Source organism: Lithobates pipiens, unplaced genomic scaffold, assembly GCF_037356315.1.
Source record: "Lithobates pipiens isolate NorthernLeopardFrog02 unplaced genomic scaffold, aLitPip1_a1.2 Scaffold_8, whole genome shotgun sequence".
NCBI lineage: Eukaryota > Metazoa > Chordata > Amphibia > Anura > Ranidae > Lithobates > Lithobates pipiens.
The window spans coordinates 296,389,022-296,521,264 of record NW_027507903.1 but is presented as its reverse complement, the minus strand read 5'-3'; the positions used below and the strand labels follow the sequence as shown (position 1 = coordinate 296,521,264).

Genomic DNA, 132,243 nt, shown 5'->3' with positions numbered 1-132,243 from the left:
CCCAGCTCCGTTCTTCCTCCACGCCCCCCTCTGTTCTGCTGCTGTCCCCCTCCGTTCTTCCTCCGCCTCCCCCTCTGTTCTGCTGTACCCCTCTGTTCCCCCTCCGTTCTGCTGCTGTCCTCCTCTGTTCTGCTGTCCCCCTCTGTTCCCCCTCTGTTCTGCTGCTGTCTCCCTCCAGTTTTTCTCCTTGTCCCCCTCTGTTTTGCTGTCCCCCACTGTTCATCCTCCGTGTCCCCCTCTGTTTTGCTGTCCCCCTCTGTTCTTCCTCCATGTCCCCCTCTGTTTTTCCTCCGTGTCCCCCTCTGTTCTGCTGTCCCCCTCCATTCTTTCTCTGTGTTCCCCACTTCCCCTCTTTTCTGCTGCTGTCCCCCTCTGTTCTTCCTCCGTGTCCCCCTCCGTTCTTCCTCCGTGTCCCCCTCCGTTCTTCCTCCGTGTCCCCCTCCGTTCTTCCTCCGTGTCCCCCTCCGTTCTTCCTCCGTGTCCCCCTCCGTTCTTCCTCCGTGTCCCCCTCCGTTCTTCCTCCGTGTCCCCCTCCGTTCTTCCTCCGTGTCCCCCTCCGTTCTTTCTCCGTGTCCTCCTCCGTTCTTCCTCCGTGTCCCCCTCCGTTCTTCCTCCGTGTCCCCCTCCGTTCTTCCTCCGTGTCCCCCTCCATTCTTCCTCCGTGTCCCCCTCCGTTCTTCCTCCGTGTTCCCCTCCGTTCTTCCTCCGTGTTCCCCTCCGTTCTTCCTCCGTGTTCCCCTCCGTTCTTCTTCTGTGTCCCCCTCTGTTCTTCCTCCATGTCCCCCTCCATTCTGCTATCCTCCTCCGTTCTTCCTCCGTGTCCTCCTCCGTTCTTTCTCCGCGTCCCCCTCCGTTCTTCCTCCGCGTCCCCCTACGTTCTTCCTCCGTGTTCCCCTATGTTCTTCCTCCGTGTTCCCCTCTGTTCTTCCTCCATGTCCCCCTCCATTCTGCTGTCCTCCTCCATTCTTCCTCTGTGTCCCCCTCCATTCTGCTATCCTCCTCCGTTCTTCCTCCATGTCCTCCTCCATTCTTCCTCCGTGTCCCCCTCCGTTCTTCCTCCGTGTTCCCCTACGTTCTTCCTCCGTGTTCCCCTACGTTCTTCCTCCGTGTTCCCCTACGTTCTTCCTCCGTGTTCCCCTACGTTCTTCCTCCGTGTTCCCCTCTGTTCTTCCTCCATGTCCCCCTCCATTCTGCTGTCCTCCTCCATTCTTCCTCTGTGTCCCCCTCCATTCTGCTATCCTCCTCCGTTCTTCCTCCGTGTCCTCCTCCATTCTTCCTCCGTGTCCCCCTCCGTTCTTCCTCCGTGTTCCTCTACGTTCTTCCTCCGTGTTCCCCTACGTTCTTCCTCCGTGTTCCCCTACGTTCTTCCTCCGTGTTCCCCTCTGTTCTTCCTCCATGTCCCCCTCCATTCTGTGTCCTCCTCCGTTCTTCCTCCGCGTCCCCCTCCGTTCTTCCTCCGCGTCCCCCTCCGTTCTTCCTCTGCGTCCCCCTCCGTTCTTCCTCCGCGTCCCCCTCCGTTCTTCCTCCGCGTCCCCCTCCATTCTGCTGCCCTCCTCCATTCTTCCTCCGTGTCTCCCTCTACACATTGCATACCACCTGTCTAAACTGGTTACCACTGTTTGCTTTTTTTTCCCCAAAAATTGACAAAAAAAGTATCAAAAACCATCGTTTTTGGGCGGGTGCGGGGGGGGGGGGGTGTCCCTGAATGGCCATTTGGAAATGTGGTCACCCTAAACTACACATATATTTTGATATTAAATAACATTTCTAATCATATGAAGTTAGTAACAAGAGTCCCCCTTTAAATCGGAGTTCACAGAGTTCCCCTTTTACATCTGAACTTGCAGAGTTCCCTTTCATTGTAAGGGGGGGACTATGCAGACTCCGATGTAAGGGAGAACTCTGGGGACTCTAAGGGATGCTCTGGGAACACAGATTTAAGGGGGGGGGGGGGGGGGGGCACTGAGAAATCTGATGTATGGAGAGGACTCTGGTGTAGGGGAAACACTGTGGCCTCAGGTGAGGACACAGAGGGGTAGGGGCAGGAGGAAGAGAAGATCAGGGTGTGTGTGTGATACCCCCGGCTCCCTCTTCAAAGACGTTTGACTGATAGCAGCAGGTGTCTATGGCCCAGCTGCCTTCAGTGTCTCCTGTAAAAGCATGAAGTGAGAGGAGTATTGTTTACCTTAATACAGAGAATGCTTTAGGGTTTAAAAAAAAAAAAAACAACTTTAGCACCACTTTAAAAGATAAGGTCACCTTTAAAAAAAAAAAAAATCAATCAATGCATGTTTTTACAGATAAAACTATATGTATTTATTATTTTTTCACAGTATAGCAGCCTCTGCGGCTTAAGCAATTAAAACCCGTTTTTAATGTGAACTGTTAAGCCTTCTACAAACGGTACCAAAATCAGAAGGGGATTGTCATTTGACAGGCTGTTGTCTGAAGTTCTTAGCGTTAGTACGCTCCTTTCAACAATTGTTTTACAATTTTCGGCCAACAAATGTTGGATGACAGGCTAGTAAATTTTTGTCAAACGATGGCTCCACATCAGATTTTTGGATGGTCAATACACAAATCCGTCACATGAAAGTCGAAAGTACAAACACGCATTCTCACCAAACATGAAATTAGCAGAAGCGGCCCAAAAAGTGTCGCTCAACAGCTGAAATTCCTCGTAGTACATCCCTACATTTGTGTTTTTGGCACGACTATTTGTGTAACGTTAGTATGCAAGACAAGATCCTGGCACAAGCCCTTTTGACAAAAATCAGACGCTCGGTTGTCCAACAATCGTACCATGTGTACGAGGCTTTAGACAGAACAATTTGGTTTGTTGTAGGCTGGTTGGGAAGTTGAGCTGGGAATTTGTATTTTCTTTTGTTTGACATGTGTAGACCTTAAAGAGGAAGTAAACCCTCTTTCATTCCCTGCAAAGGTAAATCATAATGGACTGCTATGCATCGCATAGTAGTCCATTATGTGTCACTTACCTGACACAGGAGCCAGCGAAGTCACCGCTGTCCCCTGTAGTCCGGCGCATCCATCTTCTCGGTGGGTCTCGCCGCTCCGCCGCTGCAAAGCCGCGATGACGTCACTCCCGCGCATGCGCACGGGAGCCGCCACGCGCGGCATATTGTCTACGGCGCATGCACCGTAGACAGCGGTGCCTGTCTTTTGGTAAATATCTCCTAAACCGTGTAGGTTTAGGAGATATTTATTGGACCTACAGGTAAGCCTTAATCTAGGCTTACCTGTAGGTCAAAGTGTGTTGTAAGGGTTTACAACCACTTTAAGGCCAGAAAGGGAACTTTCACACTGGGGCAGGGCCGGAGTTAGTGGTAAAGCACCACTAGTTTTAGCCCTCCTCCCCTCCAGACTGACGTCCGCGGGGGAATCTCGGCCCCTTCTGCTGCATCTGTCAGACGGGGAGAGGAGACATGTGGTGTGTCACGTGACCGCTGAGCAGCTCTCACAAATAAGGTATATACAAAAAATGTTTTATACAAAACACACACACTCCATATCCTTAGGCGACCAAGCAGATTATATAAATTAAGACATGTGGGTTAACAAACCCTTTAAATGGTTAACTGCTTCCCGCCCGCCATATAATGAAATGATGGATGGGCAGGAGCATTCTCATTCTGGGAGGACCTCATATGACATCCTCCCAACCTCAGCAGGGCATTTGGTGGTGCACCCTGGGACACAGCACATGGCCAATCACGGTAAAGATCCTATGGCTGTAGGCTTTTTACCATGTGAGCACCGGTGTCCAATCACAGCTGATCATAGTGGAAACAGGAAATGGCAGTTATTGGCATTCCTCTCCTCACGTTGACAGACCATGAGAAGAGGAGAGCAGGTAAGTGGCATTCCTCAGTGGGGACATCTGCACTAACAATCAGGACACTGAACATCAATGCAGCCCCAACAGTCTGCACCAGTGCTGCATATTAGTGCAGCCTATCAGTGCACATCAGTGAGGGAGAATTTTTTTTTACTTTACATTTTATAACAGAAACTAAAAAAAAATAGTATTTTTTTTGTACACACCGTACAATCCTTTTCTCTGTAATTCACCGACCGACACAGCTCCTCTCTTAGCCATTGGGTTCTTATGCCTACCACTAGGAGAATACTAGGCAGTACTTGTTATTATGTAACACTCACAACTTTCCAGTTCCGCTCAGGGGGGCGGTCCCTTGGGTAACAACCCTCCAGCCTGCCATGCAGTCATCAGTACGTCAACAAGCAGTATAACGTAAAGAGAAAAAGGAGTGGCGGGTGCTGTGTCGGTCTGTGAATTACAGAGAAAAGGATTTTACGGTGAGTACAAAAAATCCTATTTTCTCTTATATTCACCAACTGACACAGCTCCTCTCTTAGCCATTGGGACGTCCCTAAGCAGTGCCAAACGAGGGGTGGAAAAACCAGCATAAAACCACCATGGCAAGTGAGAACTAGTGAAAACTTTACCCACCAAAAACAACAGTGCGTGGGAAAAACCACCACATAAAACCAGGGTACACCTCAACAGGAGGAACCACCCTCAACCACACCAAAACCTGCAGTAACTAATGCAAATGTGCATTAGCTTAAGGTACTGGTTTTTTTACTGAAAAAAATGGAAAAAAGAAAATATATTGCATATTCAATTGCAACTATATGGTCGCTTGCAAAACTTTGCGACCAAAACATGCATCATGCGATGCACTGACGTGTACCTTGTAGAACTTGGTAAACGTGTGGGCAGATGACCAGGTCGCCTCTTTACACACTTGAGCGACAGTCGCTTGGTGTCAGAAGGCCCAAGACATTTCGATTGCCCTTGTGGAGTGGGCCGTGACCGCTAAAGGGGGCACCTGCCCCTTCAAGGCATAGGCTTGCACTACAATCTGTCTGATCCACCTGGAAATGGTGGCTGACGAGACCGCCATGCCTTTCTTTGGACCAGCCACCGAAACAAACAGTGAATCGGACTTCCGAAAGGAAGCAGTGGCAGACAAATACACCTTTAGAGCCCGAACCACGTCCAGAGCGTGAAGGGCCACTTTCTTAGGGTGTTTTGGCTTAGGACACAGAGATAGTAACCCAATGTCTGCATTGATATGAAAAGCCAATACCATCTTTGGCAGAAAAGACTGTTGCAGACGCAACACTACCTTATCCTTGTGGATAACCAGATAAGGCAACTTTCATGACAAAGCTGCCAGTTCCGAAACCCTTCTGGGTGATGTGATGGCCACTAGAAAGACCACTTTATGGGAAAGAGTCAACAGGGGAATCTCTCTGATGTTTTAAAACGGCGGTTTTTGAAGCACCGATAACACCAGGGTCAAATCTCAGAGGGGGTAACGGTGGACGCACCGGAGGGACTACATGTCGCATCCCCTGAACAAAAGTACTCACTAATGAGTGAGACATCAGGGGTCACTGAAAAAAGATCGCCAAGGGCGATATTTGCCCTTTTATAGTGCTTAACGCCAATTTCTGGTCTACTTCTTGCTGAAGAAACAGCAGGATCCTGGATATAGCAAAGGAAAGCATCCTTTCTCCTCACACATGGAGATGTAGGCCTTCCAGGTACGATGATATATCTTCCTAGATTTCTGTACCTTCAGCATAGTTGGGATCACCAATTCCGACAGACCCCGGTTTCTCAACACCTGGCTCTCAATAGCCATGCCGTTAAAACCAGCGATGGTAAAGCAGGATGGAAAATCGGACCTTGAGACAGAAGGTCCTCCCATAACGGCAGTCGCCAAGGGGCGTCTGCCACCAGGTGCACTAGGTCTGCATACCAAGGTCGCTGAGGCCAATCTGGGGCGACCAGAATCACTGGGATTCCCTCGACTTCCACTCTGCGGAGCAGATGTGGTAACAGTTTTAGGGAAGGCGTAGATCAGCTGGTACCGATGCCACGGAGCCACCAGCGTGTCTGATGCGTCTGCCCAAGGATCTCTTGTCCTGGACATGAATCTCGGCATCTTCCGTTTGAGACGGGAGGCCAGAAGAGCCACGTCTGGTGTGCCCCACCGCATGCACAGTAGCCTGAATACCTCCGGATGCCACGCCCATTCCCCTGGGTCCAGCATCTGGACTTCCCCAACTGCAAATCCCAGAAACTTTTGATGCCAGAGGCATATGGGTATGTGTAGGTACGCATCCTGGATGTCCAAGGACGCCAGGGAGTCCCCTTGGAGTGCAGTGACTACTGAGCGAACTGAATCCATTCTGAACCTCTGCACTTTCACAAAGTGATTGAGGTATTTTAGGTCCAAGATTGGACGTACCCCTTCCTTCTTGGGAACTACAAACAAATTTGAGTAGAATCTCTGGAAACGTTCCGATTCCGGAACCGGTACAACCACCCGGGGACTCAGCAGGTCCCTTACTGCCCCCAAGAGGGCCTCCCGGTGAGCCGGGAATATGGGTATGCTGGAGGGAAAGAATCTGTTTGGCGGCCAAGAGAGAAACTATCTTGTAGCCTGAGGAAATCAAATCACAGACCCAATGGTCGGATATGCGAGAGGACCACCGGGCTGCAAACTCCAGAAGGCGACCCCCTGTGAAGTGTGCTAAGGCTCCAAGAAAAAGGGCAGCCCAGCATCCAGCATAAGGACATAAAACACAGGGAAAATGGTGTCAGAGCACATGAGCACATGCTGCCGCTAGAGAACACTGAAAAACGTGTTCAGGCTTCAAGAATATGGGCGCCGGCATCCTGTATAGGGTCAATCACAAGGAAATGGCCGCCGAAGCCCAGGAGAGCACGAATGCAAGATCCATGAGGGACAGGGAGAAACAAAGGCTACGAGTACAGCGCTGTACAGGACACCAGCATAGCCTCACAGACCCCTTCCAGGGACATGAAAAATAGGACCCAGGACTCAGCCAGCCAGCGCCACCACCCCCCAGATGAGAGCCCCCCCGAGAGCCCCTGCACAGACACACACACACCGCTCAGCAGCATCCCCCCAAGGAGGGGGAGGGGGAAAGGGACAGGGAGAGAAGAGAGGGAGGTGAGGGACCCCCGAATCGACCTCCCAGGGAATGCCCAGCTGCTCAGCCCCACAGAGGCAGGGAGAGCTGTACTTACCAGTCCTGCAGAGCTGGGAGACATTTCATCACAGACCCACTCGCTGATCAGTACAGGGTGGCTGCTGGCCCGGCACCCTGTGTCGCAGACATCAGTAGCCCGGTCATATGTGTGCCCCGGAGCATAAAAGCTCACCGACCACCTCTGGAGCTGAGGTTTCATCGTGGCTGGCCTAGCGCGGAGCTGCGACTTGCACATGCTCGATGGCTGGACTGGGGAGACTACAAGGATAAGAGTATCCAGCCTGTCACCCAGCCGGCTGTTGATAGCAGATCACAGGATCAATCATCTTGCGCAAAAAGTCAAGCTTCTGCAGATAAAAGCACGGACCGATGGGCCCGCAGGGTTCCTAGGTCCTTCTCCTTCACTAGGCAAAATAAAACTGATGACTGCATGGCAGGCTGGAGAGTTTTTACCCAATGGCTAAGAGAGGAGCTGTTTCGGTCGTGAAAATAAGAGAAACACTATTTTTTTTTTTTCAACATTTTCTGTCTTTTTTTTGTTAGTTTAGCAAAAAAGAAAAAACTGTGGTGATTAAATTGCACCAAAAGAAAACTCTGTTTAAAAAAAAAATCATAAAAATTGTCAGAAACCGGTCATTTGAGTATTATATGGGAATTACATTGTTCTTATCCGATACACCTACTGTGTCTTCTCCCCTTATTTACCACTTAAGGACCGGAAGGATTTACCCCCTAAATGATGGGGCCATTTTTTTTGCGATACAAATTTGTTCATCGGTTTTGGGGGGGCCAATAGGGAAATGGTTCTTAGACCCAATTCCAGATTGGCCGGAAGGAGGATCAGTGTTTCAATAGCGAATTTTCATTTGCTATTGTAACACACCTGGGTGGGCTCGTAGCACAGTGCTCTACGCCCCGAGCCCACCCTAATTTGAAGCCTATTAGAGGCTCTGGCTCTAATCAGGTGCCTCAAAAATATAAAAATAAAACACCCCTCCCCCAATTGGAATCCATGCATCTGGCGCCCTGCACAGACTCATGGATAAGGGGGGCGACGCCCTTGCGCTCTTAATGGATGGGCCGCCCCTGCTCAGTATATTGTTGCTTCTCCTCCCCCCAGTTCTTATGCAGTTGAGAACAGAGGGAATGTGATAACTCATAAAATTTTTTTAAAAAAAGGCATTTATGTTTTGCCTTTCTTTTATATTTTCAACTAAATGGGTTGTTTTACAAGGTAATAGTATACAATCACTTTAAAACACAAGGTCTGAATTCCAATTGTATCATTGCATAGTTCAACATTTTAGAAAAAAAAAAATTCTAGCGATGTATTTTTTACGGAGTGCAGCAAGCCAAAGTTGGTGGAAAATGTGTTTTCATTTGCAGCAACGTATTCATTTAAAATTTGTGTGGTTGTACAAGAGTCATACTGTATATCATACCTCAATGGGGGGAGGGGATCAGGGGTACTGGTATTGCGATGCATTGGTCTTTAGTGCAGGGTTAGAGATGAGCACTGTTGGTAGCCAGGGCATTGGTCTGGGGGGGTTAGGGGCAGGAACTGGTGTTCTGTGGCAGTATTTGGGGGCATTGGTCCTCAGTAGGGGTCAGGGGCACTGGTGTGCAGTGATGTTAGTGGGATGCATTGGTCCTTGGTGGCGAGCCAGGGGTAAGCCGGCACTGGTACCCAGTGGCAGGGTCATGGGTATTAGTCCTCACTGCAGCGTTAGGGATGAACACTGGTGAACAGGGAGGTAGTGGGGACATTGGTCCTCACTTGAGTGTCAGGGATGGGCACTGGGCTCAGTGATGGTGGCAGGGCTAGTGGTCCTCAGTAAGGGGGTAAGGGGTGGGCACAGGTGCTCAGTGGTCATAGTGGGAGGTATTGGTTCTCACTGGGGGGTCATGGATGGACACTGATCTTCAATGGGGAGGTCAGGGGTGTGCACTGGCTCTCGGGGGGGGGGGGACAGATTTAATGTCTCATTTTGACCGAAGATCAAACTTGCAAGCATTGCTAAGAAAACCTTTTTCAGTCTGGCAACTGGCAAACAGTATGGAAACTGTCTGTATTCACCTACGCTGAGTAACAGTTGCCAGCCTGCCTGTGCTTTTCTGCTTATACTCTCAGTAAAGAAAATCAGCATGGATGCTGTGGTGGTGACCTCAGTTACACATGTTTGGGGATGGTAAAAATGTGTGGATGAGACACGTTTTTACTGCACCCCCAACCACCACCTCCTTATGCTAAAAAGGTAGCAGAGGAAGGGGTACAAAATTTACCAACTACTGTGTTCAGTACCACAGCCTGAACGTGTACCGTTCAACTTATTGAGGGGTCTTTGATACTGTCTGTAGTACGTGTGGGATTTTTGGGGTTAAAACATATAAAATGCTCTCTGAAGCTGCAGAGGTAGTGAATAATGCAGGACTTCCTCTGCAAGTTTCTGTGTTTACAAGTGACAGTAGCAGAACCGCTGTGACTGTGTGACAGCTCACAAGATTGCCACTACCCGCAGTGATCTGATAAACTGTCATTCAGTCACAGCAGTCCTGCACTGATGAAGGTATTCTGTTATTGCTCACAGACATGCTTCAAGTTTAGCATCAGGAAGCCATAAACTTCCGCTCCACTTGAAACTACTGCATGTCATGCAGGGTGGCGCAACAATCTTGACTGACAGAGCAGTACTTCAAAACAGTACTGGAATGTCAATTGCGTGCTGGAAATGTGCTCCACCCCCACAATTCACATGGGCTTAGTAAATAACTGCATAATGTTGCAGGGGCATGGGTACTCCATAGAGGTAGCATGGATGGCCATTACCCCAAAGGGGGTTAAATGCAGTCAGACCAACATCAAGCGTCTTCCTACATTCCCAGGCTTTGGGCTTTCTCCCACAGGAAGTCAGGGCACAGGGGTTTCCTCTCCTATCCCTCAGTCAGGACTCCTAAATTCTGATGCGTTGTCCAAGACACCTCATTCTTCTGATCTGAGCAAAGAATTCTCCATCAGAATGTCCTTTACTAGGTAGCAAAGAGAAATTTATAAGAAACAAAAAAAACCCCAGCTAAAATGGCTAGAGCCCACTGCCCCTCAGTTTCCTCTCAACCCTCTGAAACAATCTTCCAACTGGACGGAACTAGAGGACGTAACCAAGGCTGTTTCTCTTCTCTGGCTTAAGATGATTTGTCTGTGAAAGAAATTCCATCAGCCATGGCACCACCAAAACTCCACTTTGTCATTTGGTCAGAGATGTTTTATACAAGGATTGTAAGCATCTAGAAAAGGTTTATATTCCTCCTAAGCACCTTGTGCCACATATCCCTGGGATGGGGAATTCTACAAAAAGATGGGTTATGCTCGAGGTAGAGGTATCTCTTGCCTAAAAAAAAACTCTCACAGTCCCAGTTGATGACTTACCTACTTCCAGGGATCCCCTAGGTAAGCACATTGAGATTTTGCTCAAGGCTTTGTTTTCGATAGCTGACTGACTATACAACCAATTGTGGTTGCCATGGCGATGTGTCAGACACTCTCATTTTGGTACAGGCATATGGCTAGGGATCTCATAGATATTGAGCATGGTTTGCCTTTCCAACAGCCCTACACTACTGTGTGGATGGCATGAGTTATGCACTCCATCAGTTATTGGGTAATGTACTTCTTTCCGTACAGATGCAGAGAAATATCTGGCTAAAGTGTTGTTCTGCTGAACCAGCCTGTATGAAAAGACTGGAAAGAATGCCATTTGAAAGTGAGCACCTTTTTGGATGTCTACATCAAGAAGATTATGTGGTGGATACGGTATGCTTTTTCCCAGTAAAAAGAAAATGAGGACCTCCTCCAGAACGCCTAGTTCTTTCATTTTCCACGGGCTTCTACATCCAAGATTAGACCAGGAAAATTCCTTTTGCCTCAAGTCTTCATCTTACCGCCCCCTTTAAACCAGGTGCCCTCACTTCAATCAGTGAGGGGACGTCTGCTGGCCTTTGCAAACATCTGATGCCGAGATCTCGGACTCCAGGGTGCAGCAGGTCATATCCTCAGATTACAAAGTGGAATCTCAGAACCAGCCTTCCATCTTGTTTTTGCCTGTTAAATGTGCCTTAATCTCCTCAGAACTGAATAGACAAACTAAAAGCTGTATCCCAACTTTAGACTCTGAGTTGTTATACAGGAACAATGGAAGAGAAGTAACAGGGTCTCTACTCAAACTTATTTTTAGTTCTGAAACCGAATAGGGAGATCAAACCCATTCTGAACCTCAAATCCTTAAACCCATTTTTTTTTAAGTTACTAAGTTCTGGATGGACTCTGAGACCATAGTTAGTTACATAATTGGTCAGGTTGAAAAAAGACAAGTCCATCCAGTTCAACCATAAAAATAAAAAAATAAAAAATATTATACAATCCAATATACCCAATTCTATAACCACAGTTGATCCAGAGGAAGGCAAAAAAACAAAACAAAAAAAAAAAAACCCCAGCAGAGCATGCTCCAATTTGCTACAGCAGGGGAAAAAATTGCTTCCCGATTCCCCAAGAGGCAGTCGGATATTCCCTAGATCAACATTACCTATAAATGTTAGTACCCAGTTATATTATGTACATTTAGGAAAGTATCCAGGCCTTTCTTAAAACAATCTACTGAGCTAGCCAGAACCACTTCTGGAGTCTACTCCACATTTTCACAGCTTACTGTGAAGAAACCTTTCCGTATTTGGAGATTAAATCTCTTGTCCTCTAGACGTAAAGAGTGCCCCCGTGTTCTCTGTGTTGACCGTAAAGTGAATAACTCACACCAAGTTGACTATATGGACCCCTTATATATTTGAACATGTTGATCATATCCCCCCTTATTCTCCTCTTCTGAAGAGTGAATAAATCCAGTTCCTCTAATCTTTCCTCATAGCTGAGTTCCTCCATGCCTCTTATCAGTTTGGTTGCCCTTCTTTGCACTTTCTCCAGTTCCCCGATATCCTTTTTGAGAACTGGTGCCCAAAACTGAACTGCATATTCCAGATGAGGCCTTACTAATGATTTGAACAGGGGACCAGTCATAGCAGACCTTTGTCGGGGAGAATTCTTGACATCAATTGCTGTCAAGAAGGCATACTTACACATCCCGATCCTTCCTCCACACAAAAGTTTCCTTTGTTGGCAGTGTATTGCCACTTTCAGTTTGGCGCTGTATCCTTAGACTTAGCCACAGCTTCAGAATCTTTATCAAAGTCTTTATTGCAGTCCAAAGGGATTTATGTCCTAGGATACTTGGACAATCTGCTTTTGCAGGAGAGATCTATGCCTTAAGAGAGAACCTCCAATAGGTGATACAGATCTTACAGAACAATGGTTTAATCCTCATCCTTCGGAAATCGGTTCAAGAACTGTCCCAACATTTCAAATAGTTGCATTTCAGCTGATATGTGCAGGTGGGAGCATCTTAGTGAAGACTTGTGTAGTTGGATGTAAACAAACAGAGCCATGACCATCAAATTGAAGGAACGTATGTATTTGTGGAAGGGGCAAACAGGATAACAGATCCACAGCCTGTGCAGCCGGGGCCGTGCACCCATCCCTGCATATCTGCCAAACTGGGCTGTGTGGGGGCGAGTTTGTACAGCCAATGCATATTCTATTCATGTATATAGGCTGCCTGCATGCAGCTCAAAGCTAGCACAGAAATAAAAACAAAGCAAACATTACTGCATCAAACAAAACAAAGCAACAATATACGAGCTTACCAGAAATAAACTATACTTACGATTTTCCGTACATCATCGGCGTTGAGTATAAAAGTCGTATTTTTGCAACCCCCCCCCCCCCCCCCCCCCAAACAAATGGCTTTAACCACTTTCAGACCGGACCAATTTGCTGGTCAAAGACCAGACCACTTTTTGCGATTCGGCACTGCGTTGCTTTAACAGACAATTGCGCGGTCGTGCGACGTGGCTCCCAAACAAAATTGACGTCCTTTTTTTCCCACAAATAGAGCTTTCTTTTGGTGGTATTTGATCACCCCTGCGGTTTTTATTTTTTGCGCTATAAACAAAAATAGAGCGACAACTTTGAAAAAAATCGCATTATTTTTTACTTTTTGTTATAATAAATATCCCCCAAAAATATATAAAAAAACATTTTTTTCCCTCAGTTTAGGCCGATACGTATTCTTCTACATATTTTTGGTAAAAAAAAAATCGCAATAAGCGATTGATTGGTTTGCGCAAAAGTTATAGCGTTTACAAAATAGGGATAGTTTTATAGCATTTTATTAATAATTTTTTATTATTTTTTTTTACTAGTAATGGCGGCGATCAGCGATTTTTATTGTGACTGCGACATTGTGGGGGACCCTTTGGACATTTTTGACACATTTTTGGAACCATTGTCATTTATACAATAATTACTGCTATATAAATGCAGTGATTCCTGTGTAAATGACACTGGCAGTGAAGGGGTTAACCAGTGGGTGGCAGTGTAGGGGTTAAGTGTTCCTAGGGGTGTGTTACTAACTGTGGGGGGGTTGGGCTTTCATTTAGTGAACACTGATCTCTGCTCCAATCACATGGAGCAGAGATCAGCGTCACTAGTTGCTAGGCAGAATGGAAAAATGTTGTTCACAACGGCATTTCTTCATTCGGCCGCTCCGTGAGACGATCGCGGGGATGCCCGCGGCGATCGAGTCGGCGGGTCCCACGACCAGACTCACGGTGGGCCCGACCAGCGCGGGAGCGCACCGCCGGCGGGGCGCTCCCGATGGCAGGGCGGCAAATTTAAAGGGACGTACATGTACGCCCATTTGCCTGCCCGTGCCATTCTGTCGACGTACATCGTCGTGCGCTGGTCGGCAAGTGGTTAAAAAGCTATTAAGAAAATAAAACCATGTTGCTGTCCCCCCTAAAAACAAAAGCCAAATATTTACTACAGCTCATGCCCCAGTACCCATATGGAAGTCCATTGTGCCTCCTTGAAGCTTCAGAGGCTGAGGCCGGGGTATTTTTTTTGGGGGGGGGGGGGGGGGTACTGGCAAAAAAATAAACCTTCCGTTTGGCTTAAAAGGTCTGCTTTAAAAAAAAAGAAAACTAGAGCACTCAATCTGGTGCAGCTGTGCGTGGTAGCCAATTATCTTCTAACTCCACTTTCAGGGGGAAATAAAATAGCAAAAAATAATAATAATAATAATATAGCATATACAATTGAGATAAAAGTCATATTGTAATTGATTGTTATCAAAAATGACCTTCCCAATCTGCAGCTGCTGTAACTTCCTGTAAAATCTAATTAGGGCTACCTGGAGGTGTTTTGTACACATAATGTGTACAGAACGCCCCCCAGAAACATAATTTCCTGCTTGTGGCTCACCAATTTTCCCAGAAGTCTGCCTAAGATAAAAGTCAGATTTCAGGCATCCCTTGGAACAAAAATATAATTTTTGGTGAGATACTACCAATAGGAACACATCTAAAGGGATGCAGGTACAGCAGCTTTCCTCAGTGCCCTGCAGGTGTTGCATATAATTGAGAATTATGAAACCACTCCCTTTAGACTCACTTTCCCACATGGGCACAGAGAAACACACATTGATTTCTTCAGAATAACAAAAAGTATAAATCTGCAACAAAGTTTGTTAAAATCCTTGCAATTTACAATGTTTTTTTTCTCAACAAAAGTGGATTACGCTTCAAGCTTTGACGGCAGACGTGGAAGCTGATTGGTTTCCAAGCAGAGCTGCACTAGATTTTGCACACTCAAGTTTTAGTAAATAACCTTCAGTGTTTTGAAAAGCAAATATATAATTTTAGATAGTAATGGAAGAAGACGCGGTAAGAGTTGCGAGTTTTTCAGGAATGCCTCTGACTGCACTTTCTGAGCTCCTTTTAACCACTTAACAACCGGCCATTGCCGATTAACGGCTTCAGGGCGGTTGTTTAACTCTGAGAGGCCGTTAACTAACGGCCTCCCAGAATTCTGCTCTCGCGCGCCCCCTGGGGCGCGCACACGAGATCATCCGTGACCGCCGGGTCCACTGGACCCGGCGCATCACGGATCACGGTAAACGGCCGCTCGTCGCGGCCGTTTACCACGTGATTGCTCCGTCAAATGACGGAGTGATCACTTGTAAACAAACCGGCGTCATGTTACGACGCCGGTTCCTCCTTCCCCCTCTCTGTACCGATCGGTACAGCGGAGGGGAAAGAGAGAGATCGGTGTTAGCAGCGCTGTGGGCTGCATCTGCAGAGCCCACATCGCTGCTCACCGAATTTAACCCCTCAATTCCCTGCCAATACTCTGCAATACCCTGCAGTACCCCAACATTACTCTGCAGTACCCTGCCATTACTCTGCAGTACCCTGCCATTACTCTGCAGTACCCTGCCATTACTCTGCAGTACCCTGCCATTACTCTGCAGTACCCTGCCATTACTCTGCAGTACCCCCCAATACCCTGCCATAAATTGCCATACCGAGCCATACTCAGAGATACCCAGCCATACTCGGTGATACCCTGCAATACCCAGCCATAGACGCCCCCCCCCCCACCCCTCACCGCTCTCCGGTGCTTCTACCAACTCACCAGTGCGATCAAAGCCAGAATCTTTTTTTTTTTTTTTTTTATTTCAGGCTTCCCAGCCTTGAGGTGAGATGTGGGGTCATATTGACCCCCCAGATTTCACTGTAAAGAGGACCTGTAACCCCAAATTCCTATTACAAGGGATGTTTACATTCCTTGTAATAGGAATAAAAGTGATCAAAAATTTATTTTTGGGGAAAAAAATGTCAAACTAAAATAAAGTAAAATGAACAATAAAAAATAAAATAAAATTTAAAGCGCCCCTGTCCCCATGTGCTCGCATGCATAAGCGAACGCATACGTAAGCCCCGCAATGTGTTCAGGTGTTCAAACCACACATGTGAGGTATCGCCGCGAACGTTAGAGCGAGAGCAATAATTCTAGCCCTAGACCTCCTCTGCAACTCAAAACATGTAACCAGTAAAAAAAAATTTAAAGCATCGCCTATGGGGATTTTTTAAGTAGCGACGTTTGGCGCCATTCCACGGGCATGTGCAATTTTGAAGTGACATGTTCGATATTTATTTACTCAGCATAACTTCATCTTTCACTTTATGCAAAAATTGGGCTAACTTCACAGTTTTTTTTTTTTTTTTAAGCACAAAACAGTTTTGTCCCCCAAAAAACGCGTTCGAAAAATTGCTGCGCAAATACTGTGTGAGATAAAAATTTGCAACGACCACCATTGTATTTTCCAGGGTCTTTGCTAAAAAAAAAATATATAATGTTTTGGGGTTCTCTGTAATTTTCTAGCAAATAAATGATGATTTTTTACATGTAGGAGAGAAATGTCAGAATTGTCCTGGGAGCTCCAGAATGCCTGATGGCGCTCCCTGCATTTTGGGCCTCTGTATGTGGCCACACTGTGTAAAAGTCTCACACATGTGGTATCGCCGCACTCGAGAGTAATAGCAGAATGTGTTTTGGGGTGTAATTTGTGGTATGCATATGCTGTGTGTGAGAAATAACCTAATAATATGACAATTTTGTGGGAAAAAAAAAAAAAAAAAGGAAAAAAAAATCTTGATTTTGCAAAGAATTGTGGGAAAAAATGACAACTTCAAAAAACTCATCATGCCTCTTACTAAATACATTGGAATGTCTTCTTTCCAAAAAGGGGTCATTTGGGGGGTATTTGTACTTTTCTGGCATGTTAGGGTCTCAAGAATTGAAATAGGCTGTCAGTCCTTCAGGTGTGATCAATTTTCAGATATTGGCACCATAGCTTGTGGACTCTATAACTTTCACAAAGACCAAATAATATCCACCAATTTGTACTTATTTTTACCAAAGATATGTAGTGGTATAAATTTTGGCCAAAATTTATGAAGAAAAAATTACTAATCTGCTAAATTTTATAACAAACGAAGAAAAATTTATTTTTTCGCAGAATTTTCGGTCTTTTTTCTTTTATAGCACAAAAAATAAAAAACTGAGAGGTGATTAAATACCACCAAAAGAAAGCTCTATTTGTGTGAAAAAAAGGACAAAAATTTCATATAGGTCCAGTGTTGCATGACTGAGTAATTGTCATTCAAAATGTGAGAGCACCAAAAGCTGAAAATTGGTCTGGTTATGAAGGGTGTTTAAGTGCCCAGTGGTCAAGTGGTTAATTTACCTTTAGATATATTTTGCATAGCCTTTCAACATTATTAGTGTATGGTCCATGGTTCCTTGTAATATGTGGATGCAAACACAAAAGCTATAGTCTACTATTCAGTTTGTGAAATACACACAGGCCTTACTGGTCTAACAGAAATTCATCATTTCTGCTAGAATGACAAATGTAACATATAAGCGTTGTAATGAAGGCAAAGCAAAGTATTTTTATCTGATCATATAAAGGTCAAAGTGTGAGGTCAACCACAGAGAGAAGATATAGGTTGATGCCAGAAACATTCAAAATATGTAAGTTGGTTTTCACTGATATCACCATCATCCACATTTTCCAGACAAATATCAAACAGGTTGGCGAAGCTACAGAAGACAAAATGAAGGTTTTACAATATTTTTTGGTTAAATCTAACACAGTTAGTTGAGATTCACAAAGAATTCTGTATCAACCCAGGAGGCAGTGGCGGCCCTACTGGCAGTCAAAAATTGTTTTGTAAAAAAAAGGTCCATAAGTTCACTGTGTTGGGGACGCCGTACACAGTGCACTATGCGAAGCGCCATGTCTATGCAATCACGAGATTGCAGACGCGGCGCTTCATTTGCGGGCTTTAAACCCGCCTTGTGGCGTGCTCCATCGCGCCCGTAGCTTCCGCATTAGTATGCATATAATATGCATTGCTATTACCGGGTGCTTTGAGTGACACTCAGTTATGATGTCACTTCCGCTTTTATCTCCCAGTGCTCTCCGAGCACAGGAAGCATGTCGAGTGGACTCAACTACTGCTATGTGACTACACAGTCACACCGAGAGAAGACATCCTTCTCAGCCTGGCTGGTATGCAAGGAAGGAGGCAGAGGAGGTGCCAGGACGGCTGTCACTAGCCACGGATTGCAGTCTGCTCAGGAGGGAGCTTCATTATGAGAAATGCAAGTCATCATCATCAACTGTCTATCTCCCACCCAGTGTCACACACACACACACACACACACACACACACACACACACACACACACACACACACACACACACACACACCCCATCTGTCTGTCTCACCCAGTATCTATATCTCACCCAGTATCTATCTATCTCTCTCACCCAGTATCTATCCATCTCTCTCATTCTCCCCCTCCCACCCAATATCTACCTGTCTGTCTATCTCTCCCACCCAGTGTCTAAATCTGTAGGCACTATTGCGGGCGAGTGACGGGGGGGGGGGGGGGTGGGTTTGGTTAGGGCCTTTTTGCTCCCCCCACAAAAAATGGAGCACCAGCCGCCACTGCTATCTATCTCACCCAGTATCTATCTCTCTTACCCAGTATCTATCTATCCATCTATCTCTTACCCAGTATCTATCTATCCATCTATCTCTTACCCAGTATCTATCTATCCATCTATCTCTCACCCAGTATCTATCTATCCATCTCTCTCACCCAGTATCTATCTCTCTCACCCAGTATCCATCTCTCTATCTCTCTCTCACCCAGTATCCATCTATCTATCTCTCTCTCACCCAGTATCCATCTCTCTCACCCAGTATCTCTCTATCTCTCTCTCACCCAGTATCTCTCTATCTCTCTCTCACCCAGTATCTCTCTATCTCTCTCTCACCCAGTATCTCTCTCTCACCCAGTATCTCTCTCTCACCCAGTATCTCTCTATCTCTCTCTCACCCAGTATCTATCTCTCTCTCACCCAGTATCTATCTCTATCTCACCCAGTATCTATCTATCTCTATCTCACCCAGTATCTATCTATCTCTCTCTCAGCCAGTATCTATCTATCTCTCTCTCAGCCAGTATCTCTATCTCTCACTCACCCAGTATCTCTATCTCTCACTCACCCAGTATCTCTATCTCTCACTCACCCAGTATCTCTATCTCTCACTCACCCAGTATCTCTATCTCTCACTCACCCAGTATCTCTATCTCTCACTCACCCAGTATCTCTATCTCTCACTCACCCAGTATCTCTATCTCTCTCTCACCCAGTATCTCTATCTCTCTCTCACCCAGTATCTCTATCTCTCTCTCACCCAGTATCTCTCTATCTCTCTCACCCAGTATCTATCTCTCTCTCTCACCCAGTATCTCTCTATCTCTCTCTCACCCAGTATCTATCTCTCTCTCTCACCCAGTATCTATCTCTCTCTCTCACCCAGTATCTATCTCTCTCTCTCACCCAGTATCTATCTCTCTCACCCAGTATCTATCTCTCTCACCCAGTATCTATCTATCTCTCTCTCACCCAGTATCTATCTATCTCTCACCCAGTATCTATCTATCTCTCTCACCCAGTATCTATCTATCTCTCTCACCCAGTATCTATCTATCTCTCTCACCCAGTATCTATCTATCTCTCTCACCCAGTATCTATCTATCTCTCTCACCCAGTATCTATCTATCTCTCTCACCCAGTATCTATCTATCTCTCTCACCCAGTATCTATCTATCTCTCTCACCCAGTATCTATCTATCTCTCTCACCCAGTATCTATCTATCTCTCTCACCCAGTATCTATCTATCTATCTCACCCAGTATCTATCTATCTATCTATCTATCTCATTCTCCCCCTCCCACCCAATATCTACCTGTCTGTCTATCTCTCCCACCCAGTGTCTAAATCTGTAGGCCCTATTGCGGGCGAGTGACGGGGGGGGGGGGGGGTTTGGTTAGGGCCTTTTTGCGCCCCCCACAAAAAATGGAGAACCAGCCGCCACTGCCAGGAGGGTTACTTTCCTGCATACATGCTATTAGATTAAAATGTTTTTCTTGTACTGGCAGATGTCATAGGGTGCAGTGCTAGAGCTGGTCATCGTGCGATTTTCTTTCCTGAACACTGATTGTATTAATAGAGGAATCCCTCCCACAGAGCTATTGTATTCTCCTATTGTGTGTAGCTGTCCCCGGGAGAACGGAAAGTGATTATTTCTAGAGGTTATAGCCCCTAGCAATAATCACATGAAAAATCCAACAGGCTGGGTGTACCCAAGTTAATGGATTGGTCAACTTGGGTACAATCAATCTGCCCATACGTTACGTGGTTCAAATCTTGGTCAGTCCTTGCTGAACCAACTGAGATTTAAACCACCTAACGCTTAACACTGGCTACCAAAAACAGTGACTAGTGTTCACATACGACGGATGTGTGTCTGTGTTTAGGTATAATAGGAAATAGGTTTATAGAAAATGTAATACACTGGCTAAACCATAACAATAAAGACAGAGACTAGACTCCATTTCACCTGTGTCAAATGTCATTTTAATCTTTCTGAATGAAAGATTTTCACAGTATAAAAAAGTAAATAATAATAAAAAAATGAAAACAAAAACACAGCAAAGCCAATATACACTTGGCGAACAGAACGTTAATAAAATCCAATGCCGAATCCAGAGAACTGGACCTGCTTATCCTGCTTATAAAGTCCAGAATCCCATGGTGTATTCGAGCATAGCACCAGCTGTCAGGTAAAAATAACATGAAAAAAATACAGAGGAAAATAAAGAAATAAGACATTTTTTCTGTCTCGCTCTACTGTAGCCAGATACACTATTTTGGTTGGTAAAAGACAATGCATGGGAAATACACATAGCAGAGGAAAAGGGGCTATTAAAAGGTGCTCTGGTTAAAATGGTGAAGTACCTTCCCCAATGCACCCTTCTGAAGGCTTCACACAAGAGTGGAGGAACAGAAGTGATGCAAGTGCTTGATAAAAGGATAGAATTAAAGGATACAGTAATAGATTTAAAACAATGACGGCTTATGCTCCTACATTCCTGTTACCGGGGACTGACCAGATTTTAGACATCTCTAACTTCATAAAGAAATATTCCAATGAGTTCCCGTTTATGGAATATTTTAGTATCTAAAATTCAATAGCTCGTGAGATTTGAATTCGTTTGGCAGATATTTTGAAGCCCTGCATTCAGGAAGGGGAGTGGAAAGAAGTTCAGATTGTTAAAGCTCCCTGTACACTGGTGTAACCACACTTAAATTTGCTTTGTGAGAAAGGGCCATCTTCCCACACAGATAGAAATCATGCTTCAGGTTAAGAAAGGGAACAAAGACCAATTACAAAATCTGATGATATAAACATATTGATAGCGGTGAGGAGGCTTGTTAGATTTGTTGTTTCTACCAGTCGATTTTATCTGCTGCCCCTCCCTAGTTTTAAAGTCTACTGCTTATTTTAAGACAAAAAGCCTCTACAAGTCTCTCTATGATTAAATACACTCAAAACAGTTGCAGAACCAAGCACTATGAAAAGATCCACTGACTGATGACTTTCAAGCTGCCAAAAACATTTCTATTGTTATGGGTTGTGCACAGGTTTGTTGCAAGTCCCTGTTGCAGGGAATAAAAGGGGCAAGTGTTACCTGCTGGCCTCTCTATATGACCTGGATGCAGAAACTGTTTCTCCTTTGATAAAAAAAAAAAAAAAAAAATAAGAACAATAAAATACCCTAGCAGCTCAAGTAATGTAGCTGTTCTGATTTCAATGTAGTGTTTAGATTACATAACGCAACCTCCAAAATTAAAATAGTCCTAATCTTACAGGCAAAAAAAATTTATATATAATTTTTTTTCCTCATAAATTGTTCCCTGTGTGATCCTAGTGTAGTGGATGCGCTACTGACATCTTAGGAAGCTGGGGTTTAGAATTCATGGAGAAATAGTGAACATAGAGATTCCAGGCATTATGGCATGTAGGATTCATTCTCTTAACACACAAATATTGTCCATGCCACTTCAATGCAAGGGAGTGATGCAAAACAGATTTCATGCCATGTGTGATGCCAACAATGAGGACCTGAATACAAGAGCTATAAAATGCTGTTGGCCGTGATAGAAAAAAATACAAATTAAAAAAAGAGCAGTTGAGACGCAGTATTAAAAACCCTTAAACAGCTTGTGAAAGTGTGCAAAATGGAGCAGTGGGGAACCAGAGGTCAGAGAACTTGTTAAAACAAGTGTACTGGTGACATGAGAAGAGAGGGGAAATGTAGGAAGTGCAGGCATCATTGTGCCACATTGGAAGTGGTTTTCTTCAGGCTAAAGTTGGTCCAGTTAACAGCCACTTTCTGCCGCGTCTGCTTGGCAGAGTCCAGACAGAACCTAGGAAAGAAAGATATAGAAAATGATTGCAGTTTGAGACTTTGTCAAAGTATAATAGTCATCAATCTAAATCACAGGATTTCATGGGGTCTCTTCTTTTCCAGCAATTAACAGGTCCCAAAAGAGCAGGGAAAGGCACCATGCAAGGATTGGGCAATGCTCTCTGATATCTTTCCCCCCTGATACCAGGGCAACTTGACTAGTCCATAACACCCTTGGATCACAGGAGTGGGTTCAATGATACTGAGTGTCAGTCCGCTTTAAAGAGGACCAATACTTTGCCACAAAGGAAACAAGTGGTATAGCAGTGGAGTGTGAAGTGGGCGAGTACAGCCACCTGGCTGACTTTTCCTCATTTCCAGTCCTAGTGATCAAACCGTGAACGAAAAAGTGAAAAAGGAAAAAGCAACGCCCAGTTGAATTCCCCAAAGGGGTAGACAAAGCAGTGCTCTGGCTCATGGTGTCAAATAACTTTATTATAGTAGATGGAATGTACAAATTACAGTAGCTTTCGCATTTCGGCAATAAGCCTTAGGTCAAAGCCATAGAGCCAGTTAGAACTAAGGCTTATTGCCGAAACGCACAAGCTGCTGTAATTTGTACACTTTGCCTGCTACAATAGTTATTTATTTGGAAGAACGAGTTGACGGCTCTTCATTTCATCTTTTCAAGTAAAAAAAAAAAAAAAGGTCACAAAAAAAAAAAAACACGTAAAAGAATGCAGCTATCATATTCCTTCCTGGATGCTTCCACGGAGCATACGTTAAACATAATACAAATGTACACAATATAGATTAAGCAACCCTAAACTGACTTAGTGCAAACATACCAAGTTGTACAGTAAATGCAGCCAGACCTCAATACAAACACAATGCAAAAACAATATAAAAACTGTTTTTACATCTCACCTCTTGAAATATTCTACTTCGCGATCGGTCTCATCCATTTCCATGGTGTCTACATCCTTAGGAAGGAACACATCATCTACAAGTAGAGAGGTTTTCATTATAAAAAACAGAATAGGATTAGGAAAAAAGTAAAATTGGAGTGATTCAGGTTATGGACTAATTAAGCCTTGTAGCTGAAACCTGTAGATTAAAACAAGCCACACCCATATTTAACAATCTGGTTGTCCGTTATATTCCTCTACAACAATGTAGAAACAAAACATCTAATCCAGCCATTCTCAACCAGGGTTCCATGGAACCTAAGGATTGCTCCAGAGGTTGCTAGGAGTTCCTTGAGCTGCTGGCTGACCTCCCATTTGATGGTGCCTGCATAGTTCTAGGGTCAATGTCACTTGGCAGAGCCAGCTGCATAAACCCAAAGAGGTTTGTAGGGGTGGCATTGTGATCACGGATATGGACGATGCCTGATGACATCATTTATGACAAAACACATAGGAAGGAGATGAGATGTACAATGTGCGAAGTACTACGCATGCGTGGCCCCATCGCAGGCATTTTGGAATCTGGTAACCAGAGCGGTTTCTGTATTCAGAGCCATTAATATGCCCAATTTTTGCCTAGGTCTGTAAGTGCAATATATTAATAAATGTTTTAATACCTATATGGGACTTCTGGTCAGCTTCTTTGTTCCAATTTCATGCAGGCTTTTTACCTTAATGCATAGAATAATGCATTAAGGTAAACAAACTTCTGCCTTTAGAACCGCTTAAAACTACTTCCCACCCGGCCAATGTACATATAGGGCCGGGTGGGAGCCGCCTCCTTCTGACTGAATGTGCAGGAACGTCCTTCAGAAGGAGGAGATCACCCGCGCGTGCGTGCGTGCGTGCCCGTGCAGCGGCGCAATCCCGATGCGCTCGTGTCACCCGGACGCGGAACATCTCGGATCGGCAGGAGGGCTCTGATTCAGCTCCAATCAGATCCCTCCTGATCACATGACGGCAGTGTCCAATCACAGCCGTCATGTGATGTAAACAGCCGGTTTCTAGGCAATCGGCTCCTCCTCTCCTCACACGGAAGTCGTTGCTGAGGAGAAGAGAGCAGAACGCTGCAGCCGGCTGGTGATCAGCGAGTATGAGCTGTTTTTACAGCTTTTTACTCACTGATCACTAGTCTAGTGTAAACACACATCACCACACAGTGTAAACACACATGTTCCCAAAATATACGTCACCACACATGTCCCCAAATAATAAAAAGACATGTCCCCAAATAAAAAAAACACATGTCCCACTAAAATCACATGTCCCAATGATTATCTGCACACATATTTACGTGATCACCTGCACACATATGTACATGATCATTTGCGTACATATGTCCGTGATCACACAAACCAATTATTATACACTTAACGGAATTTTTTTTATCAAAAACATGTAACAGAATACATTTTGGCTTAAATTTATGACAAAATTTGATTTATTGGATTTCTTTTAAAATAGAAAAAAGAAAATAGTTATTTTCCAAAATTTCCGCCTTTTTGCGCTTATATCGCAAAAAATAAAAAACAGAGTCGTGAATAAATACCACCAAAATAAAGCTCTATTTGTGTGAACAAAATGACAAAAATTTAATTTGGGTACAGTGTAGCATGACCGCGCAATTGTCAATGAAATTGCGAGAGCGATAAAAGCTGAAAATTGGGCTGGGAAGGAAGGGGGCGAAAGTGCCCTGTATTGTAGTGGTTAAAAAGTAACACTCTGGTAATTTGATGCACATTTCACAGCTGACAGAGCTCCAATGTCTTCTGTCAAGAATAAATCAGTATTAAAGCCAAAAAACTAATTTACATTATAGCTTGCCAATTCTTAGATGTGGTGACTGCAGTGGTTTTCTTTTTCATGACTTTTTGCTTTATTTTTACCTGGGGATCTGGCCAGTAAGTCTGTTATTTTTCAATTTCCTTTACCAGACCAAACTGTCTAGCGAGTGTCAGAAGGTTGAGACAAAGCATTTAACACTGACAGGGGAGCTTACAATGGTCAGCTTATATTCAGTTATGTAAAAACTTTATCCCAAACGGAAAAAAAAAAACTGCTGAAACTACTTGTAAAGCAATAGCTAGAGTTGCGGTTTAATTTGTAAGTTAGGGTTAAATCTTCTAGTGCATCCAACACTAGTTTAGCCCCAGATTGAAAGTGGTACAGGCCAAAGTTGTCGTCTTTTTCCTACATCCAGAGTGGAGACACACTAAAGCTGGCCATACATTAAAAAAAATTATTGTACCATTTTCCTTTAGATTTTTCAAAACCGTACAAATATGAGGTCACAACTAAACACTTTCAATTTGTATGCAATCAGGGAGGCCCTTGTAATACATAGTTGAAGGTAAAATTAAAGGAAATTGAATAAGAAAATTGTATAATGTATGGCCAGCTTAAGACAGGAAGTGTGCTATCGGCCGCATAACCAGGTGAAATAAAAACACCCAAAAACAAATTAACCACTTCCCGACCAGCGCACGACGTTGTACGTCGACAGAATGGCACGGGCAGGCATATTGGCTTACAGGTACGTCCAATATTCAATGCCGCCCTGCCATCGGGAGCGCGCCGCCGGCGGCACGCTCCTGCGCTGGTCGGGACCCCCGTGAGTCCGGTCGCGGGACCCGCAGACTCGATCGCCGCGGGCATCCCCGCGATCGTCTCACGGAGCGGCCGAATGGAGGAAATGCTGTGTAAACAGCATTTTTCCATTCTGCCTAGCAACTAGTGACGCTGATCTCTGCTCCATGTGATTGGAGCAGAGATCAGTGTTCACTAAATGAAAGCCCAACCCCCCCACAGTTAGTAACACACCCCTAGGAACACTTAACCCCTACACTGCCACCCACTGGTTAACCCCTTCACTGCCAGTGTCATTTACACAGGAATCACTGCATTTATATAGCAGTGATTACTGTATAAATGACAATGGTCCCAAAAATGTGTCAAAAATGTCCGATGGGTCCCCCACAATGTCGCAGTCACAATAAAAATCGCTGATCGCCGCCATTACTAGTAAAAAAAAATAATAATAAAAAATTATTAATAAAAATGCTATAAAACTATCCCTATTTTGTAAACGCTATAACTTTTGCGCAAACCAATCAATAATCGCTTATTGCGATTTTTTTTACCAAAAATATGTAGAAGAATACGTATCGGCCTAAACTGAGGGAAAAAAATGTTTTTTTTTATATATTTTTGGGGGATATTTATTATAACAAAAAGTAAAAAATAATGCGTTTTTTTCAAAATTGTCGCTCTATTTTTGTTTATAGCACAAAAAATAAAAACCGCAGGGGTGATCAAATACCACCAAAAGAAAGCTCTATTTGTGGGAAAAAAAGGACGTCAATTTTGTTTGGGAGCCACGTCCCACGACCGTGCAATTGTCAGTTAAAGCGACGCAGTGCCGAATCGCAAAAAGTGGTCTGGTCTTTGACCAGCAAAATGGTCCGGTCTGCAAGTGGTTAAAATGTGCATATGCGCTACATAGCGTGAATGGGTGCTCAGGTTAAATCAATAGGGAAGGGATGGAAACACTGAAATTATCATAGTTTGCAGTATAACCAAATGTGATTCGCCGGAGCAGCGATGACGTCACTCCCGCGCATGCGCACGGGACCGGAGACGCGCGGCATCGTCGTCATCGACGATGCCCCGCTAAGTGCGCTGTCTATAGCGGTGCCCGTCTTCGGGCAAATATCTCCTAAACCGTATAGGTTTGGGAGATATTTCTTGGACCTACAGGTAAGTCTTAATCTAGGCTTAACTGTAGGTCAAAGTGGTTTGTAAGGGTTTACAACCACTTTAATTAGTTGACCAGTCTTCTCTGACACAGAGGCACACATGGGGTTTGATTTGCTAAAACTGGAGAGTGAAAAATCTTTTGCAGCTCTGCATAGAAACTAATCGGCTTCCAGATTAATTGAACAAGCTGAAGTTAAAAGCTGATTGGCTACCATGCACAGCAGCATCAGATTTTGCAGGTTTAGTAAATGAACCCCACAGTCGTGGCTACCATGCACAGCAGCATCAGATTTCTTCAGGTTTAGTAAATGAACCCCACAGTCGTGTGTATGATTGTGACAAAAGCATTCAACTGCTGCAATTGTTTCATAAGCTGATTTACGAAAAAGGGAACAATAATGACTTCAACAAAAGTTGCGATTTTGGTTTTTGATGTTTCATCTTTTAGGAAAAAATTAAACCTTATATCAGATTGGATTTTAAATGCAACAGCTACAGTCTTTCATAGATCTCCTCCAGTTTACAGGTACATTTAGTAAAAAAGATCTGAATAAACTAAGAAACATACCAACAGATATACTTGGTTTATCTGTTTTGTTCCTACTCTTCTTGGCTTTGCTTTTAGACCCAGCAGCGGCTCTGGCATCTGTCCTTTCAGATCCAACTGGCTCACTTTTCTCTTTTTCTGGCCTGGAGGTAACTGAATTCACAGTGTCTGGTCCTTGCCTTGAAGTCTCTTCCATTTTCTCAAGAAAAAGCTTGCGTTGGGCTTTTGATCCTGATGTACCGATTTTAGGCGGTGCAACTTCCCCAATATGAGGCTCACACTTTCGTGTTTGGAGGCTTGCTTTTTTGCTCTTCTTTGTACGACCTCCAGAGAGAGAAGCTCCTGGCTGAACATGGGGTCTCTGATTTTCAGAACTATCCAATACCTGGTTTTCTAGGGTACTGATAGAAGTTTTATCCCCACTTTCCCCAGAGTCAGAGTTCTTCTGAGACTGAACCCAGATCATACGAGAGAGATTAGGAACAGCACTTAGCCTTTTCACAACACCATTTTCTGTAGACTGAGTGGAAGTATTAACTTCATTCTCTGCCAGTTTTGCATCCTGGTTTTTTGAAACACCAAGTGTAAGGGGGGACAGGTCAAGATCAATCTCTTGGAGATCAGAAGAACCGTTAAGGTGGGAGAGCAAGTTTTTCTGCTCCAGCACAGCTGCTTTTTTAGGGAAATCGTTGACATCAAGATTTAGATCATAGACACTGAAGCTAGCCCTAATAGAGTCTTTGATGGTATTCTTGATCTCTTCAAGCCGGCTTGTTAAAAAACTATTTACCCGCTCCAACTCAAGCTGAGGCCACTGCAATAATTTCTCTCCTGAAGATGGAGCCCCTGTGTCTTCTACAGATGAACTATAGATGTCAGATTTCTGAGTACCAGCTTCCTGAAGGGCTTTCTCCTAGACAAAGGAAATAAAAAGTTAATTAACCTGTTGAAAATTTCATATTATTTCTAAAGCCGCGTACACACGGGCGGATTGTATGGCCTACTTAGTCCGTCATACAATCCGACGGACAGTCCGTCATTCTTTCGAATGAACGGACTTGACCACACACGGATAGCCAAACAGTCCGTCGAAAGCTTGCGCGATGATGTGTACAGCACGTACGACGGGACTAGAAATAGGAAGTCCAATACACAGCAATGCAATCTTCCGCTGTGTAAATCCTTTCTGAGCATGCGCCATTCTTAGTCCGTCGAACTAGCCTACTCACGAGCGGATTGTCCGCTGAAACCAAAGTATGACGGACAGTATTACGGAAATTCCGAAATACTTAGTACGCCAGACTACACGCTGAAAAAGTCCGCTGAAGCCCACACACGAGCGGACTGTCCGCTGAAATGTGTTTCGGTGGACTAAGTAGGCCATACAGTCCGCCCGTGTGTACGCGGCCTAAGTTTTTGTTGTTAACATTGATTCGCACTTTTGTACTCTGCACACTCTAAGCAATCATCAGATCCGAATAAAAAAAAAAAAAAAAAAAAAAAATCAACACCACATTTTTATGTAACTAACACACAATTTTGCATACTGTGAATACTGAACATCAAGCACCGAAGTCATTAAGTGGAGTTAAATGCATATGCTAAAAACAAAATGTGAACCATTAGCGCAATCTTAAAACAATATTATAGGTCTCAATAAGCTGCTAGCTATAAATACCACACAGGGATTTCACTTTTTTGTATAATCCATTTAAATGAATGAGCTGGATTTGATTCAAGTGTGGATACAATCTGCACTCCCTTATAAAAAAAAATATCAGCTTTTTTTCAACAAAAATATTTAAAGATTAATACAATTATTTGACATAATTTCCTGTTCCGATTGATGTCACTTCCGGTTCGTAGAACGCACGCTATGTATGGCCGCTTCCTGTATCTACAGCTTTTTATCCACGCTTGTTTTTAAACGTCTTTTTTGTAAGTACTGATCCCTATGCGCACCAAATTAACTTTTATAACAGTACTTCACTATTGGTCCATCCTCTTTTTATTTTTGGGTGCCTGCTTATCCTGTCGAGAGCCTTCTATTGGACATCTATCAGCTGATGTTCTTGCATCGATCTATCAACTGATGTTTTGAAACCAATCCATGTGTGTGGGATATTATTTACAAGCCTGAAGTGACCCCTGGACTACAAAGCCGGGGGTCGTCCTGTTCTGGTGAGTGGGGATACAAAAGGGGGTGTCGCTGTATTCCTGTAAATTTATGAAGCATTTTTTTGCACCTACTCCACTGTGGATCAACACTTCAGTTACATTTATTTGGAATTCTTTGCTTATTTCAGTTATAGTGTGTGATGTGACCGCTGTATTTTCTTATCCACACTTAATTCAAGTGATTAGCACCTTGGGTGCAGCAGCTGCAATTTATTATCACTTAGTTGTTACCATTAGGCTGCTTTCACACTGGGGCGGGAGCGGCGTCGGCGGTAAAGTGCCGCTATTTTTAGCGGCGCTTTACCATCGTTTTAGCGGCGGTCTGCGGCGCTAGCGGGGTGGTTTTAACCCCCGCTAGCGGCCGAAAAAGGGTTAAACCCGCCCGCAAAGCGCCGCTGCAGCGGCGCTTTGCCGGCGGTATTGCCGCGGTGTTCCATTGATTTCAATGGGTAGGAGCGGTTTAGGAGCGCTGAATACACCGCTCCAAAGATGCGGCTAGGAGGACTTTTTTCACCGTCCTGCCAGCGCATCGCTCCAGTGTGAAAGCCCTCCGGCTTTCACACTGGAGTGAAAGGGGCCGGTTTTTTTCAGGCGCTACACAGGCGCTATTTTTAGCGCTGTAACGCCTGAATACCGCCCCAGTGTGAAAGCAGCCTTAGTGCGAGTTTATATTTAGAAATATATTGTCACATTTTATCTACCTTACCAACGGCTCAGTGTCTGCCAGCCCTCTCCCCCAATCCCTTGTTGAATGTAATTGTATCTTAGTAATTTTCCTTCAGGGCTAATAAAGTATTTGATAATGATGTAGTTTATGCAGCAAAACAAGCAAAAACAACAAATGCATGATAAATACCACATCAGATGATGCGTTATTATATGAAGGTCAATTTAAAAAAACTGAAATACATTTTTTTTTTATTTTGTAGTCTAGCCACTCACTATTTAATTAATGTATAAATTGGGAGTTGAAACATTTAGCAGTGGTATTGCTACAGTTCCAGCTCAGAGATGCTGGTTGCCAGGGAGAAGGTGTCTTAAAGCGGAGTTCCACCCACTTTTGAGAGGTGGTCATGTGTGTTTCCCAGAAGACAGCCGGCCATTCACAAAGCACAGAGTGACTCGAGCATGCGCGGTAGGAAATGGGCAGTGAAGCCGCAAGGCTCCACTGCCTGTTTTCCTTAATTAGAATGGTGGTGCCTGCACCTGATCCGATGGACTAATCGGCCTGGGGGGGGGGGGGGGGGCATTACAGGCTCCCTGGACAGGTAAGTGTCCTTATTAAAAGTCAGCAAAAAAAACCCTAGTGGTGGACTTTTTAGGCACATAAGAAAATAAAATAGTATCTTTAGTTGTATACATAAAAACATATTACTCATATAACATGTGACATTTGAAGTGCATCTATAGCGTATAACAATAATGTACATACAGTAGTATGGAATGCTCATGCACCCTACACGTTTCAGAGTGCACGTATCTCCTTCCTCAGGGGTGAATATGAGCAGGAAAGATTCCTATTCTATAGAAGTATATTAGAAAAGACAGGGTAAGTATCTACAACATTACATATATGTGCAATAATTTGTAGACAACTGTCACATTCTTACACTTACATGTTTAAGGTAAATCACTGAATTGGCATTTCGAAAAATTCCAGTTTAAAAACAACCTCACAAAAGGTAAGTATGCCAGATTAGTTCTCGGATCCAAAAAACAGCTCTTAGTATGTTTGTCTTAGAAACTTTTTATATTCATGCCCAATCAAAAGTGTTCAAGAAAATTAATAATAGGTACTGATGAATGAGAGACAACAAGGACTCTCGTAATCCCCCTCGTATGCCAACCTGTACCTGGGGGAGTGGGAGGCCATGTTCCTAGGCGATGAGACCTTGTCAATGTACACGGACCATATCCTTGGATAGTACCGGTACATTGATGACGTGTTCATCTGGGATGGACCACCTGATGCACTCCAGCAGTGCCTCCTAAGGATGAGCAGGAATGATTTCAACTTGAGCTTTACAATGTCTTTTGACAAATCATGTGTCATGTTCTTTGATGTGGAGGTCTATTGAGGGGAAGAGTCTCCTTAGTAAACTCTATAGGAAACCCACATCAAGCAATGCGATTTTACATGCCACCAGTTTTCACCCCAAACCCCTCTTGGACTCCATTCCATATGTCTAATATCTCAGAGTGAGCCGAAATTGCACCGATGATGTTGTTTACAAGACAGAAGCAAACAGGCTATTCGAAAGATTACTGTTATGAGGCTACTCCCATGCTTCTTTGAAATGATCTTTCTAACAGGCATCTCTACAACCAGGGGAAAAATTACTTTATTTTAGAAAAACCTAAAAATGACACCAATATTACTAGAATCATCACCAAGTATAGTAATCAGCAACCAGAGATTAAAGCCATCATAGATAAATACTGGCACATGCTTCAACTCGATCCACTACTAGGACAATTTGTCCCACAAAACCGTTGTTTCATTTTAAATGAGCTGCATCCCTTAGGGACAGGATTGTGAGTAGCGAATTTAAAGGAGAGTCAAATAAAACCCATTGCAAATATAGAGGAACGTTTATGTGTGGGACATGTAATTACTCCAAATTCATGCTCACGCAAAAAAAAAAAAAAAAAAAAAAAAATCTATCCTTCCTAATGGTCAAAAGTTCTTTCCTAAACATTTAGCCAACTGCAGAATGTCTGGGATAATTTCTATATTTCTGTGTGTGTGTACATGCTTCTACATTGGTAAAACCAAATTGGAATTTTGGAGAAGGGCGTATAGACATGTAAAAAGCATGCAGGCTTACGATCCTGATCTTCCCCTTGGCCGACACGTCAAAATAGTGCACAATGGCAAATTTCCAAAAACAAGGTTCTTGATTTTGGGTCGGATAAATCCTAGTCCCAGAGAAGGGGACTGGAATAAGGCACTCCTCCACATGAAATCATGATGGATCCATAGATTAGAAGCCATCCAACCTCTTGGCCTAAACGAAACAAAGCCATCCATCCTCCTGGCCTAAACCATTCCTTGAAGGCTTTTCTTCAGGAGGAATGGAAAAATAACCAATAGAACTAGGTTATCCACTTATTTGTTGAATAAAAGCAATTCAAAATTCATATGTATTGTTCATACATGTAGTTTGGCCTGTCGACCATAAAACTTTAATGACACTGTACCGCAAAGCAAATGCTCTGTATGTATTTTGGAACGTTGTTGTTATTCTTTAAACATATACTGAATTGTAACAAATGTTGGGCATTGTATGGTCATTTAAATCTATGTTGTTCTATGTCTTGCAAAAACATCTTATTTAACGCTGTCATGTCATTGTAAAATCTAAATGCCATTTTGTTTCTTGCGCCTTAAATTGCTCATTGCTATTCCACAAAATTCACTAGGAATCTAAGGACATAAATTGATCTACTGTGTCTCCTTTTTTATTGATTTTTTATTTTTCAACCTTTACCCATGTTTACTATTTTAAGATTAAACCCTTTGTTCAAGTCAGCAGGGCTGAGATTCGCTCCGGCACACAAAGCCATCCGGTATTTGTTAATGCCGTGGCACAGCATATTGTGAGGTTACAGCCATTCCCGACATCTATGGCTGACCTCCATCTTGCGACCCCAGCGAACATGTGCAGTCTGCTGGGGAAGCTTGCTGCGTTGGCAGATTGAGTGGGCGTGGCCTTGATCCAACGTGCGTGCCCGCGCATGCTCGCCATGGACGGGGCGGCACGCACCCAACTCGGGGGGGGGGGGGGGTCGCCTACGGCCGATACGAGCCTCCTCTCTCCTACACTGTCAGCTGTTGTAATCAGCTGTGACAATTAATTGGAGAGGGAGGGCTTTATAACAGCTCTCCGAGATCAAGTCCGACACCAGCCACAGTCTGCTGCTGGATGTCAGTCTGAGCTGTCAGAATTTCCAAAAACTCCTCAGTATAAAGATAAGAAAGCGCTGAACGGCAATATCCTTTTTCTTTTTTCTTTCAAATGGGCTAGAATTATGTATACTCTGCATTATAGGCTGTAAGGATTTGGCTACTTTTGAAAGGTATAAAACTCTCTGCCTTTTCTGAACATGAAAAAGCTTATTACCTAATTTGGGACTGCTGCTAGTATATAGAAATAGGATATGACATATATATTTATCAACAGTACCGGTCGTATCATTTTTTACTTCTTTTGGAATTTATATATTATATAATTCAAAAACTAGATTCGTTTATCTAAAAGTCTTAAAACATAATTAAAATTAATATACCATGTATCATAAAAACTAGTGCTTTCTTTTAAAGAAATAAAAAATGTATCTACCAATACTCTTATTACTTTCTAGCCATGATCAGCTATCCCTATTATATAACCATTGTTTAATGATCCTTCAAAACGCCACTTTCAGGTACATTTTTGTTAATACTCTACACGATATCAACACCCACTTATTACCTTTGAATACGTTTTCTAAAACTTACTCTACACGATATCAACACCCACTTATTACCTTTGAATACGTTTTCTAAAACTTATGATAAGAAAAACATTAGTATTTTGTTATATATTTATTTTTTACAGGATCTGCCAACTGGCCCCAGTATATATTATATAATTCAAAAACTAGATTCGTTTATCTAAAAGTCTTAAAACATAATTAAAATTAATATACCATGTATCATAAAAACTAGTGCTTTCTTTTAAAGAAATAAAAAATGTATCTACCAATACTCTTATTACTTTCTAGCCATGATCAGCTATCCCTATTATATAACCATTGTTTAATGATCCTTCAAAACGCCACTTTCAGGTACATTTTTGTTAATACTCTACACGATATCAACACCCACTTATTACCTTTGAATACGTTTTCTAAAACTTATGATAAGAAAAACATTAGTATTTTGTTATATATTTATTTTTTACAGGATCTGCCAACTGGCCCCAGTGAATTTTCAGAGCATACCATGCTGCTATACCCCCCTTTTCTTTTGAGAGGGATTACAAGAGTCCTTGTTGTCTCTCGTTCATCAGTACTTTTTAATTTTCTTGAAAAATTTTGATTGGGCATGGATATAAAAAGTTTCTAAGACAAATATACTAAGAGCTGTTTTTTGGAGTCTAGAACTAATCTGGCAGACTTACCTTTCTGATGTTGTTTTTAAACTGGAATTTTTTGAAATGCCAATTCAGTGATTTAGCTTAAACACGCAAGTGTAACAATGTGACAATAGTCTATAAATTATTGCATATATATGTAATGTTGTAGATACTTGCCCTGTCTTTTCTAATATACTTTTATAGAATAGGAATCTTTCCTGCTCATATTCACCCCCGAGGAAGGAGATACGCACACTCTGAAACGTATAGGGTGCATGAGCATTCCATACTACTGTATGTCAATTATTGTTAAACGCTATAGATGCACTTTGAATGTCACATGTTACATGAGTAATATGTTTTTATGTATACAACTAATAAAATATTTGTACCAAGATACAATTTTTTTTTTTATGTGCCTAAAAAGTCCACCACTAGGGTTTTTTTTACTTTTGGTTTTAATATTGGATGTGGCACAAAATAAGCATTAACTACTTCCTGACCGCCGTGCGCTGATGTACGTTGGCAGAATGGTACGGACAGGAAAATGGGCGTACCTGTACGTCCCTTTAAATTTTCCTCCATGCCATCGCTTGCACACGTGCCGGCCAGGACCGTCAGGTTGCTGGTCCTGGGACTCAATTTCTGCGAGGATACCCGCGATCGCCTCACTGAGAGGAAGAACGTGGAGATGCTAATGTAAATAAGCATCTCCCTGTTCTGCCTAATGACAGTGTCACTGATCTCTGCTCTTTGTCATCGGGAGCAGAGATCAGTGATGTGTCACACACAGCCATGCCCCCCCACAGTTCGAAACACACCCCAGGACACACTTAACCCTTACACTGCCCCCTAGTGGTTAACCCCTTCACTGCCATTTACACAGGAATCAATGCATTTGTATAGCACTGATTGCTGTACAAATGATAACGATCCCATAAATGTGTCAAAAATGTCCGATGTGTCCGCCATAATGTTGCAGTCACAATAAAAAAAATCGCTGATCGCCGCCATTACTAGTAAAAAAAAAAAAATATTAATAAAAATGCCATAAAACTATCCCCTATTTTGTAAACGCTATAACTTTTGCGCAAACCAATCAATAAACACTTATTGCAATTTTTTTACCAAAAATATGTAGAAGAATACGCATCGGCCTAAACTGAGGAAAAATATGTTTTTTTATAAATTTTTGGGGGATATTATAGCAAAATGTAAAAAATAATGCGTTTTTTAAAAAATGGACGCATTTTTGTTTATAGCACAAAAAATAAATAAAAACCACTGGGGTGATCATGTACCACCAAAAGAAAGCTCTATTTGTGGGAAAAAGGGACGTCAATTTTATTTGGGAGCCACATCGCATGACCGCGCAATTGTCAGTTAAAGCGACGCAATGCCGAATCGCAAAAAGTGGTCTGGTCTTTGGCCAGCCAAATGGTCCGGGGCTTAAGTGGTTAAGTTGCCGTTCAATGAAAATTCGTATTAAAAGTCAGCAGCTACAGCGTTTATATAAAAAAAAAAAACGCGGGTGGAACACCGCTTTAACAACCACTGACTTGTCCCTATCTCAGGATTCCTGGCCGACGGTAATGCAAACAAAGTAGTAGAAACATGGTTTAAAGAGGTCCTCCCCAAATTCCCTGCTGGACCCTTATCTGAGCAAGCGTGAAAGGAGGAATAAGCGCGCAAAACAAGGTTGTTACGACATCAGGTGTCAGCTCAGACAGCCAGCATCTCTGAATTGAACTGTCAAATTAAGCAGTACTAGCAATATTACTGCTAAAGGTTTCACCTTCCGATCCAGTCAGTAAAACAAGACGCAAAAAAAAATTTGTTAAAATGCGTTAAATACCACAAAATAAAAACCTTAAAAAACACATGCAGTATATTACCTGCTCCTGACAAATACAGAATGAGTTATTTTAAATGTAAAGTGCTCAATTCACAAAGCAGTATCTACCACTAGGGTAAAACACCTCTTAGTGTTTTGCAAACTTTTTCAATTCACTAAAAAACATTACTAAAATACTGCATGAGCCATTTTATGAAGTGTTGTGGTGTTTTAGTACTAAACCTGGCAGTATGTTAATGCCAGTGGGGTTCTTTTTTTTAAGATATTCTTTTGTATACATTCTGCTGTAAGCGGGGAACCCAGCTGACAGCAGATAAGTCATTGTTGTTAAGGAAGCAGAAGCCACTCGCTCCTTACTTACTGGTAGTTATGGACGTTGGCAGGTGCCAGCTCCTTAACAACCAAGTCTAACTGAACACAATGCATGGCTAAACCACAACTTGTTTAACAAATGTTATGTTTGTCATGTTATGCAGTATTTGCTGTGCGTTATTCACTAGTGCGGTAAATACTGACCGTGAATTGACATTTTGAATATCGCATGAGACAAATGGAAAAAAAATGTGTCACAAGATTCAATTATCTCATGCAATATTCTTTAGTGAATTGAGCCCACAAATTCATGCAGTATTTCTCTTAGTGAATTTAGCCCTATGCCCTTTGTTTTAGAACTCATGAAGGGGAGGGACCAAAATCCCTGAAACACGTTGGCCGTTAATCCCATCTCAAATTAAATAAAGCTTGTTTGGATACTCTGGTAATTGGGTTGATAAAAATCTTTTACTTTATAAAGAAACTCTCTCACTTTGCCCATTTATAGTATAGTAAAGTGTCTGTAAAAAGGCCTTCCCCAGACCCGCTGATACCCACTGTTCCTAGTTTCCCTACCTCCACTTTCTTTTTGCAGCCAGCATAAAAATTGGCTTGTGGTGGAGCCTGAAAAGGACCAGTTTTGTTACACTCTGTGCAATGGTTTTGCACAGAGCAGTCCCTATATTCCTCTTCTGGGGTTCTCCCGCTGGTGCTCCTGGCACCTCCCCCCTGTCGAGTGTCCCCATAGCAAGCCGCTTGCAGGCTTGATCTTAAACCAATCAGTATGCTTAGCCCTCCACAACAGCTGTGTGGATCACCCTGGGACACAACGATCACACCCCCCCCCCCCCCACACAGCATGTGAGGAGTACAGCGATCGCCACCAATCATGTCTTGACTGCTGTGCCCGACAGGAGCTCACTGGAGCAGAGAATCTAGAAGTTAGCTCTAAGGACCCCATTCGCAGTCTGAGATTGTGCAGGCTAGTTACCCTTTAATGGGTAGAGTCATCCGGTGAGTGTATTACCAGAGGGGGATAAAAATGTGACAATGATTTTTGCTTGTTTGCATGCACTTCATGGCAGCACTTATTTCACTACTATGGCAACGATTTTTTGATATGAACTCATGGACTTTTATCTGGATTGTTTTATTACGTTTACAATTACCACTGTAAGGGTACCATCACACTGGGGCACGAGCCGCATTAGCAGTAAAGAGCCACTAGTTTTAGCGGCGCTTTACCGCTGTTATAGCGGCGATTTTAACCCCTGCTAATGGCCGAGGAAAAGGTTAAAAGGGCCCGTGTTGCGGCGCTGCCAAAGCACTTTGCAGGCCACTTCGGTAGCGCTGTCAATTAATTTCAATGGGCAGGGCGTTTTGGAAGCGGTGTATACACAGCTCCCAAACTGCAACAAAGATGCTGCTTGCAGGACTTTTCTCCCCATCCTGCAAGCACACCGCCCCAGTGTGAAGGCAGTCGGGCTTTCACACTGGAAAGGCTTGAGAGGCGCTTTACAGGCGCTATTTTTTAGCTCTAAAACGCCTCAGCAATGAAGATGGGGAGAAAATTCGACAGCCGCACTCCAAAAAAAATTGTGCCATTTATTCAGAAAACAGGATGAATGAATGAATGAAATACTTGTATAGCGCACAATGCGAACTGAATCGCCTCTAGGCGCTGTGGCGAGCTTTTATCATCTGCTAAAAGAGGAAGGTCTTGAGTTTTTTCCTAAAATCCAGGTGATTTTCTTCCAGGCGGATGTTGATTGGTAGAGCATTCCATAGCCGAGGCCCTTGGACAGCGAATCTCCGATCACCCTTGGATTTATACCGGGCTTTGGGCACGAGGAGGAGGTTTTTGTTGGCTATTCGAAGACTGCGGTTTGGTGTGTAATGATTTATTTTCTCCATTAGGTATTGCGGAGCTTCTCTATGCACGTATTTGTGGGTGAGGCACAGGGTCTTGAACATGATCCGATTTTTTACGGTTAGCCAATGTAAGCTCCTCAGTGAAGGAGAAATGGATTCCCAGGGTTTTTTTCCTGTTATCAGCCTTGCCGCCGTGTTTTGGGTCAGTTGTAATCGCGCAAGTTGATATTGTGGTAATCCTATGTAAAGCGAGTTTGCGCAGTCCAGTCGTGAATTAATGATTGTTCCAACTACCACTGCTTTGTCATTCTTTGGGATAAAAGGGATGAGTCTGCGAAGCATGCGCAGCAGATGGTGAGATCGACTGACTACAGATCCTATTTGCGCATCCATTGACATTTGTGCGTCTAAAATAACCCCGAGACTCTTCGCTTTGGTCTTTGGGGAGATAGCCTGCCCAAAGACAGTTGGTGGAGACCAGGAGGTTTTGGTTGCGGACTTATGATTTGGGTGTAAGATAAGAAGCTCTGTCTTTGATTCGTTCAGCTGGAGGGAGTTAGTGGTCATTCAGTCCTCTATTGATTTGAGGCAGTTTTCAAGTTGTTGTTGGTGATCTTTTTTTCCATTGATCCGGAAATAAAGTTGCGTGTCGTCAGCGTAAGAGTGGAAGCAGAGATCTGAGCATCTGATGATTTGAAGGAGTGGGCGAATGTAAATGTTGAAGAGAACGGGTGACAACGGAGAGCCTTGAGGGACTCCGCAGGTGACTGCCCGAGTTTCGGAGAGGAATTTTCCTAGTTTCACTGTCTGTGACCGATTTCCTAGGAAGGACGCGAACCATTGGAGATCTATGTCTTGGACTCCGGCTACTTCTGTGAGGCGGACGAATAGAGTATTGTGATCTACTGTATCAAACGCTGCACTTAGGTCTAGCAGTACGAGGAGACACGGCTCTCCATCATCTGCTGCTTCGAGGGCGTCATCCCAAATCTTGAGGAGAGCTGTTTCTGTTCCATGACCCGGGCGGAAGCCTGATTGCAGCGGGTCCAGGAGTTTGTGAGTATCCAGGTGAAGTTGTAGCTGATGTACTACAGCTTTCTCCATGATCTTAGAAATGGTGTTAAGGCTTGTAATTGGCCTACGGTTGTTTGGATCCTGAAGGTCCAGGTTTGGCGATGCCTTGTTTGAGGATGCTGGGAACAATCCCTTCGTGGAATGATCGGTTTATGAGGTGGGTTATGGTTGGAGCCACGATGTCGGAGCATTCTTTCAGTAGTTTTGTGGGGATGATGTCAATAGGTGAGGTACTGTCACGCAGTTTATTAATGATGTTTTTTGCGGTGTCTACGGTAATTGGGGATAGTGAATTATTTTTTTTAGGATCACAAAATACAAGTCACAGCAGGGAGCAGGGCTGGTTATATATGAATAAGCACTGTTTGTAGTGTGAAACACATCAGCTCTTCCTGTCTGCCCTGCTGTGGCTTGTATTTTGTGATACTGTTTTTTGAATAAAAGGCAAAATTTCTTTTGGAGTGCGGCAGTCCAGAATTTTGTCGCCATCTTCATTGCTACATGCATTGCCATCACCTGTGGTTTCTAAAACTGGAGGAGAGGTTTCAGTCTTGGCTGACCTGCCTGGAGCGGTGGCGTTTCTCTCTCTAAAACACCTCAGCGTGAAAAGGGTCTAATACATTAATTATATTGGACATTGCACACTAACACTTTGTTTTATGGTATAGGTTTCATATGCATTTTGCACTTAGCACTTTTGCATCAAGGTCGTGTTTTTTTAAGGTAGTGCTATGCTTTGTGTTGTTTTTTTGTATGTTAATTTTCATTTGCCACATGTAAGCATATTTCACACTAGCAGCATCAATTCCACCTACCCCGTTATTGTTTTTTTATCTCTGCCATCTACCTTTTTGGTGGTTGGTATATGTGGAGGCAGCAGCAAATTAGCTTTTCTCTCCAATTCATAGCGTGGATTTACTTTACCTTAATTCTTATGTATATGGCAATATCTCCTCCCAAAAAATACATGACCAGTGTTTGGACACTGGACCCCAAACAACATTACATGGGAGCATGGGAGGGGGGGTCACAGTAAATGTATCTGCTGCCCAAAGCAACAATTTAGATTTTTTTTAGCTGCAAAATAAAAAGTTACAGATGCAATTTTACTGGTTGGAAACCTTTTCTTCCATAATAAACAGTTTTCTCCTTTTTCATATGACAAAAATAAAAATTTCTAGTAAACAACCCTACACTTTAAAAAAGCTATAAAAAAAATGCAATTCCTTGGGGTGTGGGGTGCTTGTATTGTTTGTGCAAGGGCACACTCACCTTCTTCTTTAATTTGTGGCGTGCTCGCTTTGCAGCTTTATTGCTGCTGGTTGCCTTGGGTTCACTATTGTTTATGAAGTCTAAAAGTTCATCAACATCACGGTGGTCCACTGCTTGCTCTTCTGAAGGGTGCCGCTTCTGTGGGACCTCTTCTTTCCTCTTGGTCAAACGTGATCTAAGTTTTTCACGCATCTCTGGATAATTTCGACTTGTGGGAGCTGGAGGTGGCTGAAAATATGCAAAGAAATTCTCAACTGAAATAAGAAAAACGCTATATAACCTATATCCTAATAGGAGTGTTGATTATCACGTTAAGCAAGCTGCTAGAAGGCTTCAGAACTTTATCTGTTGAAGCTTGCTAGCAGCTTGTTTAAAGTGGTAATCAACATTACCATTGCAATATGTGTTCAACATTTACTACCTGAAGTTAAATGGTACTTTAAAAGCTTCAACAAAGCTTGCTGAGAATGAAATACAATCAACTGGAGGTGGTGTGCACTTGTGGTGTCATAAGCCGATTGGTGACTGAAGAACACTGCAGTGGATCATATATATTTATGGACTTTGGTTCTGTGACACTTTTGATTAGATTTAATTTTTAAGCAAAGGGCTTTTATTGAGAGCACAGAATAACAGAGTTTAAAGTGGTGTATGTCATAGACTCATCCGGGACAGAGGTTTTTGGAGGGGACTTAAAGCTAGCCTCTTCCCTACCGACTATGGGCCCTGGGATTTGAGGGAGCTATAAGCATTTAGGAAGATATTCTGTTATGTAATGCAAAAGGCCAAGATGGTCTCTGCCAGTGTTGGACTCATAGCAGATGTATGTGAAAGGAATGCTGATTAATGAGATCTGGAAAGCCATGGGTCTCCTGTTGTCGACTAGTCTGGAGGGTCTTTCATCCATTATTGATTGTGCTCATTAACACACCTTTGTTTCCTAGCAAACTATTGGTGGATGTGCTTCAACTTATGTGTATTGTATTCAAAACCAGAACGGGGGGGAGGGGGGGGGGGGGGCAGAGGCTGGAAGGTGACCAACCACGGGACTTTAAACGTTATCGAATTGATTAGGTCAAAATGTTACAGTATAAAATGTTTAATTTTATTTATTTTTACAAAATAAAAAAAAATCATAAAACAAACATTGGTACATATCAATAAATATGCATAATTCACAGCATGAATGCATAAAATGCTACCACTCACAACATGTTTCGCTCGTTCGAGCTTTCTCAGGAGATTGGTGGTGCAGCTTGTGGTATATATAAAATATATTTTCATACAGATAACAATCAAGAATCTAATAATTACAGGGACATAGAAGGTATATGACCAGGAGTAGCAAAGAACAAATCTCACCATATCTGACTAGGTTCAAATTACTAAATTCTATTAGTAACAATACAGCTGGTAGAACACACCAGAGATTTATAGTGGGGTTGAAATTGAAAAATAGGATGGTACAGCCGCTGCAAAATAGCGCATCCACTCAAGCCTGTAGAGAGGGACAATGCACAATTATAAAAATAAAAAATTATAAAAAGGGAGGAAGAAATTCAATCCTCAGAATTTTGTTATGTTGACAGGGTTTTCTCAAAAAAAAAAAAAAGGAGAAAAATATGTCATTAATCAAAAAGGAAAATACCTGAATGGTGATGTAATTAATAATAGAATCAATCAATAGTAGCTAAATTTGCTCATAGATAATTGCAGGAACGCAATGCAACAAAGTAGTGTCAGGGTCTATATTGCCAGTGAAATCTACAACAGCCACAGGCACCTGGCAAAGAAAATTATAATTATTCTTTTTAGCTACTATTGATTGATTCTATTATCAATAACATCATCATTCAGGTATTTTCCTTTTTGATTAATGACATGTTTTTCTCTTTTTTTAAGAAAAACCTGTCAACATAAAACAAAATTCTGAGGATTGAATTTTTTTCTCCCTTTTTATAATTTTTTATTTTTATACTTACCGGTATGCATTGTCCCTCTCTACAGGCTTGAGTGGATGCGCTATTTTGCAGTGGCTGTACCATCCTATTTTTCAATTTCAACCCCACTATAAATCTCTGGTGTGTTCTACCAGCTGTATGGTTACTATTGGAGTTTAGTCATTGGAACCTAGTCTGATGTGGTGAGATTTGTTCTTTGCTACTCCTGGTCATATACCTTCTATGTCCCTGTAATTAGATTCTTGATTGTTATCTGTATGAATATATATTTTTTTCTTTTATTTAATTAGATGTATCCTTATTTGAATTTGTAATTTCAGCATATACCACAAGCTGCACCACCAATCTCCTGAGGAAGCTCGAATGAGCGAAACATGTTGTGAGTGGTAGCATTTTATGCATTCATGCTGTGAATTATGCATATTTATTGATATGTACCAATGTTTATGTTTTATGATTTTTTTATTTCGTAAAAATAAACAAAATTAAATATTTTACACTGTAACATTTTGACCTAATCAATTCGATACCGTTTAAAGTCCTGTGGTTGGTCACCTTCCAGCCTCTGTTTTTTTTTTTTTCCCCCCCTAGTTCTGGTTTTGAAAATATATATTTGGGATGTGGTTTCGTTATTTTGATGTCTTCATCCTGCCTCTCTGTGTTTATGTGTATTGCAGGTTGTGAGTTAGGAGACAGCAAGGCTGACCTGAAAGGTCATATCTCTGAGTCACCTAGTCTGGGTAAATGATTAGTTAATTAGCTCATGTTAATTAGGTTTCTGGTTAGAGTTTGTAAAGTCATCCTGATGTATATATATGTGTGAGATCTCAAATAAATCAGTTCATGTTTTCCAACCAAAATAAGTACTGTCTAGTTATTGGTTGTCAAGCGGTTTGAAATATCTGATGTCTATATTCAGACTGGGAGGAAGCGGTATATGACAAAAGAACTCAAGCAGAGTGCAGGACGTTTCATTACAGTATCTTCAGTGGTGCTGCACTATAGAAGTTAATTTAAAGCTTGCTGAGAGCTCTGTAAATGCTTTGTCAAAGCTTGCTGTGCACACTGCTCTTATACAAGCTGAAGCTAGTGTGGAACACGCCTTAGATTAGCTTACCGTGTTGTGACCAAAGAACTCGCAGTAGCAGCAGTCGCAGAACTTGCCATCTCGCTGGTTGGTAGACGAAGAAGTGCACGAACTACGCTCCGAACTACTATCTTCATCTTCCCCCAGACCCTCGTCTGCCTCACAGGGTTGCAAGTTGGAGCAGCCGGATACACTGGAAAACTTGTGTCCTCGACATGTTGCATCCCTAAAAAATTCAGAAGATTAGCAGTGAAGCAAACACAAAAAAAGGGAAAAAATATTCCTGCACCTAGTCAGGGTAGAGGTAGATAGTGTACTGCTGCACAATATTCCCACAAATTTTTTCACAAATTATTATGTTGAAGCATTCACATTCTGTGCGATTATAGGAATAATCGCAGCACTTTACACTTAAAACGGACATTCGTTCAATACACCGGTATTGTCTGTCACAATAATTTTGTGTATACTCTGAAGGATTGCCTATGTGCATCACACTAGAGCACCTGCACTTTATGCGATTTTTGGTATCGCAACACGCTGCACTTTGGAATTTATATTTTTAATCTTATCTCTATATTGTTGTTTTTTATATTGTGTTTTGTATATTGATGCTCTATATTTATTAACACTGAAAGTACCATTACTTTAATATGCCGCACAGGCTCACATATATGTTGTGTTTTTACGTATTCAGTTTACCCTAAACTTTATGTTGTACCTCCTAAACTGTATTCAGTGAAGCAAACATGTTGTTCTTCATTCCTTACAGTTTTCATTTCTTTGAGATCATAGAGAGATCACAGATTAGTTTACACTAAAATGTAAGATTGAGAATAGCACTTAATATATGACAATTTTGAGCATCTTCACATTTTCTGTGGATCTTTATTATTCAGTAAGTGTACTGTGGCAAGTTGGCATGGCTGCGCAAATTGTCATAGGTATACGTCACTCCCTTAATCAGTTGCTATTTTTAGCTCTGATCGCTGTATAAATATCAATGGTCCCAAAAAAGTGTCAAAAGTGTCCGATCTGTCCGCCGCAACCCTGATAATAATCGCAGATCGCTGCCATTACTAGTAAAAAAAAAAAATGCCATACATCTATCCCCTATTTCGTAGACGCTATAACTTTTGCGCAAACCAATCAATACGCTTATTGTGATTTTTTTTTTCCTTCCGGGGGGCTAAAGTGGTTAAAAATAAAAACAAAAAAGGGAAATATGTGTTAAACAACCTACCCAATTTATAGTAAAAAACTATGAGCTATTCTTATCCTGTTTAAACCCTGCTGATAAGGGCTCAGCTTTGTTGTTGGCTAGTCCTCATTGTCTTTAGTCAAGCCTGACCCATGCTCCAACCAACCTCTAAGAATGCCTTAGTGGCCAATACCATTCTCTTTAAACAGTGGCTCAGTGGATTGGTGAGAAAGACGAGTCTCCAGTAGAAATAAGTTAAGGTTTTTTCAAACTGGTGCACAGAGAAGGGTATTTTGGTAATATCAAATAACTACAAAGCTATTCTCACACTGTCTCCACTCAGAAGCATCTTAAACACAAAACCAACAATTAATCTTACAAGAAAGGATGCAAGCGCTCCTTATCCCCCCAACAATTCTGCTACAATAAGATACAAAGTACCTCATAGATCCAAAAAATTACACAGTCCCAGGCGATCCAAGCCACATCGATGTCAATGTTGGCTCAGCATCTTGACGTTCTTCTGCAAACTGAGCTGCAGTTAAATTTCTGGTGATAAATGCTGCCACATATCACCTGAGTTCCCCAGCCATCTCTACACCCCAGGCTGGCCAATCTGCACTAGGCAAGGGGGCAGGTGACTCATACTGCTGGACCTGGGATCATCTACCTCAGTCCTCGTCCCAACATCTACAGCAAGATAAAGATAGTTTCCCCACAGCTGGGCTTTCCTGGATCTTGCCAGTCTTGGCCCAAGAGGAGAGATTGCAGGTAGGGAAGGCTGCCCAAACACTCCCTGCCTGGGGTATAGAGGTGGCACAATTTCTGAGAGGAATGTGACAGCATTAAATGTTGGAGGTGAAACAAAGGCTCAATTCAGTAGCTGGAAAAGATAAGTTCACTTTGTAACCCCAACCGAGAGTATTTGTGTAATTTTTTGGATGTGTAAGGAAGTACTTTGTATATTTTTGAAGCAGAATAATCGGGGGAATAATAAGCGCTTACTTATTTTTTTAAAGATTAATGAAAGAATACGTGTTACTTTATTGGGTCCGTTTAAAAAATCCAAATAGAGTGCTACCTCTGCCTGAAGTTAAGTGTTAGGCTGGGTTCACACTAGAGCAGAAAGCAGCTCAAAGCAGGGGTTCTTGCTATGGATGCGAGGAAACCCACATCCAAGTCGCAATAGTTTGAACCCAGCCTTAGGCTCTGTTCACACCTGAGCGGCCGAATCGTGGGAAGAATTGCCGCAATACTGCCCGCGATTGGAAACAGCGGCAAATTGTAGGAAGCCTGTGCTATCACCGTCACTTCAAATGGCACCCAGATCCCGGTATGATGTTGTCACGATTATCGTCAGACGAATCGCAGTAAAAACATGCAGACATAATTATGGGACACCTGTCACACTCGTGGCTAAACAGTGCCGCGATCGGAATGCCACAATTTGCCACTACGTTATTTCAAATGGTGGCGATTCCACGCATGATTCAGAATGCTTAGTTGTGAACGGAGCCTTAGACTCAAAGATGTTTTTGGAATACCATAAAAAACAAACAAGCAAGTGGAGCCAGCTAAAGAACAAAAAAGTACTGTACTTAATGCTAGTACCCGGCTAGCATTCTGACACTTTGACTTCAGTGCCGAGTTGCTGAATCAGCACAAATATAAATGTAGAGGGGGGATTTAGAAAATCTAATTTGCAGCCCTAGGCTACCAATCTGCAAACCCATTTGTAAAACACACGGGTTAGTCAATAATCCACAAACATTAGAAGTTGACCCCCCCCCCCCCACGTGAACAGGTAGAGATAAAACTTCATGAGAGAAGGAGGGCTTCTCTGCAGACTTGGTGGACTTGGACTGCCAGAGATGCTTACCCACAGCAGAGATAGAGGGCTTAAAGGATGTAGTTGCCTTGTCTGAACTTTCTCGCCAATAAAAACTGCTCATGGTCTAAAATGGAAGGCCCAGGTTTGAATTAGAATCCTCAGTTTTCCTGGGCTGAGGCAAGAACATATTCTTTCATCTAGTGAGGGGTCCTTGATGTCCTCATCCAACATTGCAGGGAAAAATTGATCTCCTGTGATTGGTAGATTTATAAATGCCTTTATAGGCCTTTGGTCTGCCAATCAACACTTTAGCCAAAACAATCTGCAGATGATCACAGCTTAAGCGCGCAGTTAGATTAAGGATTCTTGCTTTGTTAAAAGACTTGTATGGCCAAAGTGTTTTGGTCATGCTTCTCTTCTGGGTCACAGGAGTGAACTTCCTTATGGTAAAGTCCGCTGACGGCTGATGTCACAGACCTGCTCCAGGCTCTGGAAGGATCCTGAACATATTGTCTGGATCCCCCGAGCTGCCTGATTGACAGTTGACTCCGGCTCTCAACACATGGCTGAGAGCTGAATCCTGTTGTACTTGCCCCCTCTCCAGCAAGCACTGGAAGAGCACAGCAGAGAGCAGTCACTGACAATCACTGCTCTCAGAAGACACAAAACCGAGTAATCAGTGGCCACGTAATCCCTTAGGTTTCAGTCTTAGAGCTGGCAGTAACAGCTGCAGCATCACACAGAGTATGTACTGTATGTTTGTTTTTTCAGCAACCCCAAACTTCTCTTTTAATAATGGAGTTGTTCCTTAAAAAATATATAAAAACACACTTTATAAATGTTTTGCAGATGACAATAAACCAAAGATAAATCAAAAGCATTTTCAAAGTAGTTACCTGGTGGTGGTTCCAGGTGTGCTTCCTTGCTGTAGTGCATTTGTGCCATTACAGTGCCCATTGCAAGGATGGCTACAGGCAGAAAGTGGTGGGGGAGGTGGATTTACTTTAAGGAGAGATGGGCTGGACCCTGTTAAATGAGGACTTCTGTGAGCTCCGTTGGTGGGGCAGACAGTGGCTTTAGAGAGTGCAGTGTGAGGCGATAGGCTTGTTGCTGAGAAAGGGGCTGCCGTATTGGGCGAGGAGAGGTATGGGTGTGGAGGACTGTGGGGAGAGACTGGAGGTTGAGATGCTAGTCCAGTTGGACTGTTCGGAGGAGCACTAGGATCCGAATGACGACTGTGCTCTGAATGATAGGCTTCCCCTAAAAGAACACAATCTGTGAAGTACAACCATACTATTATTAACAACTTAAACATGGTAAAACAGAAACTTTCAATTATTACTTAGGGACAAAAAGTTGAGTTTTTATCACACATAAAACTTTTTCATTCTGAACATTATAGGTACATTATTGATACTGGTTGAGAGTCAAGAAAAAGCTCTCCGGTAAATTGCAGTAAAAACAGCACTGTATAAAAAAAATAAAATTAAAAAAAAAAGGACGGTTCTGTGCATATCACCACTTCAATGCCATGACCAATTTTAGCCTACCTTAATCAAACATGGCTGATTATAATGTCTCATTGCTACCTGAATCCTATACAATAACATTTATAGACTTATTTTGCAAAGAACTAGCACAACAGAAAACTGCTGCCTACTAAAATGGCTTTATATTTCAAGTGGTAACTGTTGCAAACCAGCTGTTCTATGGCCGGACACAAAATAACGTGTAGGGACCATCCAGTTATCCTTCAATGAGGAATAAATATTTTGTTTTTTGCATATGTGATGTATGCGATTAAGTAAATAACTTTTAAGCGTGTGTTGAAAGCCAAAAAAAGTTAAGTAATTCTGAGTATACAGTAGACACATTCTGGTCCACTTTACCAATCTTCAGTGGGGGAAGGGGAGTAAATGACACTGCCCATCTCCTTCACAATCCAGTGCTTAAATCAGGCTTGTGTGCTGTCAAATGGACTGTATTCGTCTAGCAATCTTTGTGGACCAGACAGCTAGTGTTTGAAAATTAAGTAGAGCATCTGATTGGAGAAGGTGTGTTAAGCTACTACAGGTACATGCTATAAACTAGGTAGGCCAAGTGGATTATTTTCTTTTTAACACCGGTTTGATTTAAGAAAAAGCTGTACTGGACTAAGCAAGCAAATAATTTTTGAGATGCATGCCGATACCAAATTTTTCATGTATTCAAAGCACAACAATAAAGTTGAAACATATTTAAAAAAAAATATAACTAAAACATGATGTACAGTTGTGCTCATAAGTTTACATACCCTGGCAGAATTTTATGATTTTTAGGCCATTTTCAGAGAATATGAATAACAAACTTTTTTCACTCATGGTTAGTGTTTGGATGAAGCCATTTATTATCACTCAACTGTGTTTACTCTTTTTAAATCATAATCATAACAGAAACTACCCAAAATTACCCTGATCAAAAGTTTACATACCCTGGTGATTTTGGCCTGATAACATGCAGCCAAGTTTACACAGAGGAGTTTGAATGGCTATTAAAAAGGTAAGCATCCTCACCTGTGATCCATTTGCTTGTAATTGGTGTGTGTGTATAAAAGGTCAATGCGTTTCTGGACTCCTGACAGACCCTTGCGTCTTTCATCCAGTGCTGCACTGACGTTTCTGGATTCTATGTCATGGGGAAAGCAAAATAATTGTCAAAAGGACCTGCAGGAAAAGGTAGTTGAACTGTATAAAACAGGAAAGGGATATAAAAAAAACCCAAGGAATTGAGAATGCCAATCAGCAGTGTTCAAACTCTAATCTAGAAGTGGAAAATTGGGGGTTCTGTTGAAACCAAACCACAGGCAGGTAGAGCAACTAAAATTCCAGCCACAACTGCCAGGAAAATTGTTCAGGATGCAAAGAAAACCCCACAAATAACTTCAGGATGATATACAGGACTCTTTGAAAACATGTGGTAGGCTTCAAGATGCACAATAAGGAGGCACTTGAAGAAAGAGGGGCTGGATGGTCGAGTCGCCAGAAGAAAGCCATTACTACGTAAATGCCACAAAGTATCCCTCTTGCAATACGCCAAACAGCACAGAGACAAGCCTCAAACCTTCTGGCACAAAGTCATTTGGAGTGATGAGACCAAAATTTAGCTTTTTGGCCACAACCATAAATGCTACATTTGGAGAGGAGTCAACAAGGCCTATGATGAAAGGTACACCATTCCTACTGTGAAACACTGAGGTGGATCACTGATGTTTTGGGGATGTGTGAGCTAAAAACGGCACAAGAAATTTGGTCAAAATCGATGGCAAGATGAATGCAGTATGTTATCAAAAAATACTGGAGGAACATTTTGTAATCATCAGCCAGGAAGCTACGCAAGGGATGTACTTGGACATTCCAAGCCACTCTGGGGAGATCTCAAACATGCAGTTCATGCAAGACAGCCCAAGAATTTACAGGGACTGAAGGCTTTTTGCCAAGAGGAATGAGAAGCTTTACCAGAGAAGATAAAGAGCCTCATCCACAAATACCACAAAAGACTTCAAGCTGTCAATGATAAAAGGGGGCAATACACGGTATTAAAGTGGTTGTAAAGTCATTTTTTGACTTTTACCTACAGGAAAGCCTATAATAAGGCTTACCTGTAGGTAAAAAAAAAAAAAAAATCTCCTAAACCTGTATGGTTTAGGAGATATTCCCCTCGCAATGCGCTGCTGACTGCAGCGGCGCATGCGCACAGGGGATTCTTGGCTGGAAGCCCAGCAGACGCCAGACCCTGCCGGGAAGAGATCTCCCGCGCGCATGCGAGGGGGTGAAGATATCGCAGCTCCGGCCACTCCCAGCGCTGGAGCCGCGATACCCGGAAGAAACGCAGAGGGAACATGTCAGCTCCCTCGGCGTGGATCGGGCCAGATGTCGGGGCCTCATTCTAAGGTAAGTATTTCATAATGAGCTAGTATGCGGTGCATACTAGCTCATTATGCCTTTTCCTTTGGAGGTGAGAAAAAAAATAAAAAATTCAGCGGGTTTACAACCGCTTTAAGAACTGGGGTATGTAAACTTTTGATCAGGGTCATGTGGGTAGTTTCTATTGTCATTATGATATTTTTTTTTAATTTTTTTTTTTTAAAGAGTAAAAACACAGTTAATTGATAATAAATGGTTTCAGCCAAACAATAACCATGAGTGAAAGAAACTTTTTTGTGTTCTCATTCATATTCTCTGAAAAACTGCGAAAAAAATGCCAGGGTACGTAAACTTATGAGCAGAACTGTATGCTACACTGCATGTTAGAGCTTTTTTCCTTCGGCAGTTTCCTTTTTACAGGAGACTCAAGCTGTAGAAATAATGAAAGATTTTTTTTCAGGTTAATGCAAGTCAACTAAAGGCTGACCTGTTACAGTAATAGCAAACCTTACTAAAGTAAACTCAGGAGAGCAGTGGCACAAATGTGGTACATGTAGAAAAGTTTGTACCACCACCTACTAAGAAGCCCAAATGGCAATGCCCAGTTCTTGGTAAGAAACCAAAACCATTTAAAATTACACAATGGAAGTTGCATTAAAAAGGTGGTGTGCAGGTTTCACCTAAAGCCCTCCTGGTCAAACATTTTAGTAAAGTCATGTAAGCGACAGGCTTGGTGTAAAGCATATCTGTAAGGAACCTGCGTGATTGAAAGTAAATAAGCTTAGGTACAGTGAAAACTGCATGTCAGGATTGTTATGTCAAGATATATAGTCAGATGAAGGAAAATATGTTCATCTCCCATAAACTTCAAGTTAAGCCCTTTCCTTTACGACTCCCAAGCTTCACAATTGGCTCTGATGTCATGAGCAGCCATTCTGACTAATACGGATTCTCATATAGTAGAAAGGTTTTAAGCAGGGTGGATAAAAAAAAAATCAATGATATAAAAAAAAAAAAAAAAAGGCATTGCGTCGCTTTAACTGACATCTGTGTGATCGTACGACCTTTTTTCCCCACAAATAGAGCTTTCTTTTGGTGGTATTTGATCACCTCTGAGGTTTTTATTTTTTGCGCTATAAAACAAAGAAAGAGTGACAATTTTGAAAAAAAATCAATTTTTTTTACATTTTGCTATAAAAAAAAACATCAGTTTAAACCAATATGTATTCTTCTACATATATTTGTTAAAAAAAAAACGCTATAAATATACATTGATTGGTTTGCACAAAAGTTATAGCATCTACAAAAATAGGGAATATATTTATGGCATTTTTATTTTTTTTAATTTTTTAATAGTAATGGCGGTGACCAGCGATTTTTAGCGGAGCTGCAACATTGCGACGGACAGATCAGACACTTTTTTTGGGACCATTTACATTTATACAATGATCAGTACTAAAAACAGCCACTGATTACTGTAGAAATGTCCCTGCCAGGGAAGGGGTTAACACTAGGGGGCAATCAAGGGGTTAAGTGTTCCATAGGGAGGTGTTTCTAACTGTGGGAGGAGTGTACTGACAGGGAGTAGAGAGATCGCTGTTCCTGATCACTAGGAACAGCAGATCTCTCTCTACTAACAGGGATCTGTCTGTTTACATTGATCCCATTTCTGTCTCTCTGAGGAGCAATTGTGAGTCGCCGGCAGACATTGCAGCCATTGGCCTCGCGCATCGTCTCCGGTGTCTTTTCTTAAGCTCAGTATTACTGCTCAGGATTGCGATAGTTAACACTTTAGTAATATTTGGCCAATAAAAAGGATAGTCACTAATTTGATCTGCTTAAAAGATGGCCAGGTTCAAGAAGACAGATACAAACTGAATCATACGAAAGTATCTTATACTTAGGCAGTTGTCTAGACATAGACATCCAGTTATAAAGCAGGAACAGGTAGCCTACTATGCAACAAAAAGGGGCATGCTAAGCTCAAACATCCAACGATAACAAAAATTAAAAAATTTGCACTAACCTGGGGATGATGGCCTATGACACATGCTTTTGAACTGTTTTGGAGATTTACAGAAGTTAAGTGAGGTAGGGAGTGTTCCTGTGCTGGTTCCAGATGGACTATATGGACAGACTTTTAAACCAGACAGCTTCGATGTCTTGCTACAACGCTCCGGTGATGCCGGAAGCCTGCTGCCTTTTTCTCCTATAGAATAAAATGCACATGCTCTCCAAAAAAAGCAAAGGAACAAATCAAGTCTAAGAAACATCTATAACTAAGCAAGCTGTCCTATGTAAGGTCCTGTGGTAATCTTATTTATTGTAACATCAATGTCAAATAAAAACGAGAAAGGACCACTATTATGATAACAGCAACACTGTATTATGAACACAGATATGGCTGCCTATAACCAAATTAAAACAAACAATGCTAGCAAGCACTGTCCCCATTGCACTATGATTTATTTAATTGTTTACTAGGGACAAAAGTCGAAAATCGGTGAAAAATGCTTTTAGCCTTACCTTACATTTTACAGCTACCTTTCATTTCTCAAGCTACACCAATATTTGTACCTTTTAATCCTCAGCTAAATTTGAGCTTCTCCTACAAATTCACATTCTGTAGGCTGCACATATGCCTCTATACCAAGCCAGTCTTTGGGTCAATATCTGTTAGCACAACGATATACCAAATTAAACTCCCTTACTACTTGAGCACACAGGTGCCAGCCTATTGTTTCTAGCCTATTATTGCTTCCTGCTGGTCCTACCTCCATCTATACAAATGATAACGTAGCTCTTGAACTCGTTCACACCCAGTTCTGACATGGAGGTCTGTAAATTGAATATACACTTGTTGCTGTGTTACTATTCAAACAGTGTTCATTTTTAAAGATCCCTTGGGCATCTTAATAAGAACATGACGTAAGCTTCTCTTTAGGGTGCCCTTAAACTAGCATGAAGAGCACTTTATGCCCACTAAACTGCACAGACTAGATTGCCATTAGTGGCCTTCAGCATATCAGCATTTCATTGGGAGTACCTCAGTTTTGTAGCAAAGCAATACACATGTATACTAAAGAAGGGAGGGACCTCTGTGTCCCGTGATGTACTTCAAAGAAAAGGATTTTTACAGGTAAGCTGTTATAAAAATCCTATTTTCTTATCGTACATCACGGGACACAGAGCCATAGTAGTTACTATGTGGGATGTCCCATAGCAATACCAACTGAAGGGAGGGAGACAATAAAAAGTAGGGCACCAAGAGAGACTAGAGGACTCATATTGCAGCCTGTAGTACACTGTGCTCAAAGGTCGATATCCTCATGATCTTTTACATCTACTTGATAGAATCTGGTAAAGGTATGGACTGAAGACCAAGTTGCAGCCTTGCAGATCTAAGCCATGGAAGCATGGTGATGCACTGCCCAAGAAGCACTAACAGCCCTGGAGAAGTGCGCTTTAATATGAACAATCACTTGATGAATCCATTTAGAAATGGTAGATTTCGATGATGCCTGTCCTCTTTTAGGACCATATGGCAACACAAACAAAACATCTGTTTTATGAATCTGAGCGTCACTTTTAATAGACTTTGACCACTCTCACCACATCAAGAGAATGTAGTGATCTTTCTTCCACAGAACGAGGTTCTGGAAAAGAATTAAGGCAGAGCAATATCCTGGTTTAAATGAAATACCGATACTACCTTTGGTAGGAATTCAGGATGAGGCCGCAAATACAACCTCATCCTTATGAATAAACCAATATGGCTCTTTACAAGAAAGAGCAGGCAACTCTGACACTCTTCCTGCAGAAGATATGGCAACCAAGAAGATAATTTTTCCTCCTCAAGAGGACCAAGGAAATATCTTGTATTGGCTCAAAAGGCTGCTTCTGTAAAGCCGACGAGACTAAATTTAAGTTCCAATATTTCAGTGGTGACCTGACTGGAGGATTAATCCACGTTACCCCCTGAATAAAGTTATGAACCAGAGCGTATGACATATTTCCTGGGGTGCCAACCCCTGGATTCATACCAGGAGACATATGCCTTGCAGATTCTATATTATATGATTCCAGAGGCCAGCTTCCTAGTATTAACCAAGAAGAAACTACTGAAGCTAACAGCCCACGATCTTTTAGAATGTGGGTCTCAATAGCCAAACTGCTAAATTTAGCGTTTGTACGGTAGGATGGAATACCGGACCTTGCGAGAGGAGGTCTGGCCAAAGCAGTAGGGTCCAAGGGTCCCTTACCGCCATTTTTACAATCTCGGCAAACCAAGATCTCCTGGGCCACACGAATCACCTCCTTCCCTTCTTGCTTGATCCTGTGAGAAGGCGCGGAAGCAGCAGAACAGGAGGGAATGCATAGATCAGTGAAAAACTGGTACCACGGAAAAACCAAAGCATCTGTTCTGTATGCCATCGGATCCCTTATCCTTGACACAAAGTTGTCGATCTTGGACGCAAACAGAACTACGTCTGGAACTCACCATTTTTGGCATAATGACAGAAAGATGTCAAGGTAAAGGGACCATTCTCCTGGGAACAATTGTTGGTGACTCGAAGTTGTTCACCTGCCAATTCCCTATCCCTGAAATTAAAATTGCCGATAGGCAAGGAATGTTGTTTTCCCAAGATAGAATATGATTCACCTCTCTCTCTGGGTTGCACGACTTCTCGTTGATCGGCAGGCAGGATTCTTCCTGGGTCCACCGACCATGGGCTGACTGTACGCCTCAAACTCCCCCCCCCCCCCCAAACGGTCAGGCTGGCGTCCGTCATGATCACCATCCAATGAAGAGGAAGGAACGACTTCACGGACTGAAGAGCCGACAACCTCAGCCACCAGAGCAGGGAGTCCCTGACTAGCTGACTCACCCGAATTTGACAATCCAGGGACAACGGAGATTTTTCCCATCTTGACAGGATCTCCTTTTGCAAGACTCGAGTGTGGAATTGAGCATACTCGAAAGTGGCTACAATGAGACCCTGGACTCGCATGCAAAAACGCACCTGCGGGACACCAACAACTTCACGGCAGCTTGTCCGAAGGAAGAAAGTCCAGAAGCAGGCCCAGCTACTCGAGGCATAGAGTCGGCACCAACACCGACTTCTGTAGGTTCAGTACCCAACCAAACTCCCGAAGAGTTTGCATGGTGATTGCCACTTACTCCCTTAATTCTGAGGTGGAAGCTGCCCTCAGAAGGAGGTCATCCAGGTAACCCACAATTGTGATCCCTCGCTGCCTTAGCAAAGCCAAAATTGGGGTTAGCACCTTGGTGAAGACCCTCAGTCCCATCGTCAGGCCAAAAGGAAGAGCTACAAATTGGTAGTGCTCATCCCCAACCACAAAATCGCAGAAATGTCTGATGCTTGATGCATACGGGGACATGCAAGTATGCGTCCTTGATGTCCAAGGATTCCAGAAAATCCCCCTGGTGGAGTGCAGCGACCACTGAGTGAACCGATTCCATCCTGAACCTTTATACTTTCACAAAGCTGTTGAGGGCCTTGAGGTCCAGGATTGGACGGACACCTTCTTTCTTTGGGACTACAAACAGATTGGAGCAGAATCCCGGAAACCTTTCCGCCGTCGGTACAGGTACTATCCACCCATGCAGCAGCAGTTCCTGTACTGACCCAAAACAGGGCCTCCCGACGAGCCGGAAGAAGATGAAGGTTGGAGGGAAACAATCAGTTTGGCGGACAAGAAAAAACTCTCTTGTATCTTGATGAAACCAGTTCGCAGACCCACTGGTCAGAAAGTAGGGAGTCCACCGGGCTGAAAACTCCCGAAGACTACCAACAATTTAGCCCATTCAGTAAGCGTCTGCAACACCAGGCCTGTGGCCAACACTGGCCGCAATGCTGACCCCACCACGGTAAACATGGATCGGGCAACCGCCTTGGCCCTTCTGTGAGCAGGGTCCTTGAAAGCAGGAGCCCCTTCCACCGGAATCGTGGTTACCTTATTTAACCTGGATACCGAGGTGTCAACAATCGGAGGAGATGTCCATTTTTTCAGGAGACTCTAGTCAAAGGGGTAACGCACCACTATGCGTTACCCCTTATCAAAATAAGTTGGGTAAGGAAACACCTTAGCCGCGCGGGCCAGCTTGTGGGACTCGAAAGGGACAGAACCTCTGTAGATGCCCCCCGCGTATCCTCCATTTTTAGGATATCCCGCACCGCTGTAATAAGTGCTCCTACAAGCGCCTTTTCCTGCGCTGACCCGGACATGGAATCATCCTCACTGTCGGAACGGTTCTGCTCTGCATCCTCTGATACAACAGAACAGGGGCTGCCTGTGACAGTGGGGCCCGAGTCGAGCAACCCTCCCCCCCCCCCCCCCCCCGACTTACAGGAGGTCTGCTGCCGGCTGGAGGAAGAGAAAACTGCTGTTTCCTGGACACATCGTGGGCTCTCTGAGAAGCATGAGACATAAATGCTCTATACAGCCCCCAGTGGTGACACATACCTTTCCCGCCACAAGGTTTTCTGTGGTAAACCAACAGACACAATCTTCACCCTTCATGGTGGGTTCCGTTAAACCTTCAGGAGCTGGGGATCCTCTAGGAAACTCACAATCCTGGTCCTGCAATAGCACCCCGCCAGTAAAACTTTATGGCCTTAATAACAAAAAGTACTGGGTCCTGGGGTCCAGCTCTCTAAAGAGAGAAGCGTTACAGGCAAGACCTCGTTTCTTTGGATACAAGCCCGGGGTACCATTCAATTCAGCCAAAAAGACACTTTGAATGGATCTGGTTGCATGGCTAGCCCCAGCAAGGATTGCTCCAGTGGAGCTCAGCACAGCACATTTTTACTCGTGACCAACACCGCTTAGATCATGGTGAAAAAAACTGAGGTACTCCCACCAGTGGGAGGGGTTATATAGGGGGTGCACTTTTTAATTTAGGGCATGCCAGTGTCCATCATCTGAAGGTGGCCTATAACCCACATAATAAATACTATTGCTCCATGTCCCGTGATGTAAGATAAGAAAGGTTTTTAAAGTTTTTTACAAATAAATATGGGAAAAGTGTGGTGTGCATTTGTATTCAGCCCCCCTGAGACAAGACTTTGTAGATCCACCTTTCGCTGAAATTACAGCTGCAAGTATTTTTGGGCATGTCTCTATTGGTCTATAGGTATGTCTCTATTGTATTTAGGACTGAACTTTGACTAGGCCATTCTAAAACACGAATATGCTTTGATCTAAACTATTCTATTGGAGCTCTAGCTGTATGTTTAGGGTCATGCTGCTGGAAGGTGAACCTCCGCCCCAGTCTCAAGTCTTTTGCAGACTCTAACAGGTTTCCTTCTAAGATTGTTCAGTATTTGGCTCCACCCATATTCCCATTAACTCTGACCAGCTTTCCTGTCCCTACTGAAGAAAAGCATCCCCACAACATGTTGCTGCCACCACGTTTCACGATGGGGATGGTTTGTTCAGGGTGATGTGCAGTGTTAATTTTCCACCACACAAAGCGTTTGGCTTTTAGGCCAAAAAGTTCAAATTTTGGTCTCATCTGACCAAAGCACCTTCTTCCGCATGTTTGCGGTGTCCCTCACATGGCTTTTCGAAAAATTCAAACAGGACTTCTTATGGCTTTCTTTGAACAATGGCTTTCTACTTGCTACTCTTGCTTAAAGGCCAGATTTGGGGAGTGCACAACTAATAGTTGTCCTGTGGACAGATTCTCCCACTTGAACTGTGGATCTCTACAGCTCCTCCAGAGTTACCATGGGCCTCTTGGCTGCTTCTCTGATGCTCTCTTTACCCAGCCATCTCTTGGTAGGTTTGCAGTTGTGCCATACGCTTTCCATTTTCGGAAGGTGGATTGGAGAGTGCTTCTTTAGATGTTCAAAGCTTGGTATATTTTTTGTTTATAACCTAACCCTGCTAAAAAAAACTTCTCCACAACTTTATCCCTGACCTGTCTGGTGTGTTCCTTGGCCTTCATGATGTGGTTTGTTCACTAAGGCTAACAAACCTCCGAGGGCTTCACAGAGCAGCTGCATTTATACTGAGAATTAATTATACACAGGTGAACTCTATTTACTAATTAGGTGACTTCTGAAGGAAATTAGTTCCATATTTAGGAGGTATCAGAGTAAAGGGGGCTGAATACAAATTCCTGCCACACTTTTTACATATTTGTAAAAAAAATTGAAAGCCATTTTATCATTTTCCTTCTAATTTACAATTATGTGCCACTTTGTGTTGGTCTTTCACACCAATAAAATACATTTACGTTTTTGGCTGCAACGTGACAAAATGTGGAAAATGTCAATGGGTACGAATACTTTTTCAAGGCACTGTATGTGGAAGTCCCCCGAGTAGTGTGCATTAACTACCATTCATTTCAGAAATTTTGATTTTCATAACTATGTGAAAGGCAACACCACTCAGGTTCTTTACTATAAGGGGAAAAAAAATAAAAAATAACTCCCAACTTGCTGGATCTACAGAAGGCATTTCCAGGTCCATTCACACTTGTTGTGCAACTTTGGTATAACTGATGCAATTTTAGATGGGTGTGTCTTGGATGTGACTTCTTGTGCCTTTGCAAAGTCAGACTCACTGATACATCTAAAAAAATTCAGGTAGGACTTTCATGCACCTTTTGAGGGTGAACATTGAAGTCTATGGCCCTCAAGTTGGATGAAAGTTGGACCAAAGTAGTGTATGAACTAAGGCTGTGCCTTTAAGTCACACGTATAGGAATGGTTATTAGAAAACATCATGTACAGACTTTCAGGCAACTTAAGAGCCATAGCCTTAATGTTATAAGTTGCATGAATGTTTTACATGCAACAGCGGGTCCAACTGTGCAGAGGTACAGCAAATCACATCACATCCAATTCACACCCATCCAAAGTTGCTTTAAAATTGCACTCCAAAGTGCTGCAACTTGGAATCGCACAAGTGTGAATGGGGACTGGGGAAGAGTCTTCCCTCACTTTCCCTGATCCTGTAACAGCTGTACCAGAAATGGAGGTTGCGGGTGTCATTTGGACAGAACAGCACAGGAGGTAATACAAACATTGCCACAATTCTCTCCCCCCAATTTCTCACTCTGCTAAAATTTCAGTTTTGCCTGTGTCTGTTGGGGAATCGTACCATCACATCCTGTCAAGTGTCTCTATTGAGGATATCTCCTCAATAGAGATACATAAAGCAATAAAGACTGACAGAAGTTCAAGCCCTTCCCAATTCCACCAAAAAATAAAATAAAAAGTTCTAATTGAATTTGGACTTTAAGTGGGCCTTAATGTGTATGTCTGGGAAAAATAAAATACCATAAAAAATATGTAGTACATTCTGCAATAGATGCACATAGACACTAGGTTGTCATCTCAAAGAGGAAGTTGGGAACACGCTGGATTTCTGGCAGGATCAGACATTTTTTACTTGCCGTACCTTTAAAAAAAGAGATAAAACATGGGGAAAAGTGTAAGTATTGCAGAGATGTACAATTTTTTTTTTCCAGACATAAACTAGCCATACATGGCTCCAACTTTGTCAAATTCCTGTTGAATCGGCTGAAGTCTGAACAGCAGGTGGCCCTGTTAGCACCACCTGGCTCATTAAAAGTCAGTTTAAAAGTCAATAAGCCGGGTGGAAAAATGTATATTCAAACAACAATTGCATTCAAGCAGATGTAGTCACTGTTAGGGTATTCAGGCAGTCGTGGGTGCTGCCACTGTCTGAATACAACAGCAAGCAAGGGAGATTCCTCCATCCATGCTCAAGTGATTGTACATTCAAAGTGTAGCCATGTGTGGCAATAAAACTTGCACACATTAGACCATGCTATAGCAAAAGTGTTCCTTGGGTGTACCTTAATCCATCTGTAAAATGTAGGTGTTTATTAAACTTAAAGCGGAGTTCCAGGCTTTTTATGTTTATTAAAAGTCAGCAGCTACAAAAAGTGTAGTTGCTGATTTTTAATAAAACAGACACTTGTTCCATGGTCCAGCGATGCGGCCGAACAGAGCGTCACTCCTCTCCCCCTTCCTCTCCGCCGGCGCCTCCATTGCCACTCGACACCCAGTCATGACAGCTTTCGGCTTCACGACTGGGCATGCACGGCGCATGTGCTCGTCGTGCTGTGCTCCCGGAGTGGACAGGCTATCTCCTGGGACCTCTCACTTGTCCCAGGAGATCGCCTAAAGGGAGGGGCCACCTAAGGCGAAAGAAAGTGTTGCCTTGGCGGTCCCTGGGTGGAAGGAGTTAGGGGGACAGGAGGTCCCCCTCCTACCGAAAAGCCCCCACTCACCCCCCAAAAAAATGACATGCCAAATGTGGCATGTAAGGGGGCGAGGAGTGTTTAAAGTGGAAGTTCCATTTTTGGGTGGAACTCCACTTTAAAGTGGATGTAAACCCCGATTCATGAAATTTGAGCTGGGCACATATAATCGGCAGAGTTTTTTTTATCTATCTTTAAGGCCGGGTTCACACTGCTGCGGGGGGAGATCCGGATGTGATTCGCACCGCAAATCACATCCGATCTCCGTAGCGATGCGAGTTCAGCCATACAGATAGTATGGCTGAATTCGCATCGCTCCCGCAACAAACTCGCACGGGACCCTTTTTTTGGTCCGCAACAGAATCGGATCGCATAGGGGTTCACACCATGCGATCCGATTCCTGTGCGAGTCGGCAGATCGCACTGGGATATGCGGACGGATCTGGGGGTGTCATTAACATATCATTGACACTCCCAGCCATCCGCATAGGGCAGTGTGAACTGCCGGCGGGAGTAATGCGATGCGGGAAAACGCCGCGGATTCGCGGCGTTCCCGCATCGCAGCGGTGTGAACCCGGCCTAAAGCACGAAGTCCTGTAGCTGTCTCCTGCTCCTGATAACTTCTGGTAAAGTTCTCCGTCAACTGAGATAAAAGCAGCCTGAGTTTTGTGTTGAGGGGGTTGCTATAGATAGATTAGCAGAGTGCTGAACTCTTCAAAGAAAAATTCTGAAAGTCTTTACCTTTGAGGCTGTTCACTTCACTGGGTATATGTGAGGGTTTACATCCACTTTAAAGTGTTTCTAAAGTCTCGTTCTTTTTTTTCAAAAAATCACAAACATGTTATACTTGCCTGCTCTGTGTAGTTGTTCTGCACAGAGCAGCCCAGATTCTCTTCTTCTCAGGCTCTGCTGGCACCTCCCTAATGTCGAGTGCCCCCAGAGCTGCAATTACAGCTACGTGTATTCAGACATAAAGCCCCAGTTTGACCCTGCCCCACCCCCTCTCTCTCTCCTGATTGGCTGAGTTTAATTCACAGCAGGGAAACCAATGGCACCGCTGCTGTGTCTCAGCCAATTAGGAGAAGAGTCCCGGACAGCCGAGAAACTGGCGGACATCGTTGGAGAGAGATGGGGCTCAGGTAAGCGTTAGAGGGGCTGCTGCACACAGAAGGTTTTTTTATCTTAATGCACAGAATGCATTAAGATGAAAAACCTTCTGACTTTACAATCACTTTAAATCAACAATTATACATGGAATAATTTTCAACTGAAACTCGGTTAATGGCAAAACACCTTTGTTAAAAGGCTCTGATAAAAGCAGCTATTCTGTTGTTGGAAGTGAAATTCAAAGTATCTTTAGCACTATTCTTAGATTTACTGCAGCAAGCCTTTTACGATATACTGGCCAAGGTTTTACACAGCAAAGGGAATGTTAAGATGCTGGGTTTCTCTCACCCTTTGGAAGTTTAAGGGAGCTATGTAATATGTACAGAAACAAAAATAGGATTGTATGAAGAAAGAAATGCAAGATATGTATATGTCCTGGAAACAATTCTATTATTTTCGCTCAACAAGTGTGACATTTGAAGACAAGAGTTTCAAAACAGAACAAAATATTTTGCACTTTATAGGTTATATATCCACATAAAAACTATACAAAGGGTTTCTAAACCCACCTGCTGCTTCTCCTCCTCCTATGTTCCCATTGGAGTGCTGAGAGTTCCAGAGCCCGGACAGCTTGTGGGCAGACAGGAAGGAGCTAGGGTCCCAGTCCCCAGAGTTTCCATGGCAAGAGGACGAAGAAGAAGAGGAGGAAGAGGAAGAAGTCGAGGAAGATGAGGAGGAAGATGAAGAGTGTGAACCACCACCACAGGACTGGGACTTGCAGGATGTGTGAGACAGAGACACCTGTTAGAAGAGAATAAAGTGGGATGTTACATGCTGTGTCGTAGTAGAAGAGAAGCTGAACTAAGGGTTTTTCATACTTTCCCTGGAAAATTAAAATAGCTTATAAAATTAACAAACAGTGGTGAATACAACTGAACATAACTAAAAAGGGTATTGCTATTCTGTTTATATATAGGTTATTCACTCTTTAAATTATTCTGAATCTTGTATCACCATGCAGAAACGACTGGCAGACAGAGGGATCCAAGGGCTGACCGCATCCAAAAAAAAGCATTCTCGGCAGCCGTTTAGCAGGAAAGCTCAGCGATTGCAATGAAACATGGGTAGCTAATGGAGACAAATTTGTATATGCAAAATAATGGACAAATAATAAAATTCTATATAAATACTATATCTTAATAAAAACTCACGTGTGCTCACTGAAAATACTAGGGGTGCACCAAATGGGTTTTTTTGGTGCCGATACCGAAAATGACTGTTATACAGGAGATGGTCAGGGACTGCAGACATGGTACAAGAGATGGTCAGGGACTGCAGACTTGATACAAAAGATCAATGCAGCTTCACCAGTGCCTGTCAGATGCAGCCAGCATGTGTGTTCCCAGTGCAGCCTTGCCTGTGCAGGGCTGTGTGTTCCCCGTTGCGTGCCCTCACATAAGCCCCTACCCCTTGTCCGGGCAACTTTGATAGACAGAACACCCGTCCCAGGATTCAACGGATGATCTGTCTATCAAAGTGCTCGGACAAGGGGGAGGGGCTGTATGTTAAGGCATGCAGCGGGGAACACAGTTATTGAAATGAAAGCGTTGATGTTCCCGGCGCTCTAATCAATCAAGCGGCGGCTCTCCTCTCTCTTCTGCTCTATGCGACACCCCTGTAATGGGCGGCACCAGGGGTGGGGGCAGAGCCCTGCCCAGGCCCCGCCCCATTTTCGGCTCTATTATCAACCTTTTTTCTCTTTCGGCAAATTGCCAAAAAGTCCATTTTCGGACGATAAGTTTTGGTGGCCGAAATTTCAGTGCATCCCTAGAAAATACATTATACTTTTCCACTGGAACTAATATTTTCTAAGGAGAGGAGAGAAGAGGGGAAGAGAAGAGAAAAGAGAAGATCAAAAACCCTGCCCCATCTTGGTCTATTCTCACTGAATTTAGAGGTATAGGCTTCACACATTTTTACAGTGAAAAATATATTTATTGGCATCTTACAGATGCTAGACAGAATAGTTATGAGGTGCCTGCACAAAAGTAGATGTAGGAATAATACACACTGATTACAAGTTACAGCAGCATTATTTACAGGAAAAGACAAAAGTCACAAGACTGGTATATACTGCTGATGAGAAAAGTTACTTAGCAGTTTATATTTACTAAAATTACTGCATTTACATATTCTGTGTACTGTGGTAAACCAGATATAGTGAATGCAGGGTCCTGAGTTAAGTAACACTTTAAAGCATAGTCCCACTCAAAAGTGGAAGCTCTGCTTGTTTGCTTCCTCCCCCCCTCCGGTGCCTTTTGGGGGAGAACGGATACCTGTTTTTTTCCAGGTACCTCTCCCCACTCCCAGGAGACCTGGCTGCAGCGAGATACCTTGGAAGTTCGGACCCCTTCCCATTTTTTAACTTTCCTTATGTGGCGGAATAAGGCAGGTGACAGGTGCGCATTATGAAGACATTAGGAATCTTTTCATTTATTGCCTTCCACTGCAGCTAATCAAGCAGTTTTATTGGCTTTTTTTATTCAGCGGAATATAAAGTGGATGTAAACCCTCACATATACCTCATGATGTGAACAGCCTCAGAGGATACATAGAGGTGAAACAAATCTCCCTACAAGTTTTACATGTATATCTCCTGTCTTCAGCTTGCTATATTCTTTAGAAGGTGCACATCGTATTAGAGACTTTTTTTTTTCCTGTTCAGCACTGGGTGTGGATTCTTGGCATACACTGTGTGACAGCCGATTTGAGGAAAGGCACACCCCCCAGTCAGAGACTGCAGACATGGTACAGGAGATGGTCAGAGACTGGGGACATGATACAGGAGATGGTCAGAGACTGGGGACATGATACAAGCAATCAATGCAGCCTACCAGTGCCCGTCATAAGCAGCCTGCCTGTGCCCGTCAGACACAGCCTGCCTGTGCCCGGAACAGAGTGGCAATCTCGGATGTCACAGAGCTGTGAATTAAATTGCCCAGGCCACAGCAACAATTGCCCCGCCTCCTGCGATCACGTCACGCTGGTTCAATGTCCCACCATTGGATCAGTATGCCACCTGTCACATGAGACGGGCCATTGTTACTGTGGCCCATGCAATTCAGCTCCGTGACACACGGAGATCATTGCTCTAAGGGAGGGAGGAGGTGGGAGGACTGGGGCAAGCCTGGAATACACCCCCACAATGGGCGACACCAGAGGTAGCCCAGGCCCCGCCCCAATTTCAGCAACATTTTCCCTTCGGCAATGTGCCGAAAACACAATTTTAGGCCGTTATGTCTCAGCAGCCGAAATTTCGGTGCATCCCTAATAACTTGTATAAATATAAATCAAAAATGAAAAATAAATCAATTAGTAAAATAAAAATTATTTAATTGAAGAAATAAAAAAAAAAGGGGGGGAACTGGGTGTAGGCTGCTGGTCTGAAGCCCCCACACATGGGAAAGGACTTGATAAATAAAATGAATCACATTAGGGTCTTAACATCTAGCCCTATATTTAAACCCCTTGGTGACAAAGCTCCCAACGGATGGATCCCAAAGGTTTCTCTCCTACAGAGTCTCAGAAACCGCCGCCCAGTATCTGAATACTCACCCATAACCTTCAAACCAAGCAACCTCAAACCTGAGGGGTTTTAATCGTGTTTATCCAGAAAATTTATGGGTAATGAGTGTTTGTCAAAGCCTTTGAGGATGTTCCTTTTGTGCTCCCCAAACCATGTACGTAGGGTCTGTATTGTACTACCCACATAAAGCAGGGCGCACAGCAGGCAATAAAGAACAAATTGTGATCCACAGTTGATGAATTGCCAAATGGCATGGATTTGACCGTCACTACCTGTAATCATCTTTTATTTTATTTTTCTGTGCCACGTGTTCTGACATGCTCCACAGTTAGGAACCCCTCACTTGAAACTGCCCTTTTGATCAAATAAACTGCTCCAACACTGGCTGCAGTTTTGAGTATGCAAACTCTACTTGGGGCAATGTAGCCCCTGAAGTTCCTAGGTCTACGAAAGATGACATTAGGGAATTTTGGGATGACATTGGTCAGGCAAGGATCGCGATGGAGAATACCCCAGTATTTTTCTATGATCCGCTTGATTGGGAATGCCTCTCTGGCGTTGTACTGCATGCCATGCACCATGGATGATGTTTGGCCCACCGCTCAAGCGTTGTCATGGCATCTGTGATCAGTGTACCGCAGCGGAAGGGTCTTTGCTGGCGCCTGGAAGGATTAGTCATTTCCAGCACTTCTGGGTTTGGATGCGTTTTTCCTCTTCTATCACCCCTTTGTGACACAATGATGCCTTTACTGATGTCAGCTACACGTATGAGTTGAGTTATTAACAAAATTACTTGCAATTTCAAATCAATTCTATTATTAACATTAGCAATTTTATTATTATAAAGCAACTTTATTTTTTCAGCAGATGTGACCTTGTTATAATATATATATTGTATGGCTTATAAGAGTTGCTGTTTGCGAGTACACACCTTTTATGAATTTTATAAGTTGTTAAAATGTCATTGGTAATGCACTAGATGTGCGCGTCTTCCATTTTTGTCCGTTTTACTTTCCATCAGATCACCCCATCTGAGGAAGTCAGCATATACCCAGTCTTGGGATACGGATGTCCCTGTTGACCTTCACATTAGAAAACCTCTTAGCACTGGAAGTGACATCTTTTTGTGGGAAGGAAGGAAGGAATGTGCAGAGCTGTGCTGTGAATAGATCAGCTCTCTGCTAATCTATTTATAGCACCCACCCGGCAAAAATTTCAGGCTGGTTTTATCTTGGTCGTCGCAGAAAGACATGGGACTTAAGGCTTTGGAGAGAGATAAGAAAACACTACAGATATATGTGCTTAGGTCAAATTTCATGAATCGGGTTTACATCCATTTTAAGGCTGTGATGGAAAACATTGAGGACTGTCTATAGTGGAAAAAGCAGCTGTCACTTCACTTCTTCCCCCCCTTTTTTTTTTGCTCTACTCATGTTCTCTTGCTCGCATTAAAACAAAAAACAGATATGATCGTCATTGGAATTGGGATTTTAGAGGCAAGCAACACAACAATATGTATAAAAAACTTAATTTACTGAAAAAAAAAAAAAAAAAAAAAAGTTTAAAACCATAGAAGTAAAGCATCAATAAAAGAAAACATGATTGTTTTACATGAACATCAGGCTGTACAAAAGTAACAGGCAGTAGGCTTCTCCCTTCAAACTGACGCATTTCAGGTGGGTAACCTTTCTTCAGGGGTATATGATCAAGAAGATATTTGCTTATTTCTATAAGAGAGATATGACAAGACATATATTGCAAGTCATGCAAACATGGGACACAGGCAGGTAATTGAATTACCTACCACCTTAGGATGTGTAGTTATAAAAAAATAAAAATAAAACCCACCGTACTACTGTTGCAGAGGATGTAGTGAAGGAAGGCTCAGGTGGACCAGAGAGGGCGACCATGCCGAGGGCAGACTCCCCAATGGCGCCCCCACGGAGGTCCCCCCAGATTAGGAGGCTGACAGCCGCAGACCCCTATCAGATGGTCGACACTGCAAGTAAAAAACGGACACTCTTTTGGCTGGTTAGAGAGCACATTACCTGTGTCCCCGCAGGAATACAAAGCTCCTATTTGCACAGGGAAAAGGCAGGCTCTTAAACAACGTTGTCCAATAATGGTCACTACCTATAGTGTATAATATATACATAAAGGGGATCAAAGGGTTTGCACAATTCATAGTGCATTAGAGATCCAGATGTACATTTGATGGAGTCAATGCACGATGACATGTGCAAACCATTTGATCCCCTTTATATACAGTGCCTTGCGAAAGTATTCGGCCCCCTTGAACTTTTCAACCTTTTGCCACATTTCAGGCTTCAAACAAAGATATAAAATTTTAAATTTTTTGTGAAGAATCACCAACAAGTGGGACACAATTGTGAAGTGGAACGAAATCTATTGGATATTTTAAAGTTTTTTAGCAAACAAAAAGGCTGAAAAGTGGTGCGTGCAAAATTATTCGGCCCCTTTACTTTCAGTGCAGCAAACTCACTCCAGAAGTTCAGCGAGGATCTCTGAATGATCCAATGTTGTCCTAAATGACTGGTGGTGATAAATAGAATCCGCCTGTGTGTAATCAAGTCTCTGTATAAATGCACCTGCTCTGCGATAGTCTCAGGGTTCTGTTGAAAGCGCAGAGAGCATCATGAAGACCAAGGAACACACCAGGCAGGTCCGTAATACGGTTGTGGAGAAGTTTAAAGCCGGATTTGGATACAAAAAGATTTCACAAGCTTTAAACATCCCAAGGAGCACTGTGCAAGCGATCATTTTGAAATGGAAGGAGTATCAGACCACTGCAAATCTACCAAGACCTGGCCGTCCCTCTAAACTTTCAGCTCAGACAAGGAGAAGACTGATCAGAGATGCAGCCAAGAGGCCCATGATCACTCTGGATGAACTGCAGAGAACTACAGCTGAGGTGGGAGAGTCTGTCCATAGGACAACAATCAGTCGTACACTGCACAAATCTGGCCTTTATGGAAGAATGGCAAGAAGAAAGCCATTTCTCAAAGATATCCATAAAAAGTCTCGTCTAAAGTTTGCCACAAGCCACCTGGGAGACACACCAAACATGTGGAAAAAGGTGCTCTAATCAGATGAAACCAAAATTGAACTTTTTGCCCACAATGCAAAACGATATGTTTGGCGTAAAAGCAACACCACTCATCACCCTCAACACACCATCCCAACTGTCAAACATGGTGGTGGCAGCATCATGGTTTGGGCCTGCTTTTCTTCAGCGGGGACAGGGAAGATGGTTAAAATTGAGGGGAAGATGGATGCAGCCAAATACAGGACCATTCTGGATGAAAACCTGTTGGAGTCTGCAAAAGACCTAAAACTGGGACGGAGATTTATCTTCCAACAAGACAATGAACCCAAACATACAGCAAAATCTACAAAGGAATGGTTCACAAATAAACGTATCCATGTGTTAGAATGGCCAAGTCAAAGTCCAGACCTGAATCCAATCGAGAATCTGTGGAAAGAGCTGAAAACTGCTGTTCACAAACGCTCTCCATCCAACCTCACTGAGCTCGAGCTGTTTTGCAAGGAAGAATGGGCAAGAATTTCAGTCTCTCGATGTGCAAAACTGATAGAGACATACCCCAAGCAACTTGCAGCTGTAATCGCAGCAAAAGGTGGCTCTACAAAGTATTAACGCAAGGGGGCCGAATAATTTCACGCCCCACTTTTCATTTTTTTATTAGTTAAAAAAGTTTCAAAAAATCCAATAGATTTCGTTCCACTTCACAATTGTGTCCCACTTGTTGGTGATTCTTCACAAAAAATAAAAATTTTATATCTTTATGTTTGAAGCCTGAAATGTGGCAAAAGGTTGAAAAGTTCAAGGGGGCCGAATACTTTCGCAAGGCACTGTATACACATTATACACTATTGATAGTGACCCTTAATGGTCAACCATGTTGTTTAAGAGCCTGCCTTTTCCCTGTGCAAATAGGAGCTTTGTATTCCTGCAGGGACACAGGTAATGTGCTCTCTAACCAATCTTTTGGTATATAGCTTTAGCTTAGGGGAATGCATTTTATCAATAGGGTCTCCCCTCTTTTGTTTTGATATAAATTCTGGTTTCCATTTCTCTATAATTTTTTACCTGCAGTGTCCATCATCTGAAAGGGGTCTGCGGCTGGCTCCCTCCTAGTCTGGAAGGACTTACGTGGGGCGCCACTGAGGTGTCTGCCCTCTGCGTGATCACCCTCTCGTCCACCTGAGCCTTGCTTCACTACATCTTCTACAACAATAGTACATGTTTTTTTTATAACTTCACATCCTAAAAGGTGGTAGGTAATTTAATTACCTGCCTGTGTCCCATGTTTGCATATCACTGTGATCTGCTGCCTGCCCCAGTCCCCAGTGCGCCGTTGTCTACGGCTCATGCGCCTTAGACAGCGGTGGCTGTCTTCGGGTAAATATCTCCTAAACCGTACAGGTTTAGAAGATATTTCTTGGACCTACAGGTAAGCCTTAATCTAGGCTTACCTGTAGATCAAAATTGGTTGTAAGGGATTACAACCACTTTAAATTTGATGGTGACAGTTTGTGGACTGCAGTCTTCAAGTAATGCCACAGATTTTTAAACGGGGGTTAAAGTGTTACTAAACCCACAACAGTAAAATCAGTGTGTAAATGTAGTAAAGCATGCTTGTTAAACTCACGGTGGAACCTAAGGGGTTAATCCTCGGTATTGTGTATAAAGGCTGTGTGATCCTGTCTCTCTGACCCTCCTGCTCTTCAACTCCAAACCATCTCCTGATAGAACAGAGCATTAGGGGTCAGGCTGCACATGCTCAGTTTGGTGTGTATTGCTAGAGAGTTTTTTTTTTTTTTTTTTCTTGGGAGAGTACATGTGATCAGCACAAGGCCAATCAGCAAAGTCCAGACAGAGGATCAAGGGAAAATGAAAACTCCTCCTACAAGGTTTAACCAGACACTGAACCGAGTCACAAGAATGCTCTAACTGCTCATGAAAAAAAAAGGTATTAAGCTGTTTATATTTACTAAAATACTAAAATTTCCATGCTCCGAGTACTGGGGGAGACCAAAATATAGTGTATGCAGGGTCCTGGGTTTACTAACACTTTAAAGAGGAAGTAAACTTCCATGTATTGTTTGTACCTATAGGTAAGCCATTAATAAGGCTTACCTATAGGTAGTGTAACTATCTCCTAAACGTGCGCCATTTAGGAGATATTTACTGTAAATGCAGCGGATTCCGTCATCAGCGGATGCGCTCTGAAGGAACACCCACCTGTGTCTTTTCCCACTGACAATTATTTGGCAGAGGGGCAGTAGAATTTCCTTAAGAATTTGACAGTATTTTTCCCCTTTCCGCTTTTCCTTCTATCCTGACAAGTGCTCCAGTCCCTGCTGCAGAGAATCACCCCCATAACAGAACATTACCACCCTCATGCTGTACTGTAGGAATGGTGTTATTTGAATGGTGAACTGTATTGGATTTCTGCCACACATATTGTTTGGTGTTGAAGCCAAATAATTAAATTTTAGTCTCATCTAACCCAATTCAGATAGCGACATGTCTGATACAGCTACCTCAGCTAACAGCTCAGGATCCTCAACTACTCCATCCACCTCACGATCAAAATCAGTGCCTCCGGGCACTTTTTTTTTTAGACCAAATGAGGGGTCGGATGCAGACTCGGCAACAACATCAGACACATGCACTGAAAACTCAAAAAAACAATACACGCAAAGTACACTAAATTTGGTTAACTTGTCATCACATCCACTTGACGAGTATCAGATGGACGTCCTTGCACGTGGCCTCACCTTCTGCCCAGACTCCAATCTGGACAGGTTTGGGGCAGTCAAGGACGTCCATCTTTTCATTTGTAAAATTCTGTTAAAAAATCTTTATGCTAAAAAGACAGGATCTAGAGACTGGACATACCCATTAGGATACACAACCACTTAATCTTATTAGTCAATTAGAGGAACGTGAACCTGAAAACCTCATTGACTGTAGATTTGGAGGCCCTCCTCAGAGTAGATGATGAAACCCCCAGCACTCAAATCAGACAAACCCTTGATCAGTCCTTGAAAAATAAATCTACTATATATCTGTCACCCAGTTCCAATCAAAACGCAGCTGCATTCTTAAGGCTTGTAACTGCGGATATCAGGAAAATGCGTAATTTCCCTAGTTCTCAGACTAATGTTGATCGTGCTGAATGCACTGCACTTGATGCTTTGTCCCATGACAGCAGCATTGTAATCAAACCATCCGACAAGAGTGGCAATGTTGTTGTCATGGACAGCACCCAGTATATTGATGTGTGTATGGATATACTTCGTAATCCTGAGTGGTATCGACCTATTCACCGGTCCCTTCTAGATAAGTTCACAAGGGACTTTTACCTAATGGTGGATACAGCATACCATCACGGTGTGATTAAAAAAACAGATGTGGGAATTTATTTGCACCAGTCATCCAAAAGAGGCAGCTTTTTACGCCCTACCGAAATTACACAAACAACATTTAAAACCCCCGGGCAGACCGATCATATAGGGCTGTGGCAATCTCACTGAAAATCTAAGTAGAGTGGTAGATAGCCATCTAAAACCTCTGGTTACCTGTCTCTTATCCTACGTACGTGACCATTCATTTCTTGCAGAACCTACAGGATCTGTATATTGAGGAGGGAGTACAATTAGTCACCATTGACATGGAGTCACTTTATTGCACTATTCCTCATGACAAAGGTCTTGCGACTATTCGTCACATGTTGATGCAATTTAGTGATTGTGAACCCGCGTATACAGAACTCATTATGATCTCTAGAGTTCATACTTTAACATGATGTTTTTTGCTTTGATGGTTTCCACTACCTCCAGGTACAGGGTGTTGCGATGGGGACTTTTTGTGCCCCATCATACGCCAACCTGTACCTGGTGGAGTGGGAACACTCACTGCTTACTGATGAAGGACTATCCATCTATATGCGTCACGTACTTACGTGGAGACGATATATAGATGACATATTCATCATATGGGATGGCTCTACAGAGCTTTTGCATGAGTTTCTAACTTCAATTAACAACGAGTTTAATCTTACCTTTACTATGTCACATAGTGACACTGAAAGTAATTTCCTAGATGTAACTGTTTAAAAACAAAGAGATGGCAGTTTGTCAAGCCAAATATACCATAAACCCACAGCAGGAAATTCATTGCTTCATGCCACTAGCTTTCATCCGAAGCCTTTACTTATGTCTATCCCCTTTAGCCAATACCTCAGGGTGTGCAGAAATTCCTTCGACAATATTGTCTTCAAAAAGGAAGCAGATAATCTTAAAATACGACTTTTAGAAAGGGGTTATTCCTGTACATGCCTCAAAAAGGCATATCAAAAAACTATTCATTTATCCTGTCAAGAGCTACTTGCAACATAAAAATGCACCTGGGGTGCATTTTCTCCCAAGAGGAGGTGACTTTAATAAGTGCGAACTCAGATGGATCTTTAATTTACTGGTGGCTCAATCGCCTGGGTTAAATGAGGCTTTAAATCCTTTCTCCCAGGATTTACATCAGGGGTGTGTGAGTTGAATCTATAAGAATTCCTTTTTTTTTAGGTCATCATTTTTTTTGTAAACATACCGCTTGTTACTTTTCCTTTTTGCCCACTGGGTGGCTCTACACCATGTGTCTTCCCGACCTGTGCCCCTTTCGCCGACACCCGCTGTGTAAGCCCCCCCCCATGCAGGCTGAGCAGATGACGGAGGATCCGTCTATACTTTGGCCTATATGCACTGGGGGGGGGCTTTTTGATGCGTCTCCGCTACGGTAGATGAAGACTTATGCTGAGAACTCCCCCCGCCGGTTACGCTGATATGTGCGACGCTGTCCCTCCCCTCTGGCCGTGGCCGCGCACCACCGCGTCAGAAAGATCATCAGCTTATACATAGCTGATGCTGTGCTTTTAAGCAATGCCCTGTGTGTTATGATCAGCTGATCGCTAATTGCCACAATCAGGCCGTTCTCATTACTCCACAGCTGATCGGCGGCATGATTAGAACCACCTCCCCCTTACTCTCTTTTGCAGATGATTGGTGGATGCCGGGACAAAGCCGGTATATATGTGCTGACTCACACTTGGTAGTGTCAGTTTGCCGGCTGATGTCCACATCTGTCAATTTAAAGCGAACACTCTGGATATTTTATTACTACCATCCTCACTACCTTCTTTCTCTTCATACAAAATATACTGGGGGATGTTTAAACATGTGGCAGACACCCTTGTATTGAAGCTGCAACACCATACACTATATCAAAAAGAAATTTCTCTTTCCTTTATATGATTGTCTTCACAATAAGAATCTTCTTTTGCGGCACTTATCTGGCGTCTTTTGTAGATGTGATTTGGCGCCTGAGCTGGGGATCCATGTACCACCACCCTCAGTGCACGGTTATGAGGAGTTGTGCGACCAGCATGTACTGCGTCATCTGTATTACTGTATTTACAGTTTCCAATGAGTCTGATATTAGAGTACCTTTGAGGTGAAAATTGTTTTATAATGGATTGTGCATTTTTTTTTCTGATATTGCTGTATATCATAATGCCGCCACTATTACACAATTTCTCATATTTACATTACAGATAAGAAAACAATATCCCAACCTTTCCTTATAATAAACCACCCCTGAAGAAGGAAAATGCACAACGATGCAATAATTTCCGAAACATGCTGGGTTTATGGTTGAATATCCAATCTGCTGACCATACTGTTGTGGATGACACTTTGGAATTGCAAGCTTGGGTTAATTTTTGATACTTTATAAATGTCTACTCATTGATGGATTATTGCAAATTATGATTGTTGGATATTTGCATGCTATATGCACCGTTAACTTTTTTTTTTTTATTGTGTATATTAATAAAGTTGGCAGTAAATATGCCTTTTAATTAACTATCTGATTTATATATACTCCTTATTCTGCCATATAAAAAGTCCAAAGGGGCATCTCCTAAATGCAATTGTTGCATATTTTCTATAATCTCATTTAACCATAACACCTTTTTCCATGTGGCCTCAGAATCTTCAAGGTGTGTTTTGGCAAAGCTCAGTTGTGACTGCATATGGCCTCTGAGAAGCGGCTTTTTTTTTTTTTTTTTTTGCAACCCTCTCATACAAACCATTATTCTTTGTCATAAATTCCTATAAACTGCTTCAGAGTTGCTGTAGGCCTCTTGGTAGCCTCTCTGACCAGTTTGGCTCTTTCATCCAGTTTGGAGCAATGTCCTGATCCAGGGAGGGTCTGTGTTGTACCAAATTGTACCTTTCACTTCTTAGTAATAGGATGTCACTGTGCTTGATAAAGCCTTTGAAAAAAAATGTATATCCGTCTTCTGACTTGTGCCTGTCCACAACTTTGATTGTTTTCTTTAGTTGCACTGCAAGGGACTGAAATTCTCCAGGAAATCTCTTTTCATGTTGGGCTAATCAAAATGACCACTGCTGATCACATTTGAAAGTCAAATGGCTTTGTGTAACATTGAGAAGGTGAAGGCTACACCCCGAGTTAACATTTTTTTTTTTGGGGGGGGGGGGGGGGGTGGGTGTGATGCTATTTACAACTCAGATTCTATTTTGATTTTTCTTGCAGATTGGTGTTATATCTTTCACTTGGAAGTCATAAGTTGCACTAAATAAAGGCAACTGGATAAAACAAAAACTGTGTCTTCATTTCAGGCTGGCAAAGCAACAAAACATGATAATCATTTTAAAAGGAGGAGGAAATCGTTTCTATACCCACTGTATGCATGAACATAAATATGAATGAGCATTCTTGGCGCATGTAAAAAGGCATAAAGTAGCATGTGTTAAAGTGGTAAAAAAAAAAAAAAAAAAAAACACCTGCAAAGCAATAGCATAATGTGCTGGTATGAATCGCATACCAGCACATTATTAAATACTCACCTTGGAATGAAGCTGGGCTGTCAACGCTGAGAGGGCCGACATCCTCCTAGGTCTTACTGCTGGGTTCATGCTCTCCAGCTATGCGATTGGCCGGAGCAGAGATGAAAACACCCGTGGTTTTGGCACGCAGCTCTGAAGGTCTGGCAAGGTATGCTGGACCTTCAGAGCGCATGCGCCGGTGACGCAACTGGCTGCATCCAGGGTAAATATCTCCTAAACGGTGCACGTTTAGGAGATATTTAACTTACAGGTGAGCCCTATTATAAGCTCACCTGTAGGTAAAAATAACCAAGTAGGGTTTACTACCGCTTTAATGCATTTCCCACAGGAAATCACTACTACTATAAGCATAGCAATATTTTCATGAAAAACCTGAAATGTTGTTTTATAGTTATCCCGCTGTAAAAGGGTCACTGAGCTGCATATAGAACAATGGATGCACTGCTGTCAATGAGGACAGCAATATGCAGCACTGAAGTGAACCACCAGAGATGGAACAGCTTTACAAAGTAGTTCCTCTAGTGTCATGCTGCGCATTTCAAAGTTCTTTCTGCAGAGTGCAAAGTAGGGACTTCCTGACAAGATCCTGGTCCAATGTTTTCAAGACTGCGGAATACAGCCCAGACTTCTAAGATGCTCTGATTTAACACTACAGCGTGTAAAACAATGGCTGCACTTTCCCAGAAACAAATGTAATATACGACTACTGTACAGTCTAATGTGGGAAAAAAAAAAGTGATGCACCTTCATATCCAAATAGCATCCACAAGTTTTATCAGGCTTTGTACAACCTGCCCACTGGATCGACGCCTCAAGCACTTATTGAGGCCTACACCGCCTCCTCATGCCTTCCACATTGGATAACTAATAATTATCATATAAGAAAGTACCAGACCCAGACGGCTTCACGCTTAAATACTACCGGCTCTTCTTGCCACACATGTGCCCACTGATGGTAAAAATGTTTGTGGAACCTCAATTGCCCTTCATAGTTCGTAAGGTTGAATAAAGACACCAGTCCATCCAGTTCAACCTGAGTGTCTACCCCTATCCCTGTACATTGCTCCTTGAGCAATTAACCTACCTGCATGTCTTTGGAGTGTGGGAGGAAACCGGAGTACCCGGAGGAAACCCACGCAGGCACAGGGAGAACATGCAAACTCCAGGCAGGTAGTGTTGTGGTTGGGATTCGAACCAGCTACCCTTTTTACTGCTAGGTGAGAGTGCTAACCACTACACCACTGTGCCCCCTTGATACCTTAAAAGCTCACATCTTGGTTATTCCTAACGGTGGGGGCACCCAATAGGAGGGAGGGGCCAGGAGCAGCAAAGAGGGATGGGAAAAAGAGGAGGATTCAGGCTGCTAAAACCAACTGCACAGGGAAGGCAAGTATGACATGTTTGTTATTTTGTTGTTTTTTTTAAAAACAAGACTTTACAATCACTTTAAGCTTTGGCTGGAGAGCGAACAGTTTCAGAGCGAGGTCCCTTTGCTTTGAGCAGTCTGATGCTTCGAAGACCTACCTTTCAATCTTAAAAGGCATCAAACATTGGGACTTACATTGAAAGTGTGTTACTGCAAACGCTCCAATACCCAATACCTCGTTATAGCCGGCCCACACCCCTCTTTACCCCATATCAGGGCAATCCCTACTTTCACCCAGGACTCTAGAGGGGAAGCTCAACGCTTCCAATTCTTCAGTTTCTTGGATTCAGATTACTCGCCATAAATTTTGATGCTGACTGTATCACCGTCCGTTATCTCCTCGACTTTTGGAGTGCCTTACAAATCCGTCACTTTCTGAGCTCCCTCCCACCCCCTGACAGCTTTCGGCGATCAGTAACTGATTAAGAAGCTTTGTATCGAGACAGGCCTCCTTCCTCATGCCCTCTCCCATATGTACTCTCAACCGATTACTCCGAAGATTATACACCCTCCTTTTTGCAGAAATGGGAGGCTGCTTTACAACAACTTTCCATCTGGCCCAACAAAAGCTTACTATCCATTTTGTGCTGAAGTCGTCAATTTGCATGCGTATACAAATAAATAAACTATTTCAAAATTCTTACGAGGTGGTACAGCATTATCAATGGTGCTCCATAAATATTTCCCCAATGTTTCAGACGGATGCTGGAGATGCCAGGAGGGGTGGGGGAGCCGATTACACATTTTTTAGTCCTTCCCTGTCAGGGTTGGGATCAGCCCTTCCTTCTCTGAGCTGGCCGCTCAGCTGTTGGCTAATTGCCAGCTGCCATCTCCACAGTTACTCAGCTGTTGAGGATATCCTGTTCGTCAGTCCTGCCTACTTAAGCCATCCAGTCCAGAGGAGCTCTGCCTTCGCCTTGGTCAACATCACAGAGAAGATCTCCTGCGTGCCCGTTTTAAGACTTGCTTTGCTGACATCCCTTCTGGCTACAGATCCTGCTTGCTGTTTCACTATGTTAATCCCTGATTTTTGGCTTGGCAGACTATCCGTTTCAGTTACTGAACTTTGGCAATGTTTTGACTAGGTTTGTTCTTTTTACTTTTATTATTAAACAAGTGCGATTTAACTGTACTTCTGTCTCGGTCTGATTTCATGCTTTCTGACATGCCCAAAACGAAACCACTTTTGGAAGAAGGTGCATAGAATTCACTGATTATACCCTCCCAGGGGAAGGACTCCATCCATTATATAAAAAATAAAAAAATAAAACACACAAAAAACAATCTTACAACACCTTTTGAACGTCAAGTCAAGCACTGCATTGAGACAGAAAGACACACCCCCCCCCCCCCCCTCTACTTTACAATGGCTCTCAGAAATCAAAGAATTTAATAAGATGGAAGACCTGGTACTCGCAGCTGAAAAAAGCATAAGGGCCTACTCTAAAACTTGGATTCATTGAAACATGTTCACGTTCTCAGACGAGGGCAAAGCCCTTGTCAGAGTGAGCACCTACCCAGTAAATTACGATGTCTTACCCCTCCTTCTTCCAGCGAACCTCCCCCCCAATCCTCTTCCCCATCATGCCCATGCCCCCCCTTTTTAATCCCTCTTAACCCCCCCCTTGGTTTTCTTTTTTTCTCCCCACCCTGTCCTGTTACCCTTATGCATTTCTCCCCCCACACCACAAAAAAATCATAATATTATCCTATGCATTTATATTGTGTTCACATTTACAACTAGTCTGGTCATGCGACTGCGTTGAAGGATTTTGTCCGCCGCTAGCCATATTGCTGCCAGATCTACTATCTGGTTATCGTTTCACACTGTGGTTATTGTACTTTAAGTTTTACTACTATGCCAATGTTGGTATAACAATACAACATTGTACGTTGTATATGTATACTGCCTTTGTTTTTCCATGAATGCTGGATACGCGAAGTAAAGAATATGGGGGGGGGGGGGGGGGGTTGAAATAAATGGAGGTCAACACTGAACTTAAAATAAAAAAATGTCACGTGCAATTCGTACCACAAGAAATAAGCTAGGGGCTGGAATTAAGGTAGCAAAGATAAATCATATTTCGGGTCATAGTTCAGCAACTTCCAATACACATCTTCTTTAAAAGGCATTCCCCTATAATGCCCACTTAAAGCAGTGTCAAGCCGAAAACAGAAACTGAATATATTGCAACTTACCAATGCTTAAATGTGGTGGCTGCATGCGTTTTTTTTGTGGTTTTGTTTTTTCAGCCAACACACTTCCTGTCTTAGGGAGTCTCCATTCTGGATGGAGGACCAAGAGACATGTTGGGACAGCAGCATTATTGGTCTGAAGAAGGTAATGTTAGGCAGCCTAAAGAGGAATCAGTTTTTTATATTCAAAAGACCTGAACGGAGAAAAAAAAAAAAAAAAAAAAAAAAAAAAAAAAGGACTAGTTTCCCCCATCCTCGCAGTCTAAATACACCGACCAGCGCTGCAGGAATGGGGAAAATCCAACAGGGTGGTTGTAGAGAAGTCGGTCTGTAGATTGACTTCTCTACAATCTCAGTGCCCATACGTGGATCGAAATTTGGGCAGCCCCTGCTGAAGCAGCCGAATTTGAATCCATGTATGGCCAGCTTTAGACTAGAAGATTTACTGTATATGGACTTAACAAACCTAAGCAATTACTAAGCAATTACAGCAACAGTTTATTTGGGGGGGGGGGGGGGGGGGGGGGTTAAAGGCGTCACATAAATTAATAAAAAGTTGACCATTGTAAGTGCCTCTGTCAGTTTAAAATGGTTTGTCTCAACCTCTTGCTTGATGGTTTGGTCTGGTAAAGCAAGAACTAAAACAACAGACTTACTGGCATGTTCTAGCAAAATAAATAAATCACTAGCCAACAAAAAAAATAAAAATTCTAGGAATTGGTGAAAAGCCACCATAAATATATATTTCTGGTTACGGGTCTAGTACTGCATTCGGGTAATAATGCTTATTGATACAAACATGTCTAAATAAAAAATAAAATAAAAAAAGAGAAGGTATAAAAAAAATAAAATTATATATTATAAATTTAATATATACATACATATATACACACACACACACACACACACACAGTAAGTGAGTACACCCCTCACATGTGTAGATTTTTATTTTTATACTTGCCAGCAAATAGGAACAAAGTATCCTTGGATATCACATTACAGAGTGATTAAAGCCCCAAACACACCATCAGATTTTCTGCTGATTTTTGTCTTCAGATTTACCAAAACCATGTAGTGAAAGGGCCTGCCTGATTGCATACACATTGAAACTCCTGAGGTTTTACCTCATATTATATGGTTTTGGTAAATCTGAAGGAAAAAATCTGAAGCAAATCTGATAGTGTGTATGAGGCTTTAGGATAACAAGACAGTTAACGTACTCATTGGGAAGACCAGGATCATGGCTGAAGCAAAAATAAAATTTGACGCAAAGGGCTTTCCTATAAAAAGTGATCCAAGGGGCTCTACAGCTGCCTGATTGTTTTTACAGGGGCAGAACAGCGGCCCAAGATTCATTGGTGTCAGCGTGATAACTGTTCTTTTCCAAGAGGACTTCCTTATATAGACAGAATCTCCTCCAGTCTGTGCCTGCATTGCCCATCTTCTCCTTCGGCACCTGACACCTCTATCAGTTTACAGGTGTCCTGTAATAAGATTTCCCCCCCGAGTGCAGCCACCTAGCTATACCCTTAACCACAATCCAGTGATCTTAACAGTGCAGCCAAGCTCAGAGGTGCACAGCCTTCCTCCAGAAAACAGTTTGTTCTGCGCATGTGCTACCCAACTTCATTTTGGAAAGCCATATTCAATCGCCTGATAATAGTAAAGCTTTCACCAGGAACACCAGGGATTTCTCAGAAAGGAGGCAATATAAATTGAACAGGATACTCTCATACAATTACATGGTACAGTAGGCACATATCAGGAATATGAATTGTTGGGGCTAACGCTTTCAGTAAACCTTTTCTGGAAAAAACACAGGGAGGTCCACAGCTGACCTTCACGTGAAGATACTAGTTGGCTATTACAATGACCCTATGCTTTCAAAAGATTGGGACACAGACTTGGAAGAATAATGCCCATCAAGAGAGTCAGAGTAAAGTACCCCCCCTGCATATATGTTCCAGATCAGTGACAAAGTATAGTAGCAAGAGGCAAGCACAACTATCAGGTAACTAGCATTTCGTTAAAGCAAAAACGCTTCTGAAGAGAAACATGGACGGGGCCATTGCTACATCTCCTAAAACTGTAGAGACACATTATCAGCCGCATAGGACGTGCACTGTTTGCAAAGGGTCGGCGGAAGTAAACCTGAATTAGGAGGAGCAGTAAAGCACAAACATTAGGGTCTATTCACACCAGACCAACGTGCCATTCAGTGCTAAAAGATAGGTCCTGTTTCATTTCTTTGAAATTGCAGATTTTGATTTGTGTGTAGTGGTGCATGCCGTGCAATCAACAATGAAGGCAAAGCACATATACAAGTTACGTAAATGTGTACTGTGATGTGGACAAGCTATAATGCAAATTCTATGTATAAAAAAAATAAAAATACTATAGGATTGCATATATGATTAAAACAAATTCACAGAAACCAAGTTTTAAGTACATTAACAGGATTATTCCTACCAAGCAGATTTATTTCATTTACTTTAATCCGTGGGATTTTACCTGCATTTAATGCAATACAGCAGTGGTCATCAACCCTGTCCTCAGGGCCCACTAACAGGCCAGGTTTGCAAGATAACAAATACCGTATTTATCGGCGTATAACACGCACCCCAAGTTTAGGAGGGAAGTTTAACCAGTTGCCGACCGCCGCACGCCGATGTACGTCGGTACAATGGCACGGGCAGGCATAAGGACATACATGTACGTCCCTTGCCTCCCGCGGGTCGGGGGCCCGATCGGGCCCCCGCCCGGTGCCTGCGGCGGTCGGTATTCGTACGGGAGCGATCCCGGACGAGGGGACGGCCATTCATTCATGGCCACCCCCTCGCGATCGCTCCCGACGAATAGAAATCCCCGGTGACATCACTTCCTCTCCTGTAATGTAAACACAGGAGAGGAAGTGATGTATTCTCTCCTCCGTGTCGGTATTTTTCGTTCCGACACGGAGGAGAGCGGATCAGTAAGTTGCACCAACACTCACACACACAGTAGAACATGCCAGGCACACTCACACCCCCCCTTTACCCCCCGATCACCCCCCCAATTACCCCTGCCCCCCAGTCACAGTGACACCAATGTCATTTTTTTTTTTTTTTTTTGCATTGGTGTCATTTGTGACTGTAATAACTGTTAGGGCAGTTAGAGTTAGCCCCCTTTAGTTCTAATGTACCCCCCTAACCCCCCCAATAAAGGTTTAACCCCGTGATCACCCCCCGTCGCCAGTGTCACTAAGGCTGGGTTCACATTGCAGCGGTTTATGAGAACGAATGTGATTCGCACCGCACTGCAGTGCAAATCACATCCGATCTCTGTGCGATTCGAGTTCAGCCATTCGCCGCACCCGCCGCACCCGCCACACCCGCCGCACCCGCCGCAAATTCGCACGGGACCCTTTTTTTGGCCCGCAGCAGAATCGGATCGCATGGGTGTTCACACCATGCGATCCGAGTTTGCAGATCGCACTGCGATATGCGAACTGATCTGGGGGTGTCAGTAACATTTCACTGACACTCCCAGCAGTTCGCATAGGGCAGTGTGAACTGCCGCCGGGAGGCATGCGATGCGGGAACCCGCCGCGGATTCGCGGCGTTTCCGCATCGCTCCAGTGTGAACCCAGCCTAATAAGCGATCATTTTTCTGATCGCCGTATTAGTGTCACAGGTGACGCTAGTTAGGCAGGTAGGTATTTAGGTTCGCCGCAGCTTTTTATAGCGCCAGGGACCCCCATATACTACCGCATAAAGCCCCCTGATTGCCCCCTAGTTAACCCTTTCACCAGTGATCACCATATAACTGTTACAGGTGACGCTGGTTGGTTAGTTATTTTTTTATAGTTTCAGGGCACCCGCCATTTATTACCTAATAAAGGTTTAACCCCCTGATCACCCGGCGGGTGTCATTTGTGACTAATAACTGTTAGGGCAGTTAGGGTTAGCCCCCTTTAGTTCTAAGGTACCCCCCTAACCCCCCCAATAAAGGTTTAACCCCGTGATCACCCCCCGTCGCCAGTGTCACTAAGGCTGGGTTCACATTGCAGCGGTTTATGAGAACGGATGTGATTCGCACCGCACTGCAGTGCAAATCACATCCGATCTCTGTGCGATTCGAGTTCAGCCATTCGCCGCACCCGCCGCACCCGCCGCAAATTCGCACGGGACCCTTTTTTTGGCCCGCAGCAGAATCGGATCGCATGGGTGTTCACACCATGCGATCCGAGTTTGCAGATCGCACTGCGATATGCGAACTGATCTGGGGGTGTCAGTAACATTTCAATGACACTCCCAGCAGTTCGCATAGGGCAGTGTGAACTGCCGCCGGGAGGCATGCGATGCGGGAACCCGCCGCGCATTCGTGGCGTTCCCGCATCGCTCCAGTGTGAACCCAGCCTAATAAGCGATCGTTTTTCTGATCGCTGTATTAGTGTCACAGGTGACGCTAGTTAGGCAGGTAGGTATTTAGGTTCGCTGCAGCTTTTTATAGCGCCAGGGACCCCCATATACTACCGCATAAAGCCCCCTGATTGCCCCCTAGTTAACCCTTTCACCAGTGATCACCATATAACTGTTACAGGTGACGCTGGTTGGTTAGTTATTTTTTTATAGTTTCAGGGCACCCGCCATTTATTACCTAGTCTCACTAGTGTACCCCTAAATTTAGGGGTGTCTACTTTCCAAAATGGGGTCATTTGGGGGGGGTTTGTGCCATCTTGGCATTTTATGGCCTTCAAAACTGTAACGCCCTTAGAAAGCCTGAAGGCGGTGCTTGGTTTTCGGGGCCCCGTACGCGGCTAGGCTCCCAAAAAGTCCCACATATGTGGTATCCCCGTACTCAGGAGAAGCAGCAGAATTTATTTTGGGGTGTCATTTCACATATGCCCATGGCATGCATGAGCAATATATCATTTAGTGACAACTTTGTTAAAAAAAAAAAAAAAAAAAAAAAAGTTTGTAATTTTCCCGCAACTTGTGGCAAAATATAAAATATTCCATGAACTCAACATGCCTCTCAGCAAATAGCTTGGGGTGTCTACTTTCTAAAATGGGGTCATTTGTGGGGGTTTTGTGCCATCTTGGCATTTTATGGCCTTCAAAACTGTAATAGGTAGTGAGAAGTGAACTCAAAAATTTACGCCCTTAGAAAGCCTGAAGGCGGTGCTTGGTTTTCGGGGCCCTGTACGCGGCTAGGCTCCCAAAAAGTCCCACATATGTGGTAACCCCATACTCAGGAGAAGCAGCAGAATTTATTTTGGGGTGTCATTTCACATACGCCCATAGCATGTGTGAGCAATATATCATTTAGTGACAACTTTGTGTAAAAAAAAAAAAAATTTTTTTTTTTGTCATTATTCAATCGCTTGAGGCAAAAAAATAAAATATTCAATGGGCTCAACATGCCTCTTATCAATTTCCTTAGGGGGTCTACTTTCCAAAATGGGGTCATTTGGGGGGGTTTTGTACTGCCCTGCCATTTTAGCACCTCAAGAAATGAGATAGGCAGTCGTAAACTAAAAGCTGCGTAAATTCCAGAAAACGTACCTTAGTTTGTAGATGTGACAACTTTTGCGCAAACCAATAAATATACAATTATTGACTTTTTTTTTACCAAAGACATGTGGCTGAATACATTTTGGCCTAAATGTATGACTAAAATTGAGTTTATTGGATTTTTCTAATAACAAAAAGTAGAAAATATCATTTTTTTTCAAAATTTGCGGTCTTTTTACGTTTATATCGCAAAAAATAAAAATCGCAGAGGCAATCAAATACCATCAAAAGAAAGCTCTATTTGTGGGAAGAAAAGGACGCAAATTTTGTTTGGGTACAACATTGCATGACCGCGCAATTACCAGTTAAAGCAGCGCAGTGCCAAAGTGTAAAAAGACCTCTGGTCATTTACCAGCAAAATGGTCCGGTCTGAAAGTGGTTAAGGGGGAAGAAAAAAAAAAAAAAAAAAAAACTTACATTTATATGCCCATCAGTGTCCATCTGCAGCCTTGTCAGTGTCATCTGCAGCCGTGTCCACCATTGCAGCATTGTCATGCAGCCTTATGCAACCTTGTCCACCATTGCAGCTTTGTCCACCATTGCAGCCTTGTCCATTTTATTTGTCTTTTTTATTTTTTTTAAATGCCGCCGCTGAGATACAGAGCCGGATGTGCATCTCGGCGGCGTGCGGTAGTTCTCGGCAGCCTCAGGTCGCCTCCGGCTTTCCTCGGCGGCCGGAAGCCGCAGAGAAAAGGCAAAAGCGGCCGAAAGCTGCAGAGACCGGCTGAAAGCCGCCCAGAGGCTCAGAACTGCGGGGGATCAGTGTATAACACGCACACACGATTTTCCCCTGATTTTAAGGGGAAAAAAAGTGCGTGTTATACGCCGATAAATACGTTACATCACAGGTGATATCACTTGCTGCTCAGTGATTGTAGTATTCTAGTCTGCATCTCCCCAAGGTAATACATAAAACCTGGCCTGATAGTGGGCCCTGAGGACAGAGTTGATGACCACTGCAATACAATATTTCTTGCAGCTTACAGCTGCTCTCAACAAATTCCATGTACAGAACACATAACATTATAACATTAGCCTTTGCTGTCTGTATAGCTCATTGGCAACTTTAAAATAATTTATCTCTATATATTGTACCTATGCCAGGAAAACCATGGAAATGAATCACATCTTCTCTTAATCCTCTCACTACCCTTCTACCTTACTGTGAAATAGAACATAAATCCATCATGTGCTTTCCTAATTGAAGAAATATGCAAATGTACAAGGAACAGAAACATGCTCCTCTTAGCGCTGCAATGAAGGTCACCAACATTTTTCCTACATACCCCAAGGCACACTAGATAAATAGAAAAGGTTAGTGAACTGGAAATATGCCCTTGTTGCGTCAAAACTCCGGAAACTGTAATGGATTTCAACAACTGTATTGTGGCTGCTGTTACACTTCCCAGCAGCTTGTTTCCTCTTGTTCTTTGGGTCATAAAAAGAGGGCATTTCCCAATAAAACCCAGATCTCCTGACAACCAGAAAAACAATGCTAAACACACACTACACAGATTTCGATGAATAAAATGAATTACAGCTTTTGCGACATACAAGATGAGTTAATACGTTTACAAAGTTAAAGAGAACCTGTTAGAAAGAAAGAAAAGAAGTCACAGGTAAAAAAAAAAAAAAAAAAAAAAAAAAAGAACACACCATATTTTTAATTCTTACTTGCAGTGTTTTTTGTTTTTTTTCTAGCTCTAATAACCACTTCCGGACAACACACTGTCGTTATACATAGGCTGTTTAAAGAGGAATATCGATGTTATGGCAGCAGGTCCGGTTTCAGATAAAAGTGGTCTCTGCAGCAGATTCGCCATGAGATCACTTTTATCGGCAGCGGGAGAGGGGCCCCCCTCCCTCCGCCGTTTACCAGATCCGCTGGCAGCAGTGGAGGCGGTTGGATCTTCACCCTTGCTGGGCATGGAAACGAGTGAGGGGAAGATGGCCCCCACCCGTCTCCATAACAATGCAGAGCAGAAGCGAAATCAAAAACGTCACTTCCGCTCATAGCTCTTAAAGGGCCATTTTTCTTATTGCATTTTAGTGTAAATATGAGATCCGGGGTCTTTTTGATCCAAGATCTCATATTTAAGAGGTCCTTTCATGCCTTTTTTCCATTACAAGGGATGTTTACATTCCTTGTAATATGAATAAGTGACAATTTTTTTTTTTTTTTTTTTTTAAACAGTGCAAAAATAAAAATTAAAGATAAAATAAATAAGAAAAAAACAAAACATTTTTAAACGTACCCCGTCCCGACATGCTTGTGTGCAGAAGCGACCGCATATGTGAGTAGCGCCCGAATATGAAAACGGCAGTCAAACCACACATTTGAGGTATCACCGTGATCGGTGGAGCAATAATTCTAGCCCTAGATCTCCTCGAACGTAAAACATGCAACCTGTAGATTTTTTTAAATGTCGCTTATGGAGATTTGAGGGTAACTGTTTGACGCCATTCCACTTGCGGGCGCAATTTTCAAGTGTGACATGTTGGGTATCAATTTACTCAGAGTAACATCTTTCAGAAAAAAATTGGGCTAATTTTACTGTTGTCTTATTTTTTTTATTTTTATTTTTTTTTATTTTTTTTTCCCCAAAAAAAGTGCGCTTCTAAGACCGCTGAGCAAATACGGTGTGACAGAAAGTATTGCAAAGACCGCCATTTTATTCTCTAGGGTGTTAGAAAAAAAATGTATAATGTTTGGGGGTTTTAAGTAATTTTCTAGCAAAACAAAAAAAAAGTTTTTAACTGTCCTTAAGTCGTTAATGATACTTTGTATTCACTTGCAGAGCCTTTCAAATTCCCAGAAAATTTGACCATTTCAAAAAGTCAAATCTCTAGCACAGCCCCCTCCCACTTTGTCTGTTATATCCCTCTCCACATCGGGAAGTATCCAAATACTGTCTGTGCTCATCACATAACCTTTTACATAGCTGCTAAGTACTGCGCAATGGGGATTACTACAGAGCATCAATTGAGTCTGCTGGAGCTGCTAACATTTAATTCAAGACAGTAATGCCCAGCAGTAGTCTCAGGGCTTTTGGATGTCTACACAAGGGAAGTTTACAGGCTAATAACATGCAGTGATAAGTAGCCAAGCAGAGTCGGAAACCACTGAAGTGGTTTATCTCAATTAAAGACTCTACATGTAATAAATAGAGGTGCACTGAGTGGAAACTTTGGTTCCGAAACCGAAAATGTAGGATGCACTTAGCCGAAATCGAAAATATTAATATTTTTATATATAAATTGTATTATATTCGACATTTAAATTAATATCATCAATTTAAATTAATATGAATTTATTGTTGGTCATTATTGGCACCTTTTGGTGCAAGAAAAGCTCAAGAAAATACAGTCAGCAGACTAACCCTCTCTTGTATCATGTCTGCAATCTTTAGAAACGCAAACGCATTGCTAATAGTATTAGCAAAATTTCCATTCGGTGCACCTCTAGCAGACATGATAAGGAAATGGTCAGAGACTGCAGACATGATACAAGAGACCAATGCAGCCTTATCAGTGTCCATAGGATGCAGCCTCACCAGTGCCAGGATCAGAGCGGCAATCTCCTGCTGTATCACAGAGATGGATTTGAATTGCCTGGGCTGGGCGGCCGTAGTAACAAAGTCTCCTATGATACACGTCACACCGATTAAATTTCAAGGCACTGGATCAGTGTACCGTCTATCATAAGAGGCAGGACTTTGTTACTACGACTGCCGAACAACAGCACTGTGACAGAGGGAGATCGCTGCTCTGCATGACAAGGAAAGGAGGGAAAGGATGAGGGAGGGGAAGAACTCTGACTGGGGTGCGCCAGGATGATACCCCGGCAATGTGCGGCACTCGGAGCAGATCACCCCCTTTCTAGGTGCCATTATCGGCATCTTTTTTTTTTCTTTTGACCGAATGGAAAAAACAAATTTTCAGGCAATATGTTTCAGAGGCTGAAAGAACGGTTTACCTCTAGTAACCAAATTAAAAAAAAGAGCAAGCAAAAAAAAAGTCAAAAAATACAGTTTAAATTTGAAGTCTTGTAAATATCATGCACACTGAAATTCAGAGAGTTCAGTTGCATCTAAAGCTGGCCATACATGGATCGAAATTCAGCCAGTTCAGCAAGGACAGGACAAAATTTGATTCATGTATTGGCAGGCCGATTTGTACCAATGTCGAGATAGGGATCGACTGCGACAATCACCCTATTGGATTTTTCTTCATGCGATTACTGTCAGCAGCTATAGCTGCTAGCAGTAATCATTGTGTTCTGCCAGCCGGAAAAGCTCCCTGCACCCCCTGCTGGCAAAACACAATAGTACTGCAGGAGGCATCGACCTGTGGTGGAAAGTAAGAAAGTCAAGTAATTTATGGGCTGCTTAAAGTAGAACTACAGGCAAAAAAAAGTTTTTTGCAAAGCACATTGCGCTTTGTGAATGGCCCGGCAGCGGGCGAGGGAGGGGGGTTGAACTTCCTGCTGACTTCGCTGCAATGAGATCACTCGGAAGTGGGGGCAGGTACCTGTCATAAATCAGGTAATAGGACCCCCCCGCAAAAAGGTGCTAAATGTGTCAGCGGAGAGGGGGGGGGGGGGGGAGGCATGACGTTAAGGGTTCAGCTTTAGAAAAATAAAAACACAAAAACATATGGTTTATGGTAGTGGTTTTGCACAGAGCAGCCTCGATCCTCCTCTTTCTGGGTCACCCACCAGCACTCCTGGCTCCTCTCCCCTTGACCAGTGTCCCAAAAAGCTTGCTATGGTGGCACTAGTGAATTTTATGCGTCTATAAGACACTTAGAGCAGTGGCTCGACCCATGCCGCTCCCCACACTTGGTTCACTGTGATTGACAGAAGTAGGAGCCAATGGCTGCTATCTCAGCCAATGAGGAGAGGGAGTGCCGGGACAGCCGAGGCTCTCGTGCACATGGCTGGATTGAGAGGGAGCTCAGGTGAGTACTAGAGGGGGCTGTGGGGGCGCAGCACATAGGTTTTTTTACCTTCATGCATAGAACCACTTTAATTTTCATAAAATAATGCATGTTTAGATGTGTGTAGTGTTTAACTGTAACAGTCTAAATATGCCTTAAAAAAAAAAGAAAAAAAAAAAAACGCCTTTGTCGATCGAAAATTTTCATACAATTAGTACGATCCCAGGTTTTAACTTGCTGTGAAATGTTGAGAAAAATTGGACAATCATTCACCCGATTTTCTTATAGGGTGTAACCCACTTAACACAATATATAAAAAAAAAAAAAAAACAATAAAGCACAACAGAGTGAAAAACAATATAAAATTGTGCTCATAAGTTTACATACCCCGATAGAATTTATGATCTTTTGAACATTTTCCAGAGAATATGAATGATAACAAAAACTTTTCTTTCACTCATGGTTAGTGTTTGGCTGAAGCCATTTATTATTAATCAACTGTGTGTATATTATATATGCGTTTTTAAATCATAATCACAACAGAAACTACCCAAATGATCCTGATCGAAAGTTTACATACCCAATTTCTTAATACCGTGTATTGCCCCCTATAACATCAATGACAGCTTGAAGTCTTTTGTGGTATTTGTGGATAAGGCTCTTTATCTTCTCAGTGGGCCATATGGTAAAGTTGTCCATTCCTCTTGGCAAAAAGCCTCCAGTACCTGTAAATTCTTGGGCTGTCTTGCATGAACTGCACATTTGAGATCTCCCCAGAGTGGCTCAATGATAATTGAGGTCAGGGGCCTGAGATGGCCACTCGAGAACCTTCACTTTATTCTGGTGTAGCCAATGACAGGTCGACTTGGCCTTCTGTTTTGGATCATTGTCATGTTGGAATGTCCAAGTACGTCCCATGCGCAGCTTCCTGGTTGATGAATGCAAATGTTTTTATAGTATTTTTTTTTTATAACATACTGCATTCATCTTGCCATCAATTTTGACCAAATTTCATGTGCCTTTGTAGCTCACACATCCCCAAATCATTAGCGAGCCACCTCCGTGTTTCAGTAGGAATGGTGTACCTTTTATCATAGGCCTTGTTGACTTCTCTCTAAATGTAGCGTTTATGGTTGTGGCCAAAAAACTCAATTTTGGTCTCATCAATCCAAATGACTTGGTGCCAGAAGGTTTGAGGCTTGTCTCTGTGCTGTTTGGCGTATTGTAAGCGGGATATTTTGTGACATTGGCATAGTAATGGCTTTCTTCTGGCAACTCGAACATGCTGCCCATCTTTCTTCAAGTGCCTCCTTATTGTGCATCTTGAAACAGCCACACCACATGTTTTCAGAGAGTCCTGTATTTCACCTGAAGTTATTTGTGGGTTTTTCTTTGAAACCCAAAACAATTTTCCTGGCAGTTGTGGCTGAAATTTTAGTTGGTCTACCTGACCATGGTTTGGTTTTAACTTCATTTTCCACTTTTTGATTAGAGTTTGAAAACGAATGACTGCCATTCTCAATTCCTTGGATATCTTTTTATATCCCTTTCCTGTTTTATACAGTTTAACTACCTTTTCTCGCAGATCCTTTGACAAATCTTTTGCCTTCCCATGACTCAGAATCCAGAAACGTCTGTGCAGCACTGGATGAAAGATGCAAGGGTCTGTCAGGAGTGCAGAAACGCATTGACCTTTTAGACACACACACACCAATTACAAGTAAACTGATCACAGGTGAGGATGGTTATTTTTAATAGCCATTCAAACCCCTTTGTGTCAACTTGTGTGCATGTTACAACTGCAAGATTAATCATCAAGAATCGTTATCGTGATTTTTTTTTCCCGTTGCGATCTCAACAAAGGGTTCCCTGATCTTCCCGATCTTTGGTATGCAGAGAATTTTCTCTCTGCTCTCAGCCTTCAAAAGTCAAAGTCTGGGCAGCCTGCCAAGTTTTAAAACATTCTATCAGTGGAATGTTAAGTCTAAACATTGTATCCTTTGTCTTTTACATCAAAAGGAATAGACTTTTGTATGTAAATTTGAAAAAAAACAGTAAAGTTAGCCCAATTTCTTTTGTATAATGTGAAAGATTTTATGCCGCGAGAATCCTGATCTCTATTCCAAGTAAAAAAAATTGTGATTCTGATTTTGGCCAGAATCGTGCAGCTCTAGTGCATGTTATCAGGCCCAATTGACCAGGGTCATTTGGGTAGTTTCGGTTGCGATTATGAGTTAAAAAGAGTAAACGCAGTTGACTGATAATATCTTCAGCCAAACACTAATAATTAGTGAAAGAAATGTTTGTGTGTTATCATTCATATTCTCTGAAAAATGGCCAAAAAAAATCTAATTCTGCCAGGGAATGTAAACTTATCAGCACAACTCTAAGGCCCCTTTCACACCAAGGCGGTTTTCAGCGCTAAAAATAGTGTAGTGCTTTAAAAAAAAAAAGCCCGCTTTCACACTGGAGCGGTGCGCTGGCAGGACGGTGAAAAAAAGTCCTGCTAGCCGCATCTTTGGATCGGTGTATTCACTGGGGCAGCGTGGCTAAACCGCCCCGCTAGCGGCCACATACCGCAACTAAAACGACAGTAAATTGGTGCTAAAAATAGCGCCGCTTTACCACCGACGCCCGCACCGCCCCAGTGTGAAAGGGGCCTAAGTCGGTTAAAGAAAAATAGAAAGCCAAGGAGGCCAGAACAGCAGAAATCCTCAGCTAACATTAAACTGGACAGAATACTCACCGCTAATGGCTGCTCTGGCAATGCCTGTCTCTCCTCTTCCTCTACGCTTTTCCGGCAGCTCTGGCAAATCCATAGCGGCATTTCACCCAAAAGGTTCTGTGCCAAGGAAGGCATGAAAGAAGCAGGAATTTCATCCATGGCAGAGAGCACCCCATTGTGAGGCGCTGAACCCAACCAATCTTTCCTTTCCCGGTGACACAAGAGGCAGCACGTTTGTACAAACTCACTTGAAGAAGGTAATACCTAAAATAAATAACAGAGTGATGGATTTCAAACTAAGAACATAAAACACAGGTCTCAGTTTAAGTGTCTAAAACATTAATGTTGCTTTCCTTTTATAACCATCTTTACCAAAGACAAAACAGGAACATGCCTTCATCAAAATTATATTTGAAATTACTATTAGGCTTCATGCATACTGGATGTTTTTACCATGGCTGTTTGGGGCATCTGGCAGTTTTAATTTGGGTTGTTATTCTGCCTCTAATTGCGCCTGCATGTTAGCCTATGTGTCCATGCACACACACAGCGCATTTAGGAGCAGCTGCGTTTTGAGAGAAAAGGGTTTGACGTGTGTAAAACGTGAGTTAACGCTATGTGCGTTTAGTGCTTGAGCGTTACTTCCTTTCAATGTCCAGAATAAATTATTAGACTGGACAATGAAATTAACACTCAAGTGCATGACACGCTTAAATGCATCTAAACGTGTTACAAGCAACAAGTGTTTGTTTTTTTTTCTACTAAAAAACGCTGATGCCAGGAGGAAAGGTTTCTAAAAGAGTTGGCAAAACACCCAGTGTGCATGAAGTCTTATGCCCCATACACACCTATGCATGATTGCATACAAATTGAAACTCCTAAGGTTTGACCTCATATGGTTTTGGTAAATCTGAAGGAAAAAAAATCAGCAGAAAATCTGATACGTGTGCATGGGGCTTAACCTATACTCTGAACTGGAAAAATGTAACAGGTTCCTTTTACAGTTCATCACAAAAGGAAGCAAAATATGGGCTAGACCAGTGTTTTCTGTCAAGCCTTTAAAATTATGGACACAGTCTGGAGGCACCCCATTCTAAAACGTTAAAAAAATAAAATAAAAATGATCCTAATAGTTTTACATAATGCATGAACATTCACACATGTAAGACACCCGTTAGATGCGATTTATTCTTCCAAAAACCAATAAACTTTTGCACACTGGTACTGACTAGTATTCCAGAGTTTCCCTTCTCCCTCAGTTTCTCAATCACTCAGCTAATGTGACCCCAGCACTGACAAAGAGGGGCAGGGAAGGGTCATTGGTTGTTAGGATGCCGGCGCCTAGAAGGTCATAATGGTGCACAATGAAAACCTGTGGTTTTGTGCAACTAAAAAGACAGGCTTCATCCATCTGCTGGCTTGTATACAATTTTGGGGCAATTTTTAGGCATTTTGCCAAGGCACCCCTGAATAAACCTCAAGGTACCCTGGTTAAAAAAGGCTGGGCTAGACCACCAGGATCCACATTATGTTCTGGGGTGTCAAGATCAAATATACAATATACTGCATTTGTGGCTTCTATTTCCAATACAATGGCAGAAAGGGGTCTTTATTCCGATAAGAATGGCTAGTTTTGAATGCACACCTTCATTTTAAGACATATTTTTACCAACACTCTTCCTTAATCTTGAGGGCTTCACCAATAAAAAAAAAAAACATAACACATAAGGTCTTTCTTCTATACATAAACAGACAGTCCCCAGGATTCAAACAATATAGTTTTTGACAGGTCCCCTTCCCCACTTCTGGAGACGGCACCGCTACACCGTCTTACAAATTCGGCCCCCCTCCTCCTCCCTCCACTGTCAGGCCAATTAGAAAGCGCAGCGCTCTTCAATAATGCGCAGTAGGGATCTGGCTGTGAAGCCGAAAGGCTTCACTGCCAGGTTCCCTTACGAGGAATGGCGGCAGCTGCACCTGATGGCTGATCCGAAGATCAGCTGGTGTGCCGACATCACAGGCTTAATGGACAGGCAAGTGTCCATATATTAAAAAAAGTCAGCAGCTGCAAAATTTGTAGCTGCTTACTGATTTTTTTCGTGGGGGGGGTGGACTTCCGCTTTAAAGCAGGAAGACACACCTGCTGGACAGCAGTAAGCGGGTTGCCACCTGTAACCTCTGGAGTTTGTCCAGCGGAAAGAACACTCCGGCCAGAGCGGAATCCAGAGTCCGACCCAGATAAAACTATTTCTGAACTGGAATCAGCGCAGGCTTTTGGCAATTTATCAGCCATCCAAAATCTGTCAGTTTAACAGCGATCTCCACGTTGCCCCTCAGGGGCGCTAGTTAGCCCAGATCAGCAATGCAGAGGAGAGATCAAAGGGTAACACATAAACTGATAACGCTCCTCTCACAGCAAAGCGGAGGAACTGCGGATGTTGTGCACATATCGGAATGTGCAGGTAGGCATCCTTGACGTCGATGGAGGCAAGAAAGTCCCCCTGATGAAGAGATGCCACCACGGAGCGAATGGACTCCATTCTGATCTTCCGCACCCGCACAAAGCAGTTCAGGGCTTTGAGGTCCAGAATCAGACGTACTGTACTCTTTTTTGGGGGGAACTTAAACAGGTTTGAATAAAAACTCTGGAAACGTTCCGCCACCGAAATCCGGGATGATCACTTCTTTAAGCAACAGGCCTTGCATCGCGCCTCAGAGGGCTAACAAGTGGTCTGGAGACGGACGCAGATTTGATAGAAAAAATCTGCTTGGGGGACAAGACTGGAACTCTATCTTGTAACCAGACAGAATCCCTTCATGGACCCACATGTCGTTTATCAGAGAGGCCCAGAAACCCGCAAAGACATTCCCCCCCCCCCCACCCAGACTTTGGGTAAAGGCGCCCTTTCATGCCGAAGGAGCCTTATCTGGGGGTCTGGAGAAGCCTGCTCTCGGTTTGCCCGACCAGGGTTGCTTAGAACCTCCCGAGAGGGGCTTGAAGGACTTTTTTAGCCTTTATCAGTGGACCCTGAGGGACGAAAAAACATTGTGTACCAAGAAGGAAGGCCCACGCTTGCGACGTGGCTCCTTCCCCTTTGACTGTGGAAGAAGAGTACTTTTTCCCCACTATGACACTCTTAATGATATCATACAGAGCGGCCCTAAACAAAACAATCGCCTTGAAAAGGCCAATCAGCTAGGGCTTTTTTTTTTTTTTTTTTTTTTAAGAGGCCTGGTCCGCAGTCCAACACTTCAGCCACAATACCCACTGAAGCACTACCGCTGAAAAAAACAGACAACTTAGAAAGCAAGGTAGCCGCGTCCAAAGAGAAACTGCAGATAAACTGCAGCCCCTGGACCAGCTGGTCCGCCAATTCAGTGAAGGCAGGAGGAAACTGATCATCCTCTAGGTCACACCACAACAGCTTCGCCCACTCTGTCAGTATTTGAGACACCAGGGCAATGGCCAGGAGCGGCCAAAGCGCCAAACCCGCAATAGTGAACATAGAGCAACTCAGAGACTCTGCCTTCTTGTTAGCCGGATCTTTAAAATCCAGAGATCAACAGGAATCATGGCTTTGTTCAAATCGAGAGACTAGAGGATCCACCACAGGTGGAGTCGTTCACTTCTTGAGAAGACTCTCCTCAAAAGGATAACACACAGCGAAGCACTTTGGGACCACAATGGGAAGTTTTGGACGCTCCCATTCCTTATAGACAAAATTGGCATAAAAGGAGGGATAAGGGAACACCTTTGCCACGTGAGACAGCTTGCGGGTTCCAAAAAGGACCGGCACCTCCACCGCAGCCCCATCCTCCATTTTTAAAGTTTCGTGCACAGATGCAATAAGTGCATCCTCCAGTGCCTTCTCATGTGCAGCCACCGGGGCAGAGGAATCATCCTGTCTGAAAAATGTAGAAGCACGGCCGCAGACCCCGCAGGTTGAGCCCCGTCAAAGGCAGCCAAATCAGATTCAGGATCTGATCTGATGAGAAAGATGAAGCAGGGGAAGGTGGTGGACGCTTCTTGCTAGTCTGGGCCCAAGAGCCACCTCGACCTGGCCGCCAGCCATAAGAAGTCAGCAGGCACTAGGGGGAAAAAAGACACCGGCTAAAGTAAAATGGGCACGCTACACGAGGCTGACAGACCCCAGCAAAGCCCCTGAAAGAGAAAGAGGATCCGGGCACCAGACCCTCGGGAGTGCCTAGTGAATCCCTCCCCCCCCCCGGTAAGCATTGCACCAGGCGGCGTGCAACCCCTGCCCACCAGTACTCAACTCCATCCTCCAGGATCCATCATGGCACCACACTACCCCATATAGAGGAGGGAGGGCAAAGACTCCAGAGACCATCCACCCTAGGAAGAGAGGGTACAAGGCTGGAGGGAAACACGCAGGACTGACCGGCCGACCCAGGGAAGGGCCCGTGTCTACCACAAACCCACCAAGGGGAGAGGAGGGAAATTTACTCACCATACCAGGACCAGGCATGCACCGCTCCACACAGAACCTCCTTGCCACTGAAGTGGGGGGCTTTCGGCCATGAGGGACACCGCGACTCGAGCCGATAACAGGTCGTATGTGACCTCGTGAGACGTTTAACTTGCATGGCCAGTCCCCATCCAGTGGGGCTATGTCGCGGCCGACCTAGCACGTAGCTGCGGTCTGCATATGCTCGATCTCACATTTACACCAAAATGCAATAATAAAAAAATCCCCTTTAAGACCATTGGGCACGAGTGACGTTTGAGGTCGCTTCCGCCATCCAATGGTGTGGAGCCGAGTGGGTGCCATCTTTCCCTCACTCGGCTCCATGCCTGTCAGGGAAGAGGACCAGATCCTCCTGCCACTATCGGCAGGTCTGGTAAGCGGCGGAGACCACCGGGAGTGTGGCAGGAGGGGTCCCTCTCCTGACTCCAATAAACGTGATCTTGAGGCGAATCAGCTGCAGAGACCACTTTTATCTGAAAGATTACTGCCCGCTGATTAAAGGGATACCGGGGTTATGGCAGCTATCTGCTGCCATAACAGTATTCCTCTTCAAACAGCCGGCTTAAAACAACAGCGGGCGGACCGCAAGTGGTTAAGGTCCCGTTGGCCCGCTAGCGCCCGGAAAGTGCCGCTAACGCACCCCAAAAACGACCAGCACTTTAGCATTGTTTTAGAGGCACCTCAGTGTGAAAGTAGCCTTTAGGAGTGAATTTCCCTTCCTAGGGGGTGATTTCCTCCCACTTCTTGTTGTCTCCCTTTGGGTGCAAGTAGGAGTCATTTGTAAGTCTGACGTTTGTAACCAAGGGACCTCTTGTATACAGATCATCAGATGAAAATCAGTCAAAGATTTACATATCTGTGTTCTTCAGCATGTGCTCAAATATTTTAATTTTGTAAAAAGGATGGATGGAATGTGTTTTAACATTTGGATACATCCAGTTACCCCTGAAGCCATATTTTATGACAGCATTCTTCCAATACTAAAGTCAGACAAAAGCTCAAACATTTGGAAAGATTCCCTAAAGTTAAACCTTACCTTTCTTCTTAAAGACCTATAAAGAGTCCTCTCCTATGTTGAAAGTGCTTGGTCTCCTTTCCCTGCACACCGTCATCTCCACAAACATTAAAAGCTGCATACATTACATTTTAGCTTTAAAGCAGAGTTCCGCCTGCAAAAAAAATAAAAATTAGAAGTCAGCAGCTACAAATACTGCAGCTGCTGACTTTTAATATAAAAAGGAACCTAAATGTCCAGGGCGCCTGCAATGTCCTAACCCGGCACCGCAATCTTCAGTAATAGAAACTGGAAAGTGAAACCTTGCGGCTTCACAGCCCGTTTCCTACTGCGCATGCGTGAGTTGCGCTATGCGTTCTGCATGGTCCCTGCTGTGGGAGGCCCCGGGTGGTCGGTTCCTCTAACCCACGGTCTGCCGCAATCTTGAGGCCTACACGGCCTGCTGCATCCTCCACAGCAGGGTGCCGTGATTCGCGGGAGATTGGCTGTTCCACGCTCCTACCTCAGCAGCACCTCTGAGGGAGGCAGGCGGTAGTTGTGGTGCCTGGAGGCTGTCAGCCGGCTCCGATTAGGCCCCAGTGTGAGACTACAAGACTGCCCCAGCTAGAGCCATCTGCTGTTCCCGCATGAAAAACCTTCCTCTCTGCAAAGCATCAAATCTTAAAGGGGACGCAACTGTCCTTTTCATGACAGGCAAATGCAGATTCTCCAAGAAAGCAGCTGGCCAAATATCCTGGCGTTCACTGCCGACCACACGGGCGGCAACCATTTAGCCAACTACCTCCGTGCCTCCAGCATCTATTGCAGTACAGACAGACACGGCAATGGTGGCTCTCAGCTCACCGACTCGGGAAGGGGCCTCTACAGCACCACAGGTGGAACCGAAGCCACTTGGGGAGCAGTCCACCACGATGATCGAGGCGGCCATAGAAGAAAATCCTCTGTGGAGGGAAAAATTGACACTCACTATTGAATGCGGGCTAATAAGACAAAATATGGACAAATTTAGAGGCTGCCTCACTGAAGCGGAGCACCGTATATCGGAGGTGGAGGATACAGCTGCCTCTACTGTGAAATCCATGACTGAATTGCAACAAGAGGTTAAAATTATTATGGCCCGTTTAGAGGACGCCGAGAACCGCCTGAGGCGCAACAATGTGTGGGTGGTTGGGATCTCTGAGGGTGCAGAGAGACAAAACCCTGTTGTGCTTGCTGAAACCTTTTTCAAACAACTCCTGGGCCTGCAGCAATTGTCACCTGTATATGTTGTGGAGCACGCACACAGGGTGCCCACTGATCGGAGGCTTGCTGTCACGCGGCCACATGCATTTCTGGTTCGCCTGCTCAACTTCAGGTAAAGGGATCTCATTCCGGCAGAAGCTCGTAAACACCCTAAATTGAAACATGATAATGCGGTCATACATTTATATCCTGACTTTTCTCCGGAGCTGCGAAAGAGGCGGCGATCTTTTACGGATGTCCGCAGGTGTTTGAGGGAGAAAAATCTGGTGTACAGTATGCTATATCCTAGTCGCCAGAAAGTCATTCATTGAGGGGCCAGCAAATTTTGCATAGAAAAGGTGAGAGTGTTGGATAAAAAATGTGACTATTACCCGAGATGTAGTATCACTGGACTGTTTACATCACTGCTGGATGTTTTACTGGAAGTAATATTACCAGATGTCAAGACCATCTATCAATACCTTCCCCTCCTGCAGTGACTGCCTTATCGGATGTGGGGAATGTGTCATGCCACCTAAGTACACCAATCCAGTAGATGCGGAAGCTCTGGTTCTGTCTCGTATGCACTGAACTGCACGTCTATCTTTAAAAAGTGGAAGAACTCTTGGAACTATTCACTAATGTTTTGCTCTTTCTGTGATCAAAGTTTTTCCAGCAGTTTTTCAGTTCAGTTGGCCTGGAGCAAACAGGGCATTGGGTTCTTGAACTGTTACTGTTACTTTTTTTGGACTATTTTGTTTTTCTTTTTTCCCTTTTTTTATTTTCAACTTTTGTTCTGTGTTTTATTTTTATTTTTTTATTTTTTTTAAGCTCAGTCTACCCCTTACTGATAAGGCCTGTGCAGAGGGATGTTTTACTTGCCCAGTATGGTAGATGGAATTCACCTATAGTTACTTAATGACCGAGTATTCAGCTTCCTCCCCCTCCCCCACCCCCCCCCAGGTCATCTCCTTTCCGAGTCCCATATCTGTCCTCATGTTATACACGACCTTACCTAATGAGTAATCTCAAACTTCTTTCAGGGAACGTCCGTGGGTTAAACTCCAAGTTTAAAATAGCACTGGTCTTGCAATACCTTAAATCTTTGAACCCCCACATTATTCTTTTACAAGAGACACACCTGGTGGGTAACAGGATATTGTCCCTCATCTGAAACTGGATACAGAGAGCCATACACTCAACCCATTCCTCTTATGCCAGAGGGGTGGTTATTTTGATTCATAAAAATCTGACATTGTCATTGATCGTGTGGCAACTGATCCTTTGGGATGCTATGCTATTGTTGTATTACGACTGTTGAATCTCAACTAATAGCTATTGCTAATGTGCATGTCCCTCCTCCTTTCAAAAATAAGGTGATATACCAGGTGTTGGAAAAAGTTGCCACCTTTGGCCCTTTGAAGCCACTCGTGGCGGGTGATTTTAACAATATACTGGACTACTCCTTGGACACCTCAAACCCGAACAGGGCGCAAAATCTGAAACTCTGGCATTGGGCAGAGTCTGCGGTTCTGGAGGTGGTCTGGCAATGGAAACATCCTGGTGAGAGAGGTTACTCCCATCTTTCCCACGTCAGTACCTCCTCCCCACGCAAAGATTTGGCATTTGCAAATCCTAAGTTGTTGCCCCATATCTCAGAGGTCTGTTACCTGGCTGGGGGTCTGACCACACCCCCTTGCAGGTGACATGGACTCTTGCACCCTGGATGGGTAAGTGAGCCCTCGGTTTTGCCTCATTTACAGGAATATTGGGAACATGAGGGCTCGACGGGGGGACCTGTAGCAAGGAACGCATTCAAAGCATCCACTAGAGGGGCATATGCATCGGCAGGGGTTGAGAAAAATGCCAAGTCCGATGAACTCCAGGCTTGTGAAACAATGTGCTACATGCTGAGACACCCACCACATACTCCCTAACTGAACTGCAGATGGCTAGAAGGGCCCTATTAGTACACTTCCAAAACCTCACTCAAAGTAATTGCAGAAACAGGGCTGAGGAACTATTTGAGAAAGGGGACAAAAATGGGAAGCTGTTGGCGTACCCGACTGCAGAAACACAGACACATGCGGCTATACCTTAAGTTTATTCCTCGGAGGGTAACATGGTGAATGAAAGGGAGGGCATCATGGAGGCTTTTGTAGCATACTACGTGGACCTCTAGTCTGCTATCCCACCGTATGACCAACAGGTACTGGACTGACCTGCTGGGCCCCCTCCAGATCCCGGTGTTGTTCGATGAGGTGGTGGCCAGTTTTGAGGCCCCCTTCACGGAAAAAGAATTGGCGATAGCTATTGCATCCTTTCCTAAAGGGAAATCGACGGGACCGGATGGGCTCCCAGCGGAGTGGTACAAGCAATACTTCTTGTCGCCCAGACTTCTACGACTTTACATGGACTGTTTTGCACAAGGGTGTTTACCAACTTCCTTTTACAAGGCACATGTAGTGTTATTACCCAAACCTGACAAAGACCTGCTCTGCTGTTCTTCATACAGACCCATAGCCCTGCTGAACATGGACTTAAAAATACTCACCAAAATGCTTGCCAACAGACTGATGAAGATTATACACCACTTAGTATCACCTGACCAGACAGGATTTATGCCCAAAAAAGCCACAGATATCAACATACGGAGAGTATATACCCATACACAATTGGGAGCAGAGTCGTCCTCTGGTAGGCGGCATTGGTGGTTTTTGACCTGAAAAGGTCCTTTGATTCTATTGACTGGGGCTACACGACTCATATACTGCAACACATGGGGTTTGGCCCAAAGTCCCTCAAATGGATCTTGCTGCTGTATGAGCAACCGGTAGCAGCCCTCCGTGTCGCCCTCAGTGTCTCCGTGCCGTGTGGGGGGGGGGTGGGTCAGACTTTTCCACTGTCCAGGGGCACCAAGCAGGGGTGCCCTCTTTTCCCTGGTCTTTTTGCATTGGTAACGGAGCCCTTTGTGAGTGCATTGCGTTCCTCCCCCCAAATCCAGGGCATTAAGGTAGGCACCCTAACTGAAACCACAGCACTTTATGCGGACAACTTGGTTCTGTTTGTCAGTGACACCAGACCTTCTCTACAGGCTGCGTTGGCACTCTTAGATTCACATTGTTCTAAATCCAAAATACTCCCCTTGCGCTCCCATCCTATCCCTAAACAAGTTGACCCCACCATCCCCCTCCAATGGGTGTCCTGAATCAAATACTTAGGACTACAGATTACTCAGTGTCTGACTTCATCAATCTCAATATTTCCCGGCTGCTTGTTATAATGACCAAGAAGTTTCAGGCCTGGAAAAACCTCCTGTCTCTCATTGGGAAGATAAACTTGATAAAAATGAAAAAATTCTACCCCTTCTATTGTACAACCTTAGGAATTCCCTGGTTTGGATCCCCAAGTCCATCTTTAAATCAATAGATTCCATTATCTACTCCTTTTTGTGGTAGGGGGGAAAGCCCCCCATCTCAAATTAGCAATACTACAACAGCCATAGGGGGAGGGGGGCCTCGCGGTTCCTAACTTCCACAAATAATTCCTGGCTGGACAGTTGACGGTGAGCCACCACTGGCAGACTACTCCTCCCGATGATGCCTCTGTGGGCTCCTACGAGGTGGTCTCATAGTCCCATACCCCCTTACAGCCTCCATGTGCTCAGTAATGAAGGCAGGGGTCATGGCCCAGGGAGACTTTCTCCCAATATCCCGCTGTGGAGGAACCCCAATTTAACCCACTTCTTGGGTTACCCAGATCGAGTGGTATGGACCAAATATGGTATTAAAATCTTGCTCCACACAGTACTTTCTTGTCAGTGGATGAATTAAAACTAAAATATGATTTGCCAAACTCACATTTCTTTAGGTACATTCAATTGCGGCATGCTTTTTGCTCACAATTTGGTAGGGAGCCCCTTGACCTTGAGCCCAGCGATCTAGAGCTACTGACCCGCAGTGAATCACTGCAAAAAAACGTTCCCTGCTTATATAAAGATTTATTCCATGAAACAACCCTCCTGTGGGGGCCTTGCAGGAGAGCTTGGGAGGCCATGGCTCCGGAACTGGACAGAGACGATTGGGACGATATGTGGGGGACTGCATTCCAGTATTTAGTATCTAGCAGAGACAGATTGAGCCACTACAAGTTCCGACACAGAATCTATCTCACCTCGGCTAGACTGGCAAGGATGTTTGGAACCCAGCACTCCCTGTGCTTGAGATGTGCTGCACCCTTAGCTAATTTTATGCATATTTTCTGGGAATGTTCATCAATTAAAGCTTATTAGCAAGCCATTGCCTCCTGTATAAGGTCGGTCACTTAAATCTCTATCCCTGTGTCCATTGAGGTGTGTCTTCTACACTTAGTGGAGCCTCTGGCTATTTCCAGGGCCATTCGGACCCTTCTTACCCTGTTACTGTTTTATGCTAAAAAGAGCATTATCCTTTCATGGAAGAGCTCTGTGTCACCGACTTGAGTCTTGCAAAACATTGGTCAACAAGGTAGTGCCCTTTTACAAGGCTACATACTTGAGAAGAGGGGCTATGAACAAATTTGAGAAGGATGGGGGGGGTGGATGGCTTCCATGGACACGACCTCAGATTACATCACACTAGAACACAGCCCAGGATGCTTGGTAGGCATAGTAACTCGGATAGGAGTCTTGAAGGGTCGAAGAACTGGCACACTGCATATTTGGGGATGGGCAACTCTCCTTAATTGAGCCATGTCACTAGGGGGCAGGAGAACGTCACCACTCCACAAAGGATATTTGCTAGATCTTATGTGAAGTCGCTGAATTGTATCCTTGTGTTATGGTAGACTAACTCTGGCTGAAGGTAAGAATGTTCATGTACCTAGCTGGGAAAAGTTAGGGGGGATACTTCACAAGTTTCTGCAATACCCTTTGTGTTGTACTGTTTTCTGCACAGGGAAGTTTGTGGCTGGTTGTTGCCCACAATGTGTGGCTTCTTATAACATGTATTGTATAAAAACTGAAAACAAAAAAAATCTTAAAAAAAAAATAAAAAAGTCTCAAGGTTTTTCACCCTAATGCATTAAGGTGAAAAATGTTCTGTGCTACAGCTCCCCCACAGACCCCCATTTTTCTTACCCAAGCACAATCCAGTACTAGCGCAGCAGCTCCAGCCCGTCTCTCTCCTTGTTGAACAGATTGATAGCAGCAGGAGCCATTGGCTCCTGCTGCTGTCAATCAAATCCTGTGACACAGGAGTGGGGGGCAGGACCAAGTCCCACTGTCTGTCAATGGATGCAGCAGCGGGACTTAAGAGCGAGCCCACACTGGTGGCTTTCCATGGGGGCATCCTATGAAGATGAGGGGCCTGGAGCACTAGTGGGGGGACCCCAGAAGAAGACGATCAGGGCTGCCCTGTACAAGAAGTTTTACAAAAACTTTAAATAGTCAGAACTAAAGATCTTCTGCAAATGTTCATGGGTTGAGCAGACTTAAAAACTGATTCAGCAGTAAAAAAATAAAGCTCCATTCACACTTAAGACTCCAAAGTCATGCTTTTTCCATTGCAGTTTTGATCCCTATTTGGATGGGTGCAATTTTGGCTGTTGACTTAGACTTTGACTGTTGCACAACTGTTGCATTGATAACATTGAGGTACAGCTTTTGAGAGTTTACATTGCAGTCTATGGCACTCTAGTCACATGAAAGTTGCATCAAAGTACTGCAGGAACCTTTTTAAAAAGTTGCTTAAATTTGAATGGCTTCCAATGAAATGCATGGGCTGCAACTTTATGTCTCCAAAGTTGCATGACGTCGCACAAGTGTGAATGAAACCTAAAATTAGGTCCAATATAAGCATAAGTGGAGTTTGTAAGGGAAAGTTGCACACAAATACATATCTATTTTCTGCTTAGACTGGCAATAGACTGCATTCAGTCAATTCTGAATGGAGACCTCATGATGTGTACAGATCCATGTGTTTCTGAATGCCTGGGGCAATAGAGACATACTTCGGATCTATTTTTGATAGTGTTGCCATCTGGAACATGGATTGAAATGTCATTACTAGGCAAATTCACAGCAGGGCACTACATAAAATGTATATAAACACCTAAAGATAACTGTTAAAATGCATTTTTTTCAGCATTAGGTCTGCCTATATTGTAAATTAAAGCAGTATTTTTTTCTTTATTTTATTTTCAACTGGTAATCAGGCCAATAGCACTTCCTGTCTTAGGCCCCATCAAGTGGATCTGCATCCTCAGCAGGTCAGGCAGTAAGGACACAGCCCCGCTGTTCTCTATGGGGTGGTCGTATGGAAACAAACTGCTTGTTAAGCCGGCTTCTGTTGAACGTGCAGGCTGGAAAACCATCATCCGACTGCCTGATCTCAGTGTCCCCCTGTCAGAACACAACAGCTCAGCGGGGGAGAATGCTGGACTAACTTTGCATGGTTAGTACAACAGCTCCTGACTGGAGCTGTCCGGGTTTTTTTGTGCAACCCTCGAAAAAAAAAAAAATAACAGTGTGCACCAGGCTTAAAAAAAAATCAAACACAAACTCAAGCTAACTTTTTTTTAAGTATATACAGCAACAGTTGTCCTTTTTTAGATAAAGGTTTCAATCAATGAATAAATGACCACCATAGTAAGCACTAAACTCTGGTTTAAATACAAAAAATTCTATTCAAATATTTATTACTTTAAAACTGTACCTTCTATGGCTCCCAGCCTTCTCCAAATACCCAAATTCTATTATTATTCTTTTCAGTCAATGAAGTTGCCATCTTAGCCTCTGTTTGATCTGCAGTTATCATGGTGCTGCACACATGATCAACTATGACACCACATGACGTCACATGCAGGACTTTAGTAATTTCGGCATTGCCAAAATTCTTACACTAAGCTGCGCATGCCTGATGGGAATTTTTTATTTTTTTTTTTTAAAGCAGAAGTTCCACTTTCATAACTAACAGTTCAGGCAAGGCTTGCCTTGAATGTAACCAATTTGGGATACATAAAATCGTTGGGATAAGTAATGAATCTGTATTGATAATTTTTTGGAAAACTAAGATATAATTTAGTGTCACCTGAAATGGTTTGTTTAAATCCTATAACTGCCACTTTTGCTTAACAGCTAGGTCTGTTAAAAGTTGAAAAGTAAAACTCCTTTTAACACTTCTGCAACTTGGGATCCGACTCGCGAGACCTCAAGTTGCAGGACACGTGACATTTTTTTTCTATGAGAGAAATTCCTGCTGACACTACAGAAGGTGCTGCGACGTCAGAAAAGGCTTCTGCACTGCTTTGGTCGGACTTTTGATGTGACTTTGGTCCAGAGAATGTAAAGTGAGATCAAAGTCGCACTGGAAATTATGCTACTTTGGAGACGCCCTAACGTAAAATGAGCCTAACGTCTCATACACACGATCGGAGTTTGTACCAACTTTCCTGTCAATTTTTGTACAAAGGGCATCAGCCGAGATCTTGTATTGCATACACACGGCAGGACTTTTTCAGCCAACTTTCACCAAATCACGTGGTTTTTCTGCTCTTTACCGCCACCTTTGGTCAACTTCTGTATGGTTGTCTGATCTTTTGCATTGGTTCTGAGCATGCGGGTTTGTACGGGCCTTAAGACTCACTGCCCGGAACCCCAGGTGGAAATAAGGTGAAAGGAATGCCACGTACACACGTAGCAGACTGTCTGGCGGACTTTCCGAACGAGCTACTTGCCCACACACGGCACTTTTTCAGCGGACTAATACGACGTACTAAGTCTGCCGGACTATCCGCCGTACTTTTGAAATGAACGGACTCGCCCACACACGCGGAGGAAAGTCCGCTCATTTTGAGCACGTCTCCAGGTAGCCGGGGCCAGCGAAGGATGCGTAGCTGGCCCCGTCACCTGGTATGGACTTAAAGAGGAACATCTATGCCGCTATGAGCTTTTTTGAGCATAAGCTTTTTTTTTCCCCCCCACAAACTCTACTAGTTTGTTTTGTTTTGTTTATACAGTGGTTAAGAAAAAAATGAAAGTTTTTTGTGCATTTGAGCTTCTTTGAGCTCTTTGGGGCACTAGCTCCTCTCAAAAACGTGAGTTTGGTGGGGGTTTTTCATGCCTGTAGTAGATTATGCCTGAAAAAGCCAGTGTTCATGGACACATTTGGCAAACATGAAGGGGGGATTCTGGGCAGAAAAAAAAAAAAAAAGGAGCTCAAAAGCCTGTAGGAGCATGACCGCCTTCCAGCTGCAGTGTGGAAGCTCTGCTTGCACTTTCTCTCCCCCCCCCCCTTGCCACATTTGGCAAAGAAAACAGGTATCAGACCCTAACTTTTGCCTAAGGGCGCCGTGGCAACCTACGCCAATTGCAGCCCCTCCTCTTTCCCCCCCTCACTGCCTTCTGGGAGACACACAAAGGTCCCAGAAGACGGCGGGACCATTCAGAAAGCGCAGAGTGACTCAAGCATGCGCAGTAGGAAACCGGCTGTAAAGCCGCAAGGCTTCACTTCCCGTTTCCCATAGTAAGGATGCCGATGCCTGCACCTGGAGCCGATGGATGGGTCAGCTTCGGGTGCCGACATCGTAGGCTCCCTGAACAGGTAAGTGTCCTTATATTAAAAAAGTCAGCAGCTACAGTATTCCAGGCTGGAACTGCACTTTAAAGCTGAACAGGTTTAGTTTACTTGTGCTTGGAACCAGTACAAACAAAAAGGTGGAAACTGAAAAGTCTCTTCAAACACTTTTTAGACCGTTGGAACAGAACCACTGTACCACTGGAACAGGATCCCTATAAACATAAAGGTTACTGTTACACCAAGACCTGTTGTGGCTTCTTTTTATCCAACATTGCTGCTAAAAACAGAGCAAAACAGGCTACACGTTACAGCCATAGAAATTAATATATCTCACATACACACTCACCGGCCACTATTAGAGACACCTGTTCAATTGCATGGCAAAACAAATTGCTAATCAGCCAATCACACGGCAGCAACTCAATGCATTTAGGCATCTAGACATAGTGAAGAAAACTTGCTGAAGTTAAAACCAAACATTAGAATAGGGAAGAAATGGTATTTAACTGCTTCAGATCCGCACTAAAGCGCGGATCTGCTTTGCCGGGAGTACATCTATTGACGTCCTCCCCTTTGCAGGCTCGCCACGACCCCCTGAAGGGCACGCACGGAGCACGCTGTGATCACCCGAGTCATGTGATCAGCCAATAACAGCTGATCACGTGATGTAAACAGAGGATCGGTAATCTTTTTTTTCCTTCTCACGCAGACTACAGTGCGAGGAGAAAAACAAGCTGATCACCGGCTTCTGTTTGAAGGGACACCGGTCCCTAAGAGGAAGAGCCTCATAAGTATCCACCAGTACCCGCTGCTAGTACCAGAAATCAGTGCTACCTATCAGTGCCCACCAGTGGTGCCAATCAGTGCCTCAGTGTCACCTAGCAGTGCTGCCTGTCAGTGTCACCTACCAGTGCCGATCAGTGCCCATCACTGCCACCTATTAGTGCCCTTCAGTGCCAGCCATCAGTGCCGCCTCATCAGCGTACATCAATGAAGGAGAAAAACTACCGGTTTGCAAGATTTATTAACAAAATATCAAACGATTTTTCTTTTTTTTTTTTTTAAACAATTGGTCTTTAATTTTACCACCACAAAAGAAAGCTCTATTTGTGGGGAAAAAAATGATAAAAATGTAATTTGGGTACAGTGTCGTACGACCGTGCAATTGTTGTTCAAAGAGTGACAGCACTAAAAGCTGAAAATTGTCTGGGCAGGAGGGGGGGGGGGGGGGGGGGGGGGGGGTTTAGTTGCCCACTAAGCAAGTGGTTAAGTGGCTTTGAACATGGCATGGTTATTGGTGCCAGATTGGCTGGTCTGAGTATTTCAAAAACTGCTGATATACTGGGATTTTCATGCACAACCATCTCTAGGGTTTACAGAGAGTGATCCGAAAAAGAGAAAATATCCAGTAAGCAGTAGTTGTGTGGAGGAATAGCTCCATGATTAATCTTTAAAGAGTCGCAATTCTACTCCCCCCAGATCTTAAAACAGAATTTCTAGATTCTAAGCGACAAGTGCAGAGTTCTTTGCTCACTTCTGACAGCGGACAAAAAAAATAAAAAAAATAAATCTAGGCAGCCGTCAAGTTTATCCCAACATATCGGAGATAAGGAGAAACATTTCCTCCTTACATCAAAAGGAATGAACTTTTGTCTGTAAATGAGATCAGTTTAACCACTTAAAAAGGGGTTGTAAAGGATTTGTTTTTGTTTTTTAAAGAAGGGGGAAGTAAACCCTAATGGATTTACTTCCTCTTTGTTTCCCTGTAACGGTAAAGCATAATGGGCTACTATTCGAATAGTAGCCCATTATGTGTCACTTACCTGACACAGGAGCTAGTGATGTCAACGCTGTCCCCTCTTCCACGGAGCATCCATCTTCATTCCAGGTATCGTGGCTCCGGCACTGTGATTGGCTGGAGCCGTGATGGTGTCACTCCCACACATGTGCACGGGAGCTGCCACTAACGGCATATCGCCGTTAGCAGCGGCATGCTCAGTACGCCTGCACGCCGCTGTCTACGACGCATGCACCAGTAGACAGCGATGCTTGTCTGTCTTTTTGAAAATATCTCCTAAATCTTGTAGGTTTAGAAGAGATTTCTTGGACCTACAGGTAAGCCTTAATCTAGGCTTACCTGTAGGAAAAGGGGTCTGTAAGGGTTTACAACCACTTTAAATAACAAATATGTTATACTTACCTCCTCTGTGCAAGGATTTCGCACAAAGGGGCCCAATCCTCCTCTTCTGAGGTCCCCCAGCGGCACTCCTCTTCTTGAGTGCCCCAACGGAGACCCACATTCTCTGGGGGCACTTGTGTGGGTGTGCTTCCTACCGCGTCCATTGACACAGAAAGCAAAAGCAAGACTCTGCCCCACCCCCGTGTCACTGGCTTTAAGCTATTTTATTTATTTTTTGGTTAATTTGGTTGTCACACACTTCACATCACTGTTTTTTTGCAAAAGTCCATGGCAGGTGTAACTGGAGACAATGGTGGGCTGGGGCCAAGGGTAACAAGTGCACATTGCTTTGCCATTTTTACACATTTCCTACCAGTTTCTTCAAGTCCAAAATCACGATCTAAAAACAGAGATAGGGTGCCTAAATAAAGAACTTTTGAGAATGGACAAAATCATTTAATTTCAAATGTGTGAAAAGTAAGTGCCCCATTTAAACTAATTGAATTGCTCATGTTTAGGCTTGATTTAAAAATGGAAAGGTTTGACGCTTGCCATAGAAGTCTAAAGCCAAATGGCTCAGAACATGTGAGCACTAAGTAGACATTGAAGCAGTTCAATTCAGAGCTATGTTCAGGCAGCAGCTACTAATTTACGTCTGAAGTCCAGACTACGACTAACCCCCTAGAAGATTGAATCAACATGCAGCTTCAACATTCAGGGTCTATGTGAATTCAGAATTCGCTGCAATCACTGCAAACCAACAATTCCTATCAGTCAGTCTTTAACATCATTGTGCAGGAAACTTTTTCTTCTATTCTGTACTGCTTTCATTCAAAACTAACAGGTTTTTTTTTTGTATGAACTGCTGGATTCTGCCTTGACATGAAGCATAGTTATAACCAGTAAGCTCCCCAACTGTCATGAGGCAGTGGTCTACAGGTGTATCTCAAAAAAATAAAATAAAAATAGAAAATCAAAAAAAGTTAATTTTAGCAATTCAATAAGTTAAACTCATATCATATAGATTACACACAGATTGATAACTTTAAAGAATTTCTCTCTTTTAATTTTGATGATTATGGCTTATAGCTAGTGAAAACCCCCAATACAGTATCTCAAAAAATGATTATATTACATAAGTCCAATAAAAAAAGGATTACTTAATACAGAAATGTTGGCCTACTGAAAAGTATGTCCATGTACAGTATAGTATGCACTCAATAGTTGGTCGGAGCTCCTTAGCATGAATTACTGCATCAATGCGGTGTGGCATGGAGGCGATCAGCCTGCGGCAATGCTGAGGTGTTATGGAAGCCCTGGTTTATTTGATAGTGGCCTTCAGCTTATCTGCATTGTTGGGTCTGGTGTCTCATCTTTCTCTCGACAATAAACCCACAGATTCTCTATGTGGTTTAGGTCAGGCGAGTTTGCTGGCTAAATCAAGCACAGTGATAACATGATTATTAAACCAGATAGTGGTACTTTTGGCAGTGTGGGTAGTTACCAAGCCCTACTGGAAAATTAAATCAGCATCTCCATAAAGCTGGTCAGCAGAGGGAAGCATGAAATTCTCTAGAATTTCCTGGTAGAGGGCTGCACTGATTTTGGTTTTGATCTTGATAAAACACAGTGTACCAAAACCAGCAGATGACATGGCTCCCCAAATCAGCAACTGTGAAAACTTTACACCTCAAGGACCTCATGCAACTTGGAATCTGTGTCTCTCCACTCTTCCTCCAAACTCTGGGACCTTGATTTCAGAATGTAAAATTTACTTGCTTCCATAAAAAGCACTTTGGACCACTGAGCATCAGTCTAGTCCTTCTCCTTAGTCCAGGTAAGTAAGATGCTTCTGACATTGTCTCTGGTTTATCAGTGGCTTGACACAAGGAATGCGACAGTTGGTAGCCCATGTCCTGGATACGTCTATGTCTCGGTCGTAGCCTCTTGAAGCACTGACACCAGCCATAGTCCACTCCATATGAATCTCTCCTAAATTCTTGAATGGCTTTTGCTTCACAATCCTCTCAAGAATGTGGTTCCCCCTGTTTGTGCACCCTTTTCTACCAAAACTTTTCCTTCCACTCAACTTTCCATTAATATGCTTGGATACAGCACTCTGAACAGCCAGCTTCTTTAGCAATGACCTTTTGTGACTTACTCTCCTTGTGGAGAGTGCCAATGACTGTCTTATGGACAACTGCCAAGTCAGTCTTCCCCATTATTGTGTAACCTACTGAACCGACAGAGACCATTTAAGACCTGGTTTACACTGATGTGATTTGACGTGTCAAATTGCAGCAATTGCACCGTCCCAATCAGTGCAACGCCGCTCTGATATAAAATAAATAAATAAATAAATAAATAAAAACACGTTTCTGTACTAATTTTTGCAATTTCCATTAACATTGATATGTGCAAAAACCCACACAGATGTCTCTGAAATCATTGCTAAAATCGGTACTGACAATGAAGAAGGAGCACATCTGGGAGCTTTCATTCCGTCAGTTCAGTGTGACCCTGGGCTAAAGGCTCAGGAAACCTTTAGAGGCGTTTTGTGTTAATTAGCTGATTAGAGTGTGACATCATGAGTCTACAATTTGGAACTTTTTCACAATATTCAAAATATTCTGGAGATACTGAATTTTGGGTTTTTCACTAGCTGTAAGCAATAACCATAAAATTAAAAGAAAGAAATGCTTGAAATACATCACTTTGTGTGTAATGAATCTATACGAGTTTCACTTTTTGAAGTGAAATACTTAAAAATAGATTTAACTTTTTAATGATATTCAAATTTGAGATACACCTGTATACTATACTAAAAAGGCAAAATAAAACTGAAAACAGATTGAAAGAATCTCAGCAGATCCATCGGGTACAGTCAGCCTGCCAATAGATAGATCCAATCTGGGCTGGTCCCTGCCGAACCCAACAAGATTCAATCCATCTATGAGTGGCTTCAGAAACAGCTTTGTTTCCCTTTCCAGGGTGCTAATTGTCATCATCTTCTTTAGGAGTTCTAACCTATTGCTTCTTGGATCTCTGCTCAGGCAACTTGACATTGTTGGTGAAAGTGAAACGAAGGAAGGTTAAGCCCCAGTTCACATACATGCGAACTGCATGCATTTTGAATGGCATCTGATTCACATGACATGTGAACCAAACCCACATTCTATGGAGCCAGTTCACATGTGTGCAGGTCGGCTGCAGTGCGATTTAAAAAAAAAAAAAAAAAAAGAGACAGGTACGACTTTCAGTCTGGTTCAGGTGTTATGTGTTATACATTTTAAAAATTTGCACCTGAACCGCTGAACAAAACCACACCAAGCTCCTTTTACAAAATAACATTAAAACTGGTCCTGCATATAACTCAGTGTTAAATTTAATAAAAGCGCATGTAGTACTATTAGGCCTCATGCACACTTGAACAGCTTTTTTAAATGCAGGAGAGCATATCTAGAAAGTATAAATATGTTAGGATTTCCAGAACCAGTTTTCCTGCTTTAAAGTAGGTTTACACATATGTTTACATCCGCTCAGCTGCGTGTAACTCAGCAAAACCAACAGTAAAAATGGACCATGAACTAAAATTTTTCTTGATTTGGTAAGCGCATCTAAACATTAGAGTCGGTTCACACCAGATGTACTACATGCAGTATGAGGCAACCCACTGCCTCGTACCTGATACTTAAACTTTTTGAGATGTCTGTGTGACATCTCAATAAAGTGTGCTTTAAAAAAAAATGCCACCCACGGAGCTCAGCGCATGATCACTGCTCTGATTTCAGCCGAATCACACCATGTACCAGCCGCTGCACTGCAGTGGCTAGTGTGAACCTAATTTTGTAAATACTTCGGAACATCAAATGTACAAAAGTACATAGAAGACCACAGTATGGCATTCAGATCTGTTAAAGAACGTTTGCTTTGCTGACATTAATGTTTTTTGCTTTTTTTGAGGCTAGTGTGCATAAAAGGCCCAAATAAAATGTAGAAGCACATACTTGATCAATTACTATTTCCCTTCGTCCTTAATACCATTGTTTCTGAAAGAAAGAAAGAAAGAAAGAAAGAAAGAAAGAAAGAAAGAAAGAAAGAAAGAAAGAAAGAAAGAAAGAAAAAAACAAACCTGGAAGAATACAATTAGGTCTATAGTGTGGCAACACTGCTTTGTAGGGTTCCCTTGGGGCTTCCCTTAAGTGTGCGTTCCCGGGACTATGGCTGTACACAAAAGTAGACACAGACCGCTCCCACTGTAAACTCCAACAATGCTTCCCCCACCAGTTCTCAGACTGTATAAGCTCTTTACCAGCCGCCATACTCAGAAGTTCCTTTACAACACTTGTAACATTATACTCCTGATGTAAACACAACACGGAAGCACTGAGAGGAATGTAGAAAAACACACAGAAAGGATGTGGAGTGCCAACAGGGGAGTCGGACACTACCAATCTTTGATGGTGCTCTAGTACCTTCAAAAAAGTCACATGGGTTACCTTGATCTAAAGTCACCCAGTTCAAAGTGAGTCAGTCAAACAGGCCTGTATTACGCTCCAATGTATCTTCTTTAATAGATTATTTCTTACTAATATAAGTTTCCTTAGGTGGCCTTCTTACTGATGATGCCTAGAGGCAGTAGCACTTGGCACCTACTTTCATGAACGAGGTACCCTATGCCTCCCTTCAGTTCGTACCAATTACTTGTACCTTGCTTATATGTTTTATGGTACTATTTGTATTATCTGTGCAAAATTTTCAATAAAAAGGTTTGTGGAAAAAAACACACGAGAAGTTAGAATCTGGAACAGCTGTGCATGGCAACCAGTCTCCCACTTTCATTTTCAAGCTTAGCTAAATATGATGGAAGATAGAAGCTGACTGGTTACCATGTACAACTGCTCTAATTTTGATAAATCACCCCCCCCCCCACCACCACATATGTATTTACATCCTTCCATGGAGCAATCTTTAGTTACGTTAGAAGATCAGGAGTGGATTGTTTCAGATACTGGGCTTAGCACTGGATTCCAATGGTCAGACAACAGGTGGTTTTAGAGCTTGTGCCAGCAGTGCTGGGAGCTCAAGTGGTTAAAACAGTTGTAAAGTCTAACTGAATGGCATTTAGTTTGCTAAAGCACTGTTCTATCATACCATTTTTATTTTATAATAAATATACTTTTTTCACCTCCTAGCTACCAATTCCAGGCAGCCTCCTTGCAATTACTTCTTGTTTACATACATGCACACCAGAAAAGGCTGCATGACATTTATCAGGGTGAGTTTCTGGGATGGGGACAACAATGAACCATACCTGTGAAATGTATGTTGAAATGGACACTCATAGTCTCCATCAGAAACCCCTGCAAAAGGGGGACAATGGAGAAGGAGCACATTTGGGAAACAGAAAGTGTTGTCAATCCATATCATGAAGTCCATGAACAAGCAGGAGCACAAGGAATTAAAAAAAAAAAAAAAAAAAAAGAGCTGCAAAAAAACTGCAGATTTTAAAAATAGTGAAAAATGACTTTCAATTTATATTTATATATGTTAAAATATATACAAATCCACCCACTATCTTGTTAACAGCCAAGTTCACCATTGGACCTTGTTATGTGTTACACTCATATTTAGGGTGTAATATGTTCCAGCTTGTGCCCCACTCACCCCGTTCAAACCTTACACTGACAGTGGTTGGGGGATCCTCTCCCAACACTTGCTGTCAAAATGTAAAAATGGCACAGGTTTGTGTGGGGCTCTGCTGGCACAGCCATGTCATTCAATCTGTGAATGAAGAAACTGCAAATCCCGTCTGCCTCTGTGGCCGACTGCCTGCAATTCTCAATGGACTGTGAGGGCATTGATGAGTACCCTTAGTGTTCATGGACACTTTCTGCAGCTTTCTAATAGAAGTCCATACAGAGGTACAAGCAAGAAAGCTGGAGGGAATGTCTGCAGAAGCCTAACATTGAACCCATGATCCACAGATAATGAATGCAATGATTTGCAGGCTCCTATAGGAAAAAAAAAATAAGAAAAATCACATTTAAAAATCATATTAAAGAAAGCAAAAATGCACAGTACCAGGGGGCGGTCCTACTGGCTATAACCCCTCACACTTCATCCAGCAGCTCAGTTCATGAAAAGCAGTACAAACATAAATAGGAGGGGTGGGTGCTGTGTCCATCAATGAACTTCAGAGAAAAGGATTTTACGTTGAGTACAAAAATCCTATTTTCTCTTTCCTTTATTGACGGACACAGCATCTTCATCTTGACCTTTGGGGACGTCCCCAAGCAGAGTAAAAAAAAAAAAAAAAAAAAAAAAAAAATGGAGGGGTAAGAACAGCAAACTCCACCCATAAAAACCAGAGCTCAATGGAGGAGTTGCAACCTTAAACAGCCGCCTGCAAAACCTTGAGGCTAAAGCAAGCATCCAAAGATGCGCTCACATCAACCGTGTAAAATTTTGTGAAAGTGTGAACGGACGACCAGGTTGCCGCCTTACACACCTAAGAAACAGACGCTTGATTTTAGAAAGCCCAAGAGGCACCAACTGCCCTGGTAGATTGTGCTGTGACAGGAAAGGGAAGCGCCAAACCCTTATGGCATAAGCCTGAATCACAATCTGTCTGATCCACCGAGAAATGGTGGGAAATGAGACCGCCAGGCCCTTCTTTGGACCAGCCACCGATACAAACAGCGAGTTTGACCTCCGAAAAGGAGCCGTAGCAGACAGATATACCCATAGAGCCCGGACCACGTCTAAGGAATGCAAAGCCACCTTTGGGGTGTGACAGCCGAGGACATAAGGACAGAAGCACAATGTCCTCATTTAGACGAAAGGCCGATACAACCTTTGGAAGAAACAAATGCTGCGGGCGCAGCACCTCCTTATCCTTATGGAGGACCAAGTAGGGAGACTTGCATGACAAGGCCGCCAACTCAGAAACCCTCCTGGCAGATGTAATAGCCACTAGAAAGACTACCCTCAGTGTCAAAGGAATCTCCCTAATGTTTTCAAACAGCGGTTTCTGAAGCACCGAGAGCACCAGATTCAAATCCCACAGAGGCAGCGGTGGTCAAACCGGAGGGGCCACATGTCAAACCCCCTGAACAAATGTACTCGCCAATGAATGAGTCGCTGAAAAAAAAAAAAAAAAAGACAGCCAAAGCTGATCTCTGCCCCTTAATGCTGAAGAGAAGAGAAGATGAGTTCCGTGCCCTCAGCATAGTGGAGAATACTGAATCCGACAGACCTCGGCCCCTTAGCCCTGCCGTTAAAGCCAGCGACAGTAAAGCAGGATGAAGTATTGAGCCTTGCGACAGAAGGTCCTCCCGCATCGGCAGCCACCAAATAACATCCGCCACCATTTGCACTATGTCTGCGTATCACGGATGCCAAGGCCAATCTGGGGCAATCAGAATCCTCTCGGCCTCCGCTCAGCGACCATTCCCCTTGATCCAGCATCAAGGTAGTCCACTTGCGAGTTTTCTACGCTTGGAATGTACACGGCCGACAGAGCTGGCACACGCCGCTCTGCCCACCGCAGGATGTGAGCAACCTGCAGTGCTGCAGCCGAGCTCCTTGTTCCTCCTCAATGACTGCCATATGCCACCGCCGCTGCGTTGTCCGACTGGATCCTGACTGGACACCCCTGCAGCCTCTGTGGCCATTTGGAGAGGCACCGCCTGATTGCCCGAAGATCCAGCACATTGATCGGCAAGCGGGATTCTTCCTGCGTCCAGCGATCCTGGGCCGACTGTACGCACCAAACTCCCGCCAACCCATCAGGCTGGCGTCCATTGTGATCACCGTCCAATGAAGAGGTAGGAACGACTTTCCAGACTGAAGGGCCTGAGACCTCAGCCACCAGAGCAGGGAATCCCTGACTAGCTGGCTCACCTGAATTTGATAATCCAGGGACAACAGAGATTTGTCCAATTTGGACAGGACTCGAGTGTGGAATTGAGCATACAGTATCGACTCGAAAGTGGCTACCATGAGAACCAGGACTTGCAAAAACGCAATGACGACCACCTGCGGGACACCAATAACTTCACTGCAGCTTCTCTGAAGGGAGAAAGACTCACCTCTGGAGTCCAGAAGCAAGCCCAGGTACTCCAGGTGTTGAGTCGGCACCAAGACAAACTTCTGTAGGTTCAGTACCCAACCAAACTCCCAAAGAGTTTGCATGGTGATTGCCTCATCCTGCCTTAATTCTGAGTTGGAAGCTGCCCTCAGAAGGAGGTCGTCCAGATAACGATTGCCACGATTGCGATCCCTCACTGCCTTAGCAAAGCCAGAATTGGGGCTAGCACCTTGGTGAAGACTCCCAGTGCTGACGCCAGGCCAAAAGGGAGAGCTACAAACTTGTAGTGCTCGTCCCCGACTGCAAATCGCAGAAACCTCTAATGCTTGATGCATATGAGGACGTGTAAGTATGCGTCCTTGATGTCCAGGGATGCCAGAACATCCCCCCAATGGAGTGCAGCAACCACTGAGTAAACTGATTCCACCCTGAACCTTTGTACTTTCACAAAGCTATTAAGGGCCTTGAGAGCCAGGACCAGACGGACTCCTTTCTTCTTTGGGACTGAAAACAGTTCGGTACAGGCACTATCACTCCTGTACTGCCCCGAATAGGGTTTCCTGTTGAGCCGGAAGATGAAGGTTGGAGGGAAAAAAAAAAAATCTGTTTGGCGGACAAGAAAGAAACTATCTTGTATCCTGATGAAACCAGTTTGCAGACCCACTGGTCAGAAAGTAGGGAGGGTCCACCGAGCTGCAAACTCCCAAAAGGCAACCCCCCACCCGAGAGTCGGGCGGGGGCAAACCTTTATGCGTTAACAGATTTGCTTGCCTTCGGCGTGGCTCCTTACCTTTCCTGGACTGTGGGAGCAACGTACTCTTACCCCCGGTAACATTCTTAATTTCATCCAGCGAGGCTCCAAATAGCCTCTCTCCCTGAATGGGCAAATCCGCCAGTGCTTTCTTAGATGCCTGGTCCGCAGACCAGCATTTCATCCAATTCAGGCGACGAAGCACTACTGCTGATACTGAGGCTCTAGAGAGAAAGGGGGCCGTATCTAAGGCCACATCACAAACATACTTAAGGCCCTGCACCAACTGGTCTGCCCAGCTCCACGCAGACCAGGGAAACCTGTTGCTTCTCCAACTCACGGTGCAACAATTTAGCCCATTCAGTAAGCGTCTGTGACACCAGGGCCGTGGCTAACACTGGCTGCAATGCTGACCCCCCCCCCACCGTAAACATGGCCCGGTTAACAGCCTCAGCCTTCCTGTCGGCAGGGTCCTTGAAAGCAGGGGTCCCTTCCACCGGCATCGTGGTTACCTTATTTAACCTGGATACCAGGGGGGGGGTCAACAATCGGAGGAGCTGTCCATTTTTCAGGAAACTCTCCTCAAGCGGGTAACGCACTGCCATGCTTTTCGGGACTGAAAAGGCCGCTGCGGTTTTCCCCACTCCTTGTATATAAACATATCAAAATAAGTTGGGCAAGGAAACACCTTAGCCGTGCGGGCTGGCTTGTGGGACCCAAACGGGGCCAACACCTCTGTAGATGCCCCCGACTTATCCTCCATCTTTAGGGTATCCTGCACCGCTATGATAAGTGCTCCTACAAGCGCTTTTTCCTGCGCTCACCCGGACACGGAATCATTCTCACTGTCCGAACAGTCCTAGTCCGCATCCTCTGACATGTCAGAACAGGAACCACCTGCCAAAGTGGGACCCAAGTCTGAATCAGAGCTTTCCCCTGAAGACGATGGGGGGTAGGGGGCGTTTTTACCCTCCTTGCACCCACACAGCACTTCTACCCTGGCAACAAAGGCCTCCAGGACCGCCGTCAGAGAATCCATAGGCACCGCAGGTGCAAGGGAACAGATTGCCATACCAGGGATGTCTGGGGAAGAAGCTCCAGCTTTTGACACCATGCTGACTCACACTCGCCTGTCACCACTTAGGGGCCTAAGGCAAGTCACACAAAATGTCAACCCTCCTAGCTGCCACAGACTGAAAGGCCCCCTGCACGATTCACCACCCTGACCCAGGTACTGCGCTGTGCTGCTGCTGTCCGCTCTCCCCTGTGTCAGCCACAAGGTGTTCTGTGTAAAAAGTCCACTGTTCTAGAAGGAAACAAACACCCAACGCTAGAGGCAAAACAAGCTGAGTCTACTAGAAAATGGCCACCTCAGCAAAAAACCGTCTGAGGGTGCCGGGAAAATGGCCACCGCACTTCCAAAAAATGTCTGAAAGGAAAAAACTGGCTGTGCCTACAGAAAAACAGCCACGGTCCTCGTGGAGGCCTCCCCACATGGCATACACACCAAAACATCCCACCATGACCCAGAAACAGGGAAGAGTACAAGCGGACCCCCAACACCCTGCGCAGCCCCCTGGAGGACCCCCGGCCAGGTACACGCACCGCACCCCCATGTGTCCAGTCAAACAGCGCCCCATAGGATGGGGAGGGAAGGGACAGGGAGAGAAGAAAGGGAGCGTGGGAGACCCCCTAGATGACCTCCCAGGGAATGCCCAGCTGTCCCATCCTGCCAAGACAGGTGGAACCATACTTACCCCTCCTGTAGGTCACGTTTTTTCCGAGCATATAGCTCATTGGCCGCCCCTGGATCAGATGGGGCATGTCGTGGCCGAACCAGCGTGTAGCTAAGGTCGGCTCACACTCGATGGCAAGGCTGGGAAGACTACCAGGATCTATATTATCCAGCCTGTCACTCAGCTGTTGATTGTAGATCACAGGAATCAAAAATGCAGAAAAAAGAAAAAATTCCCAGGCCCAATGGTCGCACCAGGAGCCAGGTCCTTCTACACTAGGCAGAAAAAAACTGAGCTGCTGGATGCAGTGTGAGAGGTTATAGCCAGTAGGAGGTAATGTGCAAGTGTTGCTGTTTTTAACATGTTCTGCCTAGTCCTCTCCTAAAGGGGCAATATAACCCCAAGGTCAAGGTGAAAAGAGGCTGCGTCAGTCAATGAACGAAAGAGAAAAAAAATAAAAAATAAAATCTTTGAATTTTGATATACTTTATTTGTATATTAGATTTTCACTTTAGAACTGAAAACACTAACAGTTTAAAAAAAATCGGCTAAACAGATTTTAAAGCCACTGTGTCTGCACTGGGCAGCAGCAGGGTAAAATACCATTCATTTGCACAGTGAGTCCCAGAATGAGAAGCAGACAATGTAAACACACAATCCACATAATGCCCAATGCTGAAGAGGATATTCTAAATGGCAAGAATAGGCCTTCAAAAATCGCCCTATGGGGATGTCTGGAGAGAAAATGTGACAACAGGAAACCGCCAGATATGACACACATTCTCATATCAATACACTTTGAAAAGGATAAAAAGCTTGTCATCTGCATGCTCCGCTTGCCTTCACTTTATACTATGAAAGATAATGATAATGTCTAGCTGCTAATTACCGTTAATGTGCTCAAGTCTTCTGGGTTATAACTCATTACCAGTTAAACTAAACTGCAGATCAAGGACTAGTGCTTTAACATCACTGAAAATAATAATAATAAAAAAAAAAAAAAAGTAATTGGTGTTCAGTTAGCTGTGTTTGGCTACATGCTGATGCAGTTATCTGCAGACACCAAGATGATGCCAGTCAGGAAGTGGTACATTTATGTTGCTGTGAAGGGTAGTGAGCTATATGTGCAATGTGCACTCCAGGGTAAGCAGCAGTGATCATGAATACCCTCTGGGTGTACCAGGCAGGAAGTGGGCTGTATAGACATTGAAAGGTATGTGCGTGGGGCACTATGTGGGGTGCAGGATATATAGAAAAAGGTGCGAGTCTCTCCTGGATGTACTTGGCAGGTAGTGGGGTGTATATACACTAATTAACAATAACATTATGACCACTGACAGGTAAAGTGCAAATACCATTGACCATCTTGTTACAATGGCACCTGAAAGTGGGTGATATATTAGGCAGCAAATAAACATGTTTATGAAGTTGTGTTCAAAGCAGAAAAAAAAAAAAAAAAATGGGTAAGGAGCGAATTTCTTTCCTGTAACCAACCACAGGCTGCAGGAAATACATTTGCTAAATTCCCCCACCAACATAGACAGTATTGATGCAGGAATCCCTCTTGCCGAAGCAGTCCCCACCAGAAGAAGACCATGATTATTTCCTAGCAGCTGTATTAGCCACTAGCGATCCTCGCAAGAAAATCCAGCAGGCTGGTTGCACCCAAGTTGAGCGATCAACTTGGTACATTCAGCTAGCCCATTAACAGTTTGAATCTCGGGATTTCAACCAGGTATAGCCTGGCCTAAGTGTAAAGATTTGAGAGACTTTAACAAAGGCCTAATTGGGATGTCTAGACCAGCCTTTTTCAACCAAGGTGCCTTGATATTTCTTCAGGGGTGCCTTGGCAAAATGCCTAAAAATTCACCCAAAAATTGTATACAAGCAGGCGTGTGCATGAAGCCTGTCTTTTAGGCCCCTTTCACACTGGGGTGGTGGGTGCGTCGGCGGTAAAAAGCCGATAATTTTAGCTGCGTGTTACCGTCAATTTTACGGCGCTATTGGGTAGCTAGCGGGTCCTTTTTTCCCCCTGCTAGCAGACAAAAAGAGGGTTAAAACCACTGCAAATCTCTGCTGCAGCAGCGCTATGCTGGCAGTATAGCCGCACTGCCCCACTGATTTCAATGGGCAGGAGCAGTGAAGGAACGGTGCTGCTTGCAGGTGGATGGGTTAACATCCTGCAAGCGCACCGCTTCAGTGTGAAAGCAGTCTTTCACACTGGAGAGACAGGAGTAGCTTTTTACAGGCGTTATGCAGGTGCTATTTTAGGGCTGTAGCGCCTGTAAAGCTCCTCAGTGTGCAAGGGGTCTTAGTCAAAATCACAGGTTTCATTGCACATCACTTCAACCTTTCAGCTGCTGGCAGCCCCAACTCACAACTTAAAAGGATCTGCTACGGACGGCTTGGTGTCAGATACCATAGCATACATTCAGAGGTCTAGTGGTGTCCATGCCTCGACCAGATATGGTGAGTAGTCATCATATTATGTCATACATTGAGTTGCAGTTCAGTGAGTAAAATAAGTATTTGATTGCCTACCAGCCAACAATTCTGGCTCCCACAGACTGGCTACAGCATGTGCTCATGTGGTACACAGATTAGTCCTGTCATTTTAAGAAGGTGCTCCTAACGACAACTCATAAAAGACACCCGCCCACAGAATTTCTTTCTTCCAATCAAACCCACTATCATGGGCAAGACCAAAGAGCTGCCAAAGGATGTCAGGGAGAAGATTGTAGCCCTGCATAAGGCTGAAATGGGCTACAAGACCACCAGCAAGAAACTTGGTGAGAAGGGGACGGTTATTTGCAAATGGAAGAAATACAAAATAACTATCGCCCTCGGTCTAGAGCTCCATACAAGTCTTCGCCTCATGGGGTAAGGATGATAATGGGAAAAGAGAGGGATCAGCCAAGAACTACATGGGAGGAGCTTGTGAACGATCTCAAGGCAGTTGGGACCACAGTCACCAAACTATTGGTAACACAATACACCGCCATGTATTGAAATCCTGCAACGCCCGCAAGGTCCCCCTTCTCAAGAAGGCACATGTGTACAGGCCTGTCTAAAGATAGCCAATGAAAATTCAAAATGATTCAGAGAAGAATTAGGAGAAAGCGCTGTGGTCAGATGAGACCCAAATTAAGCAAAGGATTTAGAGAAGATCTGTAAAGAAGAGTGGACCAAAATCCATCCGGAGATGTGTGCAAACCTGGCAACCAGCTACAAGAAACGTCTTACCTCTGCTTGCCAACAAGTGTTTCTCCACCAAGTACTAAGTCATGTTTTATTTGGGGATCAAAAACTTTTACTCACTGAACTGCTAATCACTATTTGTATTGTGATATTGGGGGATGTCTAGCTCAGTGGTGGATGCGTTTTCAGTGAGTTCACAAGCAACAGGAACTTCAGTTTAAGGGCGTGGTAGCCCACTTTTATTGAAAGTAACAAAAAGGAAAGTTTATACATGTATGGGTTGCCCACATGGGTTTTTCTCCCAAAACTTACAACACAAACAAAAATGCCAAGCAACCTGGTTCTCAAGGCTCACTCAGCCTTGGTCACAGTACAAAGCTGCGCAGGCCCACTCCTGGCCTCTAGGAAGGGGTTCTCCTGACACTCCAGGCTTTCACACTCCTCCAAAGACTCACGGTCCCCTCTAGTCCCCAGGACTCTCTCTTCCAGTTGTCTCAGCTATGGTCTCCCGACTCTCTCAGTCCACTGGCCTGGAACCTCTCCCACATGGAGTACCGTCTCAAGGATATTGCCTGGGTTCTTAAACGGTAGCACACCTCCCTCCTGGCTGCAGCCACTGCTCCCACACCAACTCTCCTGAGCTATGCTCAGATCTGCCTTAGAACGAGTGTGTACACCTGGACACACACACACACACACACACACACACACACACACAACCTACAGAACTTCTGGAAAGCCCGAACACAAGACTGAAGACTCCATCCCTCTCAATGCTCTTTGAAGTATTCAAGTTTCCAGCTTCAAACCAGAGAAGATTTAAAGCATAGTTTTCTCTGCAGTCCTGTGTCCATTTTACAATCATTTTCACAGAGACAGGGGCTCTCACAGTATCAAGTGATTTTTTATTTTTTTGGATTTGTGGTTGATATTCTGGCTCCATCATTAAAAATACACCTATGATAAAAATTATAGACCCTTATTTTTTTTTTGTAAGTGGGCAAACTAATAAATTCTGCAGGGGATCAAATAATTATTTATTCCACTGCATGTACAGTGCCTTTAAAAAAGTATTCATAACCCTTAATTTTCCACCTTTTTTCCCGTTAAAACCAAAAACGTAAATGTATTTTATTGGGATTTTATATGATAGGCCAACACAGTGGCACATAATTGTGAAGTGGAAGGAAAATGCTAAATTATTTTTAGAAATAAATATGTGAAAAGTGTAGCGTGCATTTCTATTCAGCCCCCCTGAGTCAATACTTTGTAGAACCACCTTTTACTACAATTACAGCTGCAGCTTTTTGGGTATGTCTCTACCAGCTTTACACATCTAGAAAGTGAAATGTTTGGCCATTCTTCATTGCAAAATAACTCAAGCTCTGTCAGTTTGGATGGAGAGCATCTGAAGAGCAATTTTCAAGTCTTGCCACAGATTCTCAATTGGATTTAGGTCTGGATGTTGACTAGGCTATTCTAACAAATGAATATGCTTTGATCTAAACCATTCCATTGTAGCTCTAGTTGAATGCGGGAAGGCAAACCTCTGCCCCAGTCTCAAGTCTTTTGCAGACAACTCTGACCAGCTTCCCTGTCGCTGCTAAAGAAAAGCATCCCAACAACTTGATACTGCCACCACCATGTTTCACGGTGGGGGTGGTGTGTTCAGGGTTATGTGCAGATTCTCCCACTTGAGCTGTGGATCTAGGCAGCTCTCCAGAGTTACCATGGGCTTCTTTGATTAATGCTCTCCTTGCTCAGCCTGTCAGTTTAGATGGACGGCCATGCCTTGGTAAGTTCACAGTTGTGCCATACTCTTTCCATTTTTGGATGATGGATTGAACAGTGCTCTGTGAGATGTTCAAAGCTTGGGATATTTTTTTTATAGCCTAACTCTGCTTTAAACTTCTCCACAACTTTATCCCTGACCTTTCTGGTGTGTTCCTTGACCTTCGTGATGCTGTTTGTTCACTAAGGTTTTCTAACAAACCTATGAGGGCTTCACAGAACAGCTGTATTTATACTGAGATTAAATTACACACAGGTGGACTCTATTTACTAATAAGGCGACTTCTGAGGGCAATTGGTTCCACTAGATTTTAGTTAGGGGTATCAGAGTAAAGAAAGCTGAATACCAATGCACTCCAAATTTTTCAGATATTAAATTTGTAAAAAAAACTGAAAAACATTTATAATTTTCCTTCCATTTCACAATTATGTGCCACTTTGGGGGTTATTTACTAAAGGAAAATCCACTTTGTGCTGCAAGTGCACTTGGAAGTAAAGTCGCTGTAAATCCAAGGGGGACATGCAAGGAAAATAAAAAAACAGCCTTTTAGCTTGCACATGATTGGATGATAAAATCAGTAGAGCTTGCACTCATTTCAGATGTACCGCTTAGATATAGAGCAAGTGTACTTGCAGTGCAAAGTGGATTTGCCTTTCGTAAATAACCCCCCTTTGTGTTACTCTATCAAATAAAATCCCAATAAATTTAATTCCATTTTTGGTTGTAACATGCCAAAATTTCAAGGTGTATGAATACTTTTTCAAGGCACTATAGATGAGAGGAATAGTATATTGGGTGCAGGATATGTAGGACGCGGTGTGGATCTCCACTGGGTGTACCTGGAAGACATTGGGGTGCATATACATTGACAATGATGGTATGTAGGCAGGAGGGGTAGTATATAGTGTGCAGAATAAGAAGGAAGGGGTGTGGATCTCCTCTGGGTGTACCTGGCAGGTAGCGAGGTGTTTATACACTGACAATGATAGTTATGTAGGTGAGAGGAATAGAATATGGGGTGCTGGATATGTGAGAGGGCTGTGGATCCCCTCTGGATGTACCTGGCAGACATTAGGGTGTATACACACACCAACAATGATAGGTATGCAAGCGAGAGTGGTAGTATATAAGGTGCAAGATATGTAGGAGTGGATGTGCATCCTCTCTGGGTGTACCTGGCAGATATCATTATCAATGTATGCACACCCCAATATCTGCCAGGTACACCCAGAGAGGATACACATCCCCTCTTAAATATCCTGCACCTCACCTACTACCCCTCTCACCTACATACCTATCATTGTGGTGTGCATACACTGACAATGATAGGCAAGTATGTGAGAGGGGTAGCATATGGGGTGCAGAATATGTAAGAGGGGAGTGTACATTTGCTGACAATAATAGGTATGTAGGAGGGAGTGTGTATCCTTCTCTGGGTGTACCTGGCAGATATTTGGGTGGATACAAACTGACAATGATAGGTATGTAGGTGAGGGGGTGCTATGTGGGGTGCAGGATATGTAGGAGAGGATGTGCATCCTCTCTGGGTGTACCTGGCAGATATTGGGATGTACATACACTGACAAGGATGATAGGTATGTAGGCGAGAGGGGTAGTATATGGGGTACAGGATATTTAGGAGGTGGTATGTATCCACTCTGGGATTACCTGGCAGATATTGGGGTGTGCATACACTGACAATAATAGGTATGTAGGCGAGGGGTGCTATGTGGAGTCCAGGATAAGTAGGAGAAGAGATGTATCTTCTCTGGATGTACACTGACAATGATAGGTATGTAGGTAAGAGGGGAAAAAAGTATTTGATCCCCTGCTGATTTAGTACGTTTGCCCACTGATAAAGAAATGATCAGTCTATAATTTTAATGGTAGGTTAATTTTAACAGTGAGACAGAATAACAAAATAAATATCCCAAAAAACGCATTTAAAAAAAAAAAGTTATAAATTGATTTGCATTTTAATGAGTGAAATAAGTATTTGATCCCCTATCAACTAAGCAAGATTTCTGGCCCCCAGGTTTCTTCTATACAGGAACAAGCTGAGATTAGGAGCACTCTCTTAAAGGGAGTGGTTCTAATCTCAGGTTGTTACCTGTAAAAAAAAAAAAAAAAAAAAAAAGAGAATAAGACACCTGTCCAGTGAAAAATCATTCAGATTCCAATCTCTCCACCATGGCCAAGACCAAAGAGCTGTCCAAGGATGTCAGGGACAAGATTGTATTCCTACACAAGGCTGGAATGGGCTACAAGACCATCACCAAGCAGCTTGGTGCAATTATTTGCAAATGGAAGAAACACAAAATAACAGACAGACAATCTCCCTCGAGCTGGGGCTCCATGCAAGATCTGACCTTGTGGAGTTTCAATGATCATGAGAACGGTGAACGGTGAGGAATCAGCCCAGAACTACATGGGAGAATCTTGTCAATGATTTTAAGGCAGCTGAGACCATAGTCACCAAGAAAACAATTGGTAACACACTATGCCTTGAAGGACTGAAATCCTGCAGGGCCCGCAAGGTCCCCCTGCTCAAGAAAGCACATGTACAGGCCCATCTGAAGTTTGCTAATGAAAAAAAAAACTGGGTGAGAGTGTTTTGGTCAGATGAGACTAAAATTAAGCACTTTGGCATCAACTCAACTTGCTGTATTTGGAGGAGGAGGAATGCTGCATATGACCCCAAGAACACCATCCCCACCATTAAACAAAGAGGTGGAAACATTATGCTTTGGGGGTTTTTTTTCTGCTAAGGGGACAGGACAACTTCACCACATTAAAAGGACAATGGATAGGGTCATGTACCATCAAATCTTGGGTGAGAACCTCCTTCCCTCAGCCAGGGCATTGAAAATGGGTTGTGGATGGGTATTTGAGAATGACAATGATCCAAAACACAAGGCCAAGCAAATAAAAGAGTGGCTGAAAAAGCGCATTAATGTCCTGGAGTGGACAAGCTAGGCTCCAGACCTTAATCCTATGGAAAATATGTGGAGGAAGCTGAAGGTTCAAGTTAACAAATGTCAGCCTCGAAGCCTTAATGACTTGGAGAGGATTTGCAATGAGGAGTGGGACAAAATCCCTCCCGAGATGTGTGCAAACCTGCTGGCCAACTACAAGAAACGTCTGATTGCCAACAAGAGTTTTGCCACCAAGTACTAAGTCATGTTTTGCAAAGGGTTTTATTTCACTCAATAAAATGCAAATTATTTATAACTTATTAGAAATGTGTTTATCAGGATATTTTTGTTTGTTAGTCTGTCTCTCACTGTTAAAATAAACCTACCATTAAAATTATAGACTGATCATCTCTTTGTCAGTGGGCAAACGTACAAAATCAGCAGGGGATCAAATACTTTTTCCCCCCGCTGTATGTGGGGTGCAGGATATCTAGGAGGGGGTATCTGTCCTCTCTGGGTGTACCTGGCAGACATTGGGGTGAACATACACTGACAATGATAAATACGTAGGTGAGAGGGGTAGTATGTGGGGTGCAGGATTGGTAGGAAGGGATTTGTATCTTCTATGGATGTACCTGGCATGTAGTGGGGCGTGCATACACTGACAACGATAGATTGGAAGGTGGGAGGGGGCAGGATATGTAGGAGGGGGCGTGTATCCTCTATGGGTGTACCTGGCAGGTATTGTGGTGTCGTGACAGTGATAGGCATGTTGGTGAGAGCAGTAGTATGTGGGGTGCAGGATCAGTAAAGAGGGGATGTGTATACTCTCTGGGTGTACCTGGCAGATATTGGGGTGTGCATACACTGACAATGATAGGTATGTAGGTGAGAGGGATAGTATATGGGGTGGATATGTAGGGGGTTGTGTATCCTCTCTGGGAGTACCTGGCAGATATTGGGGTGTGCATGCACTGACAATGATAGGTATGTAGGTGAGAGGAGTAGTATATGGGGTGCAGGATATGTAGGAGGGAGTGTATATCCTCTCTGGGTGTACCTGGCAGATATTGGGATGTACATACACTGACAAGGATGATAGGTATGTAGGTGAGAGGGGTATTATATGGGGTGCAGGATATGTAGGGGGTGTGTATCCTCTCTGGGAGTACCTGGCAGATATTGGGGTGTGCATACACCGACAATGATAGGTATGTGGGTGAGAGGGGTAGTATATGGGGTGCAGGATATGTAGGGGTGTGTATCCTCTCTGAGAGTACCTGGCAGATATTGGGATGTACATACACTGACAATGATAGGTATGTAGGTGAGAGGGGTAGTATATGGGGTACGGGATATGTAGGGGGTGTGTATTCTCTCTGGGTGTACCTGGCAGATATTGGGGTGTGCATACACTGACAATGATAGGTATGTGGGTGAGAGGGGTAGTATATGGGGTGCAGGATATGTACAAGGGAGTGTATATCCTCTGTGTGTGTACATACACTGACAAGGATGATAGGTATGTAGGTGAGAGGGGTAGTATATGGGGTGCAGGATATGGAGGGGTGTGTATCCCCTCTGGGAGTACCTAGCAGATATTGGGATGTACATACACTGACAGTGATAGGTATGTAGGTGAGAGGGGTAGTATATGGGGTGCAGGATATGTAGGAGGGGGTGTGTATCCTCTCTGGGAGTACCAGGCAGATATCGGGGTGTGCAACACTGGCAATGAGCGGTATGTAGGGGGTGTGGCACATTACCTGTCCTCCTTTCCTCACATCTTCCAGCCTCTCTCTGGCATCTGTATCTGTTCCATCAGAAGCAGGAGAGCCTTTCCCCGGCCTCTGTTGGCCCACTGCACGTTCCCTGCGGGTGCTGCCCTGCTTGTTCCTCCTCCTGGTCATTTCTCGCTCCTCTAGACGGCTCCTCGGACTCGCAGGGCTCACCCCAACACCAAAATAATCCCCCCAAAGTCAACAGCCCAGACCTGGACGCTTTGGACAGGACAACAGCCAATATGGCGGCGTGCTGGAGACCATTGCCACGCCCCTTGCCAACAGGGTAAAGGTTACGGCGCAGCTGGCATCCAGTACGAACGTGAAGCTACGTCCGCCATTTTACCTACTGGCAACCTTCCGAGTGTATTTTCTGAAGAATTCGGCTGGAGTACTGCGCCATCTTTAGTGAGGGCAAACGAAGTAGTGCCTTCAGACTTATGTCGGAGTTTCTCGGGCAGTGAACACCTATTGGATGAAGGCTGCTTTGCTACTGGCACATTCTAGTGGGCATGTTTAACTAGGAGCATTGGGACTGATTCTGACAAGCTCAAGTTCAAACAGGCCTTAACTAAAGTACTTGTTAAAGAAGCTATTCAAATCAAAGTATTCTAGAAACAAATAGTTAAATCATTCCTGTGAGTGTAACAGCAATACTAGTGTAAAACACATTAAAGTGATCACATAAATACACACATTGCTACATAAAAAAGGATAGGCATTCAAATAATGTGTTATGGCATAATTTCAAACACTTTCAAAACAATTCAAGTGTAACATTTGTATTTTTTATAAAATTGAAATACATTTTAAGGTACAGTAAGTAAATACATTTTTCAAACATTCTGTATCTGTTGTTTTTAAACAGATGTAGCAATATGGACTACAATTGCAAAGTGTGTAGATTCATTTCCATGTACAGTATTGTCCCTCTAGTGCCCAGCGTTACTGACTGACATCATCTCTGTGAGCCAAACCAAAGGGATTGTGGAATTAGTAGTTCCTCAGAACGGTAATTGCCCCGCATTACTATGAACCCGGACTACATATCCCAGGGATCTTTGCTATCATCAGAGAGATTGCTGGGAAGAACTAGAAAAAAGCCCAGAGTCACGCCCCATGCTCTCTTCCTCCTGGGCCTCGCGTGTGACGGACCCTTCTGTGCAGGGAGAGTGAGGTTACAGCCTACCACACGGCCTAGCACTACTTGCTGTTCACCGGACATCTAACCAGCACCACCTCAACAACCTGCTCTTGGTGCTCCGCATAAGACGATCATCGCAGAGGGATCTGCTGCAATGACACCTCTCCGAGAGTCGATGTTTGGAAGGCCTTGAATGAGCCTGGTCGTTGGTGAGAGGGCAATTGCCCACCATTGCAAACCTTTCTTTGTTGCTTCACTAGGACACTGTGTACAGACAGCTTTACCCTGGAAACACTACAATTCTATTTGAACACT

At 43.6% G+C, this 132,243-nt stretch overlaps 1 protein-coding gene across 5 annotated transcripts; it reads right to left on the bottom strand.

Annotated features, from left to right (window-relative positions):
* Positions 1 to 20,496: 20,496 nt before the first annotated feature.
* Positions 20,497 to 131,059, bottom strand: FAM193B (family with sequence similarity 193 member B). Of its 5 annotated transcripts, none has more exons than XM_077472519.1 (10): positions 130,770 to 131,059; positions 93,081 to 93,323; positions 63,231 to 63,462; positions 53,317 to 53,499; positions 48,285 to 48,663; positions 44,387 to 44,582; positions 41,309 to 41,536; positions 27,647 to 28,538; positions 23,282 to 23,357; positions 20,497 to 22,373 (listed from the first exon to the last, which is right to left on the bottom strand). In XM_077472519.1, the coding sequence occupies exons 1-10, from the start codon at positions 130,911 to 130,913 to the stop codon at positions 22,277 to 22,279; spliced, it is 2,670 nt and encodes an 889-aa protein (XP_077328645.1). In that variant the 5' UTR covers positions 130,914 to 131,059; the 3' UTR covers positions 20,497 to 22,276. The 5 variants fall into 5 exon arrangements, with proteins under 5 accessions (XP_077328645.1, XP_077328646.1, XP_077328647.1 ...); XM_077472520.1 differs by having other exon boundaries at positions 48,285 to 48,648; XM_077472521.1 differs by lacking the exon at positions 53,317 to 53,499.
* Positions 131,060 to 132,243: the final 1,184 nt, after the last annotated feature.

What these genes read in the sequence shown, in the direction of transcription:
- FAM193B (XM_077472519.1), bottom strand. Translation starts at nt 130,913, where the DNA reads ATGACCAGGAGGAGGAACAAGCAGGGCAGCACCCGCAGGGAACGTGCA. An exon ending in TGCCAGAGCAGCCATTAGCG is followed by an intron (nt 63,463 to 93,080) that starts GTGAGTATTCTG and finishes CTCTTCTAACAG; the next exon opens with GTGTCTCTGTCTCACACATC. An exon ending in AGTTCTTTGGTCACAACACG is followed by an intron (nt 41,537 to 44,386) that starts GTAAGCTAATCT and finishes GCATATTTTCAG; the next exon opens with CCACCTCCAGCTCCCACAAG.